The 144,179-nt window shown below is 44.7% G+C and overlaps 1 protein-coding gene across 1 annotated transcript; it reads left to right on the top strand.

Annotated features, from left to right (window-relative positions):
- Positions 1–79,017: 79,017 nt before the first annotated feature.
- LOC140122346 (ceruloplasmin-like) lies at positions 79,018–143,471 on the top strand. The gene is made up of 19 exons (XM_072143101.1): positions 79,018–79,205; positions 79,506–79,750; positions 86,993–87,205; positions 91,931–92,095; positions 92,262–92,516; positions 99,803–99,962; positions 103,265–103,404; positions 108,456–108,602; positions 108,894–109,099; positions 115,254–115,401; positions 116,894–117,106; positions 118,266–118,461; positions 120,444–120,583; positions 124,934–125,062; positions 125,152–125,258; positions 126,511–126,718; positions 138,032–138,171; positions 141,043–141,199; positions 141,491–143,471. Exons 1-18 carry the CDS (start codon positions 79,051–79,053, stop codon positions 141,196–141,198), a joined length of 3,123 nt encoding a protein of 1,040 aa, XP_071999202.1. The 5' UTR covers positions 79,018–79,050; the 3' UTR covers position 141,199; positions 141,491–143,471.
- Positions 143,472–144,179: the final 708 nt, after the last annotated feature.

Raw genomic sequence — 144,179 nt, 5'->3', positions numbered from 1 at the left:
CAAAGACAGGATCCAGCTCCTGCAGGGAATCCTGTGCATCCTCAGCGGGAGTAGGTGCCGGCTGGGGACACCCGGTGGCAGCAGTGGGTACTGCAGGTGCAGCAACATCCTCCAGTCCTTCAGGGGGAGGAGCGCTGTCGCCCGGGGTGTCGGCTATTCCAGCCGGGGGCTCAACTGAGCCAGGGACCACAGAGGGGTCCAGGAAAAAGTAAACGGAGTCCAGCGGCCGCGCCGCGGCTCCTTCCAGCTCCGGTTCTTCCGGGGCCGGGTCATCACCCCATTGGTAACCGGCAAGGGGAGATGTGGGCCTAGATGGGACCTCCGGACAGGGCTCACTAGACGGGATGTCCTCAGCCACAGAGGAGCCGCGGGACCTGACAATGCTCCCAGCAGGGGAGCCGGTGGGGGTGGCGCCCTGTATCATGCCCGGCCCATGGATGGCAATGGGACCCGTACTCACGATTACCGTGGATGGGGCATTCACATGGGTCACCGCCCGGGGACTCGCAGCCGAGGAAGAGGAGGTGTTCGGGGACTCCGGCCACTCGTCGTCCTCATACCAGTCATCATGCGGGTAGTAGCGGTCCTCATCGGAGTCGGGGATCCGGATCACACCAGCCGCCCAGGGTCCACGCGGTCCTTCCTGCAGGGAGAACTCTATGCACTCGCCTGGCTTGAGGTTGTGCTGGCTCTCCGGCAGATCAGGCCTCTTGATGGACCGGCGGGGTATAAATACTTCCCGTCCGGTATAGTCCTGGGTAGCGAAGCCATAGCCCTTCCGCTTGTCGAAGAACCTGACCATGCCGGTGGTGCGGTTCTTCTCGACCCAAGCTCCCGCTGTGGATCTGCCGGCCATATACCGCTGGGCCTCTTTCTCTCTGCGTCGCTGGTCCGAGACAGCGTCTCGGAGTCGCCGGCGGGCGGCCTCACCTCGGCCTTGAGGCTGCGGAGGTGCCGGTGCTGGGGCTCGTGGCTCCGGTGCAGGCTCGGATCTCCTTGGGCGACAGGTAGGTGCCGGAACAGGAGCAGGAACCACCGGAGGGTCAGGAGCTACCATAGCGGGGCTAGCAGGCCGCGTAGCCGGAGGGGTAGGCCTCGGAGCAGGTGGAGCGGCCATACCAGGTCCAGGCATTGGCTCCGCAGGAGTCGGGGCCTCTCCACGTGGCGCCTCCACGTGGGCCCGCGCTACCGGGATGGCAGCCGGGATAGGGACGAGGATCCGCCCGGGTGGAATCTGGTACTGCGTCACCGTGTGGTAGCAGGTCCGGGTGACGAAAGCCCGAGTGATTCCTCGGTGCAGCCGATGTCCCGCGGAAGGTCTTCGGACAGGCTGCGCGGAGACTACCACCATCGTCTCTAGGACTTCATAAAACTCAGGACGCTCCACAGGAGGGAAGGGCGGAGGACCCCACATGATGAAGTCCTCTCTGCTCAACATCCACTTGAGATCTCGCGCTTCTCTGAGGCAGGGCAGGAAGTCCGCCTCGAGCCAGTGGGAGGAGTCCGAGTCCTTCCCGCCAAGAGCTGTGGCGGGCTCTAATTTTTTCTGCGCCACAGGAGGCGGGGTTCGCGCGCTTCGCGCGTGGGTGGAGCTTGATGCGTCATCTGGGTTTCCCGCCAGTGAAGGTTTTGGCGGGCTGGAATTATTTGCTGCGCCACAGTTTCTGAGGGAAAAATCTTCGGGCGCGGCAGCGCCGGATGTAGCAGAGCTGGTACAGTTCTTGCCAGGATTAACCTCTGGAGTGCGGGAGCGGCGCTCGACCGCACGTGGCAGCAGTATAACACAGTTCATTCCAGAAACGTACAAGTCCTTAGGCCTAAACCCGGATGGCAGCAGGGTTAGGCAGCACAGTCTTTTAATAAAAGAAAGTCTTTAATGCCGTAATAAGGCACAGAAGTCTATATCCTGTTCGTGACGCCACTTGCAACATCCCCCACCGGGGCCTAGCCCTTGAGGTGAGGCCTGGAGACAGCCGGGGCCCGCGGTACCGGAGTGGCTGGCGGTTGCGGCCTAAGCACGCTATTGTCACGGTGCTTGGTACGGGGGAACCGGAGGGCTGTCCTACAGCCTGGCAGGTCTCCAGCAGGGTGGTGTTGGCAAGAAATGATGAGGGAGCGGCTGCTATAGCGGATCTCCCTGGGGCAACCCCTTAATGTCCCGAGTGTGAGTCTCTGGGTGATGGGCAGGGTGCCGGTGATGAAGGCAGCCGTATTAGCAGGGACCAGACGGAGACAGAAGTTGAAGAAAACAACTTACAGTTCTTTATTTGAACCGCAGGAACCGCAGCAAACGTGCCTTTAACAGGTAGGTAGGGTGCCGAGATGTGAGTTGGAGGGAGCCTCAGGAGATAGTTCACCAGCCTGGATGTGGGGGGGCAGGCTGGGAGGCAGCTGTGTCCTAGAGGATGCTTCAGCTCGGTCCTGGATCTCTTCAGGTATCACCCTTGAAGGTAGGATGATACCCCTTTCCTCACTACACTAACTCTAGTCTTATCTTCCACTTCAGGCAGGGGCTAGGCTCTTCCTGCACTGGTCTGGTATGCTAGAGTCTCTGAGCTGCTGCTCAGCTAACTACTCTCTGCTTGCGTCCTGCAGACCCAGAGGGCCTGACTAGGACCGGTCTATTCTCCCTTCTGGGAGAGACTGCTCTCTTCTCTCTCTGGGGAGAGACTCCTCTAGAACATTCTGGGCTAGGGGTTTTATTACCTTCCCTTGGTCAGGTGGTGGCTGCTCCTCCAATTACCTCTCAGTGCACAGAGACAGGATGTAACACAGACATTGGTTGACATAATTACATCACAGATTAACATCTGCCTTGCCAGGCAGGATTAACCACTGCAATTTCCCCTTGATCCTATAAGGACCATGTAGTGTAATGTGGTGTTACCTACAGATGGGACGTATTCGCAAGCACTACCTCGCCATTGCATCGGCGAGGGTGTTGCAAATGGATGATAACATAATCCTGGCCTCCTTTGATGCGGTGAGCCTTTATACGTCCATTTGTCATGAGAGAGGCCTAGCTGCGGTTAGGAGGAAATTGTGTAGTTCGGACTACAGTAATGCTATTATTACTCTAATCATGGATCTGCTTGAAATTGTACTCACCTGTAACTATTTTCTTTTTCAGGACACATTTTATGTGCAATTAAGGGGTACTGCCATGGGGGCCAATGTAGCCCCCACATATGCTAATATTTTTATGTGCGATTTTGAGGAAGGGTCGGTCTATGTGTCCCACCACTTCAGTAATGTACTGAAGTGGTGGAGATACATTGACGACATATTCCTCTTATGGAAAGGTACATTGGATGAACTCCACTTATATCAAAACTTTCTGAATGGGGTGGATGAGAATGTCCAGTACACCCTGGTATGGTCAAGGGAATCCATACAATTTTTGGATGTACAGGTTTTACTTAACAAAGGGGCCATCCAGACAGACCTGTTTGTTAAACCTACTGATAAAAATAATTTGCTTTACTTTAACAGCAACCAACCCAAAAAGATGACAAAGTCACTACCATACAGCCAGTTCTTAAGGGTACGTCGTATTGTCTCCCAGGAGACATGTCTACAAAAAAATTTTGACACACTCACTACTAAATTTAGAGATCGAGGGTACCCGAAATCCCTTATAGATGAACATAGGGAAAGAGTCTGCAATTTACAGAGACAAGATCTCCTACAACCTAAAACTAAAAGAATGGAAATGAAACGCATACCCTTTATATCTACATACACGGAGGTGAGTAGTGATATAGGGAAAATTATTACAAAAAATTGGCATATTCTCTCTGATGTTTTTCCCACGATACCGGAATTTAATATCCCACCCCTTATGTCATACCGTCGTACACCTAGCCTCAGAGATAAATTGGTGAAGGCTGATGTGGGTCCTAAAAAGAAAGAGAGACAGACCCTTCTGGCCCCACAAAAAAATGGCAGTTTCCCCTGTAGACGTTGCGTGAACTGTACGATGATGTTAAAAGGGAATAAGTTTACACATCCGGTGACTAATGCCACATTTGAGATAAAACACTACCTTACCTGCGATTCCGACCACGTCATCTATTTACTACAATGTCCATGTGACTTGTGGTACATAGGGGAGACCACCCTTGATTTGAAAACCCGTCTGAACCAACATCGTTATACTATTAGGGCTGGGAGGAAGGACCTCCCAGTCCCTAAACATTTTCATGAACACAAACATAGAGAGGGACAGCTCAGATTCCGAATCATTGACAGAATCCCACCCCTGAGAAGGGGAGGTGACAGAACGAAATTACTAAAAAGACGTGAACTGGAGTGGATCTACAAATTAAATACCCTTAAGGCCAATGGGTTAAATGTTGATTTTAAAACTAGTGGAATTTTCTGAAAACTGACTTGCGTTACTGTACTGCTCTGATTCTTGTTGATCATAATCATCTATGAAGGTTATGGTGTTTGTACCATATGATATTAACCTTATTTTTCTTCTTTCTTTTTAGATCACCCAGTGCACTTATTCACTGTCACATTAAAGTGGACACCGCCTGTGGACCCCTCCTGTGGCTTCTAAATATTTTTTTGACCACACACATCTGTATTTTGTGGGATCAATAAAAAAAATTTTTCACTTATTTCAAAAATTTTTTTCCTCATTGAATGTACTGGAGTAGCAGATCTGTAGCCTTATGAGTAGCTCCTATCTAACTTGAGGATATATGGATCTTGAGCTCCTTTTGGTTACTATTAGAAATATGGTTATTTAGTCTCCAGATTGTGGCTAGAATTGTAACTACTCTCGAGCCGTGCATGATAGGTAGTGGTTGACATTTTTGGTGACATAGTTTATTCTTGGACAGATACCACTTTTACTCCCACAGTGCACACTCTCCACTAGGGCAAAACTTAATAGGCAGTCCTCTAGTGGGGAAATGCATGGTCCATGGTTGGGGATGATTACATTTCCACTACGGACCAATATGCTTTCTGTAACATGGACGGAGCGCACTATATCAGTGTACACCGTGCAGTGTTACCCACATATTTTGGGACTTTTTCAATAATAGCCCATAATTTGTGTAGAGTGTGTTACATTTAGGACTCTTTTGTGATACCGTATTTAGGTACTCTTGTGGTACCATATGGTTGGAATTATAAGTTCCTTTTCTTTGGGATTTTATATCTGTCTATGTCATGACTTTATACCATTTGTCTTATATACATAAGACCCACTCCTTAAACCTATGAGAATGCATACTTTGATATGTTCCGATATATCCTATCTCTTTTTGCTAGGAACACTTATTCCCTTACTTAGTATGACTCTTACTGGATACGTAGATTGGGTGCACGCGTGCGCCAAAAATACGTAGATTTGGCGTACATGCGACAAAATATTATGCGCATGCGCGACATGCACTGTTAGTGATCTGCTCTCCACCACATTTTTTGACATGCGCATTGACGTTTTTTGTGTCGCGCCTGCGCCTGATTTGTCGCACTTTTGCTGACATGCGCAGTAAGGACCATGAGACGCGGATAGCGTCCGATCTGTTTCAGTTTACAGCCAGGAGGAGGCCCCACACAGGTGAATGATACACTTATCCACAACAAAAGTATATACTGTTTATGTTCACTTGATCACAAATGTAGACATTTATGAAATGCTATTATATGTATCATTCATTGATTGATAACTATTTGATCACTGTTAAATTGTACTATATGCACCATGTGCTTTTGTTTACTTTTATGTATGATGTCACTGCACTGCGACTATATATATTTGTACAAAACTTTACACACATTGCTTGACAAAGGCTGAGCTAACAGCCGAAACGTTGCTGGAGGTGGAATAAACACGTTTGTTTGTTCACAACATTGGAGTGCTGCCGTTTTTCTTTGCTTTAGATAGATAGATAGATATGAGTAGATAATAGACAGATAGATATGATATAGATAGATAGATAGATAGATGATAGATATGAGATAGATAGATAGGTAGATAGATAGATAGATAGATAGATAGATAGATAGATAGATAGATAGATAGATAGATAGATAATAGATAGATGATAGATATGAGATAGATAGATAGATAGATAGATAGATAGATAGATAGATAGATAGATAGATAATAGATAGATGATAGATATGAGATAGATAGATAGATAGATAGATAGATAGATAGATAGATAGATAGATAGATCTGGGATAAATAGATATGAGATACAGTAGATAGTTAGGTATGAGAGATAGATAGCTCTGGTGTCATTGGTCAGCAGCAGATGCTTGTGATGAGGTGACAGGAGGCAGGCCCCGCCCCTCCATCTTGTTGATTGTAGTTTTTTTGAGAGCTGGAAACCATGGTTGCTATGGGCCAAAAAAGGTACTAAATGAGGAACGAGAGGCAAAATATTTTGATGGCGTGAACCTGAGAGGGAGACCGTGGCTGAGCAGACTATAGATACTCAGACCACGAGTCTCAAAACCGGGGGAAAGGGAGACAGAATGAGACAGGAGCGCTCTCCTTGTATAATAACATAAAAACCAGTACAAAGGTTCAGTACAGTAATGAGAGGGTGCTCACCTTGAAGCACAAATTAATGTGCATGTAGAGTAGAATGGGAGGATTCTGGCGCTGAGCTTCTTTCTACCTTTATCCGCCCAGGGGTAGACTGACAGGTAGTTTCATATAATCAGTTTTTGGCTCTGAGCTGACGAAGCATGCCTGACGAAGGTTCGGGTACCGGACCGCAACACGTTGCAATAAACCAATAACTGACTTTTAAAGACCGTGTTGGGAAGCTGATTTCGTGACAAGCGCTACTTCGTCCTGCTGCATTACTGGAGCTCAGAGCCAAAAACCAAACATATTGTCCTGGAGGCTACAGGAAGAGGATGGAGGAAAGGTCAAAATAATACCATGTTTGTGGTGGGTATGAGGTCATGGTTTACAAAAAGACTATAGGACTTTTGTCCCTCTTTCTCTCAGTGTCCCCTGTGCAGCTTCCAACATTGTAGGTGGAAGCCCAGTTATCCATTTGTGTCACTGAGCTTAGAACTAACACCGACATGACTTCTGTCTTCCAGGATGGGGCACCTGCAGCGCAATTGTACAGACACCACTCACTCTGATACATTGATGTCATAGTACAAGGATAGCAAGCACAATCACAGTATAGGGATTATATACAAAGCGATGTCACAGTACATGTATAATTCACAGAGCATTTGTACAGTACAGAGATAAAACACACTGATGTCACAGTAAAGGGATAAAAAGCACAGCGATGTCACAGTACAAGGATAAAACATGCACCGATGTCACAGTACAGGGATAAAACACGCACTGAAGTCACAGTGTATACACACATATACATCAGGAGATTTTTTTGCATTATGTTTTCCATGTTGCCTGTATGACCACAGACCATTACACAGGAGGATGGAGGCAGCAGTACAGGGTTAATTAATTTGCCAGACAGATACCTCAGATAGGATTTTTCCATACACGCACCTATTACAGCACAAGAGGATGAATGGAACTTTTTTTTCAAATTGGACCTAGGAGCATGAGATGTACACACACCATGAAGAGAGGTGATTGTATCCAATAATTATAAGAGCTGCTACTGCCAAGCACATAGATTATAAAGGAATGACTGTATTGTCCAATAATCTGTTTTTAATCAATTCGTTAATGTAGCTTTATGAATCTTATGTTTAAAGGGGTTTTCCCACAAAGGATAGTAACTTGCCGATCAGTGGGGGTCTCAGTACTAAGGCCCCAGCAGATCGCAAAAAACAAGGGGTTCGTCAGAGCCCTCGTCCCTCCATCAGATTAATGGAGCAGACGGCCGCACATGACCTTTCTTCTGCATTAAACTCTATGGAGCTGATGGAAATTGCTGAGCACGGCGCTCACCGATCTCCATCAGCTCTATTGATATTAATGGAACAGAATGGTCATGCTTGGTCGTCTGCTTCATTTATCTGATGGAGCGAAGAGGGTTCTGACAGGCCCCTCATTTTCGCGATCTCAGAGATCCCAACTGTTCAGCAAGTTAGGCTCTATCCCGTGGATAGGGTCACACTTTCCTTTGAGGGAAAACCACTTTAATTCTGTGACCTATTTAGATGGCGAGTAGATTGTCCTTACAGGACTCAGCCCTTTTTTGTTTTTGTGTTTCTGTTTTTTACTCCCCTCATTCCAAAAGCAACAACTTCTTTCTTTTTCCATTAACAGAGATGTGTTTGGGGTTGGTATCTGCGGGACAAATTGTACTTTTTAGTGGCCCCATTTACTATTCCATGCAATGTACTGGAAAGCTGAAAAAATTCCAAGTGCAGCGAAATTGACAAAAATACACATTTGCAGAGTTTTCTTGTGGGCTCCATTTTTACGACTTTTATTCTGCGCTTCAAATGACTCTTTCCCTTTGTTCTTTGGTCGGCATGATCAGAGGGATACCAAATTTATATATTTTTAGTATTTTTTTTTCAAATTTTTGTACTAAATAAATTTGCCATTTTGCCAAATTCTGAGGCCAATAACTTTTTTACACTTTGGTATACGGACTTTGTGCAGGATAGACTGACATTTTAATTTATTTTAACCCCTTAACGACTTGGCCTTTTTTAGTTTTTTCACTTCCATTTTTCACTCACCAACTTCAAAAATCTATAACTTTTTTATTTTTCCACATAAAGAGCTGTGTTATGGCTTATTTTCTGCGAAACAAATTGCACTTCATAGTGACGGTATTTAATATTCTATGGCGTGTACTGGGAAGCGGGAAAAAAATTCCAAATGCAGTGAAAATGGTGAAAAACTACATTTGTGACGTTTTCTTGTGGGCTTGGATTTTACAGCTTTCACTCTGCGTCCCAAAAGACAGGTCTACTTTATTCTTTGGGTCGGTACGATCACGTGGATACCAAATTTGTATAGGTTTTATAATGTTTTCATACATTTAAAAAAATTAAAACCTCCTGTACAAAATATTTTTTTTTTATTTTGCTATATTCTGGGGCCAATAACTTTTTCATACTTTGGTGTACGGAGCTGTGGCTAGTGTCATTTTTTGCGAATTTTGATGCCGTTTTCATTACTATAATTTTTGGGACTGTGCGACCTTTTGATCACTTTTTATTAATTTTTTTATATTTTTCAAAATGGCAAAAAAATGCCATTTTCGACTTTGGACGCTATTTTCCGTTACGGGGTTAAACATAGTGCAAAAACATTATCATATATTGATAGATCGGGCATTTTCGGACGCGGCGATACCTAATGTGTTTATGATTTTTACTGTTTATTTATTTTTATATCAGTTCTAGGGAAAGGGGGGTGATTAGGTTTTTTTATTATAATTTTTTTTTTTAAAACTTTTTTTTATTTTTACTTTTACTATTTTTCAGACTCCCTAGGGTACTCTAACCCTAGGTAGTCTGATTGATCCTATCATATACTGCCATACTACAGTATGGCAGTATATGTGGATTTTACTCCCCATGCATTACAATGTGCAATTAGCACATTGTAATGCATGAGTTAAAACGAAGTAGCCTCGGGTGTTCAGAACACCCGAGGTTACCATGGCGACGGATCGCCGCTCCCCGTGACGTCATCGGGGAGCAGCGATCCACGACAAGATATGCAGCAAAGACTTACTGGCTATGGAGAGGGCCGAGCCCTCTCCATGCACCGGGACCCGGCGCGTGCCGTACTAGTACGGCGCGCGTCGGGAAGGGGTTAATGTGGGACCTGTGTGATCATTTTTTATTCAAACATTCATGGATTTTCTGTCTGACTTTCATGACTTGCATGTTCTTTTATGTGAAAACTGCATGTACGTGTAATTAAGAAGCGCCAGCGCCACATACGTGTCATATACAACTTATTACACACGACGCAGCATAAAATTCTGTACTGAAAGGAGCGCTTCGGTGCACATTCCTTAACCAGGGATACTATGTACCGGTCGTGACAACAACCACTAGGAATATCCTAGTCTATACCAAAAAGCATGTTGTCCTATGATCACTCTGCTGGAGCAGGGGGGTCGTGGTTTAAACCCCCCAAAAAAAAGCAGGGAACAGCGGCGCCACCGTTTCACCAAGAAAATTTAGGTTTAAGTGAAAATCAGTAGAAGGATTTACTGAACCCTGGTGACCCATAGGCCAAATAGCAATAAAGAAAGCATGGAGCCCTGAGTAGGCAACTGCAATACAGCATCACCATACCACAATAAGCCTTGTTGGTAGAGTTACAGTCAGAAAAAATCAGGTGGGGTAAAAAAAATGGGTAAATTTGGAAAAGCCTTTGACCCCATATTCACTGTGTAAAGCATACATGAAGGGACATGGTGCAAGTCAAGTCGGGGAGTCTTGTGTGGAGTTCTGGGATGCCGGTTGTCTTCAGGTTGCCATATCGGAGGAGGAGCAGGGGCTGACATATTCAGTTCCTAGTCTGTCATATTTAGGATGGGCAAGTACCATATGGGGCAGATAGGTCCAGATCTTCAAAGGATCTCAGGGTTGCAGACTTTCCATCTTTTTAAGCTGTCAGCCTGAACAGGAAGCCCCAACAGTATAAGGCACTGTTCTTCTGCAGGATATCTAGGAGCGGCTGAAGGAGACGTCTTTTCTGTAGGGTGAGCCATGATAGGTCCTGGTATAGCTGGACCTTACAACCTTCAAAGTTCAAATCCTGTTGCTTCCTAGCTGCAAGCATAATTCGTTCTTTGAGTTTAAAGTCGGGTAGACAAGAAATAATGTCCCTTGGGCAACCATTAAAGGACTTGGGCCGCAGTGCCCTGTGAGATCAATCTTCACTTGCATAGCAGGCTTGGCTAGGGTAGAAGCAAAAGGGTAGTCAGTGGGGCACATGTATCATAGTTTTTTCTTTCTTTTGTGAATTATTGAGACATTTGGCAGCTCTGGGGGGCATTGTGGGAGACATTACTGGGGGCTGTGTGGAGACAATATTGAGGGGCTGTGTGGGGGACATTACTGAAGTGTTGTGTGAGGATATTACTGCAGGGCTGTGTTGGGGGCATTACTGGAGGGCTGTGTGGGGGACATTACTGGAGGGCTTTGTGGGGACATTTCTGGGGGGGGGATGTGTGGGGACATTACTGGGGGCTATGTGAAGGACATTACTGGGGGGCTTTATGGGCACAGGGATAATAAGCAGAGTCACAGTGTATGGATTATATACATAGTGATGTCACAGTGCATCATACAGGTTCATCATACAATGATATCATAGTACAGGGATAATAAGTAGAGATGAGCGAACATACTCGTCCGAGCTTGATGCTCGTTCGAGCATTAGCGTACTCGAAACTGCTCGTTGCTCAGACGAGTATTTCGCCAGCTCGAGAAAATGGCATCTCCCGCCGTTGTGATTTTTGAAGGCCAGAAACAGAGCTAATCACAAGCCAGGAGACTCTGCACTCCACCCAGCATGACGTGGTACCCTTACACGTCGATAGCAGTGGTTGGCTGGTCTGATCAGGTGACCCTGGAATAGACTAGCCCCTGCCCGCGCTGCTCGGATCATTCACTGTCTGGATGCCGCTAGGGAGAGAGCTGCTGCTGGTCAGGGAAAGCGTTAGGGTGTTCTATTAGAATAGTGTTAGGCAGGAGTGATTCTACAAGAACCCAACAGCCCTTCTTAGGGCTACAATAACGTTTTATTTTACTTTTTTTTTTGTTTGCTTGTGGCTGGGCTTCTTGTCACTAGTAGTGCAGCTAGTACCATATTGTGAGGAATTTGCAGGGAGACTTGCGACCGTTGTGTTTAGCTCTTAGTGACACACATATCCACCTCAAACACCGAAGTGGGACAATTTATTAGGGGTTTGATTAGAATTAGGCAGAGTCTGCTGATTTATTATTTTTTTTACGTTTATTTCTTTTTATAACTCAAAGTAATCTGGCAAAGCAGTGTGCTTTCAGTGTAGGCTAGAAAATATCCATAGGAGAACCCCAACCGCTTACTTAGGCCTACAATAGCGTTATATTTTACTTTTTTTGGTTTGCTTGTGGCTGGGCTTGCTGCCACTAGTAGTGCAGCTAGTACCATATTGTGAGGAATTTGCAGGGCGAATTGCGACCGTTGTGTTTAGCTCTTAGTGACACACATATCCACCTCAAACACCGAAGTGGGACAATTTATTAGGGGTTTGATTTGAATTAGGCACAGTCTGCTGATTTATTTTTTTTTTTTACGTTTATTTCTTTTTATAACTCAAAGTAATCTGGAAAACCAGTGTGCTTTCAGTGTAGGCTAGAAAATAGCCATAGGAGAACCCCAACGGCTTATTTAGGCCTACAATAGCGTTATATTTTCCTTTTTTTTGGTTTGCTTGTGGCTGGGCTTGCTGCCACTAGTAGTGCAGCTAGTACCATATTGTGAGGAATTTGCTGGGAGACTTGCGACCATTGTGTTTAGCTCTTAGTAACACACATATCCACCTCAAACACCGAAGTGGGACAATTTATTAGGGGTTTGATTTGAATTAGGCACAGTCTGCTGATTTATTTTTTTTTATGTTTATTTACTTTTATAACTCAAAGTAATCTGGCAAAGCAGTGTGTTTTCAGTGTAGGCTAGAAAATAGCCATAGGAGAACCCCAACGGCTTATTTAGGCCTACAATAGCGTTATATTTTACTTTTTTTTGGTTTGCTTGTGGCTGGGCTTGCTGCCACTAGTAGTGCAGCTAGTACCATATTGTGAGGAATTTGCTGGGAGACTTGCGACCGTTGTATTTAGCTCTTAGTGACACACATATCCACCTCAAACACCGAAGTGGGACAATTTATTAGGGGTTTGATTTGAATTTATTTTTTTTTACGTTTATTTCTTTTTATAACTCAAAGTCATCAGGCACAGCACAAAATCCAGTTTTGTGCTGTCAGTGTAGATTAGAAACTAGCCATAGCAATAGGATAGCATTGTTTTGTATTAAAAAAAAAAAAAAACACACAAACAAACACAAATAAAACAAAAAAAACAAAAAAATCCCAAAATATTTACAGTTTACACTTTAATTTTGAAAATGTTTAACCCGAGGGCTAGGGGTAGAGGGCGAGGGTGTGGACGTGGGCGTCCAACTACTGCAGGGGTCAGAGGCCGTGTTCCTGGGCGGGGTGAGACACCACCTGCTGATGAGGGAGCAGGGGAACGGCGCAGAGCTACACTCCCTAGGTTCATCATGTCTCAAGTTACTGGGACTCGTGGTAGAGCACTGTTGAGGCCAGAACAGTGCGAACAGGTGAAGAGGATTGCGGACAATGCTTCTAGCCATTTGTCCAACAGTCAGTCTTCCACGCAGTCCACCCATGTCACCGAAATCAGCACTCCTCCAGCTCCTCCGCCTCAGCCTCCTTCCCCCCAGTCTGCCCCCTCCCAGCAAAATTTAGCATTTGAACCGGCATACTCTGAGGAACTGTTTTCTGGACCCTTCCCACAGTCACAAACCACTTGTCCGGTTTCTGCTGAGCTATTTTCCGATGCCCAGGTTTTCCACTGGTCGCAGTCTGTGGGTGATGATGACATTATTGACGTAGTGGAAGAAGTGTGTAAAGAGGTGTCGGATGATGAGGAGACACGGTTGTCAGACAGTGGTTAAGTTCTTGTCAGGGCAGGAAGTCCGAGGGGGGAGCAGACTGAGGGATCGGAGGATGATGAGGTGACAGACCCAAGCTGGGTTGATAGGCCGGTTGAACACAGTGCTTCTGAGACGGAGGCGAGTCCTATACCAGAACAGGTTGTAAGAGGCAGTGGTGGGGCCAGACGGAGAGGCAGGGCCAGAGCTGGTGCATCAGCGCCAAATGTTTCACGTAGTCAAGCTCCCATGGCGAGGGCTAGATTTTCAGAAGTCTGGAAGTTCTTTAAAGAAACACCGGATGACCGACGGACTGTGGTGTGCAACCTTTGCCAAACCAGGATCAGCAGGGGTTCCACCACTACTAGCTTAACTACCACCAGTATGCGCAGGCATATGAATGCTAAACACCCCACTCAATGGCACCAAGCCCGTTCACCTCCGGCCGGGCACACCTCCTTCCCCTGTGTCATCTGCTAGTCAGCCCCCTGCCCAGGACCCCGGCCCAAACAACTCCCGTGCGAAAACACCATCTTCGCCTCCACGATCCTGCACAGCATCCACCAGCGTTCAGCTCTCCATACCCCAGACGCTGGAGCGCAAAAGGAAGTATAGTGCAACCCACCCTTACGCCCAAGCCCTCAACGTCCACATCTCCAAACTACTTAGCCTGGAGATGCTGCCCTATAGGCTGGTAGAGACCGAGGCCTTTCAAAACCTCATGGCGGCCGCCCCTCGGTATTCGGTCCCCAGCCGCCACTACTTTTCCCGATGTGCCGTCCCAGCCCTGCACAAGCACGTGTCAGACAACATCATCCGTGCCCTGACCAACGCCGTTTCTGACAAGGTCCACCTGACCGCGGACACGTGGACGAGTGCTGCCGGGCAGGGCCACTATATATCGCTGACGGCACATTGGGTTAACGTGGTGGAGGCTGGGACCGAGTCTGACCCTGGGGCTGGTCATATACTGCCGACGCCGAGGATTGCGGGGCCTACCTTGGTCCAGGTCTCAAAGGCCTACTATGCCTCCTCCTCCTCCCACCCCTCCTCCACCTCCTCCTCCGAATTACCATCCGTGGGCATGGCGCCATCAGTCGGTAGCTCTAGGCACAGCAGCAGTGCCATCGCTAAGCGACAGCAGGCGGTGCTCAAACTGCTGAGCCTAGGCGATAAAAGGCACACCGCCCAAGAGCTATTACAGGGCATCACGGCGCAGACTGATCTGTGGCTGGCAACGCTGAACCTGAAGCCAGGCATGGTTGTTTGTGTCAACGGCCGTAACCTGGTGGCGGCTCTGCAACTCGGCAGACTGACACATGTGCAATGCCTGGCCCATGTGTTAAATCTCATAGTTCAGTGTTTCCTCAAGACATACCCCAATCTGTCTGATTTGCTCACGAAGGTGCGCCGCATTTGTGCGCATTTCAAGAAGTCCAGCACAGAGGAGGAGAATGTTGGCGAGACAGAAGAGGGGACCATTGTTCAGTCCTTCACTGTTCAGTGTGTATGGGCAGAAGAAGAGTTGGAAGAGGAGGAAATGGACAGTCAGGCCAGTGAGGGGAGTGAATTCTTGCGCGTTGGGACTCTGGCACATATGGCAGAATTCATGCTAGGTTGCCTATCCTGTGACCCTTACGTTCAAAGAATTTATTCCAGCACCGATTACTGGGTATTCACTCTCCTGGATCCACGGTACAAGCAAAATCTTTCCACTCTCATCCCTGGAGAGGAAAGGAGTGTGAGAATGCATGAATACCAGCAGGCCCTGATGCACAAGCTGAAACAGTATTTCCCTTCTGACAGCGCTAGCGGCAGAGGGCGTACTTGTGCGGGACAAGTAGCGAGGGAGAGTAGGCGAGCAGGCAGCTTGGCAGGGGTACGCTTTACAAGGCCTTTGCCAGTTTTATGTCACCCCAGCAAGACACTGTCACCTGTCCCCAGTCTCGGCAGAATAGGGCTGATCTTTACAGAAAGATGGTGAGGGAGTACGTAGCTGACCATACCATCGTCCTAAATGATCACACAGCTCCCTACAACTACTGGGTTTCAAAGCTGGACATGTGGCACGAACTGGCGTTGTACGCCTTGGAGGTTCTTGCGTCTCCTGCCACTAGCGTGTTGTCCGAGTGGGTTTTCAGTGCAGCTGGTGGCATCATCACTGATAAGCGTACACGCGTGTCGACTGACAGCGCTGACAAGCTGACACTTATCAAGATGAATAACGCCTGGATTTCTGAGGATTTCCATTCTCCACCAGGTGAAAGAAGCTCAACCTGAATAATGTATGCACTCCTCCTCCTCATTGTCCTCCTTCTCCTCCTCTTTGTACACTAAAGCAGAGGAAACTGGCTATTTTTTGCCAGGGCCAACTGGCTCTAGCTATAGTACTCTATGTATTTAATTTTTCTGGAGGGCCACCTACCCGGTCCTCTGTTTTAAACAATTTTTGGGAGTGCCACATACAGGCACTCAATCTATTTAATTTTTCTGGAGGACCACCTACCTGCTCCTCTGGTTTGAAAACTTTTTTGGACTGCCACATACAGGCACTCAATTTATTTTATTTTTCTGGAGGACCACCTACCTGCTCCTCTGGTTTGAAAACTTTTTTGGACTGCCACATACAGGCACTCAATCTATTTAATTTTTCTGGAGGACCACCTACCTGCTCCTATGGTTTGAAAACTTTTTTTGACTGCCACATACAGGCACTATCCAAATTAAATTGTCTCCATTGCTACCTCCACACGTCATCGCCATAGCTGCCTCCAATAGTCGTCCATATAGCTGCCTCCATACATGGTCCCCTTATCAAACGAGCTGTGTCAGGCAGAATTTTGGGTTGTTTTCATGGCTTCCACATCAAACTTGTTAACTTTGTCGCCACCCTGCTGTGTAATCCACAAAATATACTGGCAAACTTTTATCATTTACCAATAATATTTCAGCGCTTCTTGCGCATCGGTTTACATTCCCCTCAACCGCCATAACCCAAACTTATAAGAACACTACTACACTTGATCTTATACAAAAGGTTCTTAGAAGTGCTGTTTGGGGAAGAGTCGAGAGACAGGGGCTTGGATTGGCGAAAGCTCGCCCGGCAGCAGAGCGCCAGCTCCATCCTAAGATCCAACTAACATAGTTTTAACTACAGCACCTTTAATCTACTACTACTTCACTGCCTCCATACATCGTCCCCTTATCAAACGAGCTGTGTCAGGCAGAATTTTCAGGTGTTTCACCAGATACATAGTGGAACTCGGCCCATCTGTCGCCACCATGCTGGAGACCTGAAGTTGCAATCATAGCAGCGCAATATGGATGCCCCTTACTGTCGCTCTTAATCATGGAACCATTTCCGAAAAAACTATTAAAAATAGAACCACTATGCTATTCCATTATTCCTAGGTGAAATATTCAAACGACCCAGCCTGCTTTGAAAATTATAATTTTTTCAAAGTAAACGCTTCTGGCCCCCAGGCCCATTTTGAGTGGGGAGGAGCCGAGAGACAGGGGCTTGGACAGGCGAAAGCTTGCCTGGCAGCGGACCGCCAGCTCCATCCCAAGATTAGGCAGCCTCAGAGGCATCCATGCATACTGCCCCTGCTGTTTCCTGTCCATTTTGCCTCCACGATCCTCCACAGCGTGCACCAATGTCTCCATGCGCAACTTTCAACTCTCTATACCCCAGACGCTGGAGCACGAGAGGATATGCAGCACATCATCCCCTTATCAAACGAGCTGTGTCAGGCAGAATTTTCGGGTGTTTCACCAGATACATAGTGGAACTCGGCCCATCTGTCGCCGCCATGCTAGAGACCTGAAGTTTCAATCATAGCAGCGCAATATGGATGCCCCATACTGTCGCTCTTAATCATGGAAGTCGTCTCCATGGCTGCCTCCACATGTCGTCCCCTTATCAAACGTTACCTCCTTTGGTGAAACCTGAGTCCATTTAGGGTATGTCGCCATGACACTCTCTAGCCTGCCACTGCTGCCGCTGCCTCTGCATGCCGTCCCCTATAGTGTCAGGGTCAATTATTGGATGTTTTAGATGCTATCTAGCCTCATTCGGTCACTCTGTCATGGCCATGCTGTTGCCCATAATTTTGGCATAATGGTGCAATTAAGCAGCCTCAGAGGCATCCATGCATGCTGCCCCTGCTGTTTCCTGTCCATTTCCGTGGTGTTTCCATCCTTTTCTGAGGTTCCCAGGTGTTTGGCCAAGCTTCCCTGTGCAGAGCCTTGGTCCCCTTGAAAAATGCTCGAGTCTCCCGTTGACTTCAATGGGGCTCGTTATTCGAGATGAGCACTTGAGCATCGGGAAAAGTTTGTCTCGAATAACGAGTACCCGAGCATTTTATTGCTCGCTCAGCTCTAATAATAAGCAGAGTCACAGTATACGGATTAAATACATCTATAGGGAGACAGGGTTAAGTCTCCAGGACGGGCCAGGGAGCACAGGGCGGGGTGGCCATATGTGAGGTGGATAGGGCAGGGCGGGGCTGCTAAGGTTCTTCATCAGCAATCAGGGGAGGTAAAGGGACGGGCTGGGAGTGGCTGGTGAATTATACTTTGCCCCCGGGGGGCGAGTCCCACTACCACTCCGCCCACCTCCTGCAATCAGCGGTGAACCTGGGCCCCGTAATACGTCGCCACATTGTTGTGGTGGGCCCCTCTGGAGCTCTGGGGCCCGTAATATGTCGCCACATTGTTGTGGTGGGCCCCTTTGGCGCTCTAGGGCCCTGGCACTTGCCCGGGTCAGCTGGGTGCTGACGCCGGGCCTGAGCCTGTGTCACAATGTAACAGTTGCACAAAATCCTCCTATAGACAACCACTAAGCCTATAGCCTAGTGGATAGAGGCTCTGTCTCTCTATGGCAGGTGGAGTGTGGTGGTTGTGGGTTCAAATCCTGGGATGGGCAAAAAATTATTTGATTGAATTAAATAGAGACCTGAGAAAAAGTGTTTTTGTGATGCACACTATCCCCTATAGATGCTGCCAAACAGTCACAGATGGATCCCACATCTAGCAATTAGTAAAAATAAAACAGTCTGACCGGAGCTCCTTGTGTGTCCTTTTATATATCCTTTGATAAATCGATGATTTCACTCCTTTCCCAACTATGTTCCAAATTCTTCAGTACACTTCCACACAAACGGTATTTGGATGGGAATAGATCGCTATTCAGACAGTTTTAAGCTGCGTTTTCTTGCATCCTGTAGCCAAATAGTGTACAGCTACTATAGAAGAGATTAAGCAGCAGATAGGGTAGTATGTTCAAATATATGGAGTTTATTTTATTAAAACATACTCACAAAATAGAATAAAAACATGCGCATATAAAATCCACCATGTGGACGCCAGACTCGCTAGTTCGCCCGACCCAGGGTTTCGCTACCACGGCTTCTTCCGGGGCGTCCCATTGTGCACACAGCTAACCTGTTCCCCCCTAACCTGTTCCCCCCGAACCAGTACACTGGTAGCTTCCAGAGTGTTGTGGTTCTTTGATCCTTGCAAAGTTGTGCTGTTCTTCTGTGTATTGGATTTCCTTAGTTTGACCACAGCTTTATTTCCTGACTCTATTTCTGCTCCATATATCAGTATTCTACTCCATTGAAGAACCTGTCTTGACCTGACACTGATCCATATCTGCCTGGCCTGACCTTTGGCTTGTCACGTTGATTCCTTTGGATTGCTGCATGTGCTGACTATTGGACTGTTCTGACTATTTGTTTTCTGCATGGGTGCTCCTGCGATGCAGGTGCACCCTTGTACCTCCATGTGCCCCATCTTGCCTGTCCACAGGCACAGGAACCTACAAAAGGAAAATGGAGGAAAGAAGACCACAGGAGGAAGATGGAGGACAGCGCACCACATGAGGAGGCTGGAGGACTGGGTGCCACAGGAGGAAGCTGGAGGTGGTTGGAGGGCAGAAGGCCACATGAGAAAGCTGAAAGACTGGAGACAACTGGAGGACAAGAGGCTTTACGACAGAAGGAAACCAGAGGACAGGAGGCTGGAGGTCAAGAGGCCACAGGAGGAGGCTGGAGGACAGTAGGAGGAGGCTGGAGGACAGGAGTCTGCAGGAAGAGGTTGGAGGAAAGGTCAAAATAATACCATGTTTGTGGTGGGTATGAGGTCATGGTTTAGAAAAAGACTGTGGGACTTTTGTCCCTCTTTCTCTCAGTGTCCCCTGTGCAGCTTCCAACATTGTAGGGGGAAGCCCAGTTATCCATTTGTGTCACTGAGCTTAGAACTAACACCGACATGACTTCTGTCTTCCAGGATGGGGCACCTGTAGCGCAATTGTACAGACACCACTCACTCTGATACATTGATGTCATAGTACAGGGATAGGAAGCACCTTCACAGTATAGGGATTATATACAAAGCGATGTCACAGTACATGTATAATACAAACAGCATTTGTACAGTACAGAGATAAAACACACACTGATATCACTGTACAGGGATATTACAGTGATGTCATAATACAGGGATAATAAGCACAGTCACAGTACAGGAATAATATACACAAAGATATCACAGTACATGGATTATACACAGAAGGTTGTCACAGTACATAGATAAAACACGTTACAGTACAAGGATATTATAGTGATGTTGTAGTACGGGGATAATAAGCACAGTCACAGTTTAGGGATTATATACATAGTGATTTCACAGTACAGGCAGTCCCTGGGTTACGTACAAGAAAGGTTCCATAGGTTTGTTCTTAAGTTGAATTTGTATGTATGTTGAAACTGTATATTTTATAATTATAGTTCTAGACAATTAATTTTTTTGCCCCAGTGACAGTTGGATTTAAAAAATGTTTTGGCTCTAATGGAACCAAGGATTATCAATAAAGCTTCATTACAGACACTTTACAGCTGATTATTGCAGTCTGGGACTATAGTAAAGGATGCAGAGAGCTTCACAAGAGGTCATAGGGGGCAGAGGAGTCCATCATTAACTGGGGGTCGACTGTATGTCGGGTGTCCTTTAAGTGTAACCGCCATTTCAAAAAACCTTTTAATATGTTGTAGGGCAGGTAATTTTAAGCCCTTTTGCAATTAAATTAGTTACCCAAATCTTGCTCCTTTCTCTTGCATTCTGCAGACTTCCCCTAGATGTCAGTGATCTCTTATATGGCTGTTGCTATGGACATTCCGTCTTCAGAAAGGAGCTGAGACTATGGAGCTAGAGACACGCCCCAATTTCTCTCCCTGCAGTCAGCTGATAACCTCATGGCTCAGTGCTGCAGCACTCAGTCATGTGCAGGGAGAAGCCCTCACTAATGTAATAACCAAACACCTAAACTCTTATCTCTCCTCAGCTTTCCCTACACTTGTGTGTACACACATAATCCACACAGACAGAAACTGCAGCACTCCCCCCCCTCCCTCATCACCTCAACTCCACAGCAGGAAGTGGCAAGAGACACTCTACAAGTCTTCAAGCTATGCCCTCATGTGCTGTGCCCTCATGTGCTGTGCCCACATGTGCTGTGCCCGCATATGCTGTGTCCGTATGTGCTGCGCCCTCATGTGCTGCGCCCTCATGTGCTGTGCCAACATGTGCTGTGCCCTCATGTGCTGAAGTTTTACATAGATAGATAGATACATTGATAGATAGATACATTGATAGATAGATAGATACATTGATAGATAGATAGATAGATAGATAGATGGAAGGATAGATAGATAGATAGATATGAGTAGATAATAGATAGACAGATAGATATGATATAGATAGATAGATAGATAGATAGATAGATAGATAGATAGATAATAGATAGATGATAGATATGAGATAGGTAGATAGATCTGGGATAAATAGATATGAGATACAGTAGATAGTTAGGTATGAGAGATAGATAGCTCTGGTGTCATTGGTCAGCAGCAGATGCTTGTGATGAGGTGACAGGAGGCAGGCCCCGCCCCTCCATCCTGATTGTAGTTTTTTTGAGAGCTGGAAACCATGGTTGCTATGGGCCAAAAAAGGTACTAAATGAGGAACGAGAGGCAAAATATTTTGATGGCGTGAACCTGAAAGGGAGACCGTGGCTGAGCAGACTATAGATACTCAGACCACGAGTCTCAAAACCGGGGGAAAGGGAGACAGAATGAGACAGGAGCGCTCTCCTCGTATAATAACATAAAAACCAGTACAAAGGTTCAGTACAGTAATGAGAGGGTGCTCACCTTGAAGCACAAATTAATGTGCATGTAGAGTAGAATGGGAGGATTCTGGCGCTGAGCTTCTTTCTACCTTTATCCGCCCAGGGGTAGACTGACAGGTAGTTTCATATAATCAGTTTTTGGCTCTGAGCTGACGAAGCATGCCTGACGAAGGTCCGGGTACCGGACCGCAACACGTTGCATTAAACCAATAACTGACTTTTATGGTTCAATAAGAGTTTATTGAGTAAAAACAGAGTTGTGAAAAAATGACAGTAGTATGAACAGTAAAAACAAAGTGCAAGTACCCAGAGACCTACATAGCGGTCCAATAACTGACTTTTAAAGACCGCGTTGGGAAGCTGATTTCGTGACAAGCGCTTCTTCGTCCCGCTCTATTACTGAAGCTCAGAGGCAAAAACCAAAAATATTTTGAGGAATGATTCCCAGGGACACCGGGAGCAGAATTATGTATTTTATTTTTTTTTTTGTTCAGAATGACGGTTACACTTTAAGTAGGGGACTGACTGTATAGGGATTATATACATAGTGAAGTCACAATATAGGGATAATTCACACAGTTATGTCAACGTACAGGGATAACGTACACAGTGATGTCATAGTACAGGGATATTAAAGCAAAGTAACAGTATAGGGATTATATACATAGTAATGTCACAGTACAGGGATAACACATACACTTATGTCACAGTACATCATACAATGATGTCATATTACAGGGATAATAAGCAGAGTCACAGTATACGGATTAAATACATCTATAGGGAGACTGACATATACATTAGGAGATTTTTTTGCATTATGGTGCACATTTACTTACCTGGTCCCTGCGCGATCCCCGTGGTGCGTTGTCCACCGGAATCCACATCTGCCACGATTCACTAAGATCGTGCGCCCAAGTTCCTGCATGTGTCGCTTCCCCACTGAGGTCCGCCGGAGTTCACCTTCTTCTTTCCAGTGCATGGAATTGCATGCCTTGCGACACAAATAGCTTTATTAAATACCGCGCGTAGTCCGAATCCGTTGGATCACCCGACAGCCCACCCTCCCAATTTGTGTCATGCGAAAACCGGCTCTGATGCGCCAAAATCTGATTGCGTGCGCCAAAAACCCTTTCAAAATGCGACGCACGTCGGAAATCATCGGTTATTCCGACAATAGTGCGGATGGCGAACCCTTAGTAAATGAGCCCCAATGTTTTTGATAAATAACCACAAAATGACCACAGACCATTACACAGGAGGAATGAGGCAGCAGTACAGGGTTAATTAATTTGCCAGACAGATACCTCAGATAGGATTTTTCCATACACGCACCTATTACAGCACAAGAGGATGAATGGAACTTTTTTTTCAAATTGGACCTAGGAGCATGAGATGTACACACACCATGAAGAGAGGTGATTGTATCCAATAATTATAAGAGCTGCTACTGCCAAGCACATAGATTATAAAGGAATGACTGTATTGTCCTATAATCTGTTTTTAATCAATTCGTTAATGTAGCTTTATGAATTATGTTTAGAGATGAGCGAGCACTAAAATGCTCGGGTGCTCGTTATTCGAGACGAACTTTTCCCGATGCTCGAGTGCTCGTCTCGAATAACGAGCCCCATTGAAGTCAATGGGAGACTTGAGCATTTTCCAAGGGGACCAAGGGTCTGCACAGGGAAGCTTGGCCAAACACCTTGAAACCTCAGAAAATGATGTAAACACCACGGAAATGGACAGGAAACAGCAGGCGCAGCATGCATGGATGCCTCTGAGGCTGCTTAATCGTACCATTATGCCAAAATTATGGGCAACAGCATGGCCATGACAGAGTGACCGAATGAGGCTAGATAGCATCTAAAACATGCAATAATTGACCCTGACACTATAGGGGACGGCATGCAGAGGCAGCGGCAGCAGTGGCAGGCTAGAGAGTGTCATGGCGATATACCCTAAATGGACTCAGGCTTCAAACCAATGGTTGGCAGAGAGGAACCAAAGGAGGTGAGCAAGAAGCGCTGAAATGATTTCCTATGTCAACAAAAGGTTGACAGTATATTTAGTCGATAACACAGCATGGTGGCGACATAGTTACCAAGTTCCATAAAGTATCTGGTGAAACGCCCGAAAAATTAGCCTGACACAGCTCGATTGATAAGGGGACAACTTGTGGAGGCAGACATGGAGACGACTTCCATGATTAAGAGCGACAGGATGGGGCATCCATATTGCGCTGCTATGATTGCAACTTCAGGTCTCTAGCATGGCGGCGACAGATGGACCGAGTTCTATTATGTATCTGGTGAAACACCTGAAAATTCTGCCTGACACAGCTCGTTTCATAAGGGGATGATGTGCTGTATATCCTCTCGTGCTCCAGCGTCTGGGGTATAGAGAGTTGAAAGTTGCGCATGGAGACATTGGTGCACGCTGTGGAGGATCGTGGAGGCAAAATGGACAGGAAACAGCAGTGGCAGTATGCATGGATGCCTCTGAGGCTGCCAAATCTTGGGATGGAGCTGGCGGTCTGCTGCCAGGCGAGCTTTCGCCTGTCCAAGCCCCTGTCTCTCGACTCCTCCCCACCCAAAATGGGCCTGGGGGCCAGAAGCGTTTACTTTGAAAAAATTATAATTTTCAAAGCAGGCTGGGTCGTTTGAATATTTCACCTAGGAATAATGGAATAGCATAGCGGTTCTATTTTTAATTGTTTTTTCGTAAATGGTTCCATGATTAAGAGCGACAGTATGGGGCATCCATATTGCGCTGCTATGATTGCAACTTCAGGTCTCCAGCATGGCGGCGACAGATGAGCCGAGTTCCATTATGTACCTGGTGAAACACCCGAAAATTCTGCCTGACACAGCTCGTTTGATAAGGGGATAGTAAGGTAGTAGTAGTAGATTAAAGGTGCTGCAGTTAAAACTATGTTAGTTTGCGTTTGTCCGAGCCCCTGTCTCTCGGCTCCTCCCCAAACAGCACTTCTAAGAACCTTTTGTATAAGTGTAGTAGTGTTCTTATAAGTTTGGGTTATGGCGGGTGAGGGGAATGTAAACAGATGTGCAAGAAGCATTGAAATAATATTGGTAAATGATAAAAGTTTGCCAGTATATTTTGTGGATAACACAGCAGGGTGGCGACAAAGTTAACAAGTTTGATGTGTAAGCCATGAAAACAACCCAAAATTCACAGCTCGTTTGATAAGGGGACGATGTATGGAGGCAGCTATATGGACGACTTTTGGAGGCAGCTATGGAGATGAAGTGTGGAGGTAGTAATGGAGACAACGTGTGGAGGCAGCTAAAAAGACGACGTGTGGAGGCTGCTATGGAGACAATTTAATTTGGATAGTGCCTGTATGTGGCAGTCCAAAAAAGTTTTCAAACCAGAGGAGCAGGTAGGTGGTCCTCCAGAAAAATTTAATAGATTGAGTGCCTGTATGTGGCACTCCCAAAAATTCTCAGCCCGCAGGCTGTATAAGCGGGGGGGGGGGGCTGCAGGACTGGCCGTGCTCTTCTCCTTTAAGGGACACGGTCACTCCTGCTTCCCACCTCCCCCTTCCTTCTCTGCTGGCCTCCCGTTGGTGGGCCACTTGGGGGCAGCGGTCCAGGATATTTATTCTTGAGTGCGGAGCTAGCCCATTCTCTTTTGACTGCTCCACACTCAAGAGATCCTGGACCTGCAAGTATTATGGCAGACCCCGCACTTATGGCACTGCTGGAGGAGAAGCTGAGTAGAGAGGGCTCCGGCTGGCTGACACCTTTGCTGTCCCAGCCGGCTCCCCCTCACCCCGTGTCCGCTACTCCGGTACCCGTTCCCTCTGATGCCCGGCCTGCACGGCGCGGTCGTGCGCCGTGCAGACTTAGTCCCTCCCCCATCAAAACTCAGAGCCGAGCGCGGGCTCTGTCTCGGAACCCTGCTTCGGCTCCGCGGCCAGCAGAGCGCATGTTGCGCTTTGCTAAGGCTAACAGCCGCGCCGGCCGCAGCAGGCGGGCCGCAGACGGCGGTAACAGTGTCCCCACGCAGGGAGGAGATGCGGGCACGCCTACTTCTGCGTCTCCTCACCCGGACAACCTGGCTGTGTGCAGGCTACAGGCACAGTGCAGGTTACAGCTTCTCCCCCTGCTGGCCCTCCGCCCAAACAGCCTGGCCGTTTAGCTAGGTGGTTTGGGCTGGGTGCCAGCAGTAGTACAGTACAAGCACCACACACTGACACAGCCCCCCCTCCCAACCCACACAAGTCACATAGTGCGGTGGCTCAGCAGCCACCGTTTGCACCAAGCACCACACCCCCCCCTGTGTCCACATTCACCCGCCCGACCCCCCTTACCCTCCAGGTCCTGCCGTGGAGGGTGACGGGGACGATAGTGATGAACCTGCGGAGCGCTGTTTTGGCTGCTGGCGTTTCGCGGGACCGGCGCAACAGGGGTCTTAGTTATTCCAGCGTGGCCTGTAGCTGTTTGGAATTTCCGCAGCGCGGGTACCGCTCGGGGGCTGGGCCTCAGCCGCATAGCCCTGAGGGACGGTGTAGACACCGATCTCCATCTACCCGCTCCTTTTCCCGCTCAACTTGGGTGAGCCGTAAGCGGTCCAGGTCTCGTGACAGAGACAGCAGGCGTTCTGGTAGAACCAGCTGGGGCCGGACCTATTCCAGGCACTCTTCATCCTCGTCCAGGGGTGGTTACACCCGCTCCAGAGAGAGGCAGTCGCGGAGATGGCAACGCTCTTCTCCGCCGCATGGGGTGGATGAAGCTTGGGTACCGCCTACGGTCCCATCCTCAGCGTTGCCTAGCGCACCCATGGCGCCTCCTCTAGTGGTCCTGCAGCAGGTCGTTCCTCCGGCGGGTGAGTTGTCCATTGAAAAAGTCTTCTATTGCTGGTGATGATGTGGTTGGTGCCCTTAAGGCGGTTGTGGCAAGAATGGAGGCCGGTGCCTCCGGGGCGTCCCTAGGGGCGACATCGTTGCCGCCTGTGCAGGCCCCGGGGTCAGTGGGGATGCTTTTTAGAGACTCTTTGTTTTGTGGCGTGGCTCCTTTGGGCACGCGGGTTGTCGCTGACCTCCGGGAAAAAATGGTTAATTTTTAATATGTCGATATATGGACATTGTTATCTCCTGATCAATTGACAGTAGATAAGGAGAAGTGTTTTGAGAAGGGTGTTGACAAAAAGCCGAAGGTCGCGAGGACCTTTGGTAACTGGCTTCAAGCCCTTGCGGTTATGGCGAGTATCATTGTGCGGCAGAAGCCTGCCTGTGCGAAGGATATGTTTGTATATTTGGATACTATATATACTGCACATAAGTTGCATGGAGGTTCGGCTTGGTGGAGATATGACGAGGAATTCAGGCGTCGCTTAGCGGCGAGTCCGGAGGTGGATTGGGCGACAAAAGCGACTGACGTTTGGATTCAGTTTATGATGACACAGAAGCCTCAGGCTCCCTTTCCTTCGGGAGCCGTCTCGGGCTCGCAGTCCGGGGCGACTTCCAAGCGTCCGGGATCCTGTTGGTTGTTTAACGAAGGCCACTGCCGCTTCTTTGCATCCTGTAAGTTCAAACACGAGTGCTCCATATGTGGTGGGGCCCATTCCTCTCTCTGATGCTTTAAGAGGCAGAGACCCCTTTCGAAATCTTCCACAGCTGTCAGGGGGGAGGACTCCAGTTCAGGTACAAAGGATGCGGCCGTGGCTAGACAGTTACCACCTGAAACAGAAGGCAAAAGTGCTGCTTGAAGGTTTTACCTTTGGCTTTGTGATCCCATTTGTACCGCGTGACGGTTTGATGATGTCAGGTAATCTTAAATCGGTTAGGGACAACGAGTAACTGGTTGAAGAAAAATTGTTAAAGGAGGTTGAATTGGGTAGGATGGCGGGCCCCTTTTTGGTGCCGCCTTTTGAAAACTTGCGGGTCTCTCCGCTGGGTTTGGTCACCGGAGGGTAACTCTGTCAGTGATGGTATTCCCCGGGAGGAGGTGGCTGTTTCTTATACATCCTTTGACAAGGCGATTCTCTTGGTGAATAAAGCCGGTCCAGGGGCCCTTATGGCTAAGTCGGACATTGAGTCGGCTTTCCGCCTCCTCCCGGTGCATCCGTCCTGTTTTCATCTGTTGGGTTGCATAATTAACGATTCTTTCTTTGTGGACATGTGCCTCCTGATGGGTTGCTCTATATCTTGCAGGTTTTTTGAAATGTTTAGCAGTTTTTTGGAGTGGGTTGTTCGTTTAGAGGCTGGTTCGAATTGGGTCATTCATTATTTGGATGATTTTTTGTTTGTGGGTCCGAATGACTCTCACGATTGCTTAAGACTATTGAACCTGTTCCGTCACTTGGCGGAGTTTTTCAGCGTTCCTTTGTCGGCAGAGAAGACTGAGGGTCCCACTCGTAGTCTGACCTTTTTGGGTATTTTGATTGACTCAGAAAATATGACTCTCAGCCTCCCTGCCGATAAATTGGAACGTTTGCGGGGCTTGGCTTTTGATTGGCTTTTGATTGCAGAATTTTTCCCATGGGTAGAGCTTTTGCCAGGAGGTTGTCGCTGGCTACAGCCGGTACTTCGAAGCCATATCACCATATACGTTTGTCGGCGGTTTTGAAAGACAATTTGCGGGTATGGAGGACCTTTTTGACTGATTATACTGGTGTGTCGGCATTTCTTGAGCACGAGATTGACAACGCTGACTTACAGTTATATACAGACGCAGCAGGATCGGTGGGGTACGGTGCTATTTTTGGGAAGCAGTGGTCGGCGGAACGTTGGCCTCCGCAGTGGTTGGAGATGGAATTCCCAAAGAATTTGACCTTGCTAGAACTCTTTCCGATTTTAGTGGCAGTGGAACTTTGGGGTCGTGAGATGGCGAATAAAAGGATTTGTTTTTGGTCGGACAATGAAAGTACGGTCCGGGCCCTGAACGGTCTCACCTCCAGTTCTCTACAGGTTCTAGCTCTGCTTAGGCATCTGGTTCTGCGATGTTTGCAGTTGAATATAGTCTTCAGGGCTAGGCATGTTCCTGGCGAGGTTAATGTGGTTGCTGATGTGTTATCTCGTTTCCAGCTGCAGCGGTTCAGGGATTTCCACCCCCTGGCGGACCCGGAGGGGTCCCCCTGCCCCCCCCTCCTGTGGGACCTTGTAGTGAACAGTGTTGATTCCTTAGACCTATTTCTTTCGCTTTGCTGCAACGCTTATGCACAGTCGCTGTGGACGTATGCTCTTCACCGTTTGAGGTTTTATTGCTTCAGTGCAGTTTTGTGTTAGCTTTCTTTTGCGCCATGCGAGTTAGCGAGTTAGTGGCTGCTTCAGGCCCAGCGCAGGCTGGTCTTGGGGAGGGAGATGTCCTGTTAGTTGGGGAGTTTGTCAAAGTGTATATAAAACGATCTAAGACAGACATATATGGCTCGGGGTGTTGGTTGTCGGTCGGTAAAGCGGGTGGCCCATTTTGTCCGGCTCAATAACTGAGTAGTTTTATTGCGCAGCGCCCCATGGCTCAAGCTTTTTTGTGTCATCAAGACGGGTCCCCCCTGACCAAGTTTCAATTTACTTCACTGTTTAGGAAAGCTTTGTCCCTGGCAGGCGTTCCGGCAGCGGAGTTTGGGACCCAGTCATTCCGGATAGGCGCTGCGACGACGGTGGACGCTGCTGGGCTTTCAGATGGGGATATCATGCGCATTGGCAGATGGAAATCTGATTGTTTCAGGCGTTATGTTCGCCCAAACTTGTTGTTGGACTAATTGTTTTTTCTTTTTAGATTTCCCCCGGCCTAAGGTTTGGCTGGTCGGCCATTCTTATATATATATTGGGCGGCTCGGCGGGCCGCAATTCTGCCAGGAGATTTAAACCTGGGTTTCACCAATGCGGACCTGTCTTGGAGAGGAATCAAGGGCCTGAAATGGCTTCAAGTCCTGCCTGAGGTGGTTACGATCAGCAGGTCTTCCCCGGGCCTGACGGTGCTGGTGGTACATGCCGGAGGAAACGACATGTGTTCAACACATCTGGCCGAGTTGATTTCAGTTATGAAGTTGGACTTTGAACATTTCACGGCCTTCTTCACGGACTTGGTGGTGGTATGTTCAGAGATCGTGCCACGAGGAATCTGGAATGGTGCCCGTAACCCCGACTCCATCGAAAGAGCGCGGCGTATGTTGAATATGTGGGTTGCACGTTTTGTTAGGTCCAGATGTGGTGTAGTGGTTCGGCAGCTGGAGGGCGATAATGCAGGCCTCATGAGGGAGGACGGTGTTCACCTCAATGATATCGGCTTGGATATTTTCCTTTCTGGGTTGCAGGATGCCATTGAGAGGGCCTTATTCCTCTTGTGTGGGGGTCGGAGCACAGTGTAGGGTTACACTGTTCTCCTAGTGGCCTGTGGTGGAATCTTGACCCTCTCGGCTGGGAGTTAAATCACCTGATGGAACAACTAGGACATGCCCCCGCGGAGGCGGGGCCAGGAATGCAAGGTGAAGTTTAGGGAAAGGGTCCGGGTTCCCCCCACAGGTCGCTTATTTTGTTATTGTAAATAATAAAGCTGTGGCCGACCCCCAGTTTTTTATCCCAAAAATTGTGTTGTGTGTTAGTTTTTTGGAAGGGGGGAACGAGGTGCATTTTGGTGGGTAAACCATTAATACGGTCAGTCTGCTCAGCCCGCAGGCTGTATAAGCGGGGGGGCTGCAGGACTGGCCGTGCTCTTCTCCTTTAAGGGGCATGGTCCCTCCTGCTTCCCACCTCCCCTTTCCTTCTCTGCTGGCCTCCCGTTGGTGGCCAGCGAGTTCCGCTGGCCATTTGGGGGCAGCGGTCCAGGATATTTATTCTTGAGCGCAGAGCTAGCCCATCCTCTTTTGAATGCTCCGCGCACAAGAGATCCCACCCACCCTCCCTATGTTACTACTGTATATTATTGGCTTGTTAATATTTTATTCTTTGCTGTTTTGTTATTGCATTGTTCATGTTGTTGTTGGTAGTCACAGCTTGGCCTGTGGTGGAATCTTGACCCTCTCGGCTGGTAGTTGAATCACCTGACGGAACAACTAGGATATGCCCCCGCGGAGGCGGGGCCAGGCAAGCAAGGTGAAGTTTAGGGAAAGAGTCCGGGTTCCCCCCACAGGTCGCTTATTTTGTTATAGTAAATAATAAAGCTGTGGCCGACCCCCAGTTTTTTATCCCAAAAATTGTGTTGTGTGTTAGTTTTTTGGAAGGGGGGAACGGGGTGCATTTTGATGGGTAAACCATTAATACGGTCAGTCTTGTTTAAAACAGAGGACCGGGTAGGTGGCCCTCCAGAAAAATTAAATACATAGAGTACTATAGCTAGAGCCAGTTGGCCCTGTTGCCAGTTTCTTCTGCTTTAGTGTACAAAGAGGAGGAGAAGGAGGAAAATGAGGAGGAGGAGTGCATAAATTATTCAGGTTGAGCTTCCTTCACCTGGTGGAGAATGGAAATCCTGAGAAATCCAGGCTTTATTCATCTTGATAAGCGTCAGCCTGTCAGCGCTGTCAGTTGACAGGCGTGTACGCTTATCGGTGATGATCCCACCAGCTGCACTGAAAACCCGCTTGGACAGCACACTAGTGGCAGGACAGGCAAGAACTTCCAAGGCGTACAGCGCCAGTTCGTGCCACATGTCCAGCTTTGAAACCCAGTAGTTGTAGGGAGCTGTGTGATCTTTTAGGACGATGGTATGGTCAGCTACGTATAACCTCACCATCTTTCTGTAAAGATCAGCCCTACTCTGCCGAGACTGGGGACAGGTGACAGTGTCTTGCTGGGGTGACATAAAACTGGCAAAGGCCTTGTAAAGCGTACCCCTGCCAGTGCTGGACAAGCTGCCTGCTCGCCTACTCTCCCTCGCTACTTGTCCCGCAGAAGTATGCCCTCTGCCTCTAGCGCTGTCAAAAGGGAAATACTGTTTCAGCTTGTGCACCAGGGCCTGCTGGTATTCATGCATTCTCACACTCCTTTCCTCTCCAGGGATGAGAGTGGAAAGATTTTGCTTGTACCTTGGGTCCAGGAGAGTGAATACCCAGTAATCGCTGCTGGAATAAATTCTTTGAATGCGAGGGTCACGGGATAGGCAGCCTAGCATGAAAGCTGCCATATGCGCCTGAGTACTAACGCGCAAGAATTCACTCCCCTCACTGGCCTGACTCTCCATTTCCTCCTCCTCCAACTCCTCTTCTTCTGCCCATACACGCTAAACAGTGAAGGACTGAACAATGCTCCCCTCTTCTGTCTCGCCAACAATCTCCTCCTATTCCTCCTCATCCTCCTCCACCTCCTCCGATATGCGCTGAGAAACAGACCTGAGGGTGCTTTGGCTATCAAGAAGGGAATCTTCTTCCCCCGCCTCTGGTGACGAGCGCAAAGCTTCCGACTTCATGCTGACCAGAGAGTTTTTCAACAGGCCAAGCAGCGGGATGGTGAGGCTGATGATGGTGGCATCGCCACTGACCATCTGTGTTGACTCCTCAAAGTTACTCAGCACCTGACAGATATCAGACATCCACGTCCACTCCTCATTGTAGACTCTGTAGAAGCTGACTGACCTGACTACCAGTTCTGGTGGAAGTTGACATCTGGCAGTCTACAATCGCTCTGCGCTGCTGGTAAACTCTGGATAACATGGTTAATGTTGAATTCCACCTCGTGGGCACGTCGCACAACAGTCGGTGAGCAGGCAGTTGGAGGCGGCGCTGCGCTTGCCTGAGAGTGGCAGCATCTGTGCTGGACTTCCTGAAATGTGCACAGATGCGGCGCACCTTCGTGAGCAAATAAGACAGATTGGGGTATGTCTTGAGGAAACGCTGACGCATGTGTCAGTCTGCCGAGTTGCAGAGCCGCCACCAGGTTACGGCCGTTGTCACACACAACCATGCCTGGCTTCAGGTTCAGCAGTGCCAGCCACAGATCAGTCTGCTCCGTGATGCCCTGTAATAGCTCTTGGGCGGTGTGCCTTTTATCGCCTAGGCTCAGCAGTTTGAGCACCGCCTGCTGTCGCTTAGCGACGGCACTGATGCTGTGCCTAGAGCTACCGACTGATGGCGCCATGCCAACGGATGGTAATTTGGAGGAGGAGGTGGAGGAGGGGTGGGAGGAGGAGGTGGAGGAGGGGTGGGAGGAGGAGGAGGCATAGTAGGACTGAGAGACCTGGACCGAGGTAGGCCCCGCAAATCTCGGCGTCGGCAGTATATGACCAGCCCCAGGGTCAGACTCGGTCCCAGCCTCCACCAAGTTAACCCAATGTGCCGTCAGCGATATACAGTGGCCCTGCCCGGCAGCACTCATCCACGTGTCCGTGGTCAGGAGGACCTTGTCAGAAACGGTGTTGGTCAGGGCACGGATGATGTTGTCTGACACGTGCTGGTGCAGGGCTGGGACGGCACATCGGGAAAAGTAGTGGCAGCTGGGGACCGAATACCGAGGGGCGGCCACCGCAATGAGGTTGCGAAAGGCCTCGGTCTCTACCAGCCTATAGGGCAGCATCTCCAGGCTAAGTAATCTGGAGATGTGGACGTTGAGGGCTTGGGCGTGTGGGTGGGTTGCACTATATTTCCTTTTGCGCTCCAGCGTCTGGGGTATGGAGAGCTGAACGCTGCGCATGGAGACATTGGTGGATGCTGTGGAGGATCGTGGAGGCGAAGATGTGGTTTTCACACGGAAGGTGTTTGGGCCGGGGTCCTCGCCCCGGGGCTGACTAGCAGAGGCAGCAGATAACACAGGGGAAGGAGCAGTCGTGTGCCCGGCCGGAGATGAACGGGCTTGGTGCCATTGAGTGGGGTGTTTAGCATTCATATGCCTGCGCATACTGGTGGTAGTTAAGCTAGTAGTGGTGGAACCCCTGCTGATCTTAGTGTGGCACAGGTTGCACACCACAGTCCGTCGGTCATCCGGTGTTTCTTTAAAGAACCTCCAGACTTCCGAAAATCTAGCCCTCGCCATGGGAGCTTGACTATGTGAAACATTTGGCGCTGATGCACCAGCTCTGGCCCTGCCTCTCCGTCTGACCCCACCACTGCCTCTTCCAACCTGTTCTCGTCGAGGACTCGCCTCCGTCTCAGAAGCACTGTGTTCACCCGGCCTATTAACCCAGCTTGGGTCTGTCACCTCATCATCCTCTGATCCCTCAGTCTGCTCCCCCCTCGGACTTCCTGCCCTGACAACAACTTCACCACTGTCTGACAACCGTGTCTCCTCATCGTCTTTACACACTTCTTCCACTACGTCAACAATGTCATCATCACCCACAGACTGCGACCAGTGGAAAACCTGGGCATCAGAAAAGAGCTCAGCAGCAACCGGACAAGTGGTTTGTGACTCTGGGAAGGGTCCAGAAAACAGTTCCTCAGAGTACGCCGGTTCAAATGCCAAATTTTCCTGGGAGGGGGCAGACTGGGGGGAAGGAGGCTGAGGTGGAGGAGCTGGAGGAGTGCTGATTTTGGTGACATGGGTGGACTGCGTGGAAGACTGACTGGTGGACAAATGGCTAGAAGCATTGTCCGCAATCCACGACATCACCTGTTCGCATTGTTCTGGCCTCAACAGTGCTCTACCACGAGTCCCAGTAACTTGAGACATGAACCTAGGGAGTGTAGCTCTGCTGCGTTCCCCTGCTTCCTCATCAGCAGGTGGTGTCTCACCCCGCCCAGGACCACGGCCTCTGACCCCTGCAGTAGTTGGATACCCACGTCCACGCCCTCGTCCTCTACCCCTAGCCCTCGGGTTCAACATTTTCAAAATTAAAGTGTAAACTGTACATTTTTTGGGATTTTTTTTTTTGTTTTTTTGTGTTTTTTTTTTACAAAACGATGCTATCCTATTGCTATGGCTAGTTTCTAACTTACACTGACAGCACACAACTGGATTTTGTGCTGTGTCTGATGACTTTGAGTTATAAAAAAAAATAAAAGTAAAAAAAAAATCGTCAAACTGTGCCTAATTCAATCAAACCCCTAATAAATTGTCCCACTTAGGTGTTTGAGATGTGTGTGTCACTAAGAGCTAAATAGATCGTTCCCAAGTCTCTCTGCAAATTCCTCACAATATGGTACTAGCTGCACTACTAGTGCCAGCAAGGCCAGCCACAAGCAAATCAACAAAATATATATACATATATATATATATATATATATATATATATATATATAAATATATATAACGCTATTGTAGGCCTAAGAAAGTCGGTTGGGTTCTTGTATGCCTAGTTTCTAACAGCACACAACAACTGGATTTTAAGTCACTTTAAGTTTTGAAGAAAAAAAAATCGTCAGACTGTGCCTAATTCAATCAAACCCCTAATAAATTGTCCCACTTAGGTGTTTGAGATGTGTGTGTCACTAAGAGCTAAATATAACGTTCCCAAGTCTCTCTGCAAATTCCTCACAATATGGTACTAGCTGCACTACTAGTACCAGCAAGCTCAGCCACAAGCAAACAAAAAAAAAATAAAATATAACGCTATTCTAGCCCATATCAAGGGTTGTTGGGTTCTTGTAGACTCACTCCTGCCTAACAGTAAGCTATTATAACACCCTAGCAGCTCTCTCCCTAACGGCATCCAGACAGAGAATGATGCGAGCAGCGCGGGCAGGGGCTAGTCTATTCCAGGGTCACCTGATAACCTGACAACCACTGCTAAGGGTAAGGGTACCACGTCATGCTGGGTGGAGTGCAGAGTCTCCTGGCTTGTGATTGGCTCTGTTTCTGGCCGCCAAAAATCAAAACGGCGGGAGATGCCATTTTCTCGAGCTGGCGAAGTATTCGTCCGAGCAACGAGCAGTTACGAGTACGCTAATGCTCGAACGAGCATCAAGCTCAGACGAGTGTGTTCGCTCATCTCTAATTATGTTTAATTCTGTGACCTATTTAGATGGCAAGTAGATTGTCCTTACAGGACTCAGCCCTTTTTTGTTTTTGTGTTTCTGTTTTACTCCCTTCATTCCAAAAGCAACAACTTCTATATTTTTCCATTAACAGAGATGTCTTAGGGCTTGTTATCTGCAGGAAAAATTGCAATTTTTAGTGACCCCATTTAATATTCCATGCAATGTACTGGAAAGCTGAAAAAATTAAATACACATTTGCTACGTTTTCTTGTGGGCTCTGTTTTTACGGCTTTTATTCTGCCCTTCAAATGACTCTTTCCCTTTACACTTTGAATTAGAACGATCACTGGGATACCAAATTTATATTTTTTAGTAGTTTTTTTTTTAATTTAAATCTTTTGTACAAAATAAATTCTGAGGCCAATAATTTTTTTACACTTTGGTATACGTATCTATGTCCATTTTTTGCCGGATAGACTGACGGTTTAATTTATTTTAATTTGGGACCTGTGTGATCATTTTTTATTCAAACATTCATGGATTTTCTGTCTGACTTTCATGTTCTTTTATGTGCAAACTGCATGTACGTGTAATTAAGAAGCGCCAGTGCCACATATGTGTTATACACAACTTATTTGTGTTTTGCGGCTGCATAGCACACGACGCGGCACAAAATTCTGTACTGAAAGAGGCTCTCCGGTGCACATTCCTTAACCAGGGATACCAATTCCTAGTCGGGGCAACAAGCACTAGGAATACCCTAGTCTATACCAAACAACAGGTCGTCCTGTGATGACTCAGCTGTGGGATCATGGTTTGAACCCCCCAAAAAAGTAGGAACCACACCACAAAAGTTTCACCAAGATAATTTAGGTGTAAGAAAATCAGTAGAAGGATTTACTGAACCCTGGTGACCCATAGGCCAAATAGCAATAAAGAAAGCATGAAGCCCTGAGTAGGCAACTGCAATACAGCATGACCATACCACAATAAGCCTTGTTGGTAGAGTTACAGTCAGAAAAAAACAGGTGGGGTAAAAAAATGGGAAAATGTGGAAAAGCCTTTGACCCCATGTAAAGGATATATAATGGTGCAAGTCAAGTCGGGGAGTCTTGTGTGGAGTTCTGGGATGCCGGTTGTCTTCAGGTTGCTATATCGGAAGAGGAGCAGGGGCTGACATATTCAGTTCCTAGTCTGTCATATTTGGGATGGGCAAGTACCATATGGGGCAGATAGGTCCAGATCTTCAAAGGATCTCAGGGTTGCAGACTTTCCATCCTTTTAAGCTCTCAGCCTGAACAGGAAGCCCCAACAGTATAAGGCACTGTTCTTCTGCAGGATATCTAGGAGCGGCTGAAGGAGATGTCTTTTCTGTAGAGTGAGCAATGATAGGTCCTGGTATAGCTGGACCTTACAACCTTCAAAGTTCAAATCCTGTTGCTTCCTAGCTGCAAGCATAATTCGTTCTTTGAGTTTAAAGTCGGGTAGACAACAAATAATGTCCCTTGGGCAACCATTAGGGAACTTGGGCCACAGTGCCCTGTGAGATCAAACTTCATTTGAATGGCAGGCTTGGCTAGGGTAGAAGCAAAAGGGTAGTCAGTGGGGCACATGTATCAAAGTTTTTTCTTTCTTTTGTGAATTACACAGACATTTGGCAGCTCTGGGGCGCATTGTGGGAGACATTAATGGGGGCCTGTGTGGGGACAATATTGGGGGGCTGTGTGGGGGACAATACTGGAGGGTTGTATGAGGACATTACTGCAGGGCTGTGTGGGGAACATTACTGGAGGGCTGTTTGGGGACATTTCTGGGAGGGATGTGTGGGGACATTACTGGGGGCTATGTGAAGGACATTACTGGGGGGCTTTATGGGCACATCACTGGGGGCTTTGTGGGAGACTTTACTAAAGCAGTGTGTGGGGACATTACATGGGGGCTTTCTGGGCACATTACTGGGGGGCTGTGTGGTAGACATAAGTGGGGGCTGTGTGGGCACATTACTAGAACATTGTGTGGGGAAATTACTGGGGGGCTGTGTGGGCACATTAATGGGGGGATGTGTGGGAGACATTACTTGGGCCCCTTGTGGGCACATTACTGTGTGAAGACATTACTGGGGGACTGTTTGGGGGGCATTACTAGGTGCAGTGTAAGCATATTACTGGGGAGTTTTGTGGGTGACATTTCTAGGGGTTGTGTGGGGGACATTTTGAGGCGAAATTTTAAGGATTTTACTGTGGGCTTTGTGGGAGACATAAGTGGGGGCTGTGTGGACACATTACTAGAGCACTGTGTCGGGACATTACTATGGGGCTGTGTGGGGTACGTTACTTGGGGGATGTGTGGGGGCATAACTAAGTGTCTGTGTAGAAACATTACTGGCTGGCTGTGTGGGAACATTTCTGGGGGGCTGTGTGGGTGACATTAGTAGGGGGCTGTGTGGGCACATTATTGAGGGGGCTGTGTGGGAGACTTTACTAGGGACTTTACTAGATGGCAAACGGACCCACTGTTTCCTATGGGTCTGTTAAAATGTCAATTTTTTCATGTTAGTGCAGGCATTGAGAAAAAAATTGCAGCACTATTTGTCTCGCATGCGGACTACATACATCCATAGAAGTCAATGTGGCTCATTCACTAAGGGTCCGAATCGCGCATTTTCGTCGGGTTTCCCGACGATTTCCGATTTGCGACAAATTGCCCAGGGATTTTGGCGCACGCGATCAGATTGTGGCGCATCGGCGCTGGCTTTCACGTGACATAAATTGGGGGGCCTGGCCATCGGACAACCCGACGGATTCGGAAAAAAACGCAGAATTTAAAAAAGAATTTGTGTCGCAAGATCAGCACTTACATGCACCGGGATGAAGGAGGTGAACTCCTGGTGGATATCGGGCACACGGACCTTAGTGAATCCTGGCAGACCCGAATCAGCGTTGGACAACGCGACGCAGGATCGGGACTGAACCGGGTAAGTAAATGTGGCCCAATGGATCAGCAAAATAAATGGACATCCGTATTTAGAGTGTTATTTCTTCAAATGTTGCAACCAACTGGGTGGGGCAAGAAGTAGATTAGAAACCCATCAGCTTTTTTTCCATATGTGAAAAAAATGGATGGTGTACCGACACAAAATGGACTGATCACAGATATCAAGTCCGCATTCTTTGCAGATAAGCAGCACCAACGCCCATCATTTCATTTAACTGTATTATATGTATAAAAACTCCATAATAATAATAACCTCCATAATAATACTAATAATAATAGTAATAATAATCATCCTAATAATAATAATAATCTCTGAGAAGATCCATCTCTATATATCACTGCATAAAGCCTGTGTCACAATGTAACAGTTGCACAAAATCCTCCTAAAGACAACCACTAAGCCCGTAGCCTAGTGGATAGAGGCTCTGTCTCTCTATGGCAGGTAGACTGTGGAGGTTGTTGGTTCAAATCCTGGGATGGGCAAAAAATTAAAAAGAGACCTTGTGTGTGGGGAATGAACAGACCTCGTCCCTGCTCTGCCGCTAACCCGACATGTCTACGCAAAGGATTCCCTGCCGATGTCTGCTCTGGGAGACGTACAAACACCATATATGGACAGATGGTAATATCTCCCTGATGCCGCTCTGCACCAACCCGACACTTGTCTTAAAAGGATTTCCTGCCGGACGTACATAGAGTCTGCAGAAGTCATTCAGTACCGCAAGTAACAGAAACCTGGTATTGAACCCTTCTCGCTTTGAAAGTGTATATATATATATATCTACACAACCCCAGTCAGTGCAGAACCTGGAGGGAATATCTAGGACAATCTCCCAGCTGCCTGTGATAGCAGGACAAGTGTGAAAAACTAGGACTGTCCCACTAAATCTGAAACGGTTGGGAGCTATGGGTTATGTACAGGAATAGACATTACTGAAAGTGATTAGAGCCCATGCCCTGGATGTTTTACCACGCTAGCAAAACTCTGCTAATAACACTCCTCTCTCTCACATCTTCAGATATCTGCTAGACGTAGACGCCTACAACTAAATCAGTGACTGATTCCGTCATATTATCTGGCGACACACCAATATGCTTCTCTACTGTTATTTGTATTTTTCAATTATTAATTATAATTGTGTGAATGCAGCCTCTATTTCACCAGCCAGCATTGCTTAGTAACTTGGACCTATCATATAGTTGGGCCCTGTGTTTGCAATTGTTTCAGTGATGCCTAACTAACAAAGCTTTCTTCTAAGAGAACAAATGGGATATTCTGTAACATTGGCAATCCATGCCCATTGCCAAATTACTTGCCGTAGGCACTGTCCTGTTTCTGTTCCTGCTGCTTGCCATGCACCTCAGGGTCTTCTAGCCCTCACACACCATCCTGCTCATGGCCATCAGCTGCTGGGTCCTAAGTTGTGTCTGCCTGTTAGCTGATGATAATTAAAGGGCCATTGTGCACACAGCTAACCTGCCCCCCCCCCCCCAACCAGTTCACTGGTAGGTTCCTGAGTTTTGTGGTTCTTTGATCCTTGCAAAGTTGCTCTGTTGTTCTGTGTATTGGATTTCCTTAGTATGACCCCAGCTTTATTTCCTGACTCTATTTCTGCTCCACTTATCATGTCCTGTCTTGACCTAACACTGATCCATATCTGCCTGGCCTGACCTTTGGCTTGTCACCTTGACTCCTTTTGGATTGCTGTATGTGCTGACTATTGGACTGCTCTAACTATTTGTTTGTGTCTCCTATATGTGCTTCTGCGACCCATATGAGCCTACAGGAGGAGGCTGGAGGACAGGGGGCCACAGAAGAAGGCTGGAGGACAGGAGGAGGATGGAGGACAGGGGGCGGGACGACAGACGGAAAAAAGGGAGGAAAGGAGGCTAGAGGACAGGGGGCACAGGTCAGGAGGCCACCGGAGGAGGCTGGAGGACATGAGGCTACATGAGGAGGCTGCAAGACAGGAGGAGGCTGGAGGAGAGGAGGAGGAGGTTACAGGAAGAGGATGGAGGAAAGGTCAAAATTATACCATGTTTGTGGGTGGGTAAGAGTTCATGGTTTAGAAAAAGACTGTGGGACTTTTGTCCCTCTTTCTCTCAGTGTCCCCTGTGCAGCGTCCAACATTGTAGGTGGAAGCCCAGTTATCCATTTGTGTCACTGAGCTTAGAACTAACACCGACATGACTTCTGTCTTCCAGGATGGGGCACATGCAGCGCAATTGTACAGACACCACTCACTCTGATACATTGATGTCATAGTACAGGGATAGTAAGCGCAGTTACAGTATAGGGATTATATACAAAGCGATGTCACAGTACATGTATAATTCACAGAGTGTTGGTGTGAAGGGGCAGAGGACTGTGGAGGCATTGAGTTTCAGGGCTTCTAGAAGGCTTTTGGTGGTTGGCCCTTTACCCCTCCCTGAATGAGGTCACCGGAGGCGGTCTTTGGGGTGGGTATGGACTAGCCCGGGTGTTTTAAAAAGCTTGAGTGCATGTTGGGGGGCCTCTTTCCTTTTGCCCTCAGGATCGGAGAGGCGTGAAGTCACCTTCCCACCCTGCCCTCAGATTAAATTCTTTTCAGGTTTTTATCCTATGGGTTCTGGCTGTTTCCTTCTATTTTCCCACAGATGTCACAGCATAGGTGGAGTTGGACACAGGCCCAAATGCATTTGGAGGTTTCCCACATGCCGGCTGCCGGGCAACAATCGCCATTTGGGTGAAGTCCTGTCCAAAGATTTGAAGAAGGCTATGGGCCTACCATGTTGTTAATTTTCAAGTTTACTATGTTATTTAATAATTTATTTTTCTGTTAAAAATAAATGCTCTGGCCTTCCCACGTTACCCAAACAGTAAGTTTCACGGTTCTTCATTATTATGTTGGGTTTAGGTTCAGGGCCAAGTATAGCTGGACCTTACAGCCTTCAAAGTTCAAATCCTGTTGCTTCCTAGCTGCAAGCATAATTCGTTCTTTGAGTTAAAAGTCGGGTAGACAACAAATAATGTCCCTTGGGCAACCATTAGGGGACTTGGGCCACAGTGCCCTGTGAGATCAAACTTCATTTGCAGGGCGGAGCCTGACCGCGCTGGAAGCTGGAAGCTTGTTTCTGAGCTCCCGCTAAGCTAACTTGCTCCATAGATATTTCGCGACTCCTGACACCTCAAAATGGGGAAATCTAACAAAGATAAGGGCCCGGGTCGACTTGAGAACCCCAGAAGCAAAAGAAATCAAGGGGATCTGGAGAAATACCTGCGGAAAAAACTTACCACGCCGCCTGTCCGCCCGCACAAGATGGCGCCGGACATCCAGACAGAGTCAGACTGCCAGGATGACTCTGACGCTGACTCCGCAGCCGAGGTGGAATCAACAGCAGGGCCACCAGAAACAACGCCGCTATCGAAGTCAGTGCAGCATAAAGTACTAACGCAGGCCTTAGCCCCGGAAATGCAAGAGCTGGCAGCAATCAAGGAAGAGGTGAGATAGGTGGGGAGACGGGTGGAAGCCCTTGAAAACAACGAGGCCGCCTTTGTTGTTGTTTTCCACGCAGGCAGATGGCTTGAACATGGCGATCTTACACATAGAGGATCAAGAAAATAAAAGCCGGCGGAAAAATGTACGCATAAAAGGGCTAACAGAGGATATAACACACAACAAATTACCGGAGGCAGCCACCAAGATCTTTGCTAACCTGCTCTCAGAAGATAGAGCCCAGAAAATCACCATAGAGAGAATTCATAGGTCGTTGAGACACCTAAGGCTAATGAACCACCTAGAGATGTAATCTGCGGCCTTCTGAGCTACAAAGACACAGCTGAAATATTGAAAGCTGCTAGAGAAGCTAAAGAAATAGAGTTTGAAGACTCTAAGATAGCTTTATTTCAAGATCTTGCACCCTCCACCCTGTATAACAGGAGACTCCTGCACCCACTGACAGACTATCTGAAAAATCAGAAAATCCTATTCAGATGGCTATTCCCGTTTGGACTGTGCTTCATTTACCAGGGCAAAAGAGGCATCATCAAGGTTCCTGCAGACCTTCAAAGAGCATGGGACATTTTGAACATACAACCTATAAACATTTCTTCATAGCTCCCTGTAACGGAGCAACATTTGGATCTACCACTGCTACCAGTCATAGAGAAAGGGTCGACGGTGACGAAAAGCAAATCGCCTAGAGTGAGGACAAACAAATGAAAAAGGAGAAGATGACCCTTGATGTCCAACTAGTTGTGACTATACAGTGGTTAAATGCGGTATACTAAGTGGCTTCATAAGAACACCCATGTATATACGAGGTCACTTGATTAATACCATTCTCAATCTACCCCCAGTAATTTCTGATTACTTTTCCCCCTCATGTTTCCCACTAAATTCAGAAACGCATCCCACTTTTCTACTTCATAACATCTACCTTCCTCCCGCCCCCACCCCAAAAAAAAAAAAAAATTCCCCATCCCCCCCAACCCCCCCCCCCCTTATGTCAATATCAAATATATAGAAATGTTGACAGCACATAGTTTGAGATGATAATGTGGTCATATACTAATTCTTTCAGATCTGAATCCCCTCTTCCCCCTTTTCATCTTTTCTAAATGAAGCAGAACCAAACCCACATTCCCCAGAGGCTGAATGAGCCTCCAATTTAGAAGCCCATAAAGGGCAAGGATCATAACAGTATTGAGGCGAGTAAGCTGACCCGATCAGGTATATAGATACCTCCCCCTACAAGGAACCTTTGGGTTACATCCACATTTAACACATCCCCTAAGATCCCTCAGAGTAGATTAACCCAAACTAAGGTGTCTTCTTCCACGGTACACATAATGGAAGAACCCACCCAAAAGCAGAAGGATTTATACAATGATTTTGTAAATTCTTGTTTAACCTGTTAACGCTCAGCGTCCGATATATCGGACGCTGAGCTCAATGACTTAGCGCTCAGCGTCCGATATATCGGACGCTGAGCCCATGCCGGTTCAGCTCAAGATCTGAGCCGAACCGGCATCGGGAAACACGGGGTGCCGGCTGTGACTGATAGCCGGCACCCCAGTGTAACACCCGCGATCGGAGTTGACTCAGATCGCGGGTGCTTAACCTGTTAAATGCCGCGGTCAACGCGACCGCGGCATCTAACATGCATCTGGGGGGTCTTTCCCCCACGATCGGCCCCCCCAAACCGTTTTCGGGGGGCGCCGATCGTTGCTATAGCAACTCTGGGGTCCGGTCTGGACCCCAGAGTTACCTGCAAGAATTGCCGGTAAGATGCCGTCTGTGACGTCATCTTACTGGCACAATGCCAGCTATGCAAGTGTATAGGCTGACACTGATAATACTCTGCAATACATGAGTATTGCAGAATATTATCATGAACAAGCAATCAGAGGATTTCTTGTTCATGTCCCATGGTATAAAAGTGAAAAAGTAAAAAAAAAAATGTTATTCAATAAAAAAATAAAGTAATAAATCACTAAAAATGCCCAAAACCCCCAAAACATATAAAGAGACATATAACTAAAAAAAAAGTCTAAATCATAACACAAACCCCACATATATAGTATCACCGTGTCCGTAACAACCCGTAGAATAAAAATAAATCATTATTGAACCCCCAAGATAAACGCCGTAAAAAAAAACTGCTATAAACCTTCCAAAAATTATGATTTTTAGCTATTCAATCCCACAAAAAATGCTATAAAATGTGATCAAAAACCATGTGTACTCCGACATGATACTGGTGCAAAGTACAACATGTCCCGCAAAAAATAAGCCATCAACCAGCTCCGTAGCCAAAAAAGTAACAATGTTATGCCACTTGGAAGACAGCAATACATAAATGATAGATTTTTCCCCACATTAGGGTTTTGTTTGACAAATTTAGTAAAACGTAAGAAAATATATTCAAGTCTGGTATCCCCGTAATTGTATCGACCCATAGAATAAAGATAACATGATTATTAGTCTATACGGTGAACACCAAAAAAAAAAAGAGTAAAAAATCCAGTACAGAATTTATGCTTTTCTACTCCTGCCCTCAAAAAAAGTTCCTAAATTTTCAATAATAGGTGATACCAACCCCAAAATGCTAACAATGGAAAAAGCATCTCATCGCGCAAAAAAAATGCCATCACATGGCCCAAATAACGAAAAAGCGAAAATTTTATAGCCTTCAAAAGGGGCCAATGAGGAAACTAAAATCCTGGCAGCTGCAGGGCTCTCCTTCCCTTCTGCGTCTCGCTGTGCCCCCATAAAACAAGTAATGGCCACATGTGGGGGGTTTTCTCTTTTTATATTTTGGAAATGTGTAAATTTTAGTGCTAAATGAACGTATAAGGGAACAATTTAACCATTCTAAATTTCACCTCCATTTTGATTCATTTACTATGAAGATCTCAAGGGGTTAACAATCTTCGTAAAAGCGGTTTCTGATAGCTTGAGGGGTGCAGATTTGAAAATGGGTTGGTTATATAGTGGGTTTTGATGCTAAATATGTAAAATTTCATTCAAAACTGTATTTATCCCCAAAATAGTCAATTCTGAATATCCGGAAAAGCGATATTCTTTTTGTAAGCCGCGTGACATCAAAATAAATTATCCAGACATTTCAGAAATTATGAAAATGTAAAGTAGACAAATAGGAAATGTTATTCAGCAACTTATTTAGGTGGTAAATCTATCTGCCTGAAAACGCAATGATTTTGAATTTCGAAAATGGCAAATTTTTTTGTAAATAAACGCAAAACTTATCAGCCAAAATTTACCACTAAAATGAAATACAACATGTGGGGAAAAAACAATCTCAGAATCGTTTTGATAAGTTACAGTGTTCAAAAGTTATAACCATATAAAGCGACGCAGGTCAGAATCCAAAAAATCGGGCTGAGCCTTAAGCTACAAAATGGCTGCGTCCTTAAGGGGTTCATCTCAATTAATGTTATCTTTATATGGATAATTTGTTTAACTTGTTGTTATCTCCTATTTTTATTGTAGTACACACGATGTTCGCTGATCATCTGCATGGTCCATGTCCATTGTTTCCCGCACCACCAAGAATATGACGTCTATCAAAGTAACGACTTTTAACGTTAGAGGTATTAACACACCCAGGAAAAGAGCCCAGATTTTAACTCTATTACGAAACACTAGCTCTGATATTTGTTTCATTCAAGAGACCCACTTCAAATATGGAGCGGTACCTAATTTCCCAAAATATAAATTTAATCAATGCTACCACAGCACTTATGACAAAGCGGCTAGAGGGGTCAGTATCCTGATCTCCAAATCAGTCCCATACACACACCTTCTGACATGGGCAGACCCGGAAGGAAGATGTGTTCTGATTAAAGGGAAAATAGGACCTACCATAACTACCTTGGTCTCTGTCTATGGTCCCAATAAAGGACAATCATCTTGGCTGCGGGAGACTTTGAACAAGTATAAAGAGTTAGCAGAAGGGATTATAATTATAGGAGGTGATATTAACGTTGCATTGCAACCCCCACTGGACTGCTCCTCAGGCACATCTTCCCAATCTCAAAAAACACTTAGCTCAGCCTTTAAGTCGTTAAAAGACATGGAAGTTATTGACACTTGGAGGATGTTAAACCCGAAACGTAGGGACTATTCACATTACTCAGCAGTGCATAGAGTATACCAATGATTAGACTACATATTCTGCTCTGCTTCCCATATTGAAAATGTCAGAGAGGCAGAAATAGGTTCATTGACCGTGTCAGACCATGTCCCAGTCTCAGTGAAAATACATATGACTGACCTTCCAAACAGACGAACTAACTGGCGTCTTAACGAGACCCTGCTAGATTCCCCAGAAACGGTAGCCCGCTTCTCCAGAAGAATTAATACATTTTTTGAAGAAAATAAAATAGCAGACACATCGCACACCATCACATGGGAAACTCATAAGGGAGTCATTAAGAAGCAAAGAACAGCAAAGCTTAACGATCTATTACAACAGATATCAGCTCTAGAAATACTTAACAAAAGATCTACAAGCCAGACATATCTCAACCAGTTAACAAATCTAAGGAAGGAACTCCTTGATCTTCTTAATATCAAAGCTGCAAAACAGTTTCAATATGCTAAATATAAACACTACGCGCATGGGGATAAGGGGAACAAACAAATGTCTTACCTACTGAAAAAAGAAAGAGACAACACTTTTGTTTCTTCTATAACCACACAGCCAGGAGACAAGGTCACTAAAACAGCAAAAATAGCAGAAGCATTTAGGATCTTTTATCAAGACCTGTACAATATAAATAACGAAGACAATACAGATACTACAGGTATAGGAAGTCGTACAGTACAATTTTTAAATAAATTAGCACTTCCAACCCTAGACGAGCAAGCACAAGCAAAACTTATCACCCCAATCACCACAGAAGAAATAGAAAATATTTTAAAAACATTACCAGCGGGCAAAAGCCCAGGACCTGATGGACTTCCAACAGGATATTATAAAAAATTTGCCACAGAACTGATCCCACACTTAACAGAGTGGTGCAATGCATTACTGTTAGGGGAGGAGCTACCGCCACAAGCATTAATAGCTACTGTCACAGTACTTCCCAAACCTGGTAAAAATCCGGAACTTTGTGGCAGCTACAGGCCCATCTCGTTATTAAACGTTGACATTAAGATCTGGGCTAAGCTTCTTGCTAGAAGCTTAAGTCCATATCTACCCTCATTAATTTATCCGGAACAATCAGGATTTGTCCCAGGCAGAGAAGGCAACAATAACTCTTCAAAAATAATACATAATATACATCATGCACATTCAAAAAAGGTACCCCTGGTATTACTTGGCACGGACGCAGAAAAAACGTTCGACCGAGTGGATTGGTCATTCCTGAAGGCAACACTGGCTACCTTTGGCATACCACCACAGTTCATTACAGCCATTATGTCCCAATCAAAGTAAATGGCACACTCTCGGCCCCCTTCAAGATCTTCAATGGCACACGACAGGGTTGCCCATTATCACCCACCTTATTTATTATGGTGATGGAACCCCTCTTTCAGGCCATTAGACTGCACCCACACATAGAAGGAGTAACAATAGGAAAATTGACACACCTTAATGCGGCTTTCGCCGATGACTTACTTTTGCTTCTATCTAACCCCACAAAAGCGTTCCCCCCACATAATAGAATTATTCACAAAATTTGGCTCACTTTCCAACATTAAAATAAATCTGTCAAAATCAGAAGCACTCAATGTATCATGTCCACAACAGACAGTTGAAACATTAAGGAAAAAATTCCCTTTCTCCTGGCAACCAACCAAGATAAAATACTTAGGGGTAAACTTAACAAAGAAAAATGCAGAGCTTTTCAGAGAAAATCACTTACCTTTACTAGGCCAAATAACCACCTCACTCAATTCTTTGGCGTTGCCATATGTTTCCTGGATGGGTAGGAAAAATCTATTAAAAACCTTTATATTACCTAAATTATTATATTTACTACAAACGCTCCCAATAAATGTGCCTAAAACATATTTTGCAAAAATTAGATCGCTGTTTATCTCATTTTTATGGAAAGGTAAAAAGGCAAGGGTCCCATATGATAAATTAAAGCTTAAAAAGCCATTTGGAGGTTTTGGACTACCAGACTGCTACACCTATTATAGGGCAATACACTTGAAAAGGTGGGTCCTACTACATAATAAACATATGATAGATCCCTATATATCAGTGATGGCGAACCTTTTAGAGGCTGAGTGCCCAAAATGCAACTCAAACCCAACTTACTTATAGCAAAGTGCCAAGACAAAAATTTAAAAAAAACCCACATAGGTGTTTAATATAGGGACTCCTGTAATAAACGTTAAAAAATCCTGGCAGTGTACTGTTGTCCGCTGCTCGCCTAAAACTGTTGTATACTGTTCAGGGGAAGGATTGGGGCAGAGCTCAGGTACACCTGCAGCTGATAACCAGCATTATAGAGAGAATTGCCCCGTTTTAATATTGATGTATTTTATTTATAGCTATGTCATATGTCACATATAGGGGTCTGCTGACCTTTATACGTGACCCCAATCCCAGTGGTGTAACAAGACACCAGTGGGCCCTGTTAGATAGATAGATCATTTTTCTAGATACATAGAGATAGATATGAGAGAAAGATAGATACATAGATAGATAGATACATAGATAGATAGATACATAGATAGATAGATAGATAGATAGATAGATACATACATACATACATACATACATATATATGAGAGAGATAGATACATACATAGATACATACATAGATACATACATAGATAGATAGATAGATACATACATAGATACATACATACATACATACATACATACATACATAGATATGAGAGAGATACATACATAGATAGATAGCATAGATACATACATACATAGATACATACATAGATACATACATAGATACATACATAGATAGATATGAGAGAGACAGATACATACATAGATAGATAGGATAGATAGATACATACATAGATACATACATAGATAGATATGAGAGAGACAGATACATAGATAGATAGATAGATAGATAGATAGATAGGATAGATACATACATAGATAGATAGATATGAGAGAGACAGATACATAGATAGATACATACATAGATAGATAGATAGGATAGATACATAGATAGATAGATAGATATGAGAGAGACAGAGAGACAGATACATAGATAGATACATAGATAGATATGAGAGAGACAGAGAGATAGATAGATATGAGGGTGCTGGAAAGATAAGAAATAGCTGCATGATGTAGTTTATATTTACAGGATAGCAGGGGAGAAGGGGAGGATGAGCTGATGCTATACTTTATTTATGTCATTTATTACCTTTCTATACTGCAGCTACATGCAGCCCGGGCTCTGGTGATTCCTCTTCCCTCCTCTCCTCTCCTATTGGCTGGTCGGGTCAGGTGACCAGCCCTCTGTGTGAGTCCCGGCTTTAGCAGGGGGGAAGGCAGAGCAATGACTGCCTTCCTGCTGACATTACTGTGCTCAGGGGTCCCAAAAGAGCACATGGAACAGTGACAGCTGCTGGACCCCTGTATCTAAAGGCCAGATCCTTATGCCCCTGCCCAATTCTATTATGTGGGAGCAGCTGTATCATGCTGCTCTCTTCTCCCCGCAGTGGTTTCTATGGGAACCACAATAACATTCAGCGCTCCCGACAGCCGGAGGTGCGTGCCCACAGGAACAGCTCTGCGTGCCGCATGTGGCACGCGTGCCATAGGTTCGCCATCGCTGCTATATATGCTTAAAAAGAGACCAACTGAATTTAACTCAAAAGGCGCAAATGTGGAATATAGACACACCTACCACCATTGATAACCCTATCTCTAGAGGTACTATACAAACTATCAAGTCACTATCCCAAGACATTAGACTATTAGGAACACCTTCCCCTATTATGCCAACCAACCTCCTCCCGTTGCTACTTAGACCAGGGAAAAAACCTGACGCCACAGATATTTGGAAGGCGTTAGAGAACACACAAATAAGAAAATTCCATAAATATAAAACATAAGACATCAAGAAAATATTCCTAGATCACAAACAAACACTAAATTTTCTACAAGAGGAAGAACTTAAGCTAAACCATTTAGATTTCACAAAGAAGTAGACACTTCTCCAGGACCCAACATGGCTTGAAAAATGGACCCTACAGGACACACTCCCTAGAGGTCTATTATCAAAAATGTATGACTTCATTCTAAGACAAGGACACACAGTTATTCCAGCTAATATAAGAGGATGGGAGAAAGACCTAAACATCAAATTCCAAATTGTTGGAGTTGTGGCAACGCAGGGGGCACACTTGGACATACATACTGGCGATGTCCTAAGCTACACCGCTTCTGGCTAGAAGTAGAGCAGCATATAAATAAGATAACGGGGAAATCAGTCAAATTAACCCCAGAGTCAGTGCTGTTGTGGCTACCCAATACCACCTGGAGACCTAGCAGGAGGGACCTAACAACTCACTTGGTACAGGCAGCTAAATTGACTATCCCACCTAAATGGCTACAAAACGATCCACCCACCGTCAGAGAATGGTTAGATCGCTTAGGCAGCATACACCGACTTGAAGAGCTAGCGAGCTGGGAATTAAGAGCTCACGATAAATTCGATAAACTCTGGCTTCCATGGAAGACTTTTAGAGCCTTAAACCCGCCGATAGGATCTACATAGACAATGGGGCACATTTACTTACCCGGTCCAGTCGCGATCCAGCGGCGGGTTCTCCGTCGCTGATTCGGGTTCTCCCGGGATTCACTAAGGTCCATGCGTCGATATTCACCAGGTGTTGCTGCTGCGCCGAGGTCCGCCAGAGATCACCTGCTTTTTTCTGGTGTATGTGAGTGCTTGATCTTGCGATACAAATGGCTTTTTAAATTCCGCGATTTTTCCGAATCCTTCGGGTTGTCTGGTGGCCACGCCCCCGATTTCTGTCGCGTGAAAATCGGCGCTATTGCGCCAAAAACCGATCGCGTGCACCACAATCCCTTGAAATACAGCGCAAAGCAGAAATATTCGGGAAAAACCCGACGGATTCGCGGCTGCGGACCCTTAGTAAATGTGCCCCAATAGGTCCATAAAACAAAAGAAAAGTAATCTGGGTAATAAAAGTAGACAGATTAGCAGAGACTGAATATGCAATGGCAAAATAGGACTTTAAACAACAATACAGTGGAGTTCAGAAAATGAGAAGCATCTCTACAATGGGACATGCAGATGAGTAAGCGAACAAAAACAAACTATATAAAAAGCAAAATATGCTTTAATATATGAGTCAGTGAATTATGTGTACTCAGTTCTGTTTATGTTTTAAATGTTAACATTTAAGAATGTTTTCGATTGCAATATCAAGCTGTAACTATTTTATAGCAATTTATTTAGACCTAACATCATTGACCGGGGCCTTCCGGTAAATATCTGTAACAGCTTGTACATATGTAATGTATTTACTTGACTAAAAAACAATAAAAAGATTTATATATACAAACTTCATTTGCATGGCAGGCTTGGCTAGGGTAGAAGCAAAAGGGTAGTCAGTGGGGCACATGTATCATAGTTTTTTATTTCTTTTGTGAATTACACAGACATTTGGCAGCTCTGGGGGGCATTGTGGGAGACATTACTGGGGGCCTGTGTGGGGACAATATTGGGGGGCTGTGTGGGGGACAATACTGGAGAGTTGTAAGAGGACATTACTGCAGGGCTGTGTGGGGGACATTACTGGAGGGCTGTTTGGGGACATTTCTGGGAGGGATGTGTGGGTACATTACTGGGGGCTATGTGAAGGACATTACTGGGGGGCTTTATGGGCACATCACTGGGTGCTTTGTGGGAGACTTTACTAAAGCAGTGTGTGGGGACATTACTTGGGGGCTGTGTGGGAGACATAAGTGGGGGCTGTGTGGGCACATTACTAGAACACTGTGTGGGGAAATTACTGGGGGGCTGTGGGGGCACATTAATGGGGGGATGTGTGGGAGACATTACTTGGGCCCCTTGTGGGCACATTACTGTGTGAATACATTACTGGGGGACTGTTTGGGGGGCATTACTAGGGGCAGTGTAAGCATATTACTGGGGAGTTTTGTGGGTGACATTTCTAGGGGTTGTGTGGGGGACATTTTGAGGCAAAATTTTAAGGATTTTACTGTGGGCTTTGTGGGAGACATAAGTGGGGGCTGTGTGGACACATTACTAGAGCACTGTGTGGGGACATTACTGGGGGGCTGTGTGGGGTACATTACTTGGGGGATGTGTGAGGGCATAACTAAGTGTCTGTGTAGAAACATTACAAATGTTGCAACCAACTGGGTGGGGCAAGAAGTAGATTAGAAACCCATCAGCTTTTTTTCCATATGTGAAAAAAATGGATGGTGTACCGACACAAAATGGACTGATACAGATATCAAGTCCGCATTCTTTGTTGATAAGCAGCACCAACGCCCATCATTTCATTTAACTGTATTATATGCATAAAAACTTATAATATCCATAATAATAATAACCTCCATAATAATAATAATAATAATGAACTCCATAATAATACTAATAATAATAGTAATAATAATCATCCTAATAATAATAATAATAATCTCTGAGAAGATCCATCTCTATATATCACTGCATAAAGCCTGTGTCACAATGTAACAGTTGCACAAAATCCTCCTAAAGACAACCACTAAGCCCGTAGCCTAGTGGATAGAGGCTCTGTCTCTCTATGGCAGGTAGACTGTGGAGGTTGTGGGTTCAAATCCTGGGATGGGCAAAAAATTAAAAAGAGACTTTGTGTGTGGGGAATGGACAGACCTCGTCCCTGCTCTGCCGCTAACCCGACATGTCTACACAAAGGATTCCCTGCCGATGTCTGCTCTCGGGAAACCCTGGGAGACGTACAAACACCATATATGGACAGATGGTGATATCTCCCTGATGCCGCTCTGCACCAACCCAACACTTGTCTCAAAAGGATTTCCTGCCGGACGTACATAGAGTCTGCAGAAGTCATTCAGTACCGCAAGTAACAGAAACCTGGTATTGAACCCTTCTCGCTTTGAAAGTGTATATATATATACACATATACACAACCCCAGTCAGTGCAGATCCTGGAGGGAATATCTAGGACAATCTCCCAGCTGCCTGTGATAGCAGGACAAGTGTGAAAAACTAGGACTGTCCCACTAAATCTGAAAAGGTTGGGAGCTATGGGTTATGTACAGGAATAGACATTACTGAAAGTGATTAGAGCCCATGCCCTGGATGTTTTACCACGCTAGCAAAACTCTGCTAATAACACCCCTCTCTCTCACATCTTCAGATATCTGCTAGACGTAGACGCCTACAACTAAATCAGTGACTGATTCCGTCATATTATCTGGCGACACACCAATATGCTTCTCTACTGTTATTTGTATTTTTCAATTATTAATTATAATTGTGTGAATGCAGCCTCTATTTCACCAGCCAGCATTGCTTAGTAACTTGGACCTATCATATAGTTGGGCCCTGTGTTTGCAATTGTTTCAGTGATGCCTAACTAACAAAGCTTTCTTCTAAGAGAACAAATGGGATATTCTGTAACATTGGCAATCCATGCCCATTGCCAAATTACTTGCCGTCGGCACTGTCCTGTTTCCGTTCCTGCTGCTTGCCATGCACCTCAGGGTCTTCTAGCCCTCACACACCATCCTCCTCATGGCCATCAGCTGCTGGGTCCTAAGTTGTGTCTGCCTGTTAGCTGATGATAATTAAAGTGCCATTGTGCACACAGCTAATCTGCCCCCCCCCCCCAACCAGTTCACTGGTAAGTTCCTGAGTTTTGTGGTTCTTTGATCCTTGCAAAGTTGCTGTGTTGTTCTGTGTATTGGATTTCCTTAGTATGACCCCAGCTTTATTTCCTGACTCTATTTCTGCTCCACTTATCATGTCCTGTCTTGACCTAACAATGATCCATATCTGCCTGGCCTGACCTTTGGCTTGTCACCTTGATTCCTTTTGGATTGCTGCATGTGCTGACTATTGGACTGCTCTGACTATTTGTTTGTGTCTCCTATATGTGCTTCTGCGACCCATATGAGCCTACAGGAGGAGGCTGGAGGACAGGGGGCCACAGAAGAAGGCTGGAGGACAGGAGGAGGATGGAGGACAGGGGGCGGGAAGACAGACGGAAAAAGGGAGGAAAGGAGGCTAGAGGACAGGGGGCACAGGTCAGGAGGCCACCGGAGGAGGCTAGAGGACATGAGGCTACATGAGGAGGCTGCAAGACAGGAGGAGGCTGGAGGACAGGGGGCCACAGCAGTTGGCTGGAGATCAGGAACCTACAGGAGGAGGCTGGAGGAGAGGAGGAGGAGGCTACAGGAAGAGGATGGAGGAAAGGTCAAAATTATACCATGTTTGTGGGTGGGTATGAGGTCATGGTTTAGAAAAAGACTGTGGGACTTTTGTCCTTCTTTCTCTCAGTGTCCCCTGTGCAGCTTCCAACATTGTAGGTGAAAGCCCAGTTATCCATTTGTGTCACTGAGCTTAGAACTAACACCGACATGACTTCTGTTTTCCAGGATGGGGCACCTGCAGCGCAATTGTACAGACACCACTCACTATGATACATTGATGTCATAGTACAGGGATAGTAAGCGCAGTTACAGTATAGGGATTATATACAAAGCGATGTCACAGTACATGTATAATTCACAGAGTGTTGGTGTGAAGGGGCAGAGGACTGTGGGGGCATGGAGTTTCAGGGCTTCTAGAAGGCTCTTGGTGGTTGGCCCTTTACCCCTCCCTGAATGAGGTCACCGGAGGTGGTCTTTGGGGCTGGTATGGACCAGCCCGGGTGTTTTTAAAAGCTTGAGTGCATGTTGGGGGGGCCTCTTTCCTTTTGCCCTCAGGATCGGAGAGGCGTGAAGTCACCCTCCCACCCTGCCCTCAGATTAAATTCTTTTCAGGTTTTTATCCTATGGGTTCTGGCTGTTTCCTTCTATTTTCCCACAGATGTCATAGCATAGGTGGAGTTGGACACAGGCCCAAACGCGTTTGGAGGTTTCCCACATTCCGGCTACCGGGCAACAATCACCATTTGGGTGAAGTCCTGTCCCAAGATTTGAAGAAGGCTATGGGCCTACCATGTTGTTAATTTTCAATTTTATTATGTTATTTAATAATTTATTTTTCTGTTAAAAATAAATTCTGTGGCCTTCCCACGTTACCCAAACAGTAAGTTTCACGGTTCTTCATTATTATGTTGGGTTTAGGTTCAGGGCCAAGTACCGGATTTCATAAGGTTGGGTTTGTTACTCCCTACAAGTCAGTACAGGGATAATACAGCAATGTCATAACACAGGGATAATAAGCACAGTCACAGTATAGGGATTTTATACATAGTGATTTCACAGTATAGGGATTATATACATACCAAAACGAACAGAAAAAAGAATGCACCAAAAGGCTCTTCAATTCATGTAGAAAGTATACAAAATCTCTTTATTAAGTAAATGACAGAAAATCATAGACACACATTTAAAAACATCTAAAACATGTAATGTACATGAAAAGCACACAGTGACTTGGTGTCGATCCCCTAGGAAACACCCACTGTCAATCACTCAGTAGTAACAATAAACCTCTCTGAATAAATGTATCTAAGAATCACATAAAAAAATGCTGCCGTGCTGCGTACACACCAGAGTACAGGGTCCACAAGGTTATACATTAATGACACTAGATGACCACATAAAATCCTTCCAGGACAATATATAAATCAATCAACCTGATAAACACATGGTCAAAATGACCCGGTATGCACAAACGAGATAAGATCGGGAAGGAATGATACAACCAATGTATCTCCAATAGTGGACGGGCATGGAGTCAGAGGAGGTAAACAAGACAGGGGTGATAGGCTCCCCATGTGTTTTGTCGTATCAAATGACTTCCTCTGGGGTAAGTAGCCCTAGAGGGATGCGACTCACCTTAAATACAGTCCCAATCGCTAAGACATACCCAGGCGGCGTCTATCAAGAGTTACAGCGCAGAACCGGAAGTGGTAGCGGATCTTCCGGACATGACGGTGTCCAAATGTGCACGTGCAGCCCCGGCCGGGTCTAAGTGTTTAGTCCGTAACCCCATGATGTCACAACTGATTTTGGTAAGATGCCGAGAGCAACCATATGATTAAAACAGCGGATCTTATTGTTTCTAGGAACAGACATATGTCACGCATTAGTCAGTAAACAAGCGTTTTGTAGGTAAACTGTAAGGACAATAAAAGAATGTTTTGTCCTTGCAAGCTTATTAATCACCCAAATAAAATAGCGATGCTGATAGTGATAGTCAATACTATATGATCAAAACGGCGAACTTACTGTTTCTAGAAACAGACATATGTCGCGCATAGGCCAGTCCTCAAGCAATTTGTTAATGCACTGCAAGAACAATAAAGAGATATTTTGTACATATTAGCATATGAATGACCCAAACAAAATAGCAAGATGATACGTACGCCCGCCACAGAATAACCTAGAACATTGGGACAGATTTACTTACCCGGTCCAGTCGCGATCCAGCGGCGGGTTCTCCAGGGCTGATTCGGGTCCGGCCGGGATTCACTAAGGCCCGTGCGCAGATATCCACTAGGTGTCGCTTCTGCACCGAGGTCCGCTGGAGTTCACCTTCTATTTCTTGGTGCAGGTAAGTGTGTGTCAAGCGACACTTTTTTTTTTAAATACCGCAGTTTTTCGGATTCCGTTGGGTTTTCCGACGGCCACGCCCCCGATTTCCGTCACATGCAACCCGGCGCCGAAATCCGATTGCTTGCGCCAAAATCCCGGTGGAATTCGCCGCAAATCGGAAAACGTCAGGATACCCGACGGTATCGTGCGATTCAGACCCTTAGTAAATGAGCCCCATTATGTAATTAGTGTTTGCACCTCAGCAACAAGCCCTGTCTATCAATGAGGTTTTTGCAAATTGAGCTGACCCGGATAAGCCACACGACGAGGACTAAAACCAAAGTCGAGTCAACCCCTATAAATAGTTCAATCGGTAAATCAGTATAAAGAAAGGTGCATAAAAGGACATCTATCTCCATAGTGTTTCTAGATCTATCGTATCATAATAAATTGCAGTAAACAAGTATATCTACAGAAACATACATATTATTAGTCAAAATCAAATATATTCACCATATTTTTTCGGCCAACATATTGAGTTGGTGCATATAATTAATACAGTAGTACATCATATAGATCCGAAAGAAATCTATATGATCCCGCGGTGCGTTGTCCGGCGTGATTCACAAACATCGTGCGTCCGAGTTCATGTATGTGTCGTTTTTGCGCCGAGGTCCGCCGGAGTTCACCTGCTTCTTCCTGGTGCATGTGAGTGCTTGATCTTGCAACACATTTCCCAATTTAAATTCCGCGGTTTGTCCTAATCCGTCGGCCCACCCCCCGATTTCTGTCGTGTGCAAGCCTGCGCCGATGCACCAAAATCCGATCGCATGCGGCAAAATCCCAGGGCAATGCGATGCAAAACGGAAATATTCAGAAAACCCAGTGCGGTGTTCGGACCCTTAGTAAATTTGCCCCAATATGTTTATTGGTCCCTTTCCAACTCTAAGATATACAAATGATTAACCCCTTGGGATTAAGTGATGTTACATTATATGGATCATTCACAGTGATGTCACAGTACAGGGATAACGTACACAGTGATGTCATAGTACATCATACAATGATGTCAAAGTACAGGGACAATAAGCAGAGTCACAGTATAGGGATTATATACATAATGATGTCACAGTATAGAGATAATACACACACTGATGTCACAGTACATCATACAGGTTCATCATACAATTATGTCATAGTACAGGGTTATAAGCAGAGTCACAGTATATGTATTAAATACATCTATAGGGAGACTGACATATACATCAGGAGATTTTTTTTGCATTATGTTTTTCATGTTGCCTGTATGACCACAGACCATTACACAGGAGGAATGAGGCAGCAGTACAGGGTTAATTAATTTGCCAGACAGATACCTCAGATAGGATTTTTCCATACACACACCTATTACAGCACAAGAGGATGAATGGAACTTTTTTTTCAAATTGGACCTAGGAGCATGAGATGTACACACACCATGAAGAGAGGTGATTGTATCCAATAATTATAAGAGCTGCTACTGCCAAGCACATAGATTATAAAGGAATGACTGTATTGTCCTATAATCTGTTTTTAATCAATTCATTAATGTATCTTTATGAATTATGTTTAATTCTGTTAACTATTATATGGCAAGTAGATTGTCCTTACAGGACTCAGCCCTTTTTTGTTTTTGTGTTTCTGTATATTACTCCCCTCATTCCAAAACCAACAGCTTCTTTATTTTTCCATTAACAGAGATGTGTTGGACTTGTTATCTGCGGGACAAATTGTACTTTTTAGTGGCCCCATTTAATATTCCATGCAATGTGCTGGAAAGCTGAAAAAAATTCCAAGTGCAGTGAAATTGACAAAAATACACATTTGCAGCGTTTTCTTGTGGGTTCCGTTTTTGTGACTTTTATTCTCTGCTTCAAATGACTCTTTTCCTTTGTTCTTTGGGTCAGTACGATTACAGGGTTACCAAATTTATATATTTTTAGTAGTTTTTTTTTTTTATTTTGTACAAAATCTTATGTACAAAGTAAATTTGCCAATTTGCCAAATTGAGAGGCCAATACTTTTTTTTACACATTGGTTATGGATCTGCATTTTTTGCAGGATAGACTTATGTTTTAACTAACCGTATTTTTCGCACTATAAGACGCTTTTACCATAGGACGCACCCCAGATTTAGGCTTCCAAAAAAAGGAAAAATATATTTTACACCAATTAAAATATCCCTGTTGGTCGAACTAAAGCACGGCACACACAGACATAAATTTACAAACTCAGCTCTGCATCATCCATCCACATACACACACAGATCACCTTTACACACACAGATCACCTTTACACACTCATTTCACCTACACACACTCAGCTCACCTACACACACTCAGCTCACCTACACACAGTCTGCTCACCTACGCACACTCTGCTCACCTATGCACACTCATCTCAGCTATATACACACACACACACACATACATACATACTACCCCCATTCTCCTTCTTCTTACCCTGTCCCATGGCAGCATGGCAGTATGAGACCTGTGGTGATGTAAGAATCATGTGATCAGTCACATGATTCTGACATAACCGCAGGTCCTGTAGGAAGAGAGCAGTACAGAGGCTCCTCTCAGGGAGATCGGGTGCAGGTCTGTATCTGGGCATCACCCGATCTCCCGTACAGAGGTCAGGAGGGTCTGGCAGAGCTGGATCCTCCTGACCTCCGGACTATAAGACACAGGGACTTTTTAGCAAGATTTTTTCTTGCTAAAAAGTGTGTTTTATAGTCCAGAAAATACGGTATTTTAATTTGGGACCTGTGTGATCATTTTTTATTCAAATATTCATGGATTTTCTGTTGAACTTGCACGTTCTTTTATGTGCAAACTGCATGTTCATGTATTTAAGACGTGTCATACACGACTTATTTGTGTTGCAGCTGCATCATACACGACGTGGCACAAAATTCTGCACTGAAAGGGGCGCTCCGGTGCACATTCCTTAGCCAGGGATACTATGTACCGGTCGGGGCAACAACCATTAGGAATCCCCTAGTCTATATAAAAAAACAGGTCGTCCTATGATCACTCTGCTGTAGTGCCAAAACCGTTTCAACAAGAAAATGTAGGTATAAGTGACCATCTAGAAAATCCGTAGAAGGATTTATTGAACCCTGATGACCCATAGGCTAAATAGCAATAAAGAAAGTCCTGAGTAGGCAACTGCAATACAGCATCACCATACCACAATAACCCTTGTTGGTAGAGTTACAGTCAGAAAAAACAGGTGGGGTAAGGAAATGGGAAAATTTTGAAAAACCTTTGACCCCATATTAACTATTGTGACACAGTCAGGGGTTTGTTGCTGGATGGGAGGTATTATCCTCTCAGCTTGTGTTGCTCAGAGTAATGCAGCAAGCTGAAATCAAGCACCGGACCAAACTTCAAGCACCGGTCCAAACCGGGTTTTCAGGGTGTTCCAGCTAACAAAGCTGAGCTGGAAGTGTGCACAAGAGAGAGGAGTGAGCTCTAGTCTCAGAGGGAGAAGCTTGTTCCAAGAGCAAACACGTGTCCTGTCTAGGAGGACAGGTTGGCTGTTTTGGACTTTAAATGGACTAAGTGCTATGCAGCAGCTTCTGCAAGGTGTGAACTTACACCAACAATTTGGACTATTTGTGAAGACCCTGCTACTGGGTGAGAAGGCCAAGCCTGGTCTGTATGTTTATGTTTTAAACAAGCATGAAGACAATGCTGGATTTTTGTTCCATTTGTTTTGTGGTGTGAATAAACACTGAACTGAACTGAGAACTGTCTCTTTCCCTCTGTCTGCGACCGCTACCTAGCTTACACCTGAGCAATACCCCACAATTGGTGGCTTGGAGCGGGCAAAACGCAGTGAGGGTGGTGCAAAACCGGAGTTTTTTTTTCTGGGCACCATTTCATGTCGTGGATTAAACCTGCAAAGTTTCAGCTAGCATCACCGGACAAGATGGAGGAGCTGATTAAACAACTTGTGCAAGCTAATGTTCAACAGCAGATGGCACACTCTGAGGCTATGCAGGCCCAGCAACAGACTAACGACTTACTGCTACAACAAATAAAGGCGCTGCGTGAGACTCCAACAGTGGTGACCCAGCTACAGCCTGCGGCCAGAGAGAGAGTCCGAACTGCGCTGAGAAAGCTGACAGCGGAGGATGACGTAGAGGCCTTCCTGGCGGTGTTCGAGAGAACGGCAGAGCGTGAGGGGCTGCAGCCTGACCAGTGGGCTGAAGTGGTGGCCCCGTTCCTGACTGGCGATGCGTTAAAGGCATATTTTGACCTCACTCAGGAGGATGCCCTGGACTACAAGAAGTTGAAAGGTGAGATCCTGGCACGCATGGGAGTCAATGTTTATGTGCGGGCCCAACGTGTATATCAGTGGGGGTTTGTGGAATCCCGAGCTGCCAGGTCTCAAGCTTATGACCTACTGCACCTGGTAAAAAGGTGGCTTCAGCCTGAGACTTTAACCCCAGCCCAAATAGTGGAGAGGGTGGTGGTAGACCGTTTTGTGCGCACTCTGCCGGTTGCCATTCAGCGCTGGGTAGGTCAAGGTGACCCAGGTAATTTAGACCAGCTGGTTGGTCTGGTCGAACGTTATATAGCCACCCAGGACTTTGTGCGGGACTGTACCCCTACACGTAAGCCACCCCGTCCCTCACCCCCACTTGCAGTGACTGAGGAAAAGCCCCGACCTTCTGCTGGGAGTAGCTCCCCAACGATGTCCAAACAACGTTCCACAAAGATTCGTGAGATCCCCACACTCCGCTGTTGGCGCTGTCATGTCCTGGGACATGTGGCTGCAAATTGCCCCTTGGCCTCCGAACCTATGGACTGTGGGTACGCTCGCCGTACTTCCTTCTATGCACGGCCTGTATGTACCGCTGACGTCCTGGATGCAGATAGGGCACCTCCCATGTGCCCAGTGTCCGTTGATGGGTGCAGGGCTAATGCACTACTTGACTCAGGGAGCCTAGTGACCATAGTACGGGATACCCTGGCGCTACCCTCTCAGCTCACTAGTCGCAAGGTTCGAGTATTGTGTATTCATGGAGACTTAAAAGATTATCCAACCGCACTGGTGGTCATAAAAACACCTGCTGGGAGGAAAGTCCACGAGGTGGCAGTAGCATCAAATCTGCCCTATGACCTAATTATAGGAAGAGACTTTCCATTATTCTCTGCACTATGGCCATCGTTACTGCATGTCAGTCCCCAGGGGTCAGGGAGAGCAATAGCTGAAGGTCATGTTCCAGACCTAGAACCAGAACCTTGGGAACCCGAGGCGGAAGGGCCAGCGGTAGGGGTGACCGCCACTTCGGTGGATGATGGGGAGACACTACCAATGAATGTAATGGTTGGGGAAGTAGAGGACTTGCCGCCAGGCCCTGAATTGTCAGACTTAAACGTCTCTGGTGACAATTTTGGTACGGCGCAACTCCGGGACCAGACTCTGTCCCGAGCCTGGGGGAATGTGTTAATGGTTGAAGGTGAGCCACAACAACCAGGAGCTGAGGCAGTTTTTCCTCGTTTTGTGGTTCACCATAATTTACTGTATCGGGTCACCCAACTACGGGGTGAGAATGTTGAACAATTAATAGTGCCTCAGGCATATCGTAGGATGGTACTGGATCTTGCTCACCAACATGTTTTAGGTGGACACCTTGGGCCGCAGAAAACCCAGGACCGTATACTACAGCGATTTTACTGGCCCAGTGTGTTCAAAGAAGTGGAAGAGTTTTGTAAGTCCTGTCCGACCTGTCAAATAACTAGCCCCCAGCAGCACTTCCGCAGTCCCCTAGTACCCCTCCCAATTATCGAGGTACCTTTTGAGAGAATTGCCATGGACCTTGTGGGTCCAGTACCTAAATCTGCTAGGGGTCACCAACATATTTTAGTTGTCCTTGACTACGCAACCCGGTATCCAGAAGCAGTGCCACTGCGTCATACCTCTGCCAAACTTATAGCTAAGGAGTTAATGGAGATGTTTTCAAGGGTTGGGATACCTAAGGAGATTCTGACAGACCAGGGGACTCCCTTCATGTCGAAGGTCATGAAGGAACTCTGCAAGTTGCTGGGGATTAAACAGTTAAGGACTTCAGTTTACCACCCCCAAACAGACGGCCTGGTGGAGAGATTTAATCAAACTTTGAAAAATATGCTGAAAAGAGCAGTGTCCAAGGATGGAAGGGACTGGGATCTGCTTCTGCCCTATCTTATGTTCGCAGTGCGAGAGGTGCCCCAGGCCTCTACTGGGTTCTCGCCCTTTGAATTACTATATGGCAGACATCCCCGAGGTTTGCTGGACGTGGCCAAAGAGGCATGGGAGCAACAGCCCACTCCGCATAAGAGTGTCATTGAATATGTCACTAAGATGCAGGAGCGGATGGAGACAGTGTTGCCCCTTGTCAGGGAACATATGGAGGCGGCTCAGCGAGCCCAGAGTCAGGTCTACAATAGAGTAGCTAAGGTGCGGAGCTTTAACCCAGGAGACAGAGTCTTGGTTTTAGTACCAACGGTAGACAGTAAGTTCCTCGCAAGGTGGCAAGGCCCTTACGAAATTCTGGAAAAGGTAAGCAATGTAAATTACAAGGTACATCAGCCAGGGCGACGGAAGCCAGAGCAGGTCTACCATGTCAATTTGCTAAAGCCTTGGAGAGATAGGGAGACCTGCGTTGGGAGCACCCCGCAGCCGGTATGTTTAGGGGAAGGGAAACCAGTACCTCCAACTGTTCCCGGGGAAGCGGCTGCCACAGTGCGCATTGCTGACAGCCTTTCCCCTAAACAGGCTCAAGAGGCCAAGGAGTTCATTAGTCGGAACACGGACGTGTTCTCTGACCTCCCTGGACGTACTTCCGTAATCCAACATGACATTGTCACGGAGCCCCGGGCAAAAGTCCGGCTAAAGCCGTACCGGGTGCCCGAAGCTCGGCGACAAGCCATCACGGAGGAAGTACAGTTGATGCTGCGGCTGGACGTAATTGAAGAGTCAAGAAGTGAGTGGGCAAGCCCAATAGTTTTGATACCCAAACCAGATGGGACGCTACGTTTCTGTAACGATTTTCGTAAACTGAACGAAGTGTCCAAATTTGATGCTTATCCCATGCCCCGGGTGGACGAGCTAATTGAGCGCTTAGGACAGGCCAGGTATTTTTCTACCTTGGACCTCACTAAAGGGTACTGGCAAGTGCCCTTGACGGAGGCTGCCAAGGAGAAAACTGCCTTTATCACACCTGAGGGACTATTTCAGTATAAAGTGTTACCCTTTGGCCTGCATGGCGCCCCGGCCACGTTCCAGCGTTTAATGGACATTGTGCTTCGTCCACATCGGCGTTACGCGTCAGCGTACCTCGATGATATTGTCATTTTCAGTGCTGACTGGGAGAGTCATCTGGCAAAAGTGCAGGCTGTAGTAGACTCCCTCCGTAGGGCCGGGCTAACTGCTAACCCAAAGAAATGTGCCATAGGGCTAGAGGAGGCACGGTACTTAGGCTATATCATTGGGCGTGGAGTCATCAAACCCCAGATGAATAAGGTAGAGGCAATACGGAGTTGGCCACGACCTGTCACCACCAGGCAAATAAAGTCATTCCTGGGGATGGTGGGGTATTATATGAGATTTATTCCCCATTTTGCTACTGTAGCGGCTCCATTGACAGGGCTCCTGAAGGGACGTAAGACAGTGATGGTTCGCTGGAATGACCAAGCGGAGAAGGCTTTTTCCGCTTTGAAGTCGGCCTTGTGCGGGTCACCAGTCCTGGTGACACCCGACTTCAAGAGGGAGTTTGTAGTACAGACCGATGCCTCTGAAGTGGGCCTCGGTGCTGTACTATCTCAGGAAATTAATGGGGAAGAGCATCCTATTGGGTTCCTGAGTCGCAAGCTCACCCCAGCCGAAACCAGGTACAGTATAGTGGAGAGGGAGTGCCTAGCCATCAAGTGGGCACTCGAGTCTCTCCGCTATTATCTGTTGGGGAGGAAGTTCCGACTGGTGACTGACCATTCACCTCTCAAGTGGATGAGCCAGGCCAAGGAGAGGAATGCTCGGGTCACCAGATGGTTCTTGTCTCTACAGAACTTCAAATTCACAGTGGAACACAGAGCAGGCCGGCTACAGGGGAATGCAGATGCCCTGTCCCGGGTGCACTGTCTGGCGAGTGTTCATCCCCTCAAGGTTGAACAAAGGGAGGGGGTATGTGACACAGTCAGGGGTTTGTTGCTGGATGGGAGGTATTATCCTCTCAGCTTGTGTTGTTCAGAGTAATGCAGCAAGCTGAAATCAAGCACCGGACCAAACTTCAAGCACCGGTCCAAACCGGGTTTTCAGGGTGTTCCAGCTAACAAAGCTGAGCTGGAAGTGTGCACAAGAGAGAGGAGTGAGCTCTAGTCTCAGAGGGAGAAGCTTGTTCCAAGAGCAAACACGTGTCCTGTCTAGGAGGACAGGTTGGCTGTTTTGGACTTTAAATGGACTAAGTGCTATGCAGCAGCTTCTGCAAGGTGTGAACTTACACCAACAATTTGGACTATTTGTGAAGACCCTGCTACTGGGTGAGAAGGCCAAGCCTGGTCTGTATGTTTATGTTTTAAACAAGCATGAAGACAATGCTGGATTTTTGTTCCATTTGTTTTGTGGTGTGAATAAACACTGAACTGAACTGAGAACTGTCTCTTTCCCTCTGTCTGCGACCGCTACCTAGCTTACACCTGAGCAATACCCCACACTATGTAAAAGATATATGAAGGAACATGGTGAAAATCAAGTCGGGGAGTCCTGTGTGGAGTTCTGGGATGCCGGTTGTCTTCTTTTCTGCTGCCATAACAGTGGAGGAGTAAGCGCTGGCATATTCAGTTTCTAGTCTGTTTCTGGGGTGGCAAGTCCCAGATGGAGCAGAAGGGTCCCAGGTCTTCAAAGGATCTCAGAGTTGCATGCTTTCCATCTGTTGGCATGGACAGGAAGCCCCAACGATATAAGACACCATTTTTCTGCAGGATATCTAATAGAGACAGAAGGAGACTGCTTTTCTGTAGGGTGAGCCATAATAGGTCCTGGTATAGCTGGACCTTACAGCCTTCAAAGTTGAAATCGTGTTGCCTCCTAGCTGCAAGCATAATTCGTTCTTTGAGTTTAAAATCGCGTAGACAACAAATAATGTCGCTTGTCGCATTTGAGGACTTGGGCCGCAGTGCCCTGTGAGATCAAACTTCACTTGCATGGCAGGCTTGGCCAGGATAGCAGAAAAAGGGTAGTCAGTGTCTGCAATACATCTTCCCTGCCTTCTACCTCAAGAACTCCACAGACCCTTATATTATTGTGCCATCCTCTGTTGTCTAGGTCTCCCAAATTTCTCATTACATCTCTTAAGGCACAGGATTGAGAAGAGACGGTGGTTTGTTGGCTAGACTGGTAACATCTGGTGTCGTTGCGCTCTGTCCAGCGCTTCCAATCTGTCATATGTTGGAGGTCCTGACGTACCTCGGCAATGTGTTTGTTTTAAAGGTATCCTTAACTTCTGAGATCAAAAGCTGAAAATTATCTTTCATGGGAAGTTTGTGCAAAAAGTTTTCCTGAGGTGTTTGAGGTAGTGACGCAGGAGAGGATGCCCAGGTAGGTGATGGGGCTCCGTATCGGGTCAGCGATGGATTCACCCCTATGTCAGTGTCCGGAGAGGCTGGGGAGCATGGTGCTGGGGACAAGGGAGCTGAAGAAGGTGGTAAGGGGCCTCTGGGGTATCTCCTGTACCGTGCATGCCCAAGGTGTGTGTCAGGTGTCAGTTCAGCAGAGAGGGGTGCAGTGGAAGGAGGAGGTTGGTGTTGATTCCCCCAGGGTTGTTCTGCAGCTGCTTCCCTGCCTGTGATACTTCTGCCACACCGCTTCTGGAGATAGGCTGGGTTGCAGTGTGTGGGTGAACTGGGGAGATTCCTTGCAGCTCCTGTATTGCTGTGCCAGAGCTTGACTTCAGTGTTAAACTCTCCACCTAGCTGACTTTATACAAACAATTTACATCTCACGTCAAAGTTGATTTTCTGGATGATGCCACCAGACCAGGATATGAAAGAAATATGATCCAAAAACTGTTCAGCTTCTTGACAATATACTGATTGTGGTTTTAAGGCTAATTTTTAAAGGCAGGATCTCTTTAAATTCTCAAATGCTATACTTAAAATGGTCTTATATATAAACTATATTTAGCATTTCAGCTCCATTATATAGAGATAACAAGCTATTATTTATTGGTTAGCAGAAAGGACCATAACCAAAGAAAGAGAAAGTTATAGGGGTTCTCTGTGGGAAGCTGTTGTCGTATATTGATGAGCAACAACATTCTCAGAATAGGTAATCAGTAGTGTTGAGCGGACTTAAACCGCAAAGTTTGGATCTGTACTGTACTTTGCTGGTTCAGGTTTTTGGAAGTGAGTCTTGGTTTGGAGGGTGTTATCTCTTTAGTGAGTGTTGGTTTGGCAGGTCTTATCTCTTTAGTACTTTTTAAATCAATGCCCCGGGACTTACTTGCCAGTAATGCTTGTGACATTATGGGGATGGGTGTTTCACCCCAAATTGTCAGAGCCCACACGCGACTGAGATTTAAATGCCACCAGTAGCTTTGGCCACTAATCATGGATGTTACTGATGGGGGTTTGGGTCGGGACTGAAACTGTCTTAGGTCTGCTCATCACTAGTCACACGTATCAGATGAGTGGGGATCACCCAGACCACTGATCACCTGTTTTAGGCTACATGCAAGTAAAATTAAGCCACAAACAAGTTTAGAGCCCGTTTTGGTTGGGTAGAGATGGAGGGGTGAACGTGGCTCCATAGGATATGAGTGGCTGAGCAGGAAATATGGCCAGGTAGTGTTCTATCATTTGCAGTGCAACAAACCAACACACTAACAGGAGGGCATACATTATTGGCTTTCTAACTTTTTTTGTTGTTTTTTTTACTTTTTGTGCACAATACAATGCTTTTTAAACAATCCAAAATTTATCTTAGACTTCTAGGTTCCCAACACTTTTTGGGCCCAATTTTTGGTGCAGAAATAGATGAGCTTAGAGATGGTATACTAAGTTCTATTTCACCTTCATGAATGTGGAGACAGAATGTGCGCCAATTTATTAAGCCCGTATTTTTCAATTATTAATTATAATTGTGTGAATGCAGTGTCTATATTACCAGCCAGCATTCCTTATTAACTTGGACCTATCGTATTGTTGGCTGCATGAGTCTAATTGTGTCCTGTTCTTACAATAGTTTCACTTATTCCTAACTAACAAAGCTTTCTTCTAACAGAACAAATAGAATATTATGTAACATGGGCGATCCGTGCCCACTGCCATATTACCTGCCATAGCCACCTGTTTCCGATCCTGCTTCTTGCCATGCACATCAGGGTCTTCAGGCCTTCACAGGTCCACATGTTAGCTGATGATACTTAAGCGCCAGTGTGTGCACAGCTAACCTGTTCCCCCCCAACCAGCGCAGTGGGAGGTTCCTGAGTGTTGTGGTTATTTGATCTTTGCAAAGTTGTGCTGTTCTTCTGTGTAATGGATTTCCTTTGTTTCTGCTCCACATAAAAGTATTTTCGACTCCATTGAAGATCCTGTCTTGACCTGATGCTGATCCATATGTGCCTGGCCTGACCTCTGGCTTGTTTCCTGGATTCTGATGGTTTGCTGCCTGTCCAAGACCTTTGGCTTGTCACGTTGATTCCTTTGGATTGTTGCCTGCCCTGACTATTGGACTGTTCTGAGAATTTGTTTGCCTGATCTCTCGGTGTCAGGCATCGTTGTCTCTGTGTCCGCTGCTATTCACACCAAAGTCCAAATCTCTGCATAGGGTTGAAAGGGTGAATAATGAAGAACACTGTCCACAACCCGTTGATCTTTACACATTATTACACAGAATAATTGCTTACAGAAGGTGTAGTGTTCTATCCATTGTTTAGATGATTATGGTCCTAATAAATTATTTTAAATTTTCTCTGAAATACATGGAATACAAGAGAAGCTTGATTGAATACCAATAAATGAGATGAGATAAAATTTGCCAGTGTCATGGGTGGTCCCGCGACCCATATCGCGCGTCGCGGACTCACCCCTGCTCTTTTTTCTCCTCGCCAGCGCGCCGCCAGTGCGTCTCACCTGTCCCAGCTCCTGGCTCGCTCCCCTCCGCTGTGCGCGCGCGTCCCCGACTGCTAGGGCATGCTCGCGGCACCTTCTCCAGATTTAAAGGGCCAGCTCGCCATTAATTGGCGCTGGCCATATTGCTCAATTCTATAGAAGCCTGCCTCTTCCTGCAAGCCCTGCCGGATCTTTGTGCCTCACAGCCTGAGAGAAAGCTCTTCTACGATTTGCCTGCGTTCCTGTGTATCCTGCGTTTCTCTGTCTCCTGCGTTCCTGTGTCCCTCTGTGTTCCTCGGTGTTCCCATCCTGTGTACCAGTGTTCCTCTGTGCTGCCGTCCTGTGTACCAGTGTTCCTCCGTGCTGCTGTCCTGTGTGCTGTGTTCCTGTACCCCACTGCTTGGACCTCCTGTTGCTGACCCCGGATTGGACTCTGACGTTGCATCTCTGCCGCCTGCCCTGACCCTGTGCCTGAACCTGACCTTGAGATTGTCTGCCGTTCCTGTACCTCAACCTTGGCTGCCACTGCAGACAAGTCACGCCTGTGGAACGACCTGATGGTACCACGCTGCAGCATGTCTAACCCGCTTTGCGGCAGGCTCTGGTGAAAACGGGGTACCACTTAGACTCCGGTCCCAGGTAGTGGCTTGAGTCATCGTCTGCAGTGGTCCAGAGGATCCACAACCCGCAAGCCTGACAGCCAGATCAGATGCTCCCAGTGTTACAAATTGTACAAAGGAGTGTCAGGAAGTTATTCTGAATGCCTCATTGGGGTCAGGAAGGAAATTTCCCTAATTTTGACTATTTGGAATCAGCGTTGTAGGGTTTAACACCATATGACTAATAGGTTGGACTTTATTGATCTGTATCTTTTTTCAACCTTATCTACTATGAAACTATGAAAAGCAGAATGTAAAAGGGACTTAGGTCCGGTTTACATCGGCATCGGGTCTTTTCAAAAGAGAATAATGGCAGAAAGATACAGAAGGTGCTTGGAAGGTTTTCTGATTAACTTACTTTCCCCATAGGGTTCTATGCACAGAAAAGTAGCTACATTTTTCGTGAATGCCCCAGCCCGCTGTATTTACTTAAGCGTCTGGTGAAAACTAGACCTGGTCTAAACGGGTCCAGCCTGGCAGAGAATTCTTACAGATCCTGTGCGTTTCCGCAGGGAAGGCTCAGTGATTTGATGACTGGAATTTTATTCTCCCCATAGTTGGAAATACGAGCTGCAGATGAGGATCCAATAAAAGCTATAACCACATAGACCGAACTTGGAGTCTTCATCATCTATTTGAATTTTTGGGTTAACATTAGGGCTTGTGCCAGAGTCAATGTTGTTCGTGTAGTCTCTCAATGTACTATATGGAAATCCTCAATGCCATAAGGAAAATTCTATGCAAATCTACTGGCACAGTCTGTATTAAGCAATTTCAAATGCATGCTCACTCTGCAGCTCCATCCATGGGATGGGCAGGAGCATGAAAAAGCAGAGGAAGCTATAGCAGAACACTCCGTCAGATCAGTCCTGGTCTAAACATGTCCAATCTGGCGGAGATAGTATCCATATTTACTGAGAGGCCACAGCCATAGAACATTACTGGGGGGCTGTAATGGAGACATTACTGGGGGGCTGTGTTGACATGTTATTGGGGGCTGTGTGGGTACATTACTGGAGGGTTGTGTGAGGACATTACTGGGGTGTATGTGTGGGGACATTACCGGGGGACTGTGTGGGAGACATTTCTGGGGAGTTGTGAGAGGGACATTACCTGTGGGCTGTGAGGGGGACATTACTAGGGGGCTGTTTGAGGACGTTACTGGGGGAACTGTGTGGGGACATTACTGGGGGGATGTGTGGGGGACATTACTGAGGGGCTATTTGTGCACATTAGTGGAGGGCTGTGTGGGGCCAGTACTGGGGGGCTTTGTAGGGGACATCACAGAGGGAACTTTGTGGGGAAATTACTGGGGGGCTGTGTAGGGGACATTTCTAGGGGGATGTGTGGGGGATGTTAATGGCAACTGTGTGGGGGACATTACTGGGGGGGATCTATGGGGACATTACTAGGGGGCTGTGTGGGCACATTACTTGGGGGGTTTGTCAGAAATTACTGGGGGCACTGTTTGGGCACATTAATGGAGGGCTATGTGAGGACATTACTAGGGGGATGTGTGGGGACATTACTGGTGGGCTGTGTGGGGGACATTACTGGGGGGCTGTGTGGGGACTTTACTGGGGGGCTGTGTAGGGGACATTTATGGGTGCAGTGTGGGCACATTACTGAGGGGCAGAGTGGGGGACATTACTAAGGGTATTTAAGGGGGCATTACTGGGGGACTGTGTAGGAAACATTACTGGGGGGCTGTGTGGGAGACATTACTGGGGGGCTGTGTGCAGGACATTTCTAGGCGGAAGTGTGGGCACATTACTGCGGGCTGTGTGGGGGACATTACTACAGGGCTCTGTGGGAGACATTACTGGGGAGCTGTGTGGGCACCTTAATGAATGGAGGGCTATGTGAGGACATTACTAGGGGGATGTGTGGGGACATTACTGGTGGGCTGTGTGGGGGACATTACTGGGGGGCTGTGTGGGGACTTTACTGGGAGGCTGTGTAGGGGACATTTATGGGTGCAGTGTGGGCACATTACTGAGGGGCAGTGTGGGGGACATTACTAAGGGTATTTAAGGGGGCATTACTGGGGGACTGTGTAGGAAACATTACTGGGGGGCTGTGTGGGAGACATTACTGGGGGGCTGTGTGCAGGACATTTCTAGGCGGAATTGTGGGCACATTACTGCGGGCTGTGTGGGGGACATTACTATAGGGCTCTGTGGGGACATTACTGGGGGCCTGTGTGGGGACATTACTGAAAGGCTGTGTGAGGACATTACTAGGGTCTGTTTGGGGGACATTACTAGGGGGCTGTGTAGGGGTTATTTCTGGGGGGATGTGTGGGGGACATTTCTAGGTGGAAGTGTGGGCACATTACAGAAGGGCTGTGTGTGAACATTACACGGGGGCTGTGTAGGGGACATTACCGGGGGGCTGTGTTGGGGACATTAATGGGGAGCTGTGTGGGGACATTACTAGGGGGGCTGCGTGGGGGACATTACTTAGGAAGCTCTGTGGGAGCAATACTGGGGGGCTGTGTGGGGACATTACTGGGAGGCTGTGTGGGGGACAAAACTGGGGTCTGTGTGAGCATATTACTGGGGGGGCTGTGCGGTGGACATTACTGGGGGGATGTGTGGGGACATTACTGGGAGGCTATGTGGAGACATTACTGAAGGGCTATGTGGGGGTGATTACTTAAGGGCTATGTGTGCACATTACTGAGGGATGTGTGGGAGACATTACTGAGCGTCTGTTTGGGCACATTACTGGAGGGCTGTGTGAGGACATAACTAGGTGTGTGTGTGGGGGACATTACAAGGTGGCTGTTGGGGTCATTTCTGGGGACATGTGTGGGGGACATTTCTAGGCTGAAATGTGGGCACATTACTGAAGGGCTGTGTGAGAACATTAGTGGGGGGCTGTGTGGAGTTATTACTGGGGGGTTGTAAAGGAGACATTACTCACGGGCTGTATGGGCACATTACTGGGGTGCTTTGTGGGAGACAATACTGGGGTCTGTGTGAGCATATTACTGGGGGGGCTGTGTGGTGGACATTACTGGGGGGATGTGTGGGGACATTACTGGGGGTCTGTGTGGGCACATTACTGAGGGGCTTTGTGGGAGACATTACTGGGGGTCTTTGTGGGGATATACCTGGGGGGCTGTGTGGGGGACATTACTGGCGGGGATGTATAAGGAATTTTTTTGGGGGGCATTCACGCATGGCAATAGAAGAAAGAAAACAAAAACAACAACGGAAGAGGATGGCGCCTCGCGTAATAACGTGGGGATAGGTCTGTGTCAATTAAGGTGAGAAGGTGGGTAAGGTGTTAGTAAGTGGTAAAGTTATCCATTCGGAGGGAAAAGGTTTCTTAATTATAAACCTACCTCGGTTACTGCAGCTACTCCTACGCTCTCCAAAGAACCGGTAACCAACGGCACCGTAACGTAAATGATACAGGAGTGCAAAAAAGAGGAAGAGCCAAATGGGTGCGCTTGTAACCAAAAATGAAATAAGATCTCCAGATGTGACAGAATTCACACTATTTATTGATATAACATTAAAAATCAATAAATAGTGTGAATTCTGTCACATCTGGAGATCTTATTTCATTTTTGGTTACAAGCGCACCCATTTATCATTTACGCATGGCAATAGGACAGACCTTGATTTGATTGCATATGTGTTTCCAGTGAAATGCATGCAATCGGTAATGAGCACCTGGTGTTTAAATGCACGGAAAATGTGTGATCGCTGCCTTACAGTATTTTGGGAGCGTATAAGGGGTAGCAGCAGGATAACACTGTCAGGGAACCAAGATGTAGGGACAATGAGGAACATAAGATGTCTGTGTGGTGAACTCCACAGGGGAGGACACGTGGCTGAAGAGGAGATGCGGTGATGCCGGGCCTAATGGAGAAGATAGAGGACACGTCACCTGCAGTCACTGGATGTATCAAGTAGAGATTTCTCCTGTGTTGTCTGTAGCTGTATATACCGTAAGTAAAGTTGTTATTGACACAACCAAATGTAAGGGGGTTATGTACAGGAGTGGGTATTACTGAAAGTGTGGTACATATGGATTGGGACCCGTGCCCCGGATCTTTTACCACCCCAGCAACACCTCTGCTTATAACACTCTGCTTATAACACTCTGCTTTCTCACATCTTCAGATATCTTGTAAACGTAGATGCCTACAACTAAATCAGTGACTGATTCCCTCATATTATCTGGCGACACACCAATATGCTTCTCTATTTTTCAATTATAAATTATAATTGTGTGAATGCAGCCTCTATTTCACCAGCCAGCATTGCTTAGTAACTTGGACCTATCATATAGTTGGGCCCTGTGTTTGCAATTGTTTCAGTGATGCCTAACTAACAAAGCTTTCTTCTAAGAGAACAAATGGGATATTCTGTAACATTGGCAATCCATGTCCATTGCCAAATTACTTGCCGTAGGCACTGTCCTGTTTCCTTACCTGCTGCTTGCCATGCACCTCAGCCATCAGCTGCTGGGTCCTAAGTTGCGTCCGCCTGTTAGCTGATGATAATTAAAGGGCCAGTGTGTGCACAGCTAACCTGTTGATCCCCCCCCCCCCCCCCAACAGTTCACTGAGTTTTGTGGTTCTTTGATCCTTGCAAAGATGTGCTGTTCTTCTGTGTATTGGATTTCCTTAGTTTGACCACAGCTTTATTTCCTGACTCTATTTCTGCTCCATATATCAGTATTCTACTCCATTACAGATCCTGTCTTGACCTGACACTGATCCATATCTGCCTGGCCTGACCTCTGACTTGTTTCCTGGATTTTGATGGTTTGCTGCATGTCCCTGACTTCTGACTTGATTGCTGCATATGCTGTTGGACTGTTCTGACTATTAGTTTGTGTCACAGATGCTCCTGCGGCCCATATCCAGTGTCGCAGGCGCACCTGTATGCCTCCCTGTGCCCCCTCTTGCTTGCAGCAGCCCTGATTACCTGTCCACATTCCACCGGCGGTCTCCTCGCTCCAGCGACCTCCTAGGGCACACGTTGGCATTCTGATATTTAAAGGGCCAGCGCACCGATAATTGCCACTGGCCTGTGAACCAGTTGAATAGCACAGTGGGTCCACAACCCGCTAATCTTTACAAATTATTGCACAGAATAATTGCTTATATAATGTGTAGTGTTCTGTCCATTGTGTAGTGTCTCCTGCTGGATCGGTTTGCCTCGTGCCATTGAGAAATCTTGTTCCTGCATGCTCCTTGCTAGTATTCAGATTTCCTGTTGTTTCCCTGGTTCTGTTCCGGACTATGTCTTGACCCCCTGCTTGTCCTAGACTACAATTCTGCCTCATGACTCTGATACCTTGCCTTGGCCGCAACCGCAAAGTGTTGCTTGTACCTGCTTGCAGGTGCCACATTGCAGCAGGTCCAACACACTTTGCGGCGGGCTCTGGTGAAAACGTCATCGTCCGCAGATGGTTCAGTGGGTCCATTACCCCTGAATCCTGACAGTTTGCCTGATCTCTCGGTGTCACACATCGGTCTCTCTGTACTCACTGCTATTCACACTGGGACCACCATAATGGGTACTAGCCGTGTTATCTCTCCATACCAAAGTCCAGATCTCTGCATAGGGTTGGAAGGGTGAATAATAAAGACTTCCGGGGATAACGCCCATAATGTGCAGCCTAAAGACAAACCAGTTGAATACCACAGTGGGTCCACAACCCGCTAATCTTTACACATTATTACACAGAATAATTGCTTATATAATATGTAGTGTTCTGTCCATTGTTTAGATGATTATGGTCCTAATAAATTATTTACAGGAGAAGCTTGATGTCAATTTGAATACCAATAAATTTAATGAAATAACATTTGCCAAATCAGATGGAGCCAGTGTTAGAAGTTGGACAAAGGAGTGTCAGGCAGTTATTCTGAATGGCTCATTGGGGTCAGGAAGGAAATTTCCCTAAGTTTGACCAATTGGCATCAGCAGAGTAGGGTTTAACACCATATGACTTATAGATTGGACTTTATTGACCTGCATCTTTTTCTATCCAAACTACTATGAAACTATGAAAAGCAGAACATAAAAGCGACACTCTTTTAAAAAGAGAATAATGGCAGAATTATACAGAAGGTGCTTAGAAGGTTCCCTGATTAACTTACCTTCCCCATAGGGTCCCATACACAGAAAAGTAGCTACATTTTTCATGAACTCCCCAGCCCGCTGTACTTACTAAAGTGTAACAAGCAATGGGTTTTGAAGCCACTGTGCTACCTAAGTGGTTTGACTTTGGGCCACACACTAAGTGCTTTATACCTGGACCTCTCCGGTATTCACCCTTTAACCCCTTTTACATGGATAGCAGCTGGCCCGGCGTGCACAGAAACACTGGTACATGGTACCAATGGGTCAGACAAGGGTATTCAGTAATAGTCCGTAGTAAAGGCAGGCAGGCATCAAATAATCAGAATCCGGGGACAGGCAGAGGGTCGTGGCAGGCAGCACGGGTTCGAGAAACAAGCCAGGGTCGTATTTCAGGGAGCGCAGATCAGATCAAAATCAGGAACAAGCCGGGATTACCCACAGGTAGAGAACAGAAACAAACACCATACAGCAGGACTAGCAAGCTAAGAACCTTTGCTCAGGTGTGAAAAGGTCATGCAGTATATGGCTGGAGGTGCAAACTGGTGCAGCTGGGAAACGCCCCATTTCTTTAAGAAGTAAAGAGAGGCGCCGTGGATGGGAGCTGAAGCATGGCCGGACATGACGGCTGAGGGTAAACCTGTGACGGGGACTGCGACAAGGGGCAGAAACCCCCGCCAGCAGTACATCCGGCAGACACTAGACCTGGTCTAAACGGGTCCAGCCTGGCAGAGAATTCTTCCAGATCCTGTGCATTTCCTGGGGGAAGGCTCAGTGATTGATTGATTTGATGACTGGCATTTTATTCTCTCTATACTTGGAAACAAGAGCTACAAGTAGTGACCAGAGTGCTTAAAAATGTAGGAGACCGCCTCAAATCCAAAAATTTTAAGTAGTGTCCACCTCCTCACAGGGCTTGTGTCCTCTCCTGTATATAACCCCTTCACATGGCTTGTGTCCTCTCCTTTATATAACCCCTCACATGGCTTGTGTCCTCTCCTGTATATAACACCTCACATGGCTTGTATCCTCACCTGTATATAACCCCCTCACATGGCTTGTGTCCTCTCCTGTATATAACTCCCTCACATGGCTTGTGTCCTCTCCTGTATATAACCCGCTCACATGGCTTGTATCCTCTCCTGTATATAACCCCCTCACATGGCTTGTATCCTCTTCTATATAGAACCCCCTCACATGGCTTGTATCCCCTCCTGTATATAACCCCCTCACATGGCTTGTATCCTCTCCTGTATATAACCCCCTCACATGGCTTGTGTCCTCTCCTGTACATAACCCCCTCACATGGCTTGTATCCTCTCCTGTATATAACCCCCTCACATGGCTTGTGTCCTCTCCTGTATATAACACCTCACATAGCTTGTATCCCCTCCTGTATATAACCCCCTCACATGGCTTGTGTCCTCTCCTGTATATAACCCCCTCACATGGCTTGTATCCCCTCCTGTATATAACCCCCTCGCAGGGCTTGTATCCTCTCCTGTATATAACCCCTCACATGGCTTTTATCCCCTCCTGTATATAACCTCCTAACATGGCTTGTGTCCTCTCCTGTATATAACCCCTCACATGACTTGTATCCTCTCCTGTATGTAACCCCTCACATGGCTTGTGTCCTCTCCTGTATATAACCCCATCACATGGCTTGTATCCTCTTCTGTATATAACCCCCTCACATGGCTCGTGTCCTCTTCTGTATATAACCCCTCGCATGGCTTGTATCCTCTCCTGTATATAACCCGCTCACATGGCTTGTGTCCTCTCCTGTTTATAACCCCCTGACATGGCTTGTATCCTCTCCTGTATATAACCCCCTCACATGGCTTGTATCCTATCCTGTATATAACCCCCTCACATGGCTTGTATCCTCTCCTGTATATAACCCCCTCACATGGCTTGTATCCTCTCCTGTATATAACCCCTCACATGGCTTGTATCCTCTCATGTATATAACCCATCACATGGCTTGTATCCCCTCCTGTATATAACCCCCTCACATGGCTTGTATCCTCTCCTGTATAAAACCTCCTCACATGGCTTGTGTCCTCTCCTGTATAAAACCCCCTCACATGGCTTGTATCCTCTCCTGTATATAACCCCCTCATATTGCTTGTATTCTCTCCTGTATATAACCGCCTCACATGGCTTGTGTCCTCTCCTGTATATGACCCCCTCACATGGCTTGTGTCCTCTCCTGTATATAACCCCGCACATGGCTTGTATCCTCTCCTGTATATAACCCGCTCACATGGCTTGTGTCCTCTCCTGTATATAACCCCTCTCATGGCTTGTATCCTATCCTGTATATAACCCCCTCACATGGCTTGTATCCTCTCCTGTATATAACCCCCTCACATGGCTTGTATCCTCTCCTGTATATAACCCCCTCACATGGCTTGTATCCTCTCCTGTATATAACCTCCTCACATGGCTTGTGTCCTCTCCTGTATATAACCCCCTCACATGGCTTGTAACCTCTCCTGTATATAACCCCTCACGTGGCTTGTGTCCTCTCCTGTATATACCCCCTCACATGGCTTGTGTCCTCTCCTGTATATAACCCCCTCACATGGCTTGTAACCTCTCCTGTATATAACCCCCTCACATGGCTTGTATCCTCTCCTATATATAACCCCTCACATGGCTTGTATCCTCTCCTGTATATAACCCCTCACATGGCTTGTATCCTCTCCTGTATATAACCCATCACATGGCTTGTGTCCTCTCCTGTATATAACCCCCTCACATGGCTTGTAACCTCTCCTGTATATAACCCCTCACGTGGCTTGTGTCCATGTGGATTTAAGAAATTTGCAACAAAAAGTCTCAAAAAGAAGCCAAAATTTGTGCATGCTAGAAAAGGAAAAACTGAACATGTATCACTAGAAAAAAAAGACATGATCATACATAAGGTGAAACAAAGACCTTCCAAATGGCTGAAAATACACCAAAGGGAAAAAAATACTATGATACATAGTCTTGTGTTTGAATTTCTGGGTTAACATTGGGGCTTCTGTCAGAGTGGATGTTGTCCATGTAGTCCCTGAAATATACTATATGGAAATGCTCAATGCCATAAGGAAAATTCTATGCAAATCTACTGGCACATCCAGATATTAATTAGAATTAAGTAATTGACAGTACAGTTTTGCCTGCAGGCATTTGGTAAGACAGAGTCCCTTATTTACCTTAGGTCAACAAATGAGACATTGTGATTTCTGCTCCATAAAGAAGGTGCATTGTACAAAGCCATTTATAAAGGAATCTATAGACCTGTCAGAATCATCCCGGGATAATGAATTTGTTAGGAACATGTCTGCTCTGCCTCTGCTGCATTGGGGATGTTGTAGGGGAAGACAGAGACTTCTACGTAGGAATTCATGAAATGGAGTGGAATTATAACCCCGGAGGCATGAATATAATTTCTGGAAAACCCATAGATGAGGATGAGTAAGTATATAATATAGGATTATTATGTGTTTAGATTGGAAATAATAAACACGAACCAATGTCATTTTTTGCTATCTAACACTATATTGTGTAATAGGCAAACCACACTATATTACTGCCTTTTTGGAGAATTGCACATTTTGTACAGAATAACTATTCGGCACAAGAGAAACAGATGTCCCTCACTCTCCTGCGTTTCTTTTTATTTTCAGGCCTGATGAAGGTCCTGGAATGAAAACTGTTGGACTGCCTCTTTATTTCCATCATGTTTTAATAAATTCTCATCTTCCTTCTATCCAGACAGGCAAAGATTTATCTACAACCTGGTCCCGATAGAATCGGTAACGTCAATATGAAAGCCATCTACGTCCAATATACAGATAACACGTACACAGTAGAAATAAAAAAACCAGACTGGCTGGGATTAATGGGTCCTATCATGAGGGCTGAAGTTGGTGACACATACATTGTGCATGTTCGCAACTTTGCTTCCAGAAATTACAGCTGCCATCCACATGGAGTAGATTACAACAAGAAAAATGAAGGTGATTTTTTTTTCAATGTTGTGAAGTGTTTATCCAAAGTAAAATGTAGTAAGACACACAATTTTATAATTCATGTTACAGAATGTAGCTTTTTAAGCTTGTAAGATTTTTTTTAGGAATGTTATAATAAAACAAGATGTGCTGTATTTTGGTCAGCTGTATAAAAGAGAATTCTGTGCATATTAGCTCAGTGTCTACAAATTAATGAACTAATGTATTCATGGAGTGAATAGAAGCAGGATTGCAGTTACCCAGCCTGTCCACTCCACTGAGAATAGAGCTGTATTTCCAATTGTATATTCCTTCTCTAAGTCTCCATCCGCAGAATAGTTCCTCAATATCAATGAGTTTGAAAATACCTTGATTCATACCCGGTAGAATGATTAGAAGCTCCAGAGCACAAAATGGGGAACCAAATAACTTAATCACTTTGTTATCTTGTAGATGAGTAAAGTGTTTATCACATATGGTATCTGCTGGTGCCAATCAATGGGACCCATATCACCAGTTACATACATATATATATATATATATATATATATATACCACCCATGGCAATACTTTAGTAAGAACTCAAACTTCATTAATATATTTACCACTAACAGTTTCCACCCCTTACATGAACATGCTTTGAAATTGTTTGAGGTGGCCATGACCGTTTTATCTAAACCATACTCCTTATCACAAACATTTCACATACTGCTCATATCCTTGTTCAGAACTTACCAAATCATAGTCTCCATACATATATTGAATTACCTAGAGTCCAGTGGATGTGGCAGCATAAACACCACATTATACCACCTCCAGGTATACCCCTCCCTCAGATTTCCTCCTCTTAGCTCAATTCTACTTGTATTAACCCCAATGTTAAGTTCCACTTACTATGTCATATCTAGCTAAATATATCATATTTAGCTCATCTGATACATATGAGTGGTTAGTAACTATAATAATCAGCTTACATAATAGGATTATACTGTAATGTTATTTTGGACTGCAATCAGAGAGCCAGGGCTTTACCATGTCATATTCTACCAGGACATATAATATATAACCTTAAGCTAATGAAAGAAGTATTATGAATGTCTGATACAAAAACCCATAATGCTATAAAAAAATGAAAACAACAAAAACGCTATATCATTAATCACAAAATGCAGCTTAAATAGTTTGCCTCTATGATACACAAAATTTTATGGCCTCTCTAAAGAAGGTAGAGTTATCTCCCAAATGGTTCCACAGGATACTACAACTCCCGTAATCCATCAGTTATTAGTAACAGATCCTGCCTCTTATACTCTGCTCCCAGTGATGATATAACAGACTGTTCTGCTCTATTACCAGAATAATGATGTGTGTAACTGCCATAACCATACATTGCCCTACTGAGATGATGTCTTACCACAACACTGGCCGTACTGCATGCACTGCAAGCAACCAACTGCAGCCTAACATAGTGATAATGTTAGGATTTGTGATGTGGACAGCGGTTATCTTGTATACTGTGTATCCTCCACAGTGACAAAGTCACAGGACTGACTAAAGGACCAGTAGCATTTCAGTTCTCCATTAAAGTAGAAGTCTAAAACATGTTTCTGCTGGGGAAGGGAGAACCCCTTTAACAAACAAGTGGGATATGTATGTGGTCATTGTCATACTGGCATTCCTCTGCTATACAAGATAAAATTATATTGGGTACCAGCCTTCCATCAACCCCTAGGAAATAGACTCTTGTAGTCTCCAAATTGGCTTCATTTCTGCTGGACCTCTGGGGTCCAGTACTGGGTAAGATGCTGGACCCTCTGGAACATCCACTGGTTGTTTTGTGGTTAACCGAGCAAGTGTATGTGGTTCAGTTATTACATATGAAAAGATATAATGTTTACTTTATAGCTCCTTGTGAATTAGCAGCCACGTGATTGAGCCTACTGTGCTGTGTTTAGAATCCCCAGTGTATTAATATTTGATACATATAGACATTTTTGATCACCATGCACCAGGTATTATGTCCACAGAAGCACAGACCACTGGAGAAAAAACCTTCACTGATCCAGCTGAGTTGTAGACAATTGTTTATTTTTATCAATAAATTGTTCCTTTATCCATAGAGACAATAAAAATCTGCCGACCCATTTAAAATGACAACTCGCCATGATTAAGAATGAGTTTGTCGTTTGAAAAGTGTTGGAGGTGTTTTATTGTCTTTATTGATAAAGCTACGATTTAATAATAAAAAAGAAACGATTGTCTATAGCTCGGCTGGATCAGTGAAGGATTTTTGATTAATTTTTGATGCAGCCTTGCATTTTTCTCCTTTCCATTCTGCTTGTAAGAGCTGAAAGGGAGAAACTTATCAGAAGCAGGAGGCATGGGAAACAGGGTGAAGCTGCATCACACAGGAATCCACTAATGTTTTGTGTTGCTTATCTCACAGTTGTTGCCCTATAATCTAACTCAACTAGTCTACAAGCTCAGCTCACCCCGAATCAGGTACCGCAAATGCAAACAGAAGAAGAGTTTCTCCAGCACTCCAATGGATAATAGATATTTACGCATATATAAGTCCATAGTACATACAAACATGTAGCCACTACACTAAACATAGACTTAATTAGTCTTAGTGTTGAATTGCTTTTGGCAAAGAGTACATTATATCACAGGTATTTATAAAAGATTTTATGTTGAAATGTTTACCAGTAGTATAAGAAGGAAAACTAGAGCTTACTGAATAGACTTGTCTACAGAATAGACAAGGTGAAAATCTAGTACAAAGTGTGGGAACCCTTTTAAAAATGAATCTAACCTCTGTTGACATAATTTTGTGTACTTCTGGATCCTGATTCAGGAGAGGTAAATGGCGTTTAATAATGTTTTTTTATTTTAGATAACTGGTTGCTATACATAGTAGACATTAAACCCATTCTTAATTGACATTAAACCCTTCTTGTTCTTATCTATTAGTAGGTCAGTTCTATTAATTCCCTTGATGCATTTTTCAGCAACGTTCAAAATCTTTCCTTTAACATATTAAAGGGTTATTCTCATCTGGGCATTCACATTCAGTTTCATTAATCTACCATATATAAACATTTCTTTAATTGGATGTTATTAAAAAAATTTTCCTGTGTGAAGATAATTTCTCATAAATGTAGCCATGTTGTCCCTTAGAAACGAGATGGCTTCCTCGGATACGACCACATCACATTTTGGCAGCAGTGGCCAGACATGCACTATAGAGCCCTGCCGGACCACCAGGATTCAGCGATCATTACCACGGGACGGCTGTGGGACATGCAGTAACTCCCAGACATTTCATATACAAAAATTTTTTGTTTCTTTGTGCAATGACTACAGCAGAGGTGGCCGTATCCAGGGACACAATCTTGTTTCTAAGGAACCATATGAGTACATTTATGAGAAATTATCTTCACACAGGAACATTTTTTTTAATAACATCTAATTTAAGAAATGTTTATATATGGCAGATTAATGCAACAGAATGTGAATGCCCAGACGAGAATACCCCTTTAAGTTCCCCCTCAAACTCCAAATAGTCTGTACAATTTCTCCTTATACTGATCATTTCCCCTTATGGTATGGTACCACATGATTTGGATGATACAAAGAAGCTAATAAAACCGAGCTACCTGATATTGCCTACCTATAAGGGCAGTGGTCCACAACTATTTTTTGCCCAGGGACTGGCTGTAAACATAAATTTTCTCAAAAGGACTGGTGGGTGGGAGGATGCGATCTGGTGTCATAGTTTTATAGCCAAAAATGTATGTTTGAGTGTCCCACCATCACTCCCCGTGTACCTAGCTTATATTGTCCTATTTCCTAAAGAAGGACCCCCAACTTATGTTGTCCCCTTTCTTGTAGCAAGCCCCCTCGCATGTCTCCTTATCTGCATCATGCCTTCCTCCAATGTCCCCTTTCCTTTAGCTGCCCCACCCTTCCAATGTCCCCTTTCCCATCCAAACTCTGTCAAAAAAATACTCACCTTCCCCATTCCCCTGCAGCAGTCTTCTCTTCCTTCACTTCCCTTCTGCATTAATGCATGGTTCTATTCTCTCTCCATCAATAGAGCAGTGCATTAGTGTGGAAATTGAGTAAAGGAACAGAAGACTGCCGAGTATATTTTTTGTTTTTACAGAGGTCGTCCCCAGCCCGGAACCAGGTCCTCCATGGCCCGGTCTTGGGCCACGGACCAGTGGTTGTGCAACACTTTATAAGGGGATATCATGATCATATCTTCAGAAACCCTCAACACAACATCCAGGAACAAAATCTGAACACCACCTAACTAATGGGTAATTCTTAAATTCATATGACTGGTGTTGAGATATTGTTCACTAAAGGTGAGAATAGGAAGACACGTGTCTGATGTGTGTGGTGAAGCGGTGACTCAGGTATTTCCAGACATTTTAGAGTTAAACATGGAGGTACACTGTTAGGCTTTTAATGGAGAGGTATCGAGAAGGTACTCAAACCTCCATGGGGGGGGGGATATGAAACGTTTTATTCTTAATAGAAAGTATTAGTATTAGATACACGCTAACCTGCAGTACTGAACCTGAGACAGGATTTAATTTGACTGGACTGAAGACATTCAGGTGTTATTTTGTCATTCATGTCAGTCATTGGGGCTCATTTACATTCCCAGCCGCTGGAGTTCACCAAAAGTGCATTGTCCAACGATAACGCACTGTGCTGCGCTTCACTAAGATGGTGCGCCCGATATCCTGCATGTGTCGCTTCCCTGCTCAAGTCCAACTGAGTTCACCTTTTTTTTTGTGGTGCATGTAAGTGCATTGTCTTGCGACACAATTTGAAAGTTAAATCCCGTGCTCAGTCCAAATCAGTCGGATCGTCCCACAGCACGACCCCCAATTTGTGTTGCATGGAAGCCAGTGCACCTGTGCCAAAAACCGATTGCGTGTGACACAATCCCAGGGCAGACACCTGTTAAATACTTGTCCTAGCTGTGAATATCCCGAAAAAGGTGCAAAGTCTGTGCGACCTTTAGTAAATGAGCCCCATTATGTCATTCAGGTTTAACCTGTGACTCTAATGTTTAGGTTTTCCTTCTGTCCTTATGATCCGTATGTGTAACATTATTATAATAAAGTGGAAGCAAGATCACTTTACAGATCGTGAACTATTCTTTCTCCTCTTTATGTTTAGCGGATATCATATCTTGTTAGTAGTTTTTGTCCTTGGTCACATGCCTTTGTTCACACATGACCTGCAGTTGTGGCCACTTCCTCTGTTGTGAGCAGCACATTTGTGAGCCGACTAGCATAGAAGAATGATTAAAGAGAACCCGTCATGCAAAATAACCCCCCTAAACTAAATATACTTTCATAAACTGCCATTAGAGAGCATTGCCTCTATCCCTTCATTATCCCTCTACATGCCTGTAAACCTAAGCAATGAGGTCCTAAAGCTGTATGCAAATGACCTGTGAAATGTCCAATGAAGCATTAGCATATTCAAGCTGTCCACTCTATTCATGAGTGGGAGGCACAGCCACACCCCCAGTGCTTGACTGACAGCCTGTATAATGATGTGCTTCCTGGTGCTGGTGGCCACACCCCCTACAGCCTGTGTGTGCATGTGTGTGTGTTTGGGAGAGATACAGCAGCTCCAGGCAGCCATGTTACAGCAGAACATGTCAGATTCATGTGTAGCTGATGTCTGTGTCTCACCCCTGTATATTAGGAGGATGCAGCATGTCAGCAGATGCAGCACACACACTATACATCACACACAGACATGAGCAGGGGGAGGGGTAACAGGGGTGACATCACTGCCTCTGACCATGTGACCAGCCTCATTTACATGATAAAGAATAGATGATTTTACAATGAATAATGTATGAAATAACTAGATAAAGGCTGTGATGGGATCCTTGTGAGCTGCTTCAACAGGTAGAGGTGACAGGACTAGTGGCAGAGACCTGATGACAGGTGTCCTTTAAGTTGTTATGGTATATACATATTTTCTAGTATATGGAAGATGTATGATAGGCCCGCCGCTGCATTTTCTCAGCGCGATACATCAAGAGGCTTCTGCACAGCATTTATTCTACGCCAAACAGCATATGCGCACTCCTATATATCTATTTGTCAGAATGATCATGATTTGTACATATGCAGAATCATTGTCTATATTATGTGTATGATACATTATAAATAGAAATAGTAATCCAAACATAGGATTCTTTTCCATTTAAATCAAGAGTGTTTATTGTTTAAGAATTATATGGGAAATTTTGTATACAGACAGTCCCCGGGTTACGTACATGATAGGGTCCGTAGGTTTGTTCTTAAGTTGAATTTGTATGTAAGTCGAAACTGTATATTTTTTCATTGTAGTGCTAGACAATTTTTTCTTTTTTTTGCCCGAGTGACAATTGGAGTTTCCCAAAATTTTGCTGAAATGGGACCAAAGATTATCAATAAAGCTTCATTACAGACACCTTACATCTGATCAGTGCAGTCTGGGACTATAGTAACATCCAGAGAGCTTCACCAGAGGTCATAGGGGGCAAAAGGGTCCGTCTTTAACTAGGGGTTGTCTGTAAGTCGGGTGCCCTTAAGTAGGGGAATGTGATGCCTGTATATGTTTTTTAATGGTGCTTTAGAGAGGGAAGGAGTTAACTGGTATTTATACTGGACTTCTACCCACCCCTCCCCATACCATGATTAAGACTATGTTTAGTTAAAATGTGTCGCTGTAGGGGCTACATGTTAGTATGGACTTTTATGCTTTAATAAAGAGGATTTTTACTCTATTATCTGTTAGAGTACTGGAGAAACGCTTTTCTTCTGTTTATAAATGTATCTCAAGGTCCAGAAATGATAATCATCAAAAATTACACAGCATTTATAGCTGATATTTTATGATTATGCTAACAAAGCATTAACAAATCATTAAATAATAAGGCACAATACAGTGTTTAAGGGAAACATTTATCAGAATTGTAAAACTTTTCTTGTTGCTCATGGACACCAATCAGAGCTCAGCTTTATTTTTATAAACAGCTGTGAGAAAATGAAAGCTGACCTCTGATTGGTTGCAATGGGCAACTAGAACAGTCCCGCTCTCAGACACTTCTCATAAATCTCCCCCTTTGTTTCCTTACATTTCTAAATCATACAAATAATGTTCTCCATTATAATTTAAATTTATTACAAGCCTGTATGATGACATCTCTGTTAATCTGAATTACAGGAGCCTTATATCCTGATAATACTTCAGGGAATGATAAGGAAGATGATGGGATACCACCTGGTGGATCATACATTTACCATTGGAGAGTTGTCCCAGACCAGGGTCCATCTGCAGAGGACAATGACTGTGTGGTCAGGCTTTATCACTCACATGTGAACGCTCCTAAAGATATTGGTAGTGGACTTATTGGAGCCTTAATTATCTGCAAGGAAGGTATGCTGTGCCATAAATGTTTCAGTTTTATTATTGTCATTTTTTTCCATAGATAATTAATGCAAGTTAAAGGCGTTTTTGCCAATGAAAATCAAAAACTTGAAACCAAAAATTTGTATTGGATGAAACTTTTAGAGGAGAAGTGTGAAGAGGCAGGGGAGCACAGGGACAGACTAGGACAATGAACCCGAAGGTTAAGAGATTTACAACTATAAATCTTAGTTGTAATGTAATAGCATTGTAAAATATCAAGCATATACATTGTACATTGTATATACATAAAGAGACCAAAGATGCCACTACATTAGACAACCTAAATAAAGCCCATAATCAATTGCAAAACACATTTCTGAGGGAGTATACGGAAGAGCTGTATAAACTTAATGTTAATAGGTATACATTGGGACAGAAAGCAAAGATACTAACCAAATGTAGAGCAAAGAAATCAGGGGACAATAGGATCGATGCGATTAAAAACAAAGCAGGGGAGGTGATAAGAGACCCACAAAAAATCCTTGCGGTGTTTGCAGACTACTATACTAGTCTGTATAACTTGGAAAAAGAGGAGGGCTCTCAGAAAACGGACTTGAGTGGTATCAATAAATACCTTGACACGCTACATCTTTCAAATCTAGATAAGGAGAAGGCTGAGGTTTAGTAAAGAAGAAGTATCCAGAGTTATGAAAGTTATGAAAGTCCCAGGCCCCGACGGCATAATAAATTAATTATTCAGAATTCACAGATATCCTTGTTAGTCCCCTGACCAATCTTTTCAACAAATTCAGGGAGGGAGGAATATGTTTGAAAGAAATGCTAGAAGTGTCAATAATTACAATCCCTAAAGAAGGAAAGGACAAAACAGTGGGGGTCATTTACTAAGGGCCCGCTTCGCGTTTTCCCTACATGTTACCCGAATATTTCCGATTTGCGCCGATTTCCCCTTAATTGCCCCGGGATTTTGGCGCACGCGATCGGATGGTGGCACATCGGCGCTGGCATGCACGCAACGGAAATCGGGGGGCGTGGCCGAACGAAAACCTGACGGATTCGGAAAAACCGCCGCATTTAAAACAAAAAAAGTGTTGCGGAGCTTGCACTTACCTTCTCTAGGAATAGGCCGGTGAACTTGAGCGCGTTCCGATACTTTTCAGTGCAGCAGTCGGACGTCGGAGGAACTGCGTTAATGAATCCCGGTCGGACCCGAATCCACCACAGAGAACATGCCGCTGTATCGCGAATGGACCGGGTAAGTAAATCTGCCCCATTATGCGAAAACTATCGCCCTATATCACTCCTTAATTAAGATATAAAAATATTCTCAGCAGTCTTAGTGTCAAGATTAAAAACGGTAATTGAATGTATAATCCATCCCGATCAGGTAGGCTTTATGCCATGTAAGCAAACGAGAGACTCCATCAGACGCATTATTAATCTAATGCAGATTGCAAATAGATCAGGGGCTGTTATGGTAAAGGTTGGCCTACCGGAAACCTTCATTCTGCTGGTCATGAGCATATATAGTGGGCCCTCTGCCTTTGTTTCTGGTATGGGATTTACTAGTGAGAAATTTAAGATGAGCAATGGTACAAGACAGGGGTGCCCATTGTCACCCCTGTTCTTTAACCTGTTTATTGAGCCGCTGGAATGCGGCATAATAATGGCATAATAATGAGATAAGGGTATTAAAACGAGTCTATCAGAGTATAAAATTAGCTTGTACGCCAATGACATTGTGATATCATGCTCTGACCCACAAGACTCACTTAAGGCTTTAGGTACTACCCTTACGGAGTTTTCCAAAGTTTCGTACTATAAAGTAAATGTGAATAAAAGTCATATTCTGGGCCTTAATGGGAGTCCCAGATTAGAGCAAGAAATTACAGATAGATTTAAATATATTGTGTCAAAGGAAACTTTTATATACCTGGGCATAAAAATAGGAACGACTATAGAACATACAAAAAGAGTCAATAGTCAGCTTTTGTTAGACAGGGTAAAACTACTGTGCAGAAATGGTTCACCGATAGTGACATCTCTATTAGACAGAATTTTCTATGTAAAGCAAAATATCCTACCTTTAATCCTGCACAACCTTAGATGTATTCCCGTTCCCCTAACAAGGTATCAAGGAAATAGAGAAATATCTAACTCTATGGATCTCGGCTTATAAAAAATCAAGAATAGCAAGGAGGGTGCTCTATTGCCCAAAAAGTCTGGGTGGAGCAGGATTTCCTAGCATAACACACTATCAAGAGGCGGCACTACTGGAACCTATTAGAAAATGGTGGACAGCAGGGGAAGTACAGGATAGGTGGATGACGACAGAATTAGAAGTAGCAAATATTTGCTCATTAAAGGCTCTGTTGCTGGGCCTATTTCTGGAATTAAAGGGGAAAAAAGATTAGGAACCATAGACAGGGATATCTTAGAAACAACACATGCAATGCTACATATATGGAATAAATACTGTATACTCTTTAAAGATAGAATAAGATTTTCCCTACTCGAAATAGACTTAATATCCATACAAGACCTAGTAGACAATCTTGATCTGTCAGTATGGATACAAGCAGGAGTCAAAAACCTTAGGGTCTTAAAGAAAAATGGAAGTTATATCCCCTACATCGAACTGAAATGGGAATATAGCTTACCGGCAGTGGACTGGTTTAAATACGCTCGATTAAGATCCCTATTGCAGTTAGTAAAAGACCTCTCAGAGGATCCAGTATGTAATAGGCTAGGATTCATCACATATATGAAGGCTTCCAGTTCAAAAGGAGGCATTTCGGCAGCATATAGGGACCTTAGCTATCGATATAATAGGAGTAAGCTCCCATACATGTTGGGAGAAAGAATTGGGATTGTCTATTTCAGAAGAACAGTGGAGGAAGGCAATAGGTGACTCAAACAGAAATCTGCTATGTACAAACCATATAGATAATCTGTTCAAGATTCGAAATAGATGGTTTTAACTCCCCAAAAATCCAATGAATACTGCTGGAGGGGGTGCACAGACACAGCAACAACCCTACATATGTGGTGGAGCTGTGACCGAGTGGTACATATATGGAATTTTACTTTTGATCTCATCTCAAAAATGCGGAATATCCATACTCCACCGTGCCCTGTAATTGCCCTGTTAGATATTTACATGAAGGGGTTTTCTGAGAAGAGAAATGGATAATCAGTAGACTATGTGCAGTGGTAAGAGCCATGATTGCTAAACAATGGAAATCTCTAAGCCATGTTGACCCAGGTTCAATAATAGGAAATCTGAAAGAATGCTACAATTATGAAAGATGTGGGAACAAGGCCTAATAAGAAACAATAAGTTTAGGGGAAACTGGGAGGCAAGGGTAAGTATGGATCATTAATCGTACCTCTTGCCACAATTATGAGATTTATTTTCTTACTTTACCTTTACTGTTCGTTTCTCTTTTTTCTCTACCTTCTTTTTTTTTCTTTTTCTTTTCCGTCTTATTATTTATCTATAGTGCCATATTAGCTGGAGTACCTGGGGAAGTACCCTAAGGGGAGACTTTTCTCTCCTAATACATTTTGTTGACATTTACATGTTTAGGTAATATTGATGATAGTATAAGTACTGCTATATTCATCAAATTAATTGTAAAATTAGTATGACCACTAAACCTATATTTTGTATATTGATGACCGTTCAATAATAAACATGTGTTAACACTTCTCCTGTCCTGTATATATGGACAGTGCACAGTAATATCGATGGACCTGGGCATTAAGGGGGAACCTAAGCAGTGCCTCCTACAGCACTATAGACTAATGTATTTACATAATTACATATAGTTTAATATGTTTAAATCTTAGGTAAATAAATTGGTCCATAGGACTCTGCTTAGGTTCCCCTTTCAGGTTTCAGGTCCCATTTTTCCCTTAAAGGTTGTGTATATAAATATATTTTTACAATATCTCTTTGGATGTGGTGGTTTGTTCCCAAAAATCTGTAAGCTTTATTTGTGTCTATAAAGGGGCAGCCAAAAAAGCATATACATTGTATCTACTTCTGGTAATAGAAAAGCTAAGACTTGAATTAATATCTTTTCATTTCTGGCGCTTAAATTAACTTCATCTCCGTTTTAACGTTTAAAACCAAATGTGTCAAGCATCACATTTTTTCTGATCTTCTATTATTACTTCTAAGATTTTAGATTTTATTGTCTGTCCATGATTATGAGCTTTAGTAACAGTATACAGTGTTAGGCTACACGCAGACTGCTGTTGCCCGCCACACTGTAGCACGGTGGGCACACGGCAGTGCCGGGGGAGAGCGTCGCTCACCCCCGCCCCTCTCCATATGCATATACAGCTCACAGCGCCATATTCCGGAGAAAGAAAGGACATGTCCTATCTTTCTATAGGGTGTGTTGGGCGCCGTGAGTCCATAGCGATGTATGTATGGGGGACGTATATACATCGGCCGTATATACATCCTCCATACGTTTATGTGAATATGGCCTCTTTACTGCAGCCTTCCATATGAAACAAGCAACAATGGCCATCTCATTGAGGTCTATGGAGGGTTTAATAAGGATGGCATGCTCAGTGTAGATAAGGTCTAAATAATCTGTGAGGAGGTCTTTTCTATAGAGGACTTATCTTCTATTGCAATATGATCTGTCTTGTCTCAAATGTAAATGAGGTCAACTAAAAAAAAAAATGTTAGAAAAGTGTCACTGTTCTTTCCTTCAGGTGTCCTAAGTAAGACGACGCAAAAAAAAGAATTTGTCTTGTTGTTCTCTCTGATTGATGAAAATCTTAGTTGGTATCTGGATCATAATATCAATACTTACTGCTCCGATCCTGGTTCTGTGGATAAAGAAGATGAGGATTTTATGGAAAGCAATAAAAAGCCATGTAAGTTTATTAGTACCGTACAAGGACATGTGAGATTGTAGACTGGTTATATGGAAGTATCAATGTACATCGATGCATTTACTGAATGTATAGGAAGATTGTCACAAAATACAGAAGTCACAGGTTATTTAGTGCAGCACTAATACATTTTTTCCCTGCATTACAGCTATCAATGGATTCATGTACGGGACGCTCCCAGGCCTGTGCATGTGTGATAATACAGAGGTAACCTGGTATATGGTTGGTATAGGCAATGAGGAGGATATTCATACACCACACTTTCATGGCAACGTGGTAACATATCAGTATTCTCGTGTAGATACTGTTAGTCTTTTCTCAGCATCAATGATCCAAGTCACAATGACACCTTGCAATCCTGGGAAATGGCTCCTCAGCTGCCAAGTTAATGACCACTATGAAGGTAAATGACTTCAATTACACGGTATAAAAGACTGAAAAACAATAATGTTTGGTTCTCTTTTCATTTATAATGAATTGGGTCCAGATTCTGCAGAGGTCCCTGTTCTCTTGATGGCAAGGATATACTGTAAGAAGTATTATAGTTGCTATCAATGGTGATAGGATGGAAACCCTTAGCAGAACACCCAATGCTGGTGTGATCATAATCTATAGAAGCTCATAGAAACTTATCTCCTAGAACAGTGATGGCAAACCTTTTAGAGACCAAGTGCCCAAACTACAACCAAGACCCACTTATTTATCACAAAGTGCCAACACAGAAATTTCAGTTGTGATTTACACTCCCTTCTCTGTCACAGCTTTCATTGATATCAGCCCCCTGAGGACACCAATAAAGCAGAAAATAGAAGAAATTTGGATCATCGTTGTAGCTTCCTCCAGAGCCCCATAAACAGGAAGAATTGCCAGGGCCGGAGCAGGAGCTACAATGATAATCCAGATCTGTCCACACCTTCCCACTCCCCCATTGGTCCCAGGTAGCAAGTCCTGGGCTGTCTGGGACTGCAGGAAGATACCTGGAGTAATCTCTGGTGATGGCCTGAGTGCCCACAGAAAGGGTTCTGAGTGCCACCTCTGGCACCAGTGCCATAGGTTCACCACCACTGTCCTAGAACAACAAAGGATCAAACTTAGTAAAATCCAAGATGATCCTTTTTACCACCAGTAATTGGCGTAAACTAGTAGATTCTTAACAATTCTAATATATATGGGACCTTAAAAAGAACCTGGTGCCTCATGTAAATATTTCATGCCATCTCCCACCTGGCACTGGTTAAAGGAAATCTACCACTAGGATCAATGATTGTTAAGCAAGCACACCTACATGGTGGAGTGTGCCCCCTCATTCCAGATCCATTCTTCTTTTAGCTTCCTTCCTCCCTTCCCAGAGGTCCGGTGACATGACCGGGCTCTCGGCAGTTCCTGTAGCTTTACTTTTAGAGGATTTAAGCGCCGAACTCCCGCTTGCAGGTCCACTTGCTGCACTGAGGAGCAGCAGGCTTTGCAATGTTGACACAAATGCCGGGTTAAGGCATTTTTGTGCCCTAGTCAGGGTAGTAAAATTGCGCCCCACTCAAAAAAAAAAAAATGCAGTAAAAAGCAACAAACTCCAAGAGGCTAACAGCAATTTGATCAATTACTGTGAGAAGTACCAGCAGTAAATATAGCGCTCAAAAAAAAAAATCTCCCACCAATTTACTGCACATATAATTGTTTATCTAAAATGTATATACCAAACAAATAAATAGGTGCCTGAAAGGGTAGTAAGGCTCAGGCGGCGTTCACACATTCCGTCTGGATTGTGTTTCAAAGCTGGAAATGTGTGAACACAGCCTCAGTTACACCACCATTTGTGGTGTTCAGTGCTAAATTTTAGTTAACAGAGTCCGCTGTAAATTTAACAACTGGCTCAAGGGATCCAGCCAGATCCCACCCCTGCAGCGCAGAGGGGTTCAGCACGGGGGTACAAAACTCATATGAGTGCGACCCAACCCACCACATACCTTACCTACCCAAGACACAGAATTTCATCTGTGTGAACTAGGCCTTTTTTTTACAATTGCTCAGTAATGTCTCCTGGAAAGTTATAAATTAACAAGAGGGTGCTGTTAACACAGTATACAGACAATCGTACACGTAAAATATACAAATACAGTCATTCACATACAGTATAAACTCATGCCCATAGAGTATACAGTGTGACACATACAGTGCATATACACAAACAGGGGGACATGTATCATAGGTTTTTTATCTTTGGTGAATTGTTGAGACATTTGGCAGCTCTTTTTTGCGCCTAATGTATGATCCTGTCTTTTTACTTGTGATACATGTTCAGTTTTTCCTATCCTGGCAAGCGCACATTTTGGCTTCTTTTTGAGACTTTTTGTGGCAAATGTTATATACAGGAGTGGATACAAGCCACGTGAGGGGGTTATATACAGGAGAGGATACAAGCCATGTGAGGGGGTTACATACAGGAGGGGACACAATCCACGTGATGGGTTATATACAGGAGAGGACACAAGCCATGTCCGGGGGTTATATACAGGAGAGGACACAAATAATGTGAGGGGGTTATATACAGGAGAGGACACAAGCCATGTGAGGGGTTATATACAGGAGAGGATACAAGCCATGTGAGGGGGTTACATACATGAGTGGACACAAGTCATGTGAGAGGTTATATACAGGAGAGGATACAAGCCATGTGAGGGGGTTATATACAGGAGAGGATACAAGCCATGTGAGGTATTACATACAGGAGAGGATACAATCCACGTGAGGTGTTACATACATGAGTGGACACAAGCCATGTGAGCGGGTGATAAACAGGAGAGGATACAAGCCATGTGAGGGGGGTTATATACAGGAGAGGATACAAGCCATGTGAGGTGTTATTTACAGGACAGGATACAAGCCATGTGAGGGGGTTATATACAGGAGAGGATACAAGCCATGTGAGTAGGTTATATACAGGAGAGGACACAAGCCATGTGAGGGTGTAACAAACAGGAGAGGACACAAGGCATGTGAGGGGGTAACAAACAGGAGAGGACACAAACCATGTGAGGGGTTACATACAGGAGTGGCCACAAGCCCTGTGAGGGGTTATATATAGGAGAGGATACAAGCCATGTGAGGAGTTATATACAGGAAAGGACAAAAGTTATGTGAGTGGGTTATATACAGGAGTGGACACAAGCCATGTGAGGGGGTTATATACAGGAGAGGACACAAGCCAAGTGAGGGGGTTATATACAGGAGAGGACACAAGCCATGTGAGGGGGTTATATACAGGAGAGGATACAAGCCATGTGAGGGGTTATATACAGGAGAGGACACAAGCCAAGTGAGGGAGTAAAAAACAGGAGAGGACACAAGCCATGTGAGGGGGTTATATACAGGAATGGACACAAGCCATGTGAGGGGTTATATACAGGAGAGGACACAAGCCATGTGAGGGGGTTATATACAGGAGAGGATACAAGGCATGTGAGAGGTTATATGCAGGAGTAGACACAAGCCATGTAAGGGGGTTATATACAGGAGAGGATACAAGCTATGTGAGGAGGTTATATACAGGAGTGGACACAAGCCATGTGAGGGGATATACACAGGAGAGGACACAAGCCATGTGAGGGGGTTATATACAGGAGTGGACACAAGCCATGTGAAGGGGTTATATACAGGAGAAGACACAAGCCATGTGAGGGGTTATATACAGGAGAGGATACAAGCCATGTGAGGGGGTTATATACAGGAGTGGATACAAACCATGTGAGGGGTTATATACAGAGGCGGATACAAGCCATGTGAGGGGGTATATACAGGAGAGGATACAAACCATGTGAGGGGTTATATACAGGAGAGAATACAAGCCATGTGAGGGGGTTATATACATGAGTGGACACATGCCATGTGAGGGGGTTATATACAGGAGTGGACACAAGCCATGTGAGGGGGTTATATACAGGAGAGGATACAAGCCTTGTGAGGGGGGTTATATACAGGAGAGGATACAAGCCATGTGAGGGGGGTTATATACAGGAGAGGATACAAGCCATGTGAGGGGATTATATACAGGAGAGGATACAAGTCATATGAGGGGGTAATATACAGGAGAGGATACAAGCCATGTGAGGAGTTATATACAGGAGTGGACACAAGTCATGTAAGAGAGTATACACTGGAGAGGATACAAGCCATGTGAGGGGTTATATACAGTAGAGGACACAAGCCATGTGAGGGGGTTACATACAGGAGAGCACACAAGCCATGTAAGGGGGTTATATACAGGAGAGGACACAAGCCATGTGTGGGGGTTTTATACAGGAGAGGACACAAGCCATGTGAGGGGGTAACAAACAGGAGATTACACAAACCATGTGAGAGGATAACAAACATGAGAGGACACAAGCCATGTGAGGGGTTATATACAGGAGTGGACACAAGCCATGTGAGGGGTTATATATAGGAGAGGACACAAGCCATGTGAGGGGGTTATATACAGGAGAGGATACAAGTCATGTGAGGGAGTTATATACAGGAGAGGATACAAGCCTTGTGAGGGGGTTATATACAGGAGAGGACACAAGCCATGTAAGGGGGTTATATACAGGAGAGGATACAAGCCATGTGAGGGGGTTATATACAGTATAGGAAACAAGCCATGTGAGGGGGGTTATATACAGGAGTGGACACAAGCCAAGTGAGGGGGTTATATACAGGAGAGGACACAAGCCATGTGAGGGGGTTACATACAAGAGACGATACAAGCCATGTGAGGGGGTTACATATAGGAGAGGACACAAGCCATGTGAGGGGGTTATATATAGGAGAGGACACAAGCCATGTGAGGGGGTTATATACAGGAGAGGACACAAGCCATGTGAGGGGTTTATATACAGGAGACGATACAAGCCATGTGAGGGGTTATATACAGGAGGACACAAGCCATGTGATGGGGTTATATACAGGAGAGGATACAAGCCATGTGAGGGGTTTATATACAGGAGAGGACACAAGCCATGTGAGGGGTTATATACAGGAGAGGACACAAGCCATGTTAAGGGGTTATATACAGGAGTGGACACAAGCCATGCGAGGGAGTATATACAGGAGAGGACACAAGCCATGTGAGGGGGTTATATAAAGGAGAGGACACAAGCCATGTGAGGGGGTTATATACAGGAGAGGACACAAGCCATGTGAGGGGTTTATATACAGGAATGGACACAAGCCATGTGAGGGGTTATATATAGGAGGGGATACAAGCCATGTGAGGGGGTTATATTCAGGAGAGGACACAAGCCATGTGAGGGGGTAACAAACAGAAGAGGACACAAGGCATGTGAGGGGGTAACAAACAGGAGAGGACACAAGCCATGTATACACATACAGTATATATACACTCAAGCCCATACAGTATGCAGTGTCACACATACAGTATACAGTGTCACTCAGGCCCATACAGTATACAGTGTCACGCATGCAGTATATATACACTCAGGCCCATACAGTATACAGTGTCACACATACAGTATATATACACTCAAGCCCATACAGTATACAGTGTCACACATACAGTATATACACTCAGCCCCATACAGTATACCGTGTCACACATACAGTATATACAAACTCAGGCCCATACAATATACAGTGTCACACATACAGTATATATCCACTCATGCCCATACAGTATACAGTGTCACACATCCAGTATATATACACTCAGGCCCATACAGTATACCGTGTCACACATACAGTATATACACACTCAGGCCCATACAGTATACAGTGTCACACATACAGTATATATACACTCAGGCCCATACAGTATGCAGTGTCACACATACAGTATATATACACTCAGGCCCATACAATATACAGTGTCACACATACAGTATATATACACTCAGGCCCATACAGTATACAGTGTCACACATACAGTATATATAGACTCAGGTCCATACAGTATATAGTGCACACATCCAGTATATATACACTCAGCCCCATACAGTATACCGTGTCACACATACAGTATATACAAACTCAGGCCCATACAATATACAGTGTCACACATACAGTATATATCCACTCATGCCCATACACTATACAGTATCACACATCCAGTATATATACACTCAGGCCCATACAGTATACCGTGTCACACATACAGTATATACACACTCAGGCCCATACAGTATACAGTGTCACACATACAGTATATATACACTCAGGCCCATACAGTATGCAGTGTCACACATACAGTATATATACACTCAGGCCCATACAATATACAGTGTCACACATACAGTATATATACACTCAGGCCCATACAGTATACAGTGTCACACATACAGTATATATACACTCAGGCCCATACAGTATGCAGTGTCACACATACAGTATATATACACTCAGGCCCATACAATATACAGTGTCACACATACAGTATATATACACTCAGGCCCATACAGTATACAGTGTCACACATCCAGTATATATACACTCTGGCCCATACAGTATACCGTGTCCACATACAGTATATACACTCAGCCCCATACAGTATACCGTGTCATACATACAGTATATATACACTCAGGCCCATACAATATACAGTGTCACACATACAGTATATATAGACTCAGGCCCATACAGTTTACAGTGTCACACATACAGTATATATAGACTCAGGTCCATACAGTATATAGTGCACACATCCAGTATATATACATTCAGGCCCATACAGTATACAGGCAGTGTCACACATACAGTATATATACACTCCATACAGAATACACTCATGCGCAATCTTTATACAGTCACTGTAGCTTTCAGTAGTTCTCCTTCCTTATCTCTATCACCAGATCACATTAAAAGCCAGAGGAAGCTCCAGACATGTGTATAAAGTTTCTAAGCAGCTTCCCCCACCATACTCTGGCTTCAGACAGATTTTCTTGTTTCCCAATAGCAGAGCAGCAACCACTATTTCCCCACATAGCAGGAGCCGACTACAGAGAGACCGTGCAGTCAGGGAGAGGGGCAGGGTCAAGTGGAGTCAGGGAAAGGGCCAGAGCAGTCGGGGAGAGGGGTGGGGCCAGAGCTTCAGGTCAAGAGATTCACAACTTCCTGACACAGTGTCAGGTTTTTCAGCACTGATATAGTGTCTTCTGCTCACAAACTGTAGCCAGCACTATACAGGACTTCCCTGGCACCTAGTTATGTGCAAAGGGGCACAGGAAGTGATCTTAACATGCTGCTTCCATCCTGTAATCAATGGAATGTTTAAAATACATCCCATTGATTACTTTTCAGAGACAAGATAGCCCCCCTAAGTCGGGTAGCAGGGTAGTGCCCTAGGCGATTGCCTACCCTAGCCTACCTGTCGTTGAGAGTCATGTAACAATGCCGGATTTCAGGATGGGAAGGTGAGGGAGGAGGTTGGCATTGAGAGAGCAAAGAGGTATTCATAATTAACTGAAGATGGAGCCCAGAGGATCTCTGGTGATGCTCCCTAGAGTTACTCAGGCTGAATTGCATCAATTTAAAAGTCGCTTTTGAAAAATCAGGAGAAGCTAAAAGAAGAACTGATCATGACGGGGGGGGGGGGGGGGGCACACACTACCATGTAGGTGTGCTTGGTTAACTATCCCTGATCCTGGTGCTATATTTCTTTGAAGAAGAAGCTCTATAAATATATTAAAATATATTGTCCCATAGGTGGAATGCAGGCCATTTATGAAGTCAAAAACTGTACAGGACAAAATCATTTTTCGGGCAAAGTAAGATATTATTATATCGCTGCTCAAGAGGTTATTTGGAATTATGGTCCAACATCAATAAACCAGTTCACTGGAGAGAAGCTGGATGCTCCTGGCAGGTATGTACACCATGGCCTGATTATTATTATTATTATTATTATTATTATTATCAACAATTTAGATCATTTCCTTAACAGAATGTGAAAATAGAGCTTAAAGGAAATCTAACATTTTAAAATGGTCATTCTGACCTAAACATACCGTTACACAGCGCTGGGTAAGCCGATGCTGGAGGTGGTCGTGATAAGGCACGGAAATCCTCAGTTTCAATGAAAAATCAATATATCAATAGGCATATAAGCCTTTTCATCCACAACATTAGTTACTTATTGATCCATAATTGGTCAACTGTTTATAGTATAGGAAATAGCTTGCTGGTCGGAAGGGTTCTGACTTGATGAGGGGTCCTATTCCCTTATATGAATAGTTCACAAGGTCAAGCATATTGCCTATTGCTCTATTGACCATCTGTAGGATTGGTGGAGATAACCAGATAGCCAAGTAGGTTTCTCCGGTGGTCGGACTGACAAAGTGCAATCCTTATAGGCTTCTCATTCATTCGGGGACCCCATTCTTGTGGTTGGTGGGGGTTCCTGCCATCAGACTCCCCTCTTAATAGCAAGCTTTCAAATTTCAATAAAACTAGGTCCAGTTACTCATTTGTAACTTTGCGGCAGGCACTTACCTAATTATTATAAGAAACTACCATATGAGTTTCAGTACCCTCTGTGGAGAGCTTGTGTGGTGAGCCAGGAATATCTGTAAGATGGGCTGTATTCTCACTGCTGCTGAACAACCATCCAATTATCATATATGGAAATATATACAGCAAGAAGCAGAACAGGTACATACCATCCAACCATCCGGCATCTGGTGCAACAGATTTCAGGCTCAGTCCCACTGTCCCAGGCAAGGGAGGTTTATCCTGGGCTGTAACTCGGGTTAAATGCAATGATGATGAACAGAACTGTCAACTCCCTTCATCATCATTGATTCTATGTTGCTACTGTGTGTAGCAGAGGCCAGAGGGCTTGATGTGATAACGTCACATTATATTATGTGGTTGCCATTAACCTCTTCATGCTATGCACTGTACATTTACAGTGTGGAGGCTATATGAAGAAAGCTCACGGGCTGAACCCTCTTCATACAGAAGTGGGGTTTGCTGCATATTGCAGCAAACATCCACCACTTATACCCGCTAGACAGAAGGGGTGGTTTAGAAAACCAAAAGAGGGCTGGAACGGCGCTATTCGGACAAGGGTCTTCAAGAAGGTTAAAATGCTTTATTCCATATTCCATATTCCATAAAGCATTTTAACCTTCTTGAAGACCCTTGTCCGAATAGCGCCGTTCCAGCCCTCTTTTGGTTTTCTAAACTACCCCTTCTGTCTATTGGATCACTGGTTTAACTTAGGTTAAACACCAGCACGCTGAAGGGCAGCTTACGGATACTTTAAAAGCGCATTAACTTTATAATAAGGTGAGCACACCTCTAGGGGGGGTCACTTCCTACATACCCCCCCTATTTTCTGCGTGGTTCCATTGGATACCATACGTACCTCTTTCCCATTATCCGCACAGTATCACACGAGGCGCCGTCCTCTTGTTTGCCTTTGTTTTGTTTTTTTCCCCTACTTTTAGTACACTTATACCCGCTATCGGTGCTAGCACTGATCGTGGGTATTAACCCAAATGATGCCACCGGCTGCATTTAAAAGACAGCGGCGTGTGGGTGCCCCATCTTTGTTGCGATCGTCACTCCCCCAAACGCCATCTGGGGTAGGCAGAAATTGGTTGCCATGACAGCCTCAGGTCTGATGAAGTCTGATTTCTGCAGTTTCGTTACAATGAGCCAGTGGCTCACTGTAATGAATACTGTGCAAAAATGCCATATACTGTAATACAGCAGTATTGCAGTACATGGTAGGAATGATCAGACCATCTAGGGTTAAAATACACTAGAGAGTCTAAGAAATAGTAAAAAAAAAAAAAAGTTAAAAAAAATAAATAAATAAATAAAAATTTGAATCACCCCCTTTCTCAGAACTGATATAAAACATAACAAACAGTAAAAATCACAAAAACCCATCTCAAAATGCCCAATCTACCAAAATATAAAAACAGTTATTGCCGGCGGTATAGCCCCCAAATGTCTGAAATGCTACTTTTACACCATTTTACATCACATTAAAAATGTAATCAAAAGGTCGCACAGTCCTCAAAATGGTAGCAATGAAAATGTCAGTTCATTTAGCAAAAAATGACACCTAACACAGCTCCGTACACCATAGTATAAAAAAGTTGTTGTACATACACATTCGTTTAATTATTGAAAATGTAGTAAAACACAAAACTTGTATAAATTTGGTATCACCGTGATCATAGCGAACCAAAGAATAAAGCAGAGCGCCAGTTTCCCAGTAAAGTACACGACATGGAATAATAAATAACGTCAATGAGAAGTAAAATTTATTACACAGAAAATAAACCCTCACAAAGCTCTGCAAACGAAAAAATGAAAAAGTTATGGATTTTTGAAGGTAGAGAGCAAAAAATTAGCAAAAAAACACTGGGGCACATTTACATACCCGGTCACCGGAGTTCACAGAAAGTGCATTGTCTGACTATAATGCACCGTGCGGCGATTCTATAAGATTGTGCGCCCAATATCATGAATGTGTTGCTTCCCAGCTCAGGTCCGCCTGAGTTCACCATCTTTTTAGTGGTGCATCTTTGTGCTTGGGCTTACGACACAATTTAAAAGTTAAATCCCGCGCTCAGTCCGAATCAGTTGGACTGTCCGACGGGATGCCCCCAAATTCCTGTCGCATAGAGGCCAGCGCAGCTGCGCCACAGATGGGTCACGTGCACCACAATCTCAGCGCACACACTTCTTAAATACTTGTACAAGCCGTTTTAGCCCTAAAAAAGTTGCACAGTCCAATGAAAGTGCAGCACGCGACCCTTAGTAAATGAGCCCCACTGTGTCCTTAAGGGTTTAAGGAAGGGGACATTAGGGTGGGTACCATACAGGAATGCTAGGGTTTAGGCTAAGGGGTAGGACAAAGGGTGTGGCTTAGGAAACATTTTTCCCAGCATGCCAAGCGCACAGCAGCTTTTGCCCTTATTTTACCTAAGCAGGGAGTACAGAGGTATGCACATGAGAAACATATGCAATACCACAATGGTGAACATGGGACTTTTCTTTTCCCCTAAACTAAAGTTGGCTTAGTTGTCCAATATCAAATATATGACATATATATTTGATAAAACATTGTTAATTTGTTGGTGTGATCTCTGATCTAAGACCAGGAGCATGGGTGAACAGAACCTAATGTTATTTTCTTTCCGATTTTAGTGAATCAGAATTATTTTTTGGAAATAGCCTAAACCGAATTGGCGGATCTTATATGAAAGCATTTTATGTTCGGTATACAGATAAATCCTTTACTGTAAGGAAACAAAGATCCAAAGAGGAACAACATCTTGGACTCATGGGTAATTCTTGTGCTTACGCTTCCATTCAGACCTGATAGGGGAGGGTCACATTTGGGAGGGTCTACCACTGTCTGTTTTGTTCAACACAAATTTACATCACATTCACTACAGACTGTGGAAAATGCTAGATGACAATTGTCAGGCAGTGTAGTCAAAAAAAATTGCCTAGTTTCAAAAAATAAAAAAAATTGCCAAAATTTTGGCCCATGCCAAGTCAGGAATCTATCAGTGTTAAAGAAAAACTATCATTAGCTTTCAGGCAAAATAGATTAAAAATACTCACCTAGTCTCCTCTTCATCTTGATCCCAATGCTGTCCATTGCTAGTCTTGACATGCCATGATCACCTTGAAAAGAAAGTTATAATTAGCAGTTCAGAGCCCAGGGACAAGATGTCAGTTTCTCTGGGCTGCTAATTATGCATGCCCTCGCCATGAATTCGCACCCCTGGCATGACGTCACCTCCCTCTCCCATGGTGGGTGCATGGGAGTGGTTATAATTAGCAGCCTGGAGCTCCGCACACCTTGCTGCTAATTATACGTTTCTTTTCTAGGTGATCCCAGTGTGTCAACATTAAAGATGATGAAGAGGAGATTAGGTGAATATTTTTTTGTCTTTTTTGCCTGAAAGCTAACAATAGTTTTCCTTTAATGTATTTACACTTTTGTATCACTTTTCCATTTTAAAACTGTGAAGTAATCCCTAACATTTAATGATTAATCTGTATTTTGAAACCCCCTTCGTGGTCCCCAACTATTTTTGCCCAAGGACCGTCTGTAAACATACATTTTCTCAAGGGACCGGTTGGTGGGAGGATGCGGTCTGGCATCATAGTTTCATAACCAAAAATGTATGTTTGAGTGTCCCACCATAACTCCCTGCGTGCCTAGCTAATATTGTCCTACTTCCTGAAGAAGGACCCCCAACTTATATTGTCCCCTTTCCTGTAGCATGTCCCCTCCCATGTCTCCTTATCTGCATCATGCCTTCCTCCCATGTCCCCTTTCCTTTAGCTATCCCCACTGTCTGCTTCCAATGTCCCCTTTCCCATTAAACTCTGTCAAAAAAAAATATTCACCTTCCTCATTCCCCTGCAGCAGTATTCTCTACCTTCACTTATCTTCTGTATTAATGCATGGCTCTGTTCGCTCTCCGTCAATAGAGCAGTGCATTAGCGTGGAAACTAAGTAAAGGAAGAGAAGACAGCTGCAGGGGAACAGAGAAGGTGAGTATTTTTTGTTTGTTAGTTTTTACAGAGGTCGAAAGCGGCCCAGAACCAGGTCGTGCACCAGTAATTGGGGACCACTGCTGTGGAGGACAAGCCTATAGACAGTAGACCGTAGGCTGCCGAGCCCTAAACTGCTATAGCACGGCGTTATATTTTTCCTATGCATAATAAAAGTTACCTGTAAAGAATGTTCCTTTATTCTTACTTTTCTAAGGCCCAAATTCAATAATATGTAGTAGATGTAAGCCCATTCAAGTTACATTTTGAGTAAATAGCTTTCTCGGTAAATAATCCAAGTGTTAAGCTTTTAGGAAGTGGATGATCTTAAGTAATAATTGGAATACAAGCAGTCCCCAGGTTACGTACAAGATAGGTTCCGTAGGTTTGTTCTTAAAGGAAACCTTTTTAAAGTTTATAGCAGAAGCTGCTTCGGCGCTGCGCGCGCAACGTCTCCGGCACTTCTTATGTCGGCGCGCGCACGGTCGCGCGCAGCGCCGAAACAGCTTCTGCTATAAACTTTAAAAAGTGTTAAAACCGCGATACAGCTGTTAATAACATTAACGAAAGTAGGCACCGGCACCAGATCACCCTGAGCTGGTGCTCGGTATTTACAGCTTACCCCTACCATTTGAAATGGTAGGTTTCCTTTAAGTTGAGCACTGTAAAAATCAAAAGAATAGCTATACTTAACCTGTTGACCGGTGACATTATGACAATAATGCTCTTTCGCTACAACCTCTACCTTTAGCAGTGGTGTCAAACAGAATTTCAGAATTTAGCAACACAATGGGGCAGATTTACTTACCTGGTCCAGTCCAAGCGGCGCGTTCTCAGACGAGGATTCGGTTCTGCCAGGATTCACTGCGCCCGATGTCATCTAGGTGTCACTGCTGCGCTGAAATACGCTGTAATTCACCTTCTTCGTCTCAGTCTGATGCCCACACCCCCGATTTCTGGCGTGTGAAAGCCGGTCACGAGCACCAAAATCCCAGGGCAATTTGTCGCAAATCGTAAATTGCGAATTGCCCCAATTTGTTAGTCTATAGCAGGGAGGGAAACCTGCAGTGAAAAGTGGCACACTCAGCACTTAAAATGAAAGAAGGGGTATGTCCAATAGGTCACATGCCATGACATCATAAGCCCATTCCCTTACAATTAAAGACATGTTTTTAAAACTCATTACAAAATCTACATAGAAAACTGTGTACATGAAGCAACATGAGTCTTAGGAGAAAAGGTAAGTGTAACTTGTTGCTACATCGTCAAATCTAATGCAATGCACAAAGTGAAGTCAGCCAAAAAATGGACATGGAGTTTCCCCTGGATCTAGAAGAGGGCTACAATGTTGCTAGTAATAAAGAGCTGTATGCCACTTCTTTCCTGGAAGGTGATACAATGATGGTGGTGTATATTTTTATGATTTTTTGTGACATTTTCAATAGGCTGCAATTTTACAAAAATCAAAAGTGAAGAGAAAAAAGCAGTTTGCAAAAAAACACAGTGTGCAGATTTTCCACAAAATAGACGCACAAAAATTACATTGATTAGAGGCCTACATCTATTAGTGTATTTGGTGTAAGCAGATATTTGCCTCTTTTGGGGTTAAATTTGGTGTGCGACTTTTCTTGCATGGAATATACACACTTTATTTAATGCATATTTTTATGCAAATTTTTTCTCCATGTGTGTAAATGACAAATTAAAATTATTGCAATTAAAGTGGGCAACTAAATTGTCAAACTCCTCTTTTGTGTTATGCTAGATGAACCCAGTGGGGCACATTTACTAAGGCTTTGTGCCGTTTTGAGACGCACTTTTTTCGGACTGCGCCCTATCTTCCATGGTAAAATGGCTTGCACAGGTATTTAAGTAGTGGGTGCGCTGGGATTGTGCGACCCTTTTTGTGGCGCAACTGCACTGGCATCCATGCGACACAAATTAGGGGACGTGCCGACGAACGATCTGATTTGGACTGAGCGCGGGATTTTACTTTCATATGGTGTCGCAAGCCCTAGCACTTACATGCACCACTAAAAAAATGGTGAACTCTGTCGGACCTGAGCGGGGAAGCGACACATGTAGGATATCGGGCGCACAATCTTAGTGAATCGCAGTTATATTCAGACAATGCATTTTCAGTGAACTCCAGTGAATGTGCCTCATTGTCATCGATAAAGAGGCCTAGCCACGTAATAGAATTAAAGAATAGATTAGAGGGGCAAAAACAAAAATGTCTTCCCATTGGGTCATATAAGTATTTGCAAGTGAGGGGGAATATAAGATTTCCTATTAGTAAGAACAGTGGATGTTTTTAACAGTTTTTCTAAACCTACAATTTAGGGATCTGCCTGTCCCTTCTATATTGATCTATAGCTTCTATATTTGTCTATCTATCCATCACTCAAATCTATCTATCTCTCTTCCATTCCATATTGTAAGGTACAGCAAAGTACAGCAACGTTTCGGCTCACTTGGAGCCTTTTTCAAGAGCCTCTAAGTGAGCCGAAACGTTGCTGTACTTTGCTGTACCTTAAAAACATGGAATAAAAGAAACCACTTGCTACACATTATACTGGATGTCCCAGAGTGCTGCCTATTTTCTCATACTCTATCTATCGATCTATCTTCCTACCTACCTACCGACCGATTTCTTAGTTGTAACTACCTATCTACCAATTGATCTCTCCTTTCTATTTGCCTACCTGTCTTTTTTTCTATACCTCACATTTATCTATAATCTATCCATCATTTAATTTTCTATCTATATATTACATATATTATATGTCAGTCTATTTCTTCATCAAAAAAAAAAATGTAAAAACTGACACTTACTCTATGCCCCCATTGACTTCAATGTGAAAATAACTTAATGTTTTCCGTTATGGTCAGTTTGGCATCATCCATTATGAATCTTTTTTTTTTTTTTTTTTTAAAGGAATAAAGTACTGCAAGCTCTGTCATTTTTCCATGAAAAAAACTGAAGAATAAACTGATGACATATTGGTTGACATAAAAATTTTACATTGCTTTAAATGGGATTTTAAATGGATCTGTTCAATTTCCTTTTTTTTACTTTTTAAAGCGAAAACTAGAAACTAAAATCTTGACAGTAGTGTGAACTGAGCCTTAGGCCCCTTCTATACCCCCAAGTGTGATGCGTTCAGTTCCGGTTTTCTGTGTTTCGGCCGGGAGATCCGGGCAGCATGCGTTGCAAGTGTGATGAGAGTTCAACGCATCACACTCGCGGGTGTAGAAGGGGCCTTAGTCTGTTACAGTTTTCGGCTTTTTCAGTGTCATGTAATGGCTTCACATGGAAGGCTCTGTTTGGTATAGTTTAGTTCTTTTCAGGATAATACGCCATTATATTTACAAATGAAGGAGTACTGTGGATATATAAGAAATTTTCATTCCTGTCCTGGAAAGATATGTTTTACATATAGGGAATACTTCTTGTCCGTTTTTGGACGTATTTCACTTTGTGCATTGTGTGCACTTAGATTTTACTAGGCAGCGTTAAGTAACACTTTCTTTTACTCCTAGGACTCATATTGATTCATGCACACTGTTTTCTATGTATATTCTGTAGTATGAGTGTTTGAAATATGTTTTGATTGTAAGAGGATTGGCTTACAACATGGCTTATGATGTTATGTGATGTATTTGAGATACTTTTTCACCGCTTGTGTATAGCTCCTGTTTCTAATAATAAACAATTTGACGATTTTATTTCACGTTTTCCCCATGAGCGCAGGATCTTTGCTTTGTACTTCCATGCTTTAGACCCACACATGACCATTCTAACAAATATTTTTTTTATTCCTAGGGCCAATTATTTTGGCAGAGGTTGGAGATACTATCATAATCACTTTTAAGAACAATGCAAGTTACCCATTGAGCATCCAGGCTCATGGCGTAAACTACAAGAAATCTATGGAAGGTGCCTTCTACAAAACAGGGGAAGGACCTGCAGGTCAGTGGTTTTTACTTACTGGAATAATTTGTTATATTTTATTACTTTAGAGTAGTAGTAAGTTGCTCACAGTTTCATTACGAATCAGTATCTTCTGAGGTCAAAGGAACAGGTGATGGGAGGGTATGATCACTTACTCCCTATATAGAATATAAAATCGCTCTCTCTGATTACTGTCACTTCACCAGTAGATTCCTTTAAGAGGTTGTCCACAAATTTATACTGATAAGCCATAAACATCATGATCTAGGATTAATTGATGTTTCTTTGTTATTACTACTACAGAACCAGAAGGAAATTCTCATGCTTCCCATGTGGCCCCAGGAGAAATCTACATATATAAATGGAGTGTACCACAAAGCATGGCACCAAGTCTGAATGACCAAAACTGCTTAACATGGCTGTACTACTCCGGGGTTAATGTAGTTGCAGATACTAATGCTGGGCTCATAGGCCCCTTGATAGTATGTAATAGTTTGAGTGATAACGAGGTAAGTGTAACCACTGGGTGTTATAATTCTAGTTGATACATTACAATGTAAAGAAAACTTGTCACCAGCCTTTACAACACTAATTGGCTAGTTTCCTGTGGCAGGGTATAATATAACCTTTCTAGAATTCCCTCTTTTATGTTAAAACTTGTCAATTTACTTATTTTTGCAAATGAGCTGAATAGAGTCAGTTTTTATCTAAGCTGAGTTGAGATTAGGGGCTTGAAGAGGAACGTCAAACAATAATATCTTGATCACCCTAGCAGGTAAAACCATAGTTCTGCAGTCATTATAAAGATGAATGTCTCAACTTATAAAGCTCAGAAGATAAGAATTCTCCTTATGGAGAGTTTACCAATTAAGGCCGCCTTACAGGCATGTGGAGACTTAAAGCCATTGATGCTCCACTAGGGAATTCTGGGGAGTATGCAGACATGTTTTCCAAGGTGTTAAGTGGAAAACAATGGGGGTCATTTACTAAGGGCCCGATTCGCGTTTTTCCGACGTGTTACCCGAATATTTCCGATTGTACCTGAATTGCCCCGGGTTTTTGGCGCACGCGATCGGAATTTGGCGCATCGGCGCCGGTATGCACGCGACGGAAATCAGGGGGCGTGTCCGAACGAAAACCCGACGTATTCGGAAAAAACGCCGCATTTAAAAAAAAAATTGTGTCGCGAAAATTTCACTCACCTTCATCCTGGATAGGCTGGTGTATTTCGAGGCATTCCAGCAGACTTCAGCGCAGCAGCGCCACCTGGTGGACGGCGGAGGAACTGCTTTGATGAATCCCGGTCGGACCCGAATCCAGTGCAGAGAACGCGCCGCTGGATCGCGAACGGACCGGGTAAGTAAATCTGCCCCAATGTCTCCTTTTGATACCTTGAAAGGGAACCCCCTTAACCCCACATCATGTTTTTAGACTTCTATTAGGTCATACATGGTGTTAAGGGGGCTGCCTTTCAAGGTAGCAAAAGGAGGAATTGTTTTCCACTTAACACCTTGGAAAACATATTTGCATACGTCCCTCAACTTATAAAGACCAGGCAGCTAAAGACAAAGGCATAGACAATTATGTTTTTAACTGGCTGTATCTCAGGTTCTGTAGCACACAGAACCACTATCTTTAATATGATACATAAACATGGCTCTAGGTGCTATAGAGTTCACAAAATAGGCAGCTGAATTGAAGCTCCCCCTTCAGCTTCTCAGCCTGAGCAAAATGTCTCCACTTCTGTCACTATTTCTGACAGAAGATTAACCTCTTCACAACTGCCATTTGGCTCTATAGCTCCTAATTGCACATACAGCTTGCAGATAGACGATGCAGATAAACTTACCAAAATATGTTAAAAATATGTACATTATCAAACCAATGTCCTTTCCAAGGTTCAGCTACAAAGGTAGAGGGTGTATGTAGTTCTGCAGGTTGTAAGCTGCAAAATATACTCGAGTATAAGCCAACCAGAGTAAAAGCCAAGGTCCAGGGGTGAAGCAAGCCTTTCTGCTGCCCGAGGTGACCTATAGAGAGACCCCAAAAGATATGTATATATATTTGTACTACAATGTGTAGACAAACAAAAAACGCCAGCTCACCCCACCACGGAACCTTAACACGGCACTCCAACTCCTGGGTTCCTTCTGGTGCGCGGAAAACAAACCACAGCTGACTGGTAACAAGATCCAAAAGTTGTACGAACCAGCACTGCAAAATATGAGTCCCACGTAGAGTCTTTGCCAAGCATAAGTTCTTTATTGAATAAAAGCACAATATAACACGGGGAGACATTCCGGTTAAGGCGTTTTGACACTGAGCGTCTTAGTCATAACCTGCATTTGCTATCACTGCATTGGCTTTTAACTGTTCCAGCTGTGCGGGTCCGGAAAGCAAACACTCCCCCCACCTGATCACATGATACCAGGGAGTGTTATCTGGTATCATGTGATCGGGTGGGGGGAGTGTATGCTTTCCTGACCCGCACAGCTGAACATTGTTCGTACAACTTTTGGATAGAGAGACCCCCCTCCATATATGCAATACACCAGGGAGTGTCAGGACCAGATCCATCAAATTGGTTTGGTGTGAAAATAAAGCAATGCAAAATGTATATAGCGTGCAACCATATAGTATAAAAATCATACAGAGTGCCACCATGTAGTATAAAATGCCTACAGCGTACCGCCATGTAGTAAAATGCATACAGCGTGCCACCATGTAGTATAAAATGCATACAGCTTGCCGCCATGTAGTATAAAATGCATTCAGCGTACCGCCATGTAGTATAAAATACGTACAGTGCGCCGACATGTCGTATAAAATGCGTACAGCTTGCTGAGAGGAGGCAGATGTAGCAGTGTTGAAGTGTCCACCTCAGCTTTACTACATGTCTCCACCTTAAGCTGCATTCAGACGAGCGTGTGCCTGCCTTACCGTATCACGGCGGGCACACGTCGGTGCCTGCGAGAGGAGGAGGGAGCTGCTCACCCCACCCCTCTCTATAGAGATATATGGCGCACAGCGCTGCATTCCGGGGAAAGATAGGACATGTCCTACCTTTCTCTCGGGTGAAGAACGGTATAGTGCTGCACGTGTGCGGCACCTTACCGCTCCATACAGCGCTGTGCACCCATTGCCGGCCTATGGGGGACATATATCTGACGTATATACGTCCCCTAACGGCCGTCTTTATGAAGCCTTACCTTGCTACACACCAAAGGGGCAGATATAGCTGACAGATGAAGTAGAGCTGAAGTGGATACCTAAGCTCTAGCTTCATCTGTACATGGATTATGGCTGGCTGTGGAACTCCCCAGGCTGGGCTTGCATTTGGAGCTGCAGATTCACACACTTTGCTGCAGAGGATAACATAGAGCAGTGGTGGCGAACCTATGGCACGGGTGCCAGAGGCGGCACTCAGAGCCCTTTTTGTGAGCCCCTGGGCTATCACCCCAGACCGGACTCAAAAAATCTTCCTGCAATTCCAAGCAACTTAAAAGATGCTGCTTTCAGTGATATATTAAAGTGATACTTACTTTGCTACTTGGGAATGTAGGAAGAGGGAGAATGAGCAGACAGGACCGAATTTTCTTTGGAGGAGGCCAATATGATCGAACAATGTTGAGTAACTGGGAGCAATAAGTTACTGCTTTAATTTTTGGTTGGCACCTCGCATTAAATAAGGGGGTTTTGGGTTGCAGTTTGGGCACTCGGCCGCTAAAAGGTTCACCATCACTGACATAGAGGGACACCTTGGGCGGCTCCTGAGCGTGCCACGAGGAACCAGACTCCAGAGCTGACTGTGCTGTGCAGCACCATACACACTGACTGACTTACGCACAGCACAATTAGCAGTCATTATAGGCCAAAAACAATTGCCGCTGCCTTCAGCCCACGCCCCTTCCTCCTGCCTGGACATGTCACGATCATGGTTTTTTTAAAGCGACATGTCGTGGCTGGCTGCCCTTCTTACTAGTGGCCTGTACACCCCCACATCTAGCTGAAGGCGCTGCCTGAGTACAGATTCTCAAATTGCCTCATGGTAGGTGCGGAAAAACACATTTACCCTCCAATAGGAGAGAGAAAAGAGGACAAACTAGAAGAATATATACAAATTGTGAGTCTTTATTTATAGCACATATGCACAATAACATAGGTGATGACACCACCAGGTGGCACCGTCATAAAAATGACAAAAAACAGACAATTAAAATGATATTAAGAACATGGGTGGTATGGTACAGAACAGAAGGAACGGGGGTGACCCCCAGACGAAACGTACGTCGGGGACACGGCTCCTCCAGGACAGTGATTCTACAGATGACTGGGTAAGACCTTGCCTTCACACATCATAGCCATTCTAGCTAGGCAGCTTACAAGATAGCGTTATCACCATTTATAAAAAACTTACTCTCTCTCAAAGCTATCGCTGATACTAGTCCTGTTTAGAACACATGTTTCTATAGCAGTGCTTAGGCTCACACCTACCCAGTCTATTGTTTAAACCAAACAGGTTTTTACTTACCAATTATCCCATCTGTCTGCAGTCAGCCGTTCCTTCTGTTCTGTACCATACCACCCATGTTCTTAATATCATTTTAATTGTCTGTTTTTTGTCATTTTTATGACGGTGCCACCTGGTGGTGGCATCACCTATGTTATTGTGCATATGTGCTATAAATAAAGACTCACAATTTGTATATATTCTTCTAGTTTGTCCTCTTTTCTCTCTCCTATTGGAGGGTAAATGTGTTTTTCTGCTTGTATTCTGAGGACTTTTAAAACTGGGTGCGTAATCACACACAGGGCTTTTACTTTAGCCGCTCCCCTTGGGACCGTTCAATTGGCCTCCAGATATATGGGGTTAAGATTCTTCACTTTCCCCAAACATAACCCCTTTACCTGTATCCAATTATTGTTTTGAGTCATGGTAGGTGCGCCCTTGCCGAGGCCCCTAATTTTACCCAAAAAACTGGGGAAACTTATTTATTCAAGTATAAGGCCTAGGGTGGGAAATGCATTGGTCACAACCTCCCCCAGTAAAGAAATGCCCCATGCAGCCTCTCCTTACTTATTTAATGCCCCATACAGCCTCCCCTCACTAATGAAATGCCCCATGCAGTAACCCCCACTAATGAAATGCCCAATGCAGCAGCCCCCACAAATGTAATGCCACATTCAGTCACCCCACACTAATAAAATGCCCCATTTATCCACTCCTCCCTCATGAAATGCCCCTTTCAGCCACTCCTCACTAATGAAATGCCCCATGCAGCCTTTCCAGACTAATGAATTGCCCCTTTCAGCCACTCCTCAATAATGAAATGCCCCATGCAGAAGCCCTAACTTATAAAATGCCCCATGCAGCAGCCCCCACCAATGAAATGCCCCATGTAGCTTCCCCTCACTAATAAAATGCTCCATGCAGCCTCCTCTCACTAATGAAATGCCCCATGTCCCTCACTAATGAAATGCCCCATGCCCCTCACTAATGAAATGCCCCATGCGGCAGCCCCTACAAATGTAATGCCACATTCAGCCACCCCACACTAATAAAATGCCTCATTTAGCCACTCCCCACTAATGAAATGCCACTTTCAGCCACTCCTCAATGATGAAATGCCCCATGCAGCAGCCCCACTAATGAAATGCCCCATGGCCTCTCATCACTAATCAAATGCCCCATGCAGCCCTTCCCAAGTAATAAAATGCCCCATGCAGCCCCTCTCTAAAACAAACTTCTATACTTACCCTGTGGCCCTCCTCTTTCCTCCCAGCGTCTATGTGCTCTGCCTGCGCACTCACTATGATGTCATCAGTGTGTGCGGGGGTTAGAGTTCATAGACCCAACTCCACCCACACTGCACAGGAAGATGTAAAGCCCATAGAATCAGGCTTTATCTTGGCCCGATTCCACGAAAGGCACACAGTGCAGTGGATGGATGTCCCTGCATTATAAATTATATAGTGTTTGGACATCCTGTCCGCCAAACAGCTGGGCCAGAACTAATACAGGATACAGCTATATTGGATACAATGTTCCTTTTGTGACTGTAACTTTAACAGTGGATATCTCTGGTTCTGTGAAACAAAGAAACCTAGTTTCTAGGTGCCATGGTTCAGAAGGCTGACCAGAGGGTCAGCAGAAGGCATAATGGAGATGAAGCTGCAGGAAAGACTTAGCTTACAATCTGCAGAAGAACATGCAATTGTACCCCTTCCTGTTTATTATTTTATATTATTCTATGACATTCCCATATATGTAGCTGTGTAAGGCTAAGTGCACACTACTGTCGGAATATATGTTCTTTATCTCCATTTAAACAAAAAAAAAAAGGATGATAAATCAAGGTAGGTAAACTGACAGTAACTGATGTCATAGTGGGGGGGATGTATCAGCGCACTTGCGCCACAATTCTGGTGGTTTTGAGCCTATAACACTGTCTAAAATGCTTTGCACCACAGTAATCAAGGCTTTTAGACCATTTTTGTCACTTTTCCGACTCTCCCGAATAAGGGACATGCCCTTCTTTGAAAATGGGCGTGGCATCACGAGAAAGGGGCGTGTCTTATGGGAAATTGTCTAAAAGTAGGTCTAAAGTAGGAACCGACAGTCTTATGCTGCACCAGAAATTTGATTATTGCCTCTTTTGCTTACACCAGATGATTGACCACAACTATATTATATTGGCGACTATATTTGATGAGAATAAAAGCTTGTATCTGGATAGGAACATTCAGTTATTTACAAATGACCCCCAAAGTGTGAACAAGAACGATATTTTTTTTCGGTTGTCCAATTGGATGCATGGTAAGTACATACACAATAGAGACCAACAGGATTTTTTTGCATTTGTATCATTTCATGTAGGATAAAAAAAAAAAAAGAAAGAAATTTTTGAACACTGGATAACCACTCTGAATTCACTGGTGGCTAGCTTTAAGCAATTTACAGTTGCAGTATATTTGAAAGGTGGCCCCTCTGTAGACCAATTTCTGAAGCATTCTGCTGCAGGTGACTGCTGACTGCTGCAGGTGGCCACATGCAGGTAACCCTATAACATGAGACTTACCTACATTGCCACCTCAAAACCTGATCCAGAAGTTGCTCCATAGGCTATGCTGTCCTACTTATTTATTCTTCTCCATAGGCTATGGTCACTTGATGCGCTCGGATTGGTCGGTAAGAAACAACATGTGTTTTGCCTGGTAAATAGGCAAATTATAATTCCTGAGCTTTCAGTACTTCTGCCTCCCTCCCCCCTTATTTTTGGCCCTTCTCTACCTCCCCTTCTCAAAGTAGCCTCCATTCCCTTCATGTTGCAGACACTGTCCCCTCATATTGTGGCCACCTGTATTCTATTCCCCTCAATCGGGGTGGTTTGAAGATATGTTCATGCAGGGGCGTAACTTGAGGGGTTGCAGAGGTCGCGTTCGCAACCGGGCCCTGGAGGTTTAGGGGCCCATAAGATGTCACCTTCCCATATGAGAAGACTATTACTATAACCCATACATTATAGTCGGGGGCCAGGCACAGACTTTGCACTGGGGCCTTTGAGCTTCAAGTTACGCCACTGTGTTCATGTATCTTCTTACAAAATGCAGAGTTTAGTCAAAATGCATATGTGTTGGGGGCTTTCAGTTATTTATGACAGCAAAGATAGCAAAGCAGCCTGCACATTTTTTCTATGATAAACCTTGTATTTCATAAGCCTGTAGTATAAATTCTAATTTGACCTAAGTTTCCATGTACATGAACATGTGCATATCGCGGTCCATAAACAATGGGCATTGTTTATGGCCCGCCCTTGCATATGGTCCATGCCCTTGCTTGTGACCCGTCACACAGCTCACACAACTGATTATAGAAAAAGTCAACTTACCCACTGCACCATGCATCTACCACACCCTGAGTGAGCTCATGGAAAGCAACGGGGCTGTGAATTAGCATTAAAAAACAGCTAGCTGTGTATGGGACCTAACAGTGTAGTGCAAAAATTGAAAGGATGTGCATATAATGTAAATTACCAGAGTAAGCATGGTTATGGTGTTATAGCTATGTAGTAAGCTTGGTCAATTTTATTTTTAGCTTGGTTCTAGTGCTGTACCTATGTAAATTTTGATCATCTACGTAGTGCATTTGGTTTTATGTATACACTATTTGCACAATATACATACAATATACTATATACACAATATTTTAACAGTTTAAGGCCAGTGGGGGCCCACCGTGATTAGACATCCCATGGCTTATAGTTATCTCTGATCTGTAGGTCTGCTTAACACTTATATTTTATTTACAGCTATCAATGGATATATGTATGGGAACCTGCCCGGGCTAGAGATGTGTAAGGGAGACACAGTTCGCTGGCACATGATCGGACTAGGCGGGGTGATTGACATGCACGCAATCCACTTCACAGGAAATACCTTTTACACGAAGGGAACCACAAGGGATGTAGCAAGCTTATTCCCACACATGTCCTACACAGTGGCAATGAACCCTGATAATGTGGGTAAGTGACAATTAAAAATCATAAAACTAGAACTGAATGTAAAGGGATGAACATTTTGTATAATATTCAACATTATAAACAACATTGAAAAAAAATTATAAAATTATGGTGATGAGGCGCTGTCGCTCCTGTGGCTGCCCCGGCGCTTCTCCTCCTCCTAATTATGCACTGCTCCAGCATTGTCCTGCCCTGCATAAGCTGAGAATATGGCATCACTGACAGGCAGAAGTAATCAATCGCTGTACCATCCCTCAGCTGCTGTGTATGAGTCTTTCAACTCAGGTTGATTAGTTCTGTCTGGATAGTTCAGGAAGCTCTGTGGGTGATGTGTTTATGTAGGCACCCAGCTTCCTCAAGGTCTGGAATTTTATAATAGTTTTTTGAGCAAAACCACTCAGATCAGGGATTAAACCAGATATGTTTCTGCATCAATGTAGCTACAGCATTCTTAAGGTACCGTATGTATGTTTCACAATGCATAAAAGCAAATGGTAGATTTTCTTTAAAAGGCACATGGAATACAGCTGCTGCATAAAACATGTAAGTATAAAATAATTTTAAAAAGGCTGATAATTAAGCAAAAAAAGGGCATGTTTCCTAGTTAAAGGGAATTTGTCATAAGTTTTAAGCATGCAAGACTTGGTCTGGAGATTCAGAAATGGATAAACCTTAGGCAAGACAAATTACGTAGACAAACCACAATGTCAAGGAGGGGTCTCCAATCATAGTGATGCGAGGAGTCCCTTACTTCCCGCAAAACAGAAGCCCAAAACTTTTATCATCATTATATAGGAATATATCTCTACAATTCTCAGAGTCTTGTCCTTGGGACTGTGGTCAGTAATTTGATTTGTTTACAGGTCTGCTGGAAAGAAGGGATTCCAGGCATCATATATCAATTTTATGAACGTCCTATCTTCAGCACCTTGTTCGGTCCAAGTCTGTCCAGTTAGGGACCACTCTTATTATTAGTCTTGAAAGGGTTACTCCCTTTAAATAATATCTATCACTTTTTTGTAAATATATAATAAAGGAGTCTCCCAAGCTAGTACAGACATTTAAAAGGTTCATTGTAGATGCATTGGAGCAAAATTAAATGTATTTTAATTGTGTATACTCTCATGTAATATACATTTACAGCTCTATTAATTCCACTTAGGTACTTTTAACATTGAGTGCATGATAGCCCAACACTACACGGGCGGAATGAGACAGCACTACACGGTTCACGCATGTGGCCAGCCAGATCCACCATTCCAGTATTCCCGGAATATTGTATACTACTTGGCAGCTGTAGAAATAGAATGGAACTATTCTCCCAACCGCTCCTTTGAGTATGGGTGGCATAAAAACAGGTAAGTTGTCAGTTGTCAATTTGCAGCTGTATATACGGGTCCCCAATAGTCGTGTGAATGCAGCCTTACAGTGATGATATGTCTACTACCAGTGGTTTGGTTCCTCAGTCTTTAATAAAAATCATTGGCCAAAATATATTTGAAAACTGGTGTAAACAGAATTGTTCATTGTCCGTCAATAATGCAGCGTGTGACGATTCACTAAGATTGTGCGCCTAAAATCATGAATGTGTCGCTTCCCCGCTCAGGTCCGACAGAGTTCACCATCTTTTCTGTGGTGCATTTTAAACAAAGGGCATAAAATTTAACAAAAGTAAAATACTGCGGTCTGTCCAAATCACGCCCCATGATTTGTGTCACATGGAAGCCAGCGCAGCTGCGCCACAAAAGGGGTCGCATGCACCACAATCCCAGCAAACAGACTTAAATACCTGCGCAAGCCGTTTTAGGGCCAAAAAGGTGCACAGTCCGACAAAAAGTGCAAAGCGTGACCCTTAGTAAATGAGCCCCCAATCTGATGCACTTTGCTTCAAGCTGTCATGACATAAGTGTGGCACAGCACAAGTAACACATATGGCGCAAGCTAGGGAAACATACACCTACAAAAGTGTCAAACAAAATGCAACCATGACCAAATTTGGCGCGGACATATAATAAATACATGTGCAAGCTCCAAAAATTCTTTTTGTCATGCAAACTTAGACGAAAAAAAACTTGTGCGGACACAATAATATGGGCCAGATATATAAAAAGTGGTGCAAATTGCCTTAATGCAGTTTGCCTTACTCCTGCCTAGATTGCGCCTGATAATTCAATTGTTGTGCACGCTGTTTAATTATCTGGCACAATCTTGCTGTTCGTTTTTAGTAAAATAAAAGTTTTTGCAAACTTAGACAAAACTTAAAGCAGGTCTTGGGGCAGCACCTTGGCTTAGTGGTTAGCATTACAGCCTGGCAGCGCTGGGGACCTGGGTTCATGTCCCAGGGTCAACATCTGCACAGAGTTCATATGTTCTCTCTGTGTTTTCGAGGGTTTCCTCTGGTTTCCCCACACACTCCAAAACATACTGGTAGGTTGATTAGATTGTGAGCCCCATTAGGGATTTGGCAAGAACTGTGCAGCCCTGCGTAATATAAAAAAAGGAATTATTATTATTATTCCTGCCCAAGTTTGTGGCCTAGGCAGTCTATTATTATTGTCTTAGCTCTGTGTGTGTGAGTGGAGCTCACACACAAATGACTTCCAAGCATAAAACCAGCGGACTGCTCTGTGTGGCTTGAGGCATGCACATGTGCATGTGAGCATAGCCTAAGTTAGAAAAAAACATAAAGATTCAGTAATGAAAGATAGCAATATATATACACAAGAAGAGGGCAGGAATCACATGGCAAGTTTTAACTTGTGCATAAGTGCATCAGTGTCCCTCACCTCCCTCTAACCTTATCTTGACTCTGTAGGGGATAACCATCAACTAACACCTCTGTAGTCCTGGCGACTCTAGACCTTCCTTAGAGTTACCGGGATCAAGGTAAAGAGGAGCAGGATTAGTATTACAGGGTTTTTTTTGTGTTTTTTAGGTGTTTCCTTTAAATAGCAAAAGTGCTGCAGTATGGTACAACTTCTAGTCGAAGACTCAGCACAGTGTACAAAGGTTTATGTTTGGATGCGAATGTCCCCATATAAACCACAGAGCTTCCATTTTGAATTTATGAATGTACACAGGCAATGGAAGCAGGACAATTGCTTGCAAAATGTACAAGAATCTTGAGATAACTTCCATTTAAAAAACAGTAACGCACCCGATTTTCCTATTGTTGAGGGTCAGTTCACATCCCCGTTAAGTCTTAGGTGATCTGCAACAGCTAATGTGATCCAAAACATGTTGTGGTGGACCTGACATGTTGTGTGTGAACTGGACATCCAAATGTATTACAAAGGCTCTTGTTGTATGGTACACATTGTAATGATTTTTTCTTACTCAGCACTGGAGATATTTACTTAAACAAAACTCGAACATCTCTGGGATCAACATATAAGAAGGTTAAGTACATAGAATTCCGTGATGCGACATTCACAATCATAAAGGAAAGAACAGAGAATGAGAAGCATTTGGGAATTTTGGGTAAATACTTTATTTTATAAGTAATGTACAGTAAGTATATTATAGTTTAAGAAACCCTCCAACCATATGAAACATTCCTTGTGTGTCCTATTATGCATGCAGGTATTCAACTAAGTTTTCCAGGATGGGATAAGTAAAATCCCACCTCCCAACTTTTCAGGAAGAGAAAAAGGGAGCAATTTCCCTTGAACCACGCCCCTGCCCATGCAGTAGCCACACCACATTTTTTGCTTATATATAATTTCACTAAGTTTTCTTTCAAACAGGATTACCGTAACCATTTTTAGATATTTATACATTTGAACTCTTTAGATGTGGCGATATATAACATGTTCATGATTTTTTTTTCCAGTTTATTTTTATATGAGATCTAGGGAAAGGGGATGATTTAAAAAAAAAATTATTTAACTTTATTTGCTACCCCTGGCACAGATCTGCATACATGACAGGTCCTGCAGTCATTATGGAGACACATTGTCACTCCTCGATGACATCATGGGGTGTGACTATCTGTTCAAATGGTAGCGATCATGGCTGTTAGCCCCAGGTGTTTGCCGCAATATACACCCCTGTCAGCCTGTATATTATGGCGGTTGGCGGCTAGGGGTTAATACCAATACCTGCAGGATACATATCCCAAAACATATAGGGACACATTTATTAAAGGACACTTACCATCTGTTTGAAGCAGGAAAAAGAGTTTTCCAGTGTCTCTTCGTGTTGCAATAACTTTTTAACACTTTAACTTATCTTACTGATTTTGAGATTGTTTTCTTGTGACACATTGTAGTTTATATTAGTAGTATAACTTTTCAGATTGGTTGGGGTTTTGGGGGTTAAAAATTCCACAATTTATGAAAAATGTGAAAAAAATTACAATTTTCTGACTTTCAAACGTTCTATTTTGTAGACAAAAAGTCATACTACATCTTTTTTGTAGAAAACTTTTGTCTTCTTTATATTTCCATATGTTTTTTTCCGTTTGCTTATTTTTTACAAATTTTAGGGTTATAGTTTTAGTAGAAATTTCTCAAATTGCGGGCACCACTACATCCACCACACATGCGTATACTATTTCCACCTCTGCACACGGCATGCACTACTACATCCTTCGCACACGGCGTGCACTACTACATCTTCCAAACATGCATGCACTACTACCACCTTCACACCAGGCGTGTACTACTACATCCTCTGTACATGGCATACACTACTACCTCCTCCAGACACGGCGTGCACTACCACCTCCTTTAGACACGGTGTGAACTATTACTTTCTCTGCACACTGCATGCGCTACTACCTCCTCCAGACACAGCGCGCACTTCTACTTCCTCCGCACATGGCGTGCACTACTACCTCCTTCAGATAAGGCGTACACTACTACCTCATCCACACACGGCGTGCACTACTACCTCCTCCGCACACAGCGTGGACTACTACCTCCTCCGCACACGACATGCACTTTTAACTTCTGTCTTCTGTATTGACTTATAAGTGGCAGGGATCGACATTGCTGGACCAATCAAATTACAAATGAATGTCCCATACATTCATCACCCTATCGCGAAACAGGATGACGTCACAAATGCAGGAGGCACTATCCTCCGATATATCGGAAGCTGAGCGCTAAGTCACTGCAATCAGCGGCCGATATATCGGACACTGAGCCCAAAAGAGTTAAAAAAACATGCATATTATCTGAAGGCGCTCAGATAACATCATCATGAGCGCCTTCAGATAATATGCATGTTTTTTAACTCTTTCTTGGCATCGCTAGAATTTAATTTATTCGTGTCCGCACTGCTAGTCCCGCCTGCTTCCGCCCCGTATGCTATTCCTGCTCTTACTACAAACAGTTCCAAGACCTGCATCAGCCGGCGAGCCTGTAAGTGAAACTTATGGTAGACTGCACCAGTTTACTTCTGTAAACCCCGTGAGCCTTCTTCGTACACTATTATCAGAGGAGCATGGAGAGGTTAATAAATGTGAGCCATAATGTACACTCTTGTTCACACACATTTATTCCCACATAGACACTGTACATGCACTCCAATATACACTGACATTTTACATTCTGTAATGTTGGTGGCACTTTTCAGTAATTTACTAATCTTTTGTCATCCCTGCTGTGGAGCCCTCAGTTTATGACCAGAGGCTGTTAGTATTACATGGAGCTGGTCAGACAGCTCCCTGATTTCTCTCCCTCCTTGCTGTGGCCAACAACTAAACAGAGCAGGAGCTGCAGAGGATCAGGTTCATGGAGGTTTCCTGTTGCACACTCCACATTTCAGACTGCATTTCTGGGCTCCACAGCAGCTCAGCACCTGGTTCTATGTCCCCACGTCACGTGATGACTGTCTCCTTTCTTCTCATCCCAGGCACAGTCGGAGGGGCGGGGCCAGCATAGGGGAGGCGGTGCTAAAGACACCGCTCTGTGGGAGGCAGCAGAAGCTGCTAATTCTGCCAAAATATAATAGCGTTTTTTCACTACGTTTAACCCCCTAAAGGAAAATAGCGCTCAAAGTCGCAAATGGCATTTTTTTGCCATTTTGAAATATGTAAAAAATTCTATAAAAAGTGAACCAAAGGTCATTAAAGTCGCAAAAAAGTACACCGCCCACAGCTCCATACACCGAAGTATGAAAAAGTTATTAGCAACAGAAGACGGCAAAATGAAGAATTTGGGCCGCATTTAACACTTTTGTGTGCCTAAGTGTAGTAGTTGCGCCTAAATTCTGGCGCACTGTTTTGCCAGAATTATCACAAGCTACAACCATCTGTGATAAGTATATTTTCTGCCTCTTATTAATCACTTTACTTTAAACCAGCTTAGGCGCAATTTTGGCGCAGTTTAGGCGCAATGTTAGATTCAGGCACTTACATGTGATCCTGCTACAAGCTCCTCTCTGCTTCTCTCACAGCCCAGAATGAAGATAACACTCACAGCAGCACCCAGGTGTGTGACACCCTGCACCCAGTGACCTCCTCAGCAGGGGCTTCTCCTGGAGGGGATCCCCCAGTGCTGATCTCCTGCTGCACCCCTGTAATTCTGCACAGTATCCCCCTCAGATACTGTGCAGAATTACATGGGGGACACTTGTATGTCGTATCTGCAACATTCTGCAAACTTCTGCAAAGTTCTCTTCTCTCTTGCTCTGAGCTCAGCGTTTTGCAGAATATTTTATAAATAGAAGGCGATGAACTGTAAATAGAGTCTGCAGCTCCTGTCTGCAGAGTATCTAATGTATCTATTATCTGTTCTAGTGTCTGCAGTGTATCTAATGTATCTATAATCTGTTCTAGTGTCTGGCTGAGCTTCGCTGCTAGAAATGAGCTGTTATGCAAAGGGGCTCAGTGCTTTCTTCTCAGATAACGCCACCTTCGGGCTGGAGTGTTTTTGCGCCAGTTTTTGCGCCTAAATGAAAATGTTGCAAGTGATGAATATCATTAGGCGCAGCAAAACATCTGGATTGGTAAGATAGATGAGGGAAAGCTGGTTATTTTTGCTGCGTGGCTAGTTTGGCGTTTAATCGCAAAAATGGCGCGAAAACGGTGCACCTGAATGAAAAGGCGCAAAAACAACAGAAAAAACGAGTGATACATGTGGCCCTTTCTTTGGAACTGGAGATTTTCATTTTTGTACATGTATGAAAACCTATACAAATTTCCTATCTCAGTGATCGTTCTGACCCAAAGAATGAAGTAGACATGTCATTTGGAAAGCCGTAAAATCCAAGCCCACAAGAAATGGCACAAATGCGTTTTTTCATCATTTTCACTGCATTCAGAATTTTCCCGCTTCCCAGTACACGGAATGGAATATTAAATACCATCACTATGAAGTGCAATTTGTTAGGCAGAAAACAAGCTGCCAATTAGCTCTGTTGTATCATAGAGCTCTCTTGATTTTTGAAGGTGGGGAGTGAAAAATAAAGACATAAAAATGAAAAAGGGCCTGGTCCTTAAGGGTTAGATCTTCCCTCATCAGATTATCCCTTATCATATTACTAGGCTTCTTAACAGTCATACTTGATGTTAAGGGGGCTGTCTTCAAGGTAGCTTTGAAGCGAAATTCTTTATACCATCCATTGTTATTCCATGAAAACAATATTTATTTATGAAAAAAGTGGCATTCTAAGAAAGATCAATGTGGGGGCCATTAAATAGTGTGGGGACATTATTATACTTTGTAGCCATACTAGGGGGTTGAGTTAGGGGCGGGGCTTGTGAAGCAAGGTTCCAAATTGCAGTAGGTGTGCAGTCACTTTTGTCCCTTTTTGAAGTTTGAATCTATGATGAAAAAAATGTAACAGATTTCATTGCAGCCTAGATTGTTCTTCATACTACAGGTCCCCGCCTCATAACAAATGTGGGTGACAGAGTGGAGATTTATTTTAAAAACATGGCAAGTCGACCGCACTCCGTCTATGCACATGGTGTTCAACTAGAGGATAATGATGTCAAGCCTACTGAGCCTGGTGAGAACATTTGAGAAAATGATCACAAGATGATGTCATACAGTATCACTCATCATGTGACAATTTACCATGTATTTACATTACCACAGGGCAGGTACAGAAGTATGTTTGGAATATTGTGGAACGTTCAGGACCCAGTAGCCAAGAAAAATATTGCCTGACTTGGGTTTACTACTCCTTAGTTAATCAAGTGAAGGCAAGTTTTGTTTTTTATAAAACTTTTATAATGCAATCGATGATGAACTATGTAATGCATTAAAAGTGTTGTCCAGCCAGATGGAGAACCACATAAAGTTTTCTCCTATCCACAGGACAGAGCGGTCAGTCACACATATGCCTGATGTTCTATTTAATTCTATGGTACTGATGGACCCAAGTGCCATAACCCATTACTTCCATCAATGACTTCCAGGGTGACATTGAATGGAGAGGCAGCTTGCATGTCCAACCTGCTGCTCCAGTCACATGGGGTACAACCAACTCCTGTTCTCTTTGATCCATGGGGTTATACTTGATGTGGTTGGACAACCCCTTTAAGTCACTTTAGTACAGTATTGGTAAATATGCCTGACTCTATTTAGAGAGAGTATTTTACAATAACATACATACAATACTAATTCATTGGGACAAATTCAAGCAAATGTCACTGTATCTGTCCCATCATTGCCTGATGCATGTTTGGACTTTTTCCATGTGAGGATGTTATGTAGGCAGGACCAATTTTCTACCTGGGTTCACAGTATTCATAGTTGTTTTGCAGTATAATGACCACTAGCCAATACCCAGAATAACTCTGGAAGCTTTCACACACATGCTGTGCAGTTGCTAGATGTATCTAGAGCCAGACTGCAGTTGCTGATAGGATTGCGGTTGATCTAATAGTCAACAGGGGAGGGGGGCCTTCATTATTCACCTTCAGACACAAAACTGCCGTTTTTTTTCTTGCTGCACCATATTTAGTGTGAGCGCCACAATATTAGTGCTTTTCCAACACACTTAATTTTTCTTTTATCTGATTGTGTTTGAGTATGTTGCTCCACCATACCAGTGGCCTGCACCAAACTTTGCAGATAATGTTCACCTTTGTGTATGGATAGCACATTGATGCCCAAAATGCGTACTTGAAATGGTACAATTTAATTTTTTTTTGAGCTAGTTAGACCCCCATGGATCCGAAACATTGCATTGGATGGGATTCATAGCATCACACTGTATCATCATAAGTCAATGATACTGTATTGAGGGGCCACACATTGACCAGCCTCAGGGAACAGGACTAGACAATGAGACGTCCTGATAACCTATGACGGTTCATAACTGCAAACCATGGCAGAAATCCAAACCTCAGCAGCTCATTTTTCCCAGTATGTATCCATGTGTGAATATAACAGCTTATAGTAGATTGTATCATAAAATATTAATTATATTGACACCATTTTCTTTCTTAGGACACATACAGCGGATTGATCGGATCCCTTGTCGTCTGCCAGAGAAATTATGTTCCATTTGAACCTGTTCTGCGTTATTTTCTCCTTTTCATGGTGTTTGATGAAAATGCATCGTGGTATATAGATGAAAATATCCAGAAATATTCCCTGCATCCAGAGGAAGTAAACAAAAATGATCCAGACTTCACTGAAAGCAACATGATGCATGGTACTATACACCTGTCACTTTTCTAATATAAATATATATATACAGGCGGTTCCCTACTTAAGAACACTCGACTTACATACGACCCATAGTTACAAATGGACCACTGGATATTGGTAATGTATTGTACTTTAGTCCTAGGCTACAATGATCAGCTGTGACAGTTATCACTGGTGTCTGTAATGAAGATTTAGTGTTAATATTGATTCTTATGACAACCCAACATTTTTAAAATCCAATTGTCACAGAGACCAAAAAAGTTCTGGCTGGGATTACAATGATAAAATATACAGTTCCAACTTACATACAAATTCAACTTAAGAACAAACCTACAGACCCTATCTTGTATGTAACCCGGGGACTGCCTGTATATATATATATATATATATATATATATATATATACGGTCCCCTACTTAAGGACACCCGACTTACAGATGACCCCTAGTTACAGACGGACCTCTCTGCCTCCTGTGACCTCTGGTGAAGCTCTCTAGATGCTTTACTATAGTCCCAGACTGCAATAATCAGCTGTAAAGTGTCTGTAATGAGGCTTTATTGATAATCCATGGTCCAATTACAGCAAAAAAATTTAAAACTCCAATTGTCACTGGGACAATAAATTATACAAACGATAATTATACAATTACAATTATTATACAATACAAAAGAAAATTATACAATTATAGAATATACAGTTTCGACTTACATACAAATTCTACTTAAGAACAAACCTATGGGACTTATCTTGTATGTAACCCGGGTACTGCCTGTATATAAAAATACATTGAAAATGTTAAGTATTTTTTATTCCAAAGTGTCCACGCAATGTTTCAGATCCTACACACTGGAGCCTTTATTAAGATTGAGAAAGGCTCCCGTGTGTAGGAGCTGCACTGTGCATGGACACTTTGGAGTCAAAAGAACTTTAAATTTTTTTCAATTTTGGAGTGTTGCCAATTAGAGATGAGCGAGCACTAAAATGCTCGGGTACTCGTTATTCGAGACGAACTTTTCCCGATGCTCGAGTGCTCGTTTCGAGTAACGAGCCCCATTGAAGTCAATGGGAGACTCGAGCATTTTTCAAGGGGACCAAGGCTCTGCACAGGGAAGCTTGGCCAAACACCTGGGAACCTCAGAAAAGGATGGAAACACCACGGAAATGGACAGGAAACAGCAGGGGCAGCATGCATGGATGCCTCTGAGGCTGCTTAATCGCACCATTATGCCAAAATTATGGGCAACAGCATGGCCATGACAGAGTGACAGAATGAAGCTAGATAGCATCTAAAACATCCAATAATTGACCCTGACACTATAGGGGACGGCATGCAGAGGCAGCGGCAGCAGCGGAAGGCTAGAGAGTGGCATGGCGACATACCCTAAATGGACTCAGGCTTCAAACCAATGGGTAGCAGAGAGGAACCAAAGAAGGTGAGCAAGAAGCGCTCAAATAATATTGGTACATGATAAAAGTTTGCCAGTATATTTTGTGGATTACACAGCAGGGTGGCGACAAAGTTAACATGGAAGCCATGAAAACAATCCAAAATTCTGCCTGACACAGCTCGTTTGATAAGGGGACGATGTATGGAGGCAGTGAACTAGTAGTAGATTAAAGGTACTGCAGTTAAAACTATGTTAGTTGGTTCTTGGCATGGAGCTGGCGCTCCGCTGCCAGGCGAGCTTTCGCCAATCCAAGCCCCTGTCTCTAGGCTACTCCCCAAACAGCACTTCTAAGAACCTTTCGGATAAGATCAAGTGTAGTAGCGTTCTTATAAGTTTGGGATATGGCGGGTGAGGGGAATGTAAACATCTGCGCAAGAAGCGTTGAAATAATATCCGTAAATGAAAAAAGTTTTCCAGTATATTTTGTGGCTTACACAGCAGGGTGGCGACAAAGTTAACAAGTTTGATGTGGAATGCCCTGCAATAGCTCTTGGGCGGTGTGCCTTTTATCACCTAGGCTCAGCAGTTTGAGCACCGCCTGCTGTCGCTTAGCAACGGCACTGCTGCTGTGCCTAGAGCTACCGACTGATGGCACCATGCCCACGGATGGTAATTCGGAGGAGGTGGAGGAGGGGTGGGAGGATTTGGAGGTATAGTAGGCCTTTGAGACCTGGACCGAGGTAGGCCCCGCAATCCTCTGCGTCGGCAGTATATGACCAGCCCCAGGGTCAGACTCGGTCCCAGCCTGCACCAAGTTAAGTGTAGTAGCGTTCTTATAAGTTTGGGATATGGCGGGTGAGGGGAATGTAAACAGATGCGCAAGAAGCGCATGATGCGCATGGAGCTGGCGCTCCGCTGCTAGGCGAGCTTTCGCCAATCCAAGCCCCTGTCTCTAGGCTACTCCCCAAACAGCACTTCTAAGAACCTTTTGTATAAGATCAAGTGTAGTAGCGTTCTTATAAGTTTAGGATATGGCGGGTGAGGGGAATGTAAACAGATGCGCAAGAAGCGCTGAAATAATATCCGTAAATGGTAAAAGTTTGCCAGTGTATTTTGTGGATAACACAGCAGGGTGGCGACAAAGTTAACAACTTTGATGTGGAATCCATGAAAACAACCCAAATTTCGGCCTGACAAACCTCGTTTGATAAAGGGACGATGTATGGAGGCAGCTATATGGACGACTTTTGGAGGTAGCAATGGAGACAACGTGTGGAGGCTGCTATGGAGACAATTCAATTTGGATAGTGCCTGTATGTGGCAGTCCAAAAAATTTTTCAAACCAGAGGAGCAGGTAGGTGGCCCTCCAGAAAAATGGAATAGATTGAGTGCCTGTATGTGGCAGTCCAAAAAATTTTTCAAACCAGAGGAGCAGGTAGGTGGCCCTCCAGAAAAATGGAATAGATTGAGTGCCTGTATGTGGCAGTCCAAAAAAGTTTTTAAACCAGAGGAGCAGGTAGGTGGCCCTCCAGAAAAATGGAATAGATTGAGTGCCTGTATGTGGCAGTCCAAAAAATTTTTCAAACCAGAGGAGCAGGTAGGTGGCCCTCCAGAAAAATTGAATAGATTGAGTGCCTGTATGTGGCAGTCCCAAAAAATTGTTTAAAACAGAGGACCGGAAAGGTGGCCCTCCAGAAAAATTGAATAGATTGAGTGCCTGTATGTGGCACTCCCAAAAATTGTTTAAAACAGAGGACCGTGTCGGTGGCCCTCCAGAAAAATTAAATGCATAAAGTACTATACCTAGAGCCAGTGGGCCCTGTCAAAAAACAGCCAGTTTCCTCTGCTTTACTGTAGAAAGAGGAGGAGAAGGAGGAAAATGAGGAGGAGGAGGAGTGGATAAATTATTCAGGTTGAGCTTCCTTCACCTGCTGGAGATTTGAAATTAGGAGAAATCCATGCTTTATTCATCTTGATAAGCGTCAGCCTGTCAGCGCTGTCAGTCGACAGGCGTGTACGCTTATCGGTGATGATGCCACCAGCTGCACTGAAAACCCGCTCTGACAAGACGCTAGCGGCAGGGCAGGCAAGAACCTCCAAGGCGTAGAGCGCCAGTTCGTGCCACATGTCCAGCTTTGAAACCCAGTAGTTGTAGGGAGCTGTGTGATCATTTAGGACGATGGTATGGTCAGCTACGTACTCCCTCACCATCTTTCTGTAAAGATCAGCCCTACTCTGCCGAGACTGGGGACAGGTGACAGTGTCTTGCTGGGGTGACATAAAGCTGGCAAAAGCCTTGTAAAGCGTACCCTTGCCAGTGCTGGACAAGCTGCCTGCTCGCCTACTCTCCCTCGCTACTTGTCCCGCAGAACTACGCACTCTGCCGCTAGCGCTGTCAGAAGGGAAATACTGTTTCAGCTTGTGCACCAGGGCCTGCTGGTATTCATGCATTCTCACACTCCTTTCCTCTCCAGGGATGAGAGTGGAAAGATTTTGCTTGTACCGTGGGTCCAGGAGAGTGAACACCCAGTAATCGGTGCTGGAATAAATTCTTTGATCGCGAGGGTCACGGGATAGGCAGCCTAGCATGAAATCTGCCATATGCGCCAGAGTACCAACGCGTAAGAATTCACTCCCCTCACTGGCCTGACTGTCCATTTCCTCCTCCTCCAACTCCTCCAACTCCTCTTCTTCTGCCCATACACGCTCAACAGTGTAGGACTCAACAATGGTCCCCTCTTGTGTCTCGCCAACATTCTCCTCCTCTTCCTCCTCATCCTCCTCCACCTCCACCTCCTCCGATATGCGCTGAGAAACAGACCTAAGGGTGCTTTGGCTATCAACAAGGGAATCTTCTTCCCCTGTCTCTTGTGAGGAGCGCAAAGCTTCCGACTTCATGCTGACCAGAGAGTTTTTCAACAGGCCAAGCAGCGGGATGGTGAGGCTGATGATGGCGGCATCGCCACTGACCATCTGTGTTGACTCCTCAAAGTTACTCAGCACCTGACAGATATCAGACATCCACGTCCACTCCTCATTGTAGACTTGAGGAAGCTGACTGACCTGACTACCAGTTCTGGTGGAAGTTGACATCTGGCAGTCTACAATCGCTCGGCGCTGCTGGTAAACTCTGGATAACATGGTCAGTGTTGAATTCCACCTCGTGGGCACGTCGCACAACAGTCGGTGAGCGGGCAGTTGGAGGCGGCGCTGCGCTGCCCTGAGAGTGGCAGCATCTGTGCTGGACTTCCTGAAATGCGCACAGATGCGGCGCACCTTCGTGAGCAAATCAGACAGATTGGGGTATGTCTTGAGGAAACGCTGAACTATCAGATTTAACACATGGGCCAGGCATGGCACATGTGTCAGTCTGCCGAGTTGCAGAGCCGCCACCAGGTTACGGCCGTTGTCACACACAACCATGCCTGGCTTCAGGTTCAGCGGTGCCAGCCACAGATCAGTCTGCGCCGTGATGCCCTGTAATAGTTCTTGGGCGGTGTGCCTTTTATCGCCTAGGCTCAGCAGTTTGAGCACCGCCTGCTGTCGCTTAGCGACGGCACTGCTGCTGTGCCTAGAGCTACCGACTGATGGCGCCATGCCCACGGATGGTCGTTCGGAGGAGGAGGTGGAGGAGGGGTGGGAGGAGGAGGAGGCATAGTAGGCCTCAAACACCTGGACCGAGGTAGGCCCCGCAATCCTCGGCGTCGGCAGTATATGACCAGCCGCAGGGTCACACTCGGTCCCAGCCTCCACCAAGTTAACCCAATGTGCCGTCAGAGATATATAGTGGCCCTGCCCGGCAGCACTCGTCCACGTGTCCGTGGTCAGGTGGACCTTGTCAGAAACGGTGTTGGTCAGGGCACGGATTATGTTGTCTGACACGTGCTGGTGCAGGGCTGGGACGGCACATCGGGAAAAGTAGTGGCGGCTGGGGACCGAATACCGAGGGGCGGCCGCCGCCATGAGGCTGCGAAAGGCCTCGGTCTCTACTAGCCTATAGGGCAGCATCTCCAGGCTTAGCAATCTGGAGATGTGCACATTAAGGGCTTGGGCGTGCGGGTGGGTTGCACTATATTTGCGTTTCCGCTCCAGCGTCTGGGGTATGGAGAGCTGAACGCTGGTGGATGCTGTGGAGGATCGTGGAGGTGACGATGGGGTTTTTGTGGCAGGGTCCTGGGCAGGGGGCTGACTATCAGCTGACACAGGGGAAGGAGCAGTGGTGTGCACGGCCGGAGGTGAACGCGCTTGTTGCCACTGAGTGGGGTGTTTAGCATTCATATGCCTGCGCATACTGGTGGTAGTTAAGCTAGTAGTGGTGGAACCCCTGCTGATCCTGGTTTGGCAAATGTGGCACACCACAGTCCGTCGGTCATCCGGTGTTTCCTTAAAGAACCTCCAGACTTCTGAAAATCTAGCCCTCGCCGCAGGAGCCCTCGCCACGGGAGCTTCACTAGTTGACACATTTGGCGCTGATGCACCAGCTCTGGCCCTGCCTCTCCGTCTGGCCCCACCACTGCCTCTTCCAACCTGTTCTGGTCGAGGACTCTCCTCCGTCTCAGAAGCACTGTGTTCACCCGGCCTCTCAACCCAGCTTGGGTCTGTCACCTCATCATCCTCCGATCCCTCAGTCTGCTCCCCCCTCGGACTTCCTGCCCTGACAACAACTTCCCCACTGTCTGACAACCGTGTCTCCTCATCGTCGGACACCTCTTTACACACTTCTTCCACTACGTCAACAAGGTCATCATCACCCACAGACTGCGACTGGTGGAAAACCTGGGCATCGGAAAATTGCTCATCAGCAACCGGACAAGTGGTTTGTGGGAAGGGTCCAGAAAACAGTTCCTCAGAGTATGCCGGTTCAAATGGCAAATTTTGCTGGGAGGGGGCAGACTGGGGGGGAGGAGGCTGAGGTGCAGGAGCTGGAGGAGTGCCGATTTCGGTGACATGGATGGACTGCGTGGAAGACTGACTGGTGGACAAATTGCTCGAAGCATTGTCGGCAATCCACGACATCACCTGTTCGCACTGTTCTGGCCTCAACAGTGCTCTACCACGATTCCCAGTAACTTCAGACATGAACCTAGGGAGTGTAGCTCTGCGGCGTTCCCCTGCTCCCTCATAAGCAGGTGGTGTCTCACCCCGCCCAGGACCACGGCCTCTGACCCCTGCAGTAGTTGGACGCCCACGTCCCCGCCCTCGTCCTCTACCCCTAGCCCTCGGGTTAAACATTTTGAAAATGAGAGTTATAACTTGTATTTTTTTTTTAACTTTTTTTTTTTTTTTGTTTTTTTTTTGTGTTTTTTAGTTTTTAAAACCAAACGATGCTATCCTATTGCTATGGCTATTTTCTAGCCAAGTATTACAGCACACTACTATGCCAGATGAGATGACGCTGAGTTATGAAAAAAATAAACGTAAAATAAAAAAGGAAATGGCAGACTGTGCCTAATTGAAATACAACCCCGGGCCCTAATAAATTTTCCCACTTCGGTCTTTGCGATGGATATGTGCGTCACTAAAACACAGTGGTCGCAAGTCTGACTCCAAATTGCTCCCAATTTGATAGTAGATGCACTGCAGCAAGTACAGCCACCAGCAGATCAACCAGAAATCAAATATATATAACGCTACTGTAGGCGTAATTAAGACGTTTGTATTCTCCTATGGCTATTTTCTAGGCAAGTATTACAGCACACTACTATGCCAGATGAGATGACGCTGAGTTATGAAAAAAATAAACGTAAAATAAAAAGAAACTGGCAGACTGTGCCTAATTGAAATACAACCCCGGGCCCTAATAAATTTTCCCACTTCGGTCTTTGCGATGGATATGTGCGTCACTAAAACACAGTGGTCGCAAGTCTGACTCCAAATTGCTCCCAATTTGATAGTAGATTCACTGCAGCAAGTACAGCCACCAGCAGATCAACCAGAAATCAAATATATATAACGCTACTGTAGGCGTAATTAAGACGTTTGTATTCTCCTATGGCTATTTTCTAGCCAAGTATTACAGCACACTACTATGCCAGATGAGATGACACTGAGTTATGAAAAAAATAAACGTAAAATAAAAAGAAACTGGCAGACTGTGCCTAATTGAAATACAACCCCGGGCCCTAATAAATTTTCCCACTTCGGTCTTTGCGATGGATATGTGCGTCACTAAAACACAGTGGTCGCAAGTCTGACTCCAAATTGCTCGCAATTTGATAGTAGATGCACTGCAGCAAGTACAGCCACCTGCAGATCAACCAGAAATCAAATATATATAACGCTACTGTAGGCGTAATTAAGACGTTTGTATTCTCCTATGGCTATTTTCTAGCCAAGTATTACAGCACACTACTATGCCAGATGAGATGACGCTGAGTTATGAAAAAAATAAACGTAAAATAAAAAGAAACTGGCAGACTGTGCCTAATTCTACTCAAACCCCTAATAAATTTTCCCACTTTGGTGTTTGAGGTGGATATGTGTGTCACTAAGAGCTAAACACAACGGTAGCAAGTCCCCCTGCTAATTCCTCACAATATGGTACTAGCTGCAAATAAAAAAAAAAAAAATTATAACGTTATTGTAGCCCTAAGAAGGGCTGTTGGGTTCTTTTAGAATCACTCCTGCCTAACAGTAAGCTAATAGAACAACCTAACGCTTTCCCTGAGCAGCAGCAGCTCTCTCCCTAGCGGCATCCAGACAGAGAATGATCCGAGCAGCGCGGGCAGCGGCTAGTCTATCCCAGGGTCACCTGATCTGGCCAGCCAACCACTGCTATCGACGTGTAAGGGTACCACGTCATGCTGGGTGGAGTGCAGAGTCTCCTGGCTTGTGATTGGCTCTGTTTCTGGCCGCCAAAAAGCAAAACGGCGGGAGCTGCCATTTTCTCGAGCGGGCGAAATACTCGTCCGAGCAACGAGCAGTTACGAGTACGCTAATGCTCGATCGAGCATCAAGCTCGGACGAGTATGTTCGCTCATCTCTATTGCCAATCTTTATCTTTTGTATATTGATGGGCTGAGTCAAACCCCCTGGGCTTTGAACCCCCCTATATATTTTTTTTTTGTGCTGCTTTCCTATACTTTCCTATATATATCTCTTCTGTCTCTGACTTTACTAACAATGACTTTCCACTTTCAGACCATAACCTTCTCTCTTTTACTGTAAATAGTTCTTGTCCTGTACAGAATAAGTCCATTTATCACACATACCGGAACCCACGTGCCATCAGTGTTCCCCACCTCATAGAAACTGTGCAGCCATCGCTGTCCCCCATCTCCTCTCTCTCCTGTACTAACCTGGCCACTAATCATTACAATCATGTTCTCAAAAGCGCCCTGGATAAGATGGCACCACCATCGGTTCGAGCCTTTCGACACAGATGTAGGCAACCTTGGCAGACGGCACTAACCCGTTTCCTTCGTAAGTGCGCCAGGAGTGCCGAACGTCTGTGGAGAAAATCGGGCACTTCCTCTGACTTTCTTCACTTTAAATTTATGCTTAAATCCTATAACTCTGCTCTCCATCTTGCTAAACAGGTCTATTTTACTAATCTAATATCTTCTCTTTCTAACAACCCCAAAAGGCTTTTCAATACTCTTCACTCCTTACTAACACCAAAGGTGCAGCCACCGGTCACAGACCTTGGGGCTGAAGATCTGGCCACCTACTTTAAAGATAAAATTGACTGCATTCGCCAGGAAGTAATTTCTCAGTCCACTAACTCCATAAATCCACTTTTCTCTGATACCTTACCCTGTTCACTCTCTTCCTTTGAGCCAGTCACAGAGGAAGAAGTGTCCAGGCTCCTTTCCTCTGCTCGCCCCACTACCTGCATCAGTGACCCCATCCCCTCACATCTCATACAGTCTCTCTCCCCAGCAGTCACTTCTCACCTAACTAAAATCTTCAACCTCTCTCTCTCTTCTGGTGTCTTTCAAGCATGCTATTGTTACCCCTTTACTAAAGAAACCTTTCCTGGACCCATCCAGTGCTGCTAACTACCGACCAGTTTCTAACCTCCCTTTCATCTCCAAACTCCTGGAACGCCTGGTCTATTCTCGACTTTCCCGTTTTCTCTCAGCTAACTCCCTCCTTGACCCCCTGCAATCTGGTTTCCGCCCTATGCATTCTACTGAAACTGCTCTTACTAAAGTCTCCAATGATCTCCTCACTGCAAAATCCAAAGGTGACTATTCTCTCCTCATTCTTCTGGATCTCTCCGCAGCGTTCGATACTGTGGACCACCAGCTCCTCCTCAGGATGCTTTGCTCCATTGGCCTAAAAGGCTCTGCACTCTCTTGGTTTTCCTCCTATCTCTCTGACCGCACTTTCAGTGTCTCCTTTTCTGGATCTATCTCTTCTTCTGTTCTGCTCTCTGTCGGGGTTCCTCAGGGCTCAGTCCTAGGTCCTCTCCTCTTCTCCCTCTATACTGCACCCATTGGACAAACCATCAGCAGATTTGGTTTTCAATATCATCTTTATGCTGATGACACCCAGCTGTATACCTCAGCACGTAACATTACTCCTGCCTTAATCCAGAACACTAGTGACTGTCTCTCTGCTGTCTCTAACATCATGTCCTCTCTCTTCTTGAAACTTAATCTTTCTAAGACCGAACTTCTTGTCTTTCCACCATCCACTAACAGAGCCTATCCTAACCTCTCCATATCAGTCTGTGGGGTCACCATAACCCCAAAGCAGCAGGCCCGCTGTCTTGGGGTTGTTTTGGATTCCGACCTCTGCTTTGAGCCACACATTCAATCTCTTGCTCGCTCTTGCCGGATGCATCTCAGAAACATCTCCAGAATCCGACCGTTTCTCACATTTGAAACCTGTAAAATGCTAACTGTTGCTCTGATTCACTCTCGACTGTAACTACTGTAACTCTCTACTAACCGGTCTTCCACTCACCAAACTCTCTCCTCTCCAATCGATTCTTAATGCAGCAGCCAGGCTCCTCTTTCAGACTAAACGCTACACGGATGCCTCCAGTTCATGCCAGTCACTGCACTGGCTGCCAGTCTCCTTTCGAATACAGTTTAAAATAATAACCCTCATCCACAAAGCTCTGAATAATGCTGCACCTTCCTACCTCTCCTCTCTTATCTCAGTCTATCGCCCAACCCGTGCTCTTAGATCTGCCAGTGATCTTAGATTAACCTTTACCCTAGTGCGGACCTCCCACTCGCGTCTCCAAGACTTCTCTAGAGCTGCACCAATTCTATGGAATGCTCTGCCCCGGACTATCAGACTAATACCTAACCTCCAAAGTTTCAAACGTGCTCTTAAAACCCATTTCTTTAGGCAAGCCTATAACACTCATTAACTGCATGAAGTTTTAACTCTTCTACTAACCCGTCCTGTGTCGTCCTCCCATCTGTTATCCAGCAACCAACAGGCACCAGACTTCTCTGCAGTCCCATTCACCCTGGACCTGGTATATATGATGACGGCTGATTGGTTCAAGCGACAGCAATTCCATTTATTATATTTTGTTCTATTCCCTAAGAAGAATGGCTTGACCATTAAAAATTCTTTTACCTCGTGTTACCCCATCATCCTCATAAACCGTAAGCTCTGGCGAGCAGGGATCTCACTCCTGTTGTTCCATACAAATGTTGTGCTCTGTCATGTTATATTATATTTGCATTTGTTTCCTATGATTTGTAAAGCGCTATGTAATATGATGGCGCTATATAAATAAAGATTATTATTATTATATTATATATACCACCTCCTATAAATAATAACATCCAGATGCTAAAGCCTAGGTGCTTATAAACTCTGACAAAGAATATCTTACTATCTGTAATAGAACTGTGTGGATGAAACACAACCTAAAATATTTCCATGTAAATGCATCAAAAATAAGTGAAGTTTATTTGTGGAATATCTTTGAATATGGTACAATATCTTGTATTTTTAGGTATCAATGGACTTTTGTTTGCCAACTTGGAAGGCCTTACAATGAAGGTCGGAGATGATGTGTGCTGGCATCTTATAGGTTTTGGGGGTGGAGTGGATGTTCACACCGCACATTTCCATGACCACAGCCCTGAATATACGGTAATTTTACTTTATACATTTTTTCTAGAAAGTGTTTAAGGAGTTTTAATGCCTCAGCACAAGGGCATCCCAATCCATACAGTCTCTATGTGGTGGAAGGACAGTGTCATTGTACCTTCATCTAAGATAGGTGACCATCAGTATACAATTATGGGGCTGCACTGTCATCTTCTTAATTGTAACTGTATGACAGAAGCCTGTATGATCATCATCAGTATGTTTATAGGGAGAAAAAAAACTCTTTTCAAACACCTGGCACGGAAGGGTCCATGCCATTTTTTCTGATGAAACTCTTGTGCTGGAATGTCACACATGTGTCATTAGTTTGTAATTGTGTTCCTGTCTATGTCTGCTAGTTAGATGTATCTGAAGGGATTTTCCAGTCTGGGGATTCAGAATTTAAGGTGTAGAGTGCATTAGCTTGCATTAGTTGCCTTTTGAAAAAGTTAGGAAATTGAAAGGTCTTGCAAAAGCAGGAATTCCACATTGGCATCGGGTGATAACTTAGGCAACACTGTAGAAAATGCAACCACAGTGATCTTTGATGGGAGGTTCAAAGGTCAAATTCACCACTGCGAGACTTTTTTTTATAGATCACCATTAACGCCTTAGAGCTCGGGGCTTTATTGCTCAGAGATGTATCAGACACAGAACTAATGTCAGCATCATAAAACACGAGGTGTCAGCTGTAACTAACAGCTGACATCCCAGTGTAACACATGCGGTTGGAGTGAGCTGTGATTGTGGGTGTTTAACCTGTCAAATGCAACGGTCAGTGCAACATTTAACTTGCCTGCCAGGGGTCTCTCCCCCATGATGCCCCCCATGCTCTGTCTTTGTATTACAAGGTATACATCAGTATTGCAGGGTATTATCATGAACAAGCAATCAGATAATTACTTGTTTATGTCCCATGGTCAAACTAATAAAAAAAAAAGTTAAAAAAAAAAAAGTTATTCAATAAAAAATAATTTAATAAATATGCCCTAAATCACCATTAACACATAAAATGACATATAATATGAAATAGGTCAAAATCATAATACAATCCCCACGTATATAGTATCAGTGCGTCCATAACAACCTGTAGAATAAAAATAAATCATTATTGAACCTGGATGATGAACGCTGTAAAAAAAAATTATGATTTTTACCTATTTCAGCCCCTTAAAAAAATACAAAAAAAAGTGATCAATAAAACATATCTACTCCATAATGATACTACATGTCCCACAAAAAAAACAAGCCATGAACCAGCTTCGTAGACAAAAAAAAAATAAAAGTGTTATGCCACATGGAAGACGGTAATGCGAAAACGATAGATTTTTCCCCATATTTGGTTCTATTGTGAGAAATTTAGTAAGACATAAGAAAATATATCTTATGGTATCCACATCATCGTACTGACCCATAGCATAAGATGTTAGGCTTTATGGTGAACACCAAAAAAAATAAAGCAAAAAAATCAATCACATAATTCATGCTTTTCTACACCCCAAAAAAGTAAATATGTTAGACAATAGGGCATACCAAAACGGTACAATGGAAAATGCATCTCATCCCGCAAATTGCCCACACATGACCCCACTAAAATGTTATAGCCTACAAAAGGGCGGCAATGAGGAAACTAAAATCCACTAAGTTCTTTAGGATAAAACTGGCAGCTGCAGGGCGCTCCTTGACTTCTGCGCCTCACTGTGCGCCCATACAACTAGTAACGGCCGCATGTGGGGGGTCGCTGTACTCAGAAGAAATTGCGTAACAAATTTTAAGATGGGTTTTCTCTTATTATCTTTTGTAAATGTGTACATTTTAGGGCTAAATAAATGTACCGATAAAGTTAGACCATTCTAAATTTCATCTCTATTTGATTTTAATTACTATGCAGCACTCAAAGGGTTAAAAATCTTCCTAAAAGCAGTTTTTAATAGTTTGGAGGGTGCACTTTTAAAAATGGGCAGATTCATAGTGGGATTCTAATAATTTTTATATTTAAAACTCATTTAAAGCAAAAATGATCACAAAAAATTTCAGGAAAAAAAAATGATAAACTCTATTTGTAATCTATCCAAAGTCATTTATGAATAAAAGGACTTTTAGAAAATGATGAAAACATAAAGTTCAGATATTGGAAATGTTATTGAGCAGCTAATTCGGGTGCTAAAACTATCTATCTCAAGAGCAGATCATTGCAAATTTTGAAAATGACAAATTTCTCCAAAAATTTAGCAAATTTTAGTTTTTTTTTTTATTTTTATAAATAACCGCAAACATATCAACTAAAACTTAGCATAGACATGAAGTACCAGGTGTCACAAAACAATCACAAAATCATTTTGGTAAGTTAAAGTGTTCAAAAGTTATAACTATATATAGCGACACATGCCAGATTACAAAAAAAAAAAGAGGCCGAGCCTTACAAACTGGCTGCGCCTTGAAGGGGTTAATTCCATGGTGCTGTAAAATCAGTAAAGTCGGCGGCACATGTGGCATTTTGAACCCATTTTCGGGCCGTTTCTAAGCAGTCCATTTTAAAATGCAAGCGTTTTTGACCAGTTTTAATTACGATAATTAGTAAAACCTGTCAAAAACGCTTGGGTTTTTTAACAGACTGCTTTAAATTGGTCCAAAATGGGTTCAAAACGCCACGTGAGCCGCCGGCCTAAGGGATTCACATACATTGAGAAAGCAGCGAATACAAATGCAAAACCTACAAAGATCTGAATACAAGGAGAACCCTACCGTGAGGGCTCACAATCTATATGGTAGGGTGGAGGGAGACGCGAGGTGAGGGAGCAGAACAGTTCAGTTATTGCGTATTGTAGACAATTCTTAATGCCATCAATTTGTAACTTTTGTTCCATCTTGCAGGCAACTTATGTTTATCGAAATGATGTATTTGAAATTTTTCCTGGAACAACTCGAACTGTTTGCATGAAAGCAAAGATCCCAGGCACGTGGTTCGTGCACTGTCATGTGGATGACCACCTCTCGGCAGGGATGGTGACTGTGTACACAGTCGTGTAAAGTAGGTGTGAAATCTCTCATTATTCACTTTTAATGTACTGGCAGCTAAATGACACATTTATTCCTAAAAAAAGGGTCTCAATACTAGAACCATATCAATTATGTGTTTCTCTACAATATGAGCCCTGCAAAGGCAAACTCCCTGTTATGTGCCGAGATCAAAATTGTTGATTCCTAAATATGACCTCTATTACTAAGTCCAAAAAGATGTGTCTAATAGAAAAACCTGTATCGCAAAGTACAGTATTGTAGACTGATAGATATGATGAGTAATGGATGTTCTCTTTTATAGGGGATGGATATTCAACACATATAAAAGTTCTTCTAAGAGTAGAGAGCGCAAGACAAGGAAGAACCTGAGATCGAATATTACAAGAAGTATCAAGAATATAATCATAAATTACGCTAATTATATAGAACAGCTAACTGTAGAAAAAATGTATTCGCAGTAATATATGGACTTGTCATTTTGTCATGATTTTAATGCACATACTGGAAAATCACTGTATCTAAAAAGTACAAGTTAGAGTATTTATCACCCGACTTCCCTCTAGAAGGAAACTGCATGGCAAAATCCTTGTGGTGAAGTAACCGTATCATCTAAAATGGCGATTTGTTCAGCAAACCCTCTTATACACAACACATCTCTGCACTGTCACACTGTAGCCACACTGTCCTCTTCCCCCCTCCCCAGTAACCACACTGTCCTCTTCCCCCCTCACAGGTAGCCACACTGTCCTCTTCCCCCCTCCCCAGTAGCCACACTGTCCTCTTCCCCCCTCCCCAGTAGCCACACTGTCCTCACACCCCCAATAACCACACTCCCTCCCAGTAGCAACACTGTCCTCACCTCCCCCTCAATAGCCACACTATCCTTGCCCCCCTCCCAGCAGCCACACTGTCCTCACCCCCCTCCCCAGTAGCCACTGTCCTCACCCCCCTTCCCAGTAGCCAATTGTCCTCACACCCCCAATATTACCACCCCAGTAACCACACTGTCCTCACCTCTCTCCCCAGTAGCCACACTGTCCTCACACCCCCTCCCCAGTAGCCACACTGTCCTCTTCCCCCCTCCCCATTAGCCACACTGTCCTCTTCCCCCCTCCCCAGTAGCCACACTGTCCTGTTCCCCCCACCCCAGTACCCACACTGTCCTCTTCCCCCCTCCCCAGTAGCCACACTGTCCTGTTCCCCCCACCCCAGTAGCCACGCTGTCCTCTTCCCCCCTCCCCAGTAGCCACACTGTCCTCTTCCCCCCTCCCCAGTATCCACACTCCCCCTGACTAGCCACACTTTCCCCTCGCCAGTAGCCACACTGTCCTCACCTCCCTCTCAATAGCCACACTATCCTTGCCCCCCTCCCAGCAGCCACACTGTCCTCACCCCCTCCCCAGTAGCAACACTGTCCTCATCCCCCTCCCCAGTAGTCACACTGTCCTCACTCCCCTCCCCAGTAGCCACACTGTCCTCACCTCCCTCCCCAGTAGCCACACTGTCCTCACACCCCCAGTATCCACACTCCTCGCCCTCAGTAGCCACACTGTCCCCTCCCCAGTAGCCACACTGTCCTCACTCCCCTCCCCAGTAGCCACAATGTCCTCACACCCCCAGTATCCACATTCCCCGCCCTCAGTAGCCACACTGTCCCCTCCCCAGTGGCCACACTGTCCTCACCCCCCTCCCCAGTAGCCACACTGTCCTCACCCCCCTCCCCACTAGCCATACTGTCCTCACACCCCCAGTATCCACAATCCCCCCCCCCCCCTTCAGTAGCAACACTGTCAGATGCGGCAGATGTGATGACATCATCATGTGGGCCAGCCTCAGCACTGTTTCGGGGAGCAAGAATAGGTGAGTTTTTCATTGTGCCCCTTTGCTGCACTCCTGACGAGCGCAGCATGGCGGCAGACAACAAGAGGAGTGGGAAAGTGATCATTTGTACCAGTGTCTTAAAGTGACCAGGGAAAAATTTTCTTTTCAGCGTTGGGCCCTCTTGGACCCGTGGGCCCAGCACTTGCCCAGGTAAGCCGGGTGCTGGCTCCGGCCCTGGACAGCTACATAAAAGGTTACATTCCTGTTACTTACTTTTCACAATAACACAAGCTATATAGCAGAGTAGAGGCTGCTGTAAATGGCATCCTGGGTTTTGCTGTCTGAAACACAAGGTGATAATGACTAAGAATGGCTGATTTCATACTATCAGTATGGTGAATATGTAACTGCTTTATGAATTGTGATGCTTTACAAATAAAGGAATCAAATATTAGAAGAGATTACACTCTGAATTGATATTTATTTTTATGGATGTGGATTCTATGTCTTGGTCCGGACCCAATCTTCAAGCACAGTGGCACATTCAGGTCGGGTGAGCCTTTAATGCTTTCTTCTTTTGCCTTGCTCACTACGACCCTTGTGAGTAAAGTAGCAGTGATGACAAGAAAATGCTATGCCTTTTTTTCTAGATTACTGACTAATGCTGGAACAACCAATCAAAATTTCAATGATTCTGCTTTGAGTGTATAAAACGGATTTACGCATCTAGTTGGATAGTACAGGCAGTCCCCGGGTTACGTACAGGATAGGTTCTGTAGGTTTGTTCTTATGTTGAATTTGTATGTAAGTGGGATCTGTATATTTTATCATTATAAGTCCTGTGGTCTCTGTGACAATTGAAGTCATATGCCGGGTGCGGGTGCATGGAGAGGGCTCAAGGGCTGATCCCTCTCCATAGATGGTAAGTCTTTGCTGCATTTTGCAGCAGAGGCTTACTGGTAACAACCGTGGTTGGTGCTAGCACCGATTGCACGTGTTAACCCACTGATTGCTGCCAGCAAAGCTGCCAGCTTAAAAAAAATGGCGGTTAATGGGCAAGGGACGTCATCGGGGAGCTGCGAGCATGACAGCCTCGGGTCTTCTGAAGACTTAAGGCTGTCTTGTTTTAACTCTATTTTTATTACAATGTGCGATCAGCTCATTGTAAT

Source organism: Engystomops pustulosus, chromosome 3, assembly GCF_040894005.1.
Source record: "Engystomops pustulosus chromosome 3, aEngPut4.maternal, whole genome shotgun sequence".
Classification (NCBI taxonomy): Eukaryota; Metazoa; Chordata; class Amphibia; order Anura; family Leptodactylidae; genus Engystomops; species Engystomops pustulosus.
Note: the sequence above shows the minus strand (reverse complement) of the source record. Positions and strands in the feature narration are given on the sequence as shown.

Excerpts from the sequence above, each read along its gene's own strand:
- LOC140122346 (XM_072143101.1), top strand. The coding sequence starts at position 79,051 with ATGAATTTGTTAGGAACATGTCTGCTCTGCCTCTGCTGCATTGGGGAT. Across the intron at positions 79,206-79,505 it reads AAACCCATAGATGAGGATGA|ACAGGCAAAGATTTATCTAC; the intron begins GTAAGTATATAA and ends CCTTCTATCCAG. Across the intron at positions 125,259-126,510 it reads CCTTAGTTAATCAAGTGAAG|GACACATACAGCGGATTGAT; the intron begins GCAAGTTTTGTT and ends TTTCTTTCTTAG.